The following is a 144,179-nucleotide window of genomic DNA, read 5'->3' as shown; positions in this document are numbered from 1 at the left end:
TGTCCCCACAAGGGGGCTTCCCAAATGAAGCAAAAATGATGAATATAAACTTCTTTTTGCACAGCCTTAGGAAACCTCTGACCCACTGATCACTGAAAAGCCCCTTGTTCCTCATGTCCTTCCTTTCTCGTTTCAAAGCCTTTTCTTCTGGCACATCCTATGGAATTCCTTGCCAGGTGAGAGACAGTGTGGTGCAGTGGTTAGAGAGTTGGACAAGGACCTGACAAAACCCAGGTTCAAATCCTCACTCATCTGTGCGGATTGCAGGATGACCTTGGACCAGTCACATTATCTCAGCCTAATCTACCTCACAGGGTTGTTGTGAAAAAATCAAGAGGGGGAGAACCATCTATGCCACGCTTGGAGGAAAAGTGGAATTTAAACGTGAGTAAATAAATGGGGTCTGTCAGGTCTCATCACTATACTGCATCAGGTGGTTGGTGATGACTTGCCATCTTTAAGAGATCTTTGGTTACCTGTGATCTTTTTTTACTTATTTTGTTATTTTCTTTTCCTGCTGGAGTTTGTCAAACAGGTTAAATATTGTTTACTTATTAATTTGCATGTGTGTATATATATATATATATACAATATATATATTGTGTGTTAGGGGTTAGTTTTGTTCTATGTTTATTGGCTGCCTTGACCTTCTTTGGAGAAAAAAGTGGGATTGAATATTTTTAAATAATAAGAAGCAAAGTAAGAAGAGCACCAACAAACATACCAAAATGTAATTCTCCATCTTTGGAGATGCAGTCCTGATTGCAGGTGTTGCCACCACTCACCATATGCTCAGAGGCACATCTTACCAAATTCTTCCAAGCTACCCAGGAAGTGGATTGGACTGTGAAAGACCAACCCAAATGGTGTTTGCATTTTGACAAATTATAGGGCAGTACAGTATCTCAGAGAGGAGGTCAGGTCTCCTGCTCCCCTGGTGCATTCACTATAGCTGCCCAATTTCCCTGCTTTTTAAAGTTTGATAGAAACGTCTGTTGGTGATAGGTACATTCTTAAACTGCAAGGTTTTTCCTATTAGTGAATATATATTTGATTTCAATTAGAGAGCACTGAAAATTGTTAGTTGTCGATTACCAATTAAGTTGGGAGTTAATAAAGGATGGGAAACCATTTTCAGCTCAAGGGCCACATTCCCTCAACAGTAACCTTCCAGGGGCTGCATAACAGCAGCGGGTGCGACCAGAGGCAAAAAATGCATGGAGCAACAATATTACTTTTATATTTATACAGTTGTCTACATGCTAGCCATGCTAAAGTCAGAAGTTTCCTCTCAGACCTCTCTCCATCCAAAATGCAAATTGGATTTCTTTCTATCCAAATTGAGGATCAATGCATCTTGGGTTCTCTTACAATAATGATGCAATATCTGTCTCCGTCATTAGATAACTGCAGTTTACTTTTTTTTTTTTACTAATGTTCTACATCAGCCTTCTCCAATCTGGTGCCCTCCAGATGTTTTGTACTACAGCTCCCATTAATCCTGCCCATTGGCCTCGCTGGCTGGGACTGAATGGACTTGAAGTACAAAGTATCTGGAATGTACCCGATTGGGGAAAGTTGTCCTATATACAGCACCAAATAGGCATTCTCCTAGACTGGGCTACCGATTACTATGATAACTAGCAAAATTCTCACAGCAAGTTGCTGAGATCTCATCCTCTATTTTCTCCGGTCCTTGATGTAATGGACCTTTGACTACTCAGAACAGTTCCTCTCTGGCAACTCTGTGTACAGATGCAATGGCAGGAGAAAGGTTTAGTTTCCCCACCATCACCACCACAGCATAGTCCTGAATAAGGGCTCTAGTCTGTGTGCGGTCAGATTTCTCCCAAGTCTTCTGTCATCTTTGCTCTAGCCATCCCTTACTCTTCACCACCTTAAGCTCCCTGGAAAGTCAGGGAGACAAACCTGAGCAGTGATTGTGTCAATTACCTGGATCATTTCCCTGTCCCAGAGATTTAACAATGGCTTTGACAGAACCACCAGCTGTAGTGACAGGAAGTGCTTTTAGACTCTAAGCACAGACATTTGCAGGCTTGGGGCCATTAGTTTAAATGGGCTCAAGCATGACTATTTTGATTCTGTATTACATTGTGGTCCCTTGTGTCAGAACATCATGGTTGCGGATTTCACCTCCAGCAAGGCATCCGGTATGCCTTGACCCCCAAGAATTTTGCTGCCTTGTTTCAACAAGCACAGTGTGTTTGCTCTCTCCCTCTCCCACACCCAGTGCCATTCCTTACAATGTCTTTGCTGTTTTGTACCTCATGACATTTCCTCTTTAAGACGTGTGTTTTATAACATTTCTGCTATAGTAAAACAAGTGCTAACTCAAGCAATTATGGGGGCTGGGAGATCTAACCTTCCTCCAATCAGCAAAAGCCATTGTGAAATAGCAATCATGTTAACTTTTGAAGTATAGATGATCATTATTGAGCTTGCATTACTTTGGCTGCCAGCCCAGCGTGTCCTTGGTAACTCAGGGTCACCAAAAAAGATGAATAATTCTCTGCTACTACTATAATGTGTGGGATTCATATGATTAAAATAGCTTTTGCATTCAAACAATCCTTAAAACACAGTCTAATTAGATTTAAAGTGATTTAGTGGCTAAGTTATTCAGTCTAAATAGTGTTAACCCCTTACAACTCTCTGTGCCCTTCCTGAGCACCGCTATTAATTCCCTTTTGGTCAGGCGCTAAAATATGCTTGAAATGGGTCAAACAAAATTAAAAAGTGAAGTGGTAGTGATGGACCACTTACGTATGGGGAAGAATTAACCAGAGCTAGGTCCCCACCGGTACCCTCTTGCTTTCAGGAATAACTCAAGATGGCAGACTGACTTACAAGTCTTTAAATGACTTGCCCATCTATTCCTCTGGTTTTAATTGCTGTGTTGTTTTAATGGGGCTGTTTTCTTATGTATTTTAATTATGGATGTTTATCCTTTAATGTTTTTGTAACTGGGTTTTATACTTAGAAGTCTATTTCAGGATTATGCAATATATAAATCAATAATAGTGTGAACTGTATAATACCAGTGGTGCACCTTGCTATGCAACAGATCAGCCCGTCTGCACGACAGACTTCCGTTTTGACCAGTGGGGCTTCCCCTTCTTCTCTTCCCCCCTGCACCTCTAAAATCTGCTCTGGAGGGTTAGGGGAAGCGTCATCACAGCCATTTGTGCAATGCTGGATATTGCCCAAGGAGTGTAAAATGAAACCAGAGCAGCAAGGAGAGATAGTATTGAGTAGGAATGAGCCCAGGGACCCCGGAACTGTTTTCAAGGTGGGGGGACTCAAGACTGGCAGGCAGGTTATGTCATGATGACCTACTTGCAGGTGCATTTTACATCTGCTTATTTAATGGGTTAAGTAAACAATAAATCTGTCATATTCTAGCACTGTCACAATCATAAATACACTTGAATAAAAAAGAGGAAAACATAAGTTTAATATGTTTTTTAATAATGTTTTCAACCCTTTTTTAAAGTTGTTGTTTTTAAATGTTTTTAACGCTGTTTTGTTTTAATGTATTTTAAGATCTGTTTTTATGAAGTTTTTTTTCCCAATTAATTTTTATTCTAATTTTCAAAACCAAAATAATACAAAAAGAAAACAACACAAATCAATAACTAATACAATACAAAAAGAAAAAAAATACATATATATAAAAATATTGACTTCCGATTTGTCATAGTTCAGCTATAAATCTATAATATATAACAAACCTATCTCTTAATAGATTATAAAATCACCTTCCTCCAGCGGTTATCTTAGTTGGTTTCAAATCTCATTAACATCATATCAATTTAATATTCCACAAAAAGTCAAAGAGAAGTTTCCAATTCTTGAGATATATGTCAATCAATTTTTTCTTCTAAATAAACATACCAATTAATCCAACTCATCAAATCTACTAAATCCAGTAATTTCAAATCACTATAATTCAACTATAAATCTATAATATATAACAGACCTATCTCTTAATAGATTATAAAATCACCTTCCTCCAGCGGTTATCTTAGTTGGTTTCAAATCTCATTAACATCATATCATTTTAATCTTCCACAAAAAGTCAAAGAGAAGTTTCCAAACCTTGAGATATATGTCAATCAATTTTTTTTCTAAATAAACATGTCAATTAATCCAACTCATCAAATCTACTAAGTCCAGTAATTTCAAATCGCTCTCCTGTCATTATCCATATTGGGTCCATCTTCCATCTTCCATCTTTACGCACCCAAAAATCTTGCTGTCATAGTCATATAATAAAAGTCTGATAGGAATTTCCTCCATCACAGATATTTTCTTACCATCAAATCCAAACGTAACACTGAAGTATTGTTGCAAAGCCGCATCTCTGCTCCTCTTTTCCACATGATACACTAGTACATCTCTTGAAGGTTTTTCAATTGACACAAAACAGGGATTAATTCTGTTATCTTTCTCCATTTCGAGTTCCATCAAATCCTTCCAGTCCAGGAATTTTTTTGAACCGATAATATCTTTATCTCCAATCTCTTCAATTCCTTCAGGGACAGTGCTGCATTCCAAACTGTAATATTTATCTCCAGGATCCGTCACAGCCAGGAAATCCAAATCTTTTTTCATGTCCATATTTAAGCCAATCTCCATAGATTGAACCTTGCCTTTAATTTCTCTTTCATCCTTTTTTTGTTTTCCAGATCTATCTTTATTCTCCTTTCTCATAGAATCCTGAGTTTCTTTCAGCTCCTGTCTCATTTCATGAAATTCAATTCTCCACGCTTGTCTATTATTTCTCAGTTCTTGTTTTATTGAGTTAAACCCATTCATTATTTTCTGAAGCATGTCTAGAAATAGAGTCCCTTCTTGTACATCCATGATCTTCTTAATTGTCATTCTTAAAACCAAAAGAACAAAACTCCTTCAATTTTCAATGTCCCAAGCAAAGAGCAGTTTATTTCTTTATCCAGTTACAAAGGAGTTAATCTTTCCAACCAACGTCACACGCTAGACAGCCTTATCTCTAAAATGCCCAAAAGTGTAAAAACAGCTCTAGTTCACAGCGTCCAAACAACTAGTAGCAGAGAGAATGAGCAGATTCATCAAAAAAAAAGTAGATCAGGAAAAATAGTCCCTTACATATATTACACAAAAATCTTATAAATCAAAAAGATTTCTTATCTCTTCCAATCAGAAATCTCTCATTCATTGTAATCTTTAAAATGCAATTTTCCATGTCAGCTTTTTGCAATAAAAAAAGATAAGCTATTTATATTTTCTTCCCCCTTAGTTCCGTAAATAAAAAAGGAAAGTCTTACCTCACCTAGGTTATCTTAATTGCTGTTACTTTGACAAGTCTCTTTAGCTGTATAGATAAGAAAATGATAAATGTAGACAGGAGGATAGATGTTTGCCTGTTAGTCCGTTAAAAAAAAAGGGGTCATTTATCCAGCTGAGCTAGCATAAAAATCCACGCTCTGTCTGAACTGCCGGAAGACAGACAATTCTGACGAATTCCAGTCTCCAACAATCAAAACAAAACTATGTGGTGGATCTCACGTTTCTTCCTTATCCGGAAGAAATTATCCCCAGTCAGAAAAGACCCTTCTGACTGAATTTAAAACTGGATAAGTTTCATCCAAGATGGAGGTCGTCTCAGAGGCTGCACAGGCGTAGGAATCCTCCTGGGAAGTCCTGTTTTTATGAAGTTTTAAAGTGTTTTTAGTGCTTTGTTGCGCTGGGCTCCTGCTAGGGTTGCCAGATCTCCGGTTTTCTGCCGGAGTCTCCGGCAAAAGGGGGCTGTCTCCAGCCTCCGGCCATTGTTTCTTTGAAGACGTTGATCTCCGGCTTTTGAGTGCCTCCCTCAGGCACACATGTGTGATTGACACACGCATGCATGACGGCTGCGGCTGGCCGCCTTCCCACCCTTTCTCATTGAGGCAGGGACTGGAGAGACAGGAGGAGGACTTGAGCCCCCGCCGTAGTCGTTTGCAAGGTCTAGCCACCCCCCCTGCAGGCCCCCCCGAGCAGCAGCCCCTGCCCATTCCCGCCGCCCACACAAGTACAGGTGAGGGTGATGAGTGGAGGCGAGCGACGGCAGCCTGCTGGGCCGCGTCTCTTGGGCTACGTCCGCTACAACGTGGGTGCCTTCGTGGAGTAGTCTCCCCTGGAGGGCCCGCCCCCAGCAGCAGTGCCGGGTGTCTGGTTGACTGCTCATGCTGTGGGCCGATTGCCCTCCTCTGCAAACGACGACGTGCTGTTGTCGCCGCTGGCCGACAGCGGCCGCGATGGGCCCCCCCGAGGCAGAGACAGCTGAGCTGCCGCCGATCGGGGACCAGAGCACATCGTGGCGTGGCTCCGGGGTAAGAAGGCCTCCGGCTCAGCTCCATCGCGGCCATTCCTCCCACCCAGAGGCCTTCTCTGACCCCGGAGCCGATTCGAAATGATGAGGTGCTGTGGGTGCCGCTGGGCGGGAATGGCCATGATGGGGCTGAGCAGTCTCTGTCTGGGGGGTCCCATCGCGGCTGCTGCCGCCCAGCGGTGCCCACAGCATGAGGTGTGAAGTGGCTGGCCGTCCTTTCCAGAGCAGGGAAACCGGCTCTGAGTCGGGGCTAAGAAGGAACCGGCCCTGGCCGGCCTCCACTCCTGCTGAGGCTGGCAGGCCGCTTGGATGCTGTCTCCTAGCAACCACTGCTGAGACGGGGCCCACGCAGCCTGGCAGCCTGAGCAGGAGGCGTGAAGAGGCGGTGGCAGTGGAGGCCAGGCTGGGTCGGCTCCTTCTTAGCCCCGGCCCGGAGCCAGTTCCCCTGCTCCAGAAAGGACGGCCGGCCGCTTCACCCCTTCTGCTGTGGGTGCCGCTGGGCGGCAGCAGCCGCGATGGGGCTCAGCAGTCTCTGGCCTGCCCTCCTAACTGGTTTAAAAGTAAAATCGCTCACTCTCCCTGTCCTCCCCACCCCCATTCTCTCCCCCCGCCTGCCCTCCTAAATGGTTTAAAAGTAAAATTGCTCACTCTCCCTGCCCCCCACCCCCATTCTCTCCCCCGCCTGCCCTCCTAAATGGTTTAAAAGTAAAATCGCTCACTCTCCCTGCCCCCCACCCCCATTCTCTCCCCCCGCCTGCCCTCGTAAATGCTTCCCTGCCAAGTCACCTCCTGACTTGTCCACTTGTCTGTTTCCTATTATGTTCATTGAGTATGTTTCACTTGATCCTTTTGAGACCTCCGTCTCTGTCTCCTGTTATTCTGTTTGTGCCCTGGCTTGCTGTGTCAAGAAGTACATTTGCCAGATATCCTTTGTTTTAAGGAACGTACATGTTTTAAGAAACATTGCCTGTTTCCCCCCCTTCTCCTAGTAGCTACTATGATTTTTTTTCAGAACATACCAGTGGGGATATACTTTGATACAAGAAGCACTTGAAGCCACAGACCCATGGTTTCCCTTACTTTAAGTCTGATCTTGCAAGCCTTTTTGTGCTTATAACAGGGGTAGCCAACTTGATGCCTTCAGATGGTGGTGGACTACAGCTCTTGTCACCCCTGTCTTTTGACCATAATGGCTGAAGCTGATGGGAGTTGTAGTGCACCAGCCTCCAACCGGCTCCTGCCACCCAGCGGCCTTCTTATCCCGAGCGGATTCGAAATGACGAGGTGCTGTGGGCACCAATGGGCGGGAGCAGCCGCGATGGGGCTGAGCAGTCTCTGCCTGCAGTCTCCATCGCGGCCACTGTCAGCCAGCGGCGACCAGAGCACCTCGTCGTTTCGAATCCGCTCGGGATAAGAAGGCGGCTGGGTGGCAGGAGCCAGTTGGAGGCCGGCTCATTCGTAGGCCCTCGCTCAGGCATCGCGGAGAGAGAGAGAGAGAGGTGGAGGCGCAGGCAGGCAGGCAGGGGAGAACCTCAGGGAGATGGGCTGAAGAAGCCCTGGGAGATGGGCTGAGGAACCCCAGGGAGAGGGCTGAATAACCCTCAGAGAGGGGCTAAATACCCTCAGGGAGAGGGCTGCATAACCTCAGAGAGGGGCTGAAGAACCTCAGGGAGAGGGCTGCATAACCTCAGGGAGAGGGCTGCATAACCTCAGGGAGAGGGCTGCATAACCTCAGAGGGGGGGCAGAGAGAGCAATGGGCTGCATAACCTCAGAGAGAGGGGGGGCTGTGGGCTGAACAATTCTCAGTGCTAATGTGCCTGTCCTTCCACCTTTATCTTGCTGTAGATAGCCGGGACGAGGTCCAGAACATCCAAGAAGCATGCACAGCAGGATCTTGGTAGGCATGCCTTTATGGAATCAATCCATGTCTTGTTTGGCCTTCCTATTTTTCTACTCCCTGCTATTTTCCCAAGCATTATAAAGATTATTCTTATTTTGTATAATCTTTTATTAGACGTTTCATCTTGATGCAATTAAAAACCATTCAATTGCTTCAGCAGGCAAAAAAGTCATTAAGTGGTCTGCCAAGACCCTCACTAATGTTCAAGTAGTGGTGGTGGTGAGTTTGCAAATCCCTGGTCTATCGCCTTGCTGTCTGGTTGTGAGCTTACAGGATGCATTTGACTGGCCAGGGTTGGATGCTGGGTTTGAAGAACATAAGGACAGCCCTGCTGGTCAGCCAAAGGCCCATTTAGTCCAGCGTCGTGTTTTGCACAGTGACCACCTAGATGCCTGTGGGAAGCCCACAAGCAGGACCCAAGTGCAGCACTTGTGATTCTCAGCAAATGGTACACAGAGCCATATAGCTTGTGATATGAAGGGCCTTTACTCTGATCCAACAGGGCTCCTCCAGCAGCATTGTGGCATACTTGTGTGCAGGGCTGGATTACCCACTAGGCCTCTGCATTAGTGCCTATGAAACTCCTACAGGTCTACAACAAAGTTTTGGTTCTACAAAATAAGTTAATTAATGCAAATTATTGTCTGATGTAGCAGTTTAATAGTAAATTAAATGTCGGGTGTGAATGTGGCCTGAGTTTTAGCAAGTGGAGGAAAGCTGAATGACGCAGAGGAAGCCAAGGTTCTGATGGAACGCCTCTCCTGAAATGAACCTACCCATACACTGCGCTCCACATCGAAGGCCCTCCTCCGGGTGCCTACTCAGAGGGAAGCTCGGAGGATGACAATGAGAAAAAGGGCCTTCTAAGTGGTGGGCCCCGAATTATGGAACAATCTTCCTGATGAGGTACGCCTGGCGCCAACACTACTATCTTTTCGGCGCCAGGTTAAAACCCTCTTCCAGGCATTTTTGCATTTCAGCATTTTAGTATGTGTTTTAAAATGTTTTAATCTTGAAATTTTTCTATGTTATGTTTTAAATTGTTTAATTATGTGTTTTAATTGTATACTGAAGTTTTAGTTTGCTGTGAACCGCCCAGGGAGCTTCGGCTATGGGGCGGTATATAAATCTAATAAATAAATAAGTAAAGGTTGGTTGATTTAGTCCCTACTTCCAGATAACATCTTTCGTCGTTCTCCTAAAATTTCCTCTTCCTCTGCGGTGCCCAAGATGGCAAGAACCCTCCATGGGCCAGAAAAAACTAAGACACTTCTTTTCTGAAGGCATCAGAACTGCACCTCCCAAGAAATGTCCCTAATGTCCTAGTAAGAGTTCTATCCAGAAGTTGAAGGGTTACGCTGGCCCTTTGGTATGTGTTGCTGTGGTTGAATTCGGGTAATAAATGTTACACTGTAGTACTGCTGTGGCACCCATAACATGGTAAGCACACTTTGAACTTGGCCTGTTAGCAAATCAGCAACCAATGCAGATTTCAATGCAATACCATACCAACCACAACAAGATTCCTATGAGTAAGGCAGACAACTCAGCATCCCACAACTAGTCAGGATTCATAACCGAAAACCAAAACTAAAAAAATCCTGGCAACCTGTCAGTTAATGTAGAATGCTGCAGCACAGTTTCTGACATGAGTGAGATCCTATCAGCACATGATACCTCTGCTCTGTAATCTTGTTGTGGTTGGTATGGTATTGCATTTAGGAAAGCATCACTGTCTTGTTTTTTCATTTTCTGTTTGCATTTCATGTACCTTTGACCCTCCTCCCTTACATCCATAGAAGCAACAACAGTGGTTCCATGTGGTCAGCTCAACCCCCTGAAACCCATTGATGATGTGCCTTGTTGGTTGCATGATGGTTTGTTTTTTGCCCAGTAATGGTAAAAGAGAATTCACATATTTGGAAGTGTGGCTGCAGTTGTTGTTCACAAGCTGCTGCCTGTGAAGATAGACCAAACCATGGGTGTTTTCTCTCTGTCAGTTATTACTCACTAGATTTGGGTTGTCTTTCAAATTTATTTATTTATTTATTTAATTCAATTTTTATACCGCCCATAGCAAGGCTTTCTGGGCGGTGTACATCAAATAAAAATATATTTACATTCAATTTAAAAACCACCTAATCACCAAATCAACAATTTAAACATATAACAAAAGCAAGATTAACATAATAAACCCATATTAAATACAAATCAAAAGTAATTCAAAGAAAAAGATGGAACATATAACTATCTTTACAACATTAAATACAAAAGCTAAAATTATTAAAAATTATTAAAAAAAAGATATTAAAATAATAAAATATTAAAATGCCTGGGCAAAGAGGAAGGTTTTCACCTGGCGCTGAAAAGATAGTAAAGTAGACGCCAGGCGTACCTCATCAGGAAGGGTGTTCCATAGTTTGGGGGCCGCTACTGAGAAGGCCCTCTTTCTTGTAGTCACCTTCCGGGCGTCTTTCTGAGTAGGCACCTGGAGGAGGGCTTCGATGTTGAGCGTAGTGCCCAGGTAGGTTCATATCGGGAGAGACGTTCCATCAGGTATTGTGGGCCCGTGCCGTGTAAGGCTTTATAGGTTAAAACCAGCACCTGGAATCGGGCCCGGAAACATATAGGCAGCCAGTGCAAGCGGGCCAGAATCGGTGTCACATGTTCCGACTGTTTGGTCCTGGTTATTAATCTGGCCGCTGCATTCTGCACAAGCTGCAGTTTCCGAACCGTCTTCAAGGGCAGCCCCACGTAAAGTGCATTGCAGTAGTCCAATCTTGAGGTCACCAGAGCATGGATGTTCCCTGTCCAGATACGGGTGTAGCTGGGCTACCAGCCTAAGTTGGTAAAAAGCACTCCCTGCCACCGAGGCCACCTGCGCCTCAAGTGACAAGGACGGGTCCAAAAGGACTCCCAAGCTGCGCACCTGCTCCTTCAGGGGGAGTGTAACCTCATCCAGAACAGGTAGAACATCCAACTGGTCAGGGGATCCATTTACTATCAGCATCTCAGTCTTGTCTGGATTGAGCTTCAATTTGTTCGCTCTCATCCAGTCCATTATCGCGGCCAAGCATCGGTTTAGGACCTTGACAGCCTCACCTGAAGAAGATGAAAAGGAGAAGTAGAGCTGCATATCATCAGCGTACTGATGAAAACGCACCCCAAAACTCCTGATGACAGCACCCAGCGGCTTCATATAGATGTTAAAGAGCATGGGGCACAGAACTGATCCCTGTGGAACTCCATATTGGAGCACCCAGGGTATCGAGTAGTGCTCCCCAAGCACTACTTTCTGGAGACGACCTGCAAGATAGGAGCGGAACCACTGCCAGGCAGTGCCTCCAACTCCCAAATCCGCAAGCCTCTCCAGAAGGATACCATGGTCGATGGTATCAAAAGCCGCTGAGAGATCAAGGAGAATCAACAGAGTTACACTCCCTCTGTCTTTCTCCCGACAAAGGTCATCATACAGGGCGACCAAGGCTGTCTCCGTACCAAAACAGGGCCTGAAACCCGATTGAAATGGATCCAGATAATCGGTCTCATCCACGAGTGCCTGGAGCTGGGATGCAACCACCCTTCCAGAACCTTGCCCAGGAATGGCACATTTGCTACCGGCCTATAGTTATTCAAATTATCTGGGTCCAGGGAGGATTTCTTCAAAAGCGGTCTCAGCACTGCCACCTTAAGGCAGTGCGGGACCACTCCCTCACATAGTGAGGCATTAATCACTTCCCTGGCCCAGCCGGCAGTGCCATCCCTGCTAGCTTTTATTAGCCAGGAGGGGCAAGGGTCTAACATAGAAGTGGTTGCACGCACCTGTCCAAGCAACGTCCTCAAGCTGCACCAATTGAAACTCATCCAACAAAATATGGCCAGACTGTGCTCCGGAGACCGGAGAAAGCGATTTTATAGCTGCCCACAACAGGGTAGCCAATAAATTGTAGAGAATCTCCTTAACCATTACTCATTCCTGCCTCTGCAGCGAAGGATAGTCTGTGAAGAACTTTGGAGGATCATTTGATTGACTTGTGAAGCACAGTCAACAGCACTGTGGTGAGTTTTTAAAATTATTACTACTATGATGATGGTACTCTCACCAGGTAGCCTGATCCTATGCATACTGCCATCAGCATATTCTTACTACATTGAGTAACACAACCTAAAAACCACATAGCATCAAATTAATCCAACTACCCAGCTTCAATAATAAACACATTTACTATGTTACATTAAATGCAATGAGATTTGCAAAGTAATCAAACGTAACTGTGTAATCCTCTATATGTCTGGTCAGCAGTAAGTCTCATTGACTTGAATGGGGCTTTTTGGCAAGTGAGAGGGCAGCCTAAGGATGCAAGCCTAACTCCACTTATTTAGGGGTAAGCCCAATTGAATTCAGCAGGACTTACTTCTGAGTTTAGGATTGTGCTGCCAGTCTGCTATCTCCGTCCTGGGCTCCTACTGGGAGAAAGGGCTGGATATAAACCTAATAAATAAAGAAATACAATCTCCTCTTCCTACACTCCATCCAGACTGCGACCAGATGTAGACACTGTGGTAACAACAGCAAGCCAGCTTTGCCATACAGCTTGATAAAGCATTCTGGAGAACTTGAAAGTTTGCTTCCTAGTTTGTGACATTTTGGTTGATCTTAACAAAGGTATTGCTTGGCTGTGGATTTAGGCATTTTTCTTATGAACACTCTCTTCATCCTGTACAGGTGCTGTTGTGCTGCACATCTGTTGTTTCAATGCAGCCAGAAGGAGAGAAGCCGAAGAAGAAATATGCAGCATCATTTCAGACTGAATGGTTGCAGAATGATAATTTCAAAGACTGGATCGTAAACGTAGATGACTCTCTTGCCAGATGTAAGTACTGTAATTCTACTTTCACTGTGAAACACAATGGTGTCAAGGCCATTCGGAGACACAAGCAAAATGCTGCACACGTTAGAGCCTCAAGAATGGTGAATCAGAGTGCTGCCATGACATCCTTCTTTGCAAAGAAAAGTACACCAGAAATGCTCTGTGTTGCTGCTATAGAGGTTAGCAACGTGTATCATGCAGTTATGCACCAGCACAGTTACATGAGCATGGATTGTGGAATGAAACTGATTTCTACAACGATCGAGGACTCTGCTCTTGTTAAAAAACTGCACTGTGGAAGAACCAAGGCAGAGTGCATTGTTGAAAACGTGCTTGGACCAAAATCAATAGAAAATGTGGTGCTGGCACTGGGTGGGCGTTCCACTAAAAAGGTTCCTTTTTCAATTGCCACGGATGCCTCTAACAAAGGCAACCGTAAAATGTTTCCTGTGGCTGTGCGTTACTTTGATGCTGACCTTGGAGTCCAAGAGAAACTGCTGGACTTCTATGAGTTACCATCAGAGACTGCTGTTGCCATCAGCAATAGCCTTCTGAAGACTGTGACTGATCTGGAATTATCTGCTGAAAATATAGTGGCTTACACAGCAGACAATGCTGCTGTCAATAACGGGGTAAGGAACTCTGTATTCCAGTTTCTAAAGCAACAGAAAAGTTCCACTGTGAAGGCAAACTGTTTTTGCCATGTTCTACACAATGCTGCCAGGAATGGCTGGTTTAACAGGAAGTACGATATTGAGTATCTGGTTCATAAGGTATACACAGAGTTCTCCAGGAGCACCCTTAAAAATGAGAAACTCAGGGAATGCTTTGATGAGCTAGGCATGCAGTACCATGCAGTACCATGCAGTAATTAGTCATGGAAACACACGGTGGCTCTCTCTTTTCCCAGCTGTTGAGCGGCTACTCCAGTTGTGGCCTGCTATAAAATCCTATTTCCTGGAGCTTGGAGAAGAGCAGACCGATGACATGATATGGAACTTTATTGGAGACCAGGCAGATGAGGCAACTAGTGACATAACTGAAAAGATTTCTGTCCCAGAATGTTACCTCTACTTTGTGCATCACTACATGCAACTGTTTCATGAGACTATTAGTCTTTTGGAAAGAAAGCACTCAGTAAGTCCACACCTCCACACCTTCATGTGCAGCTTGAGGGAGAAGCTGATAAATCATGTGGACAACAGATTTTTTGGAGCAAAGGTGCTTTCTGGTCTAAAACACCTCCCTAAATCTCAACGTGCATCTTTCACTACAGATGCTCTCCAGATGTACAATCGGGCAATAATAGGGTTGCCAGGTCGGAACCATCCAAAAACCTGAGAAAATGGGGGTGGGCCCTAGTGATGTCATGGGGCGGGCCCTAGTGACATCAGGGGGCGGGCCCTAGTGACATCAGGGGGCAGGCCCTAGTGATATCACAGGGCGGGCCCTAGTGACATCACAGGGCGGGCCCTAGTGACATCACAGGGTGGGCCCTAGTGATATCATTAAACATGATACATTGTATCAACCACAGTTGCTTGGAGCATACCATTCAAAAAAAATTCTCTGGAGATTAAAATAGAAATCTTACCTAAAATAGGGTGTTCCTAGGTCCATCTGAAATGACAAGGTCATTCTTTCTCACAAGCTTAGGGTGATGCAAAATGGAAATGGACTGCCTTCAAGTTGATCCCAGATAGGGTCTTCATGGTAAGCAGTACTCAGACAGAGGTGGTTTACTATTGCCTTCCTCTGAGTCTGAGAGGCAGTGACTGGCCCAAGGTCACCCAGGGAGCTTCATGGCTGTGTGGGGATTTGAACCCTGGTCTGCCAGGTCACAGTTCAACGCCTTTAGGGAACATTTAATCTAGCTTACTTGCTTCTGGCAAGAAGGGTTTACGTGCCCTCAGGCCAGGCCATTATTGGAAGAAAGGAGCTTAGTGTTGCAGAGATGTTAGATGGGAGCACAGATAGATGCCCCTGAAGGCAGCAACTGTAAACATGCTTATTAAGGAACTAAGCCCCATAGAACTCAATAGGACTTACTTCTGAGTAGATATGGTTGCAGCCATGTTAAGGACAAGGGAGGGCATTCTAGGCAAAACAGACAAATAATTGGGTGTCAGAACAAATTAAACCAGAACTATCACTAGAAGCTAAAATGATGAAACTGAGGTTATCATACTTTGGACACATCATGAGAAGACATGATTCACTAGAAAAGACAATAATGCTGCGAAAAACAGAAGGGAATAGAAAAAGAGGAAGGCCAAACAAGAGATGGATTGATTCCATAAGGGAAGCCACAGACCTGAACTTACAAGATCTGAAGAGGGTGGTTCATGACAGATGCTCTTGGAGGTCACTGATTCATAGGGTCGCTATAAGTTATAATCGACTTGAAGGCACATAACAACAACAACAAACCTCCCTGATAGACTGTGGGAATGCTGTGGACACAATATATTTCAACTTTAGCAAAGCTTTTGACAAAATGCCACATGATATTCTGATTAGCAAGCTAGCTGAATGTGGACTGGATGGAACAGCTATTGGGTGGATCCACAGTTGGCTACACAATCATATTCAGAGTGCTAATCAATGGTTTCTTCTCAACCTGGGGGGGGTAACTAGCGGGCTACTATAGGGCTTGGTCTTGGACCCAGTGCTCTTCAACATTTTTATTAATGACTTGGATGAGGAGGGGCAGGGAATGCTTATCAAACTTGTAGATGATGCAAAATTGGGAGGAATACCTAATTCCCTGGAAGACAGAAACAAAATTCAAAGGGATCTTAATAGGCTGGAGCATTGGGCTAAAAACAGCAGAATGAAATTTAACAGGGATAAGTGTAAAGTTCTACACCTAGGAAAAAGAAACCAAATGCAGTTATTAAGATGGGGGTTACTTGGCTCAGCAATACTACATGCAAGAAGGATCTTGGGATTGTTGTTGATCACAAACTGAATATGAGCCAACAGTGTGATGTGGCTGCAAAAAAGGCAAATGCTATTTGAAGCTGCATTAACATTAGGAGGCAATATGCCTCTGAAGGCCAGTTGCGCTTATTTATTTTATTTATCTATTAAACTGATATCCCACCCTTCCTCCCAGAAGGGTCCTGCTTGCAGACTTCCTATTACGGTTGGGGTGAGGAACTAGATGTTCTTATGTCCTTAAGGGAACCTGAAAACTACTGAAAGGTACCAGAAGAACAGATGGGCCCAACTCCTGCTGTGAAGCTCCCAGCACGGGCAGATGAAGCAGGGTGGCCAAGGCAAACTAAGACTCCGAGCCCTGGCCTGAGGCAGGATTGGACCAGATGCGAGGATCCGCTTCATTTACCCAGGAATGTTGGATGCAGACCCATGGGTGCTCTCTAGCCCAGTGCTGTCTGCACTGGCAGCGGCTCTCAGGGCTTCAGGCAGGGGTGTCTCTCAGCCCTACCTGGAGATGCCGCTGAGGACTGAACCTGGGCCCTTCTGCATGCGCAACAGTTTCCCTAAAAATAAAGTAAGATTCTAGTCCTTATGGTTCTGAATGAAGGGTGATTTAAACAGGGAGCTGCTTTATACTGAGTTAGGCCATTGGTCCATCTGGTTCAGCATCAGCACTGTCTACAGCGACTGGCAGCGACTGTCCATGTTCTCTACCACTGAGTTACAGCCATCTTCCCTTGATTTAAAAGGGGGGATGGGCTCTGGCCTGCAGGTCCCCCAATATCACCTGCTCCACAGGCTCTTCTCAGGCGGGAGGGTGTTCAGCACTGGACAGTCTCTGCTTGAGAAGAATTTCGAAAGTGCACATTGGGCAGGCTGGCAGCTGACCCAAGGCATCTCCTCAGGCCACTGACCCACAGACAAAGCCAGCTGGGGCCTCAGGTTGATTTGGCTGCTGGTGGTCAATGGCTCTTGACAGACAAAAAGAGGCTTCCTACTCTGCTGCGGGGGGCTTTGCACGCACACTGAGAGGTTTAACTTCCAGAGTCTTGAGTGGAGGAAACTCAATGCTGAAAAAAGACTAGAAACTTGTTAGCAGAGTTAGGTTTGGGATCAAGAGCAGAGTGCCCAGTGCTGATGTGTGTGTGTGTGTGTGTGTGTATGTGTGTGTGTGTGTGAGAGAGAGAGAGAGAGAGAGAGAGAGAGAGTGAGAGAGAGAGACTTTCCCTGTGAAGTAGCAGAATTTTACGCTGCAGCAATAACTGAGGATTCAGATTTAGTAAAATAAGTAACAGCTTGCTTCATTGAAGGAAATACACAATAGATAGGAAAGGGATTCTAGTTCTAGTAAACTACCTGCATTGGAGGTTCATGGACCTGACAAGGCCTTTGCCCTCATGCTGCAGGTGAGAGAGACAAAGCAAAGACATTTCTTCTCTTCAAGAGACAGAGAAGAAGCAGGAAGGAGAGAGTTGGAAGGTGTGGTCGGCATTCCTAAGAGGTATCAGTTTTCAGGAAGGAAGATGAGCATATGACCAAAGGAAAGGCACAGCCTAGCAACCTGGAGGTCTCCTCTCTGTCTCCCTCCAGACGTGGAAACATCCAAATCGAGTTGCATTTCCACAATTCCAACACAAGTGATGCTTAAAATGGAAACTGTGATTTATCAGGGACAGGGATTAGGAAACAGACATTGTTCCTGGGGAACCTGGCCTGGTTTTCCCTGCCTTCCGTCTGCAAGATTCTTTCTTTATTTTAAGACCCACTCTGCACCCACCTGTTCCCGGGGCTGCCAGCTTTCTTTGGGTGGCAGCCAGAAATTCAAGACGTAGAACTTTCATTGTCACAGAGATGAGGGGACGGGCCTGTTCACCTGCTGAAGTTCCATACACACACAAACCCAGCTGGAAAAATCACATGGCAACCTCATCCTGCTATACATTTTGCTTATTTAAACATTTGGTTTTCAACAATCCAAGGAGCAGTGGCAGACATGGAACCACCAGCTTTCCACAATCAGAAAAGGAAGAGGGGGGGCCCGGGGTGTGAGAGTGTGTGTGTGTGTGATGGAATTTCCTCCCCCAAGGTGTGGTGATGGCCAGAGACTGCTGAGCCCCATCTCTCAGGCCTCTCTCTCTCTCTCAGGCCTCTCTCTCTCTCTCAGGCCTCTCTCTCTCTCTCTCTCTCAGGCCTCTCTCTCTCTCAGGCTTCTCTCTCTCTCTCTCTCTCTCTCTGGCCTCTCTCTCTCTCTGGCCTCTCTCTCTCTCTCTCTCTGGCCTCTCAGGCCTCTCTCTCTCTCAGGCCTCTCTCTCTCTCTCAGGCCTCTCTCTCTCTCTCAGGCCTCTCTCTCTCTCTCTCTCAGGCCTCTCTCTCTCTCTCTCTCAGGCCTCTCTCTGCAATCAGCCGCAGTCCAACCTGCTCCTGCCAGCCTTCTGCTTCCAAACGAGATTCCAAACTGCTCTATCGGCCGCGATGCAAACCGCAGCCAGAAACGCCCATCGCTGCCGCTCCTCCCACCCAGCAGCCATGCGTGTCAATCACGCATGCGTGCCTGAGGGGGAGGTCCAAAAGCCAGAGATCAGCCTCTTCACACCAAATATGGCCGGAGGCGGCCTACTTTTGCCGGAGACTCCGGCAGAAAACCGGAGACCTGGCAACCCTAGGCAATAGCATACCTTGATAAATGGTATGATTTTGAGAACTCACAATTAAAAGACTTCACAGCCTTTGATCTGGACAGAGAGTCAGATGAGCTAACAGTGGACCACGTTAGTAAAGTGGCTTCAAATCTGGGCATTGAAGTCGATGTTGATGGACTTTTTGATGAACTTTGCCTGGTTAAAAAGTTTGTGCCTGAGGTCAGAACATCTGATCTTCCTCTGGATGAGAAATGGGTGCACTTGCTAAAGAGCATCAGATCAAGAATTCTGGTGAAGGTTGTCAGTGCAGTGTTTGCCATCCCAGTAAGCAATGCTTTTGTGGAGAGAGTGTTTTCACTCATGGGCAACGTATGGACTGACAACAGGAACCGTATGTTATCTTCCCTTGTCAAAGCAGAGCTTTCTGTCAAATTAAACTTTGGCATGAACTGTGCTGATTTTTTTAAATATGTGAAGGAAGAGCAAAGGTTGCTTAAAGCTTGTGTTCCAAATGAGAAGTACAAATTCTAAACTCGGCCTGTTTAGTTATTTAACACCAGTTCCTACAGTGAAAGCACCTTATTTATTATTTCTGTTTTTCTTTTATAAAGAGTAATACTGTTTATAATGTTTGTAATATTTGAGAACATCCCTTGGATGTCATTCACTTCTCTTTTGTAAGAGAGATAAATGTCTAAATCCAGCTGCTAGTCCCAACTACAGTAGACCCATTGAATCAATGGGAACTTGGATTATGATTAGCAGTTTGACTGGTGATGTAACCTGCCTTTGTTCTCTAAAAGATAGTGTTTGTTAATAAAAAAATTGTTTGTAACCTGGTGCTATTGGTTTTATTTCTCTCTCACGTTTTTACCTTTACCTTAATACTAGAGGTAATTGTATAACTGTGATTGTTCAATTTCTTTGAATAGAGACGGATAGAACAGTAGTCAGCCAACACATAAAGTTGCAGTGGCCTATGGATAACTTTGTGGACGATCCCCAGTCAAGTCTTAGCAACAGCACAATGCTGACAGGCAGTTGCCAACTGCTTGCCTAGAATGCCCTCCCTTGTCCTTAACATGGCTACAACCATATCTACTCAGAAGTAAGTCCTATTGAGTTCTATGGGGCTTAGTTCCTTAATAAGCATGTTTACAGTTGCTGCCTTCAAGGGCATCCATCTGTGCTCCCATCTAACATCTCTGCAACACTAAGCTCCTTTCTTCCAATAATGGCCTGGCCTGAGGGCACGTAAACCCTTCTTGCCAGAAGCAAGTAAGCTAGATTAAATGTTCCCTAAAGGTGTTGAACTGTGACCTGGCAGACCAGGGTTCAAATCCCCACACAGCCATGAAGCTCCTTGGGTGACCTTGGGCCAGTCACTGCCTCTCAGACTCAGAGGAAGGCAATAGTAAACCACCTCTGTCTGAATACTGCTTACCATGAAGACCCTATCTGGGATCAACTTGAAGGCAGTCCATTTCCATTTTGCATCACCCTAAGCTTGTGAGAAAGAATGACCTTGTCACTTCAGATGGACCTAGGAACACCCTATTTTAGGTAAGATTTCTATTTTAATCTCCAGAGAATTTTTTTTTGAATGGTATGCTCCAAGCAACTGTGGTTGATACAATATATCATGTTTAATGATGTCACTAGGGCCCACCCCATGACGTCACTAGGGCCCGCCCCCATTTTCTCAGGTTTTTGGATGGTTCCGACCTGGCAACCCTAGCTCCTGCTGAGAGGAAGGGCGGGATACAAATTAAATAATAAATAAAATAAATAATAAATAAGTAGTAATTGCTAGAAGTAAAAATTACAGAATGCTTATGGATAATGGAATACCTTTTGTAAGTTCCAACTAACCTGTTTATGCTTCAGAGATGGAAAAGAAGAAAGCAAGGTCTTTTGTACGTTAGGAACTTTCCATTTATTACTGGAACTTCACATAACATCTTTAAAATAAAGATGTATAAAGATCTTAAAATAAATTTTAAATTAAAGAATAAAATTAAAAGATCTTAAAATATGTAATAAATAAAATAAAGATTTTAAAATAAATAGTATAGTTGTGTTTCTTGTATTCTATTATTTATAACATGGATAGCATAACAGGCATGTATTATAAATAACAAGCCCTAAGGATAGTTTCAGAAGGGGTGGTATGTTCGTCTGAGATATGAAAACGCAAACAAGGAGTCTGTTGCATCTTAAATAAATTTGTGAGTCTTTAAGGTGCCGTAGATGCCTTGTTTGTGTTTTAATAAACCTTAAACAGTACTGTGGCACACTTAAGCCAAAGGTGGCTTGGCATTCAGCAGTTCTTGTGATGAATTCATTCATAATATTTTCCAAAGGAATTTGGCCAGTTTTTTGCTTGTGCACATGAAGAAGGAGCAGAAGTGTAAGGTGCTTCTGTGTCATGCGATTACACAAGTATGTCTCTACCCTCCTCAGAGCACTGAAAGAACGTTCTCCTGATGCTGCTTATGCAGGTATGGTGTGTAAGAGCTGTACCAGCATGACGATTTGGTCTAAGAGATTTCCAACTGTCTGAGGCTGTTGTCTCAATAAGATACCTTCAATAGTCTTTACTTCAGCAGTTGGAATGACTGTTGGGAGGAGTAACAGTTGTGCCAGAAGCCTGTTCAAATCAAAGTCACAGCTGTGAACTCCAAGGGCCTCTCTGAGCTCTTCTGTGCTGCTGAAATGCCTTCCACATGCAGCAGTTACTAAAGCGTTTTCCAGTTTCACTAGTTGGTCCATTCCAGGCTGGTTGAACCGACGTTTGATTCAGATGTTATGTGATCAATTACATCAAAGAAATCCTTCTGGAGAGTTTTCTTTGCATCCAGGACTACTGGTGGTGGTGGTGTCTTTGTATGCTCAAAACGTGCTGGTGGTTTTCTACCTCTTGAAATTTCATGCATCTTCAAGCCCAGTTCCCCAGCAGCAATTTTTGTGTCTTGCCAAATTGTTTCAAATGCACTCTCTGATCTTAGGTTTGACAGGGTACAAATAAGCATTTCTGCTGCTTGCTTTGCCCCTGCTGCACTGTATTTGGTGCCTTGTAGGGTTCTTGCAAGCTCTTCGCATGGCCCAAACACTGCAATGGATGTATTTAGCCCAAATGCTGTTTCAAATTTACCAAGGATTTTGTAGTAGCCTTTCATTGTTGCCCTTCTGTCATCTTGGAAGGACCCTGGATGTTCCAGGATTTCATGGAGTGTTGCTTGAATTCTTTCATAGTTCTCAAGGAAATATCTGTATGGACTTCACTCTGACAGCCCAAAGTGTTGGACACAAAGGAAGGAGACTGTTTGGTTTATATATCCCTTCAGCATTTTTGATGGCTTCAGGAAGAACAATGTTGGAATATATGCTCTTCCGTTTTACTGATATCAAGATCATGTTTGTTACATCCTTAACAGTACTTGGTGCATCACCAACCATGTCACAGCTGCGGGCAACCTGTTGCAGAGCCAAATCTAGTGAGTGGTTGCCGCAGTGTATGTAAATTGACTTGGGTTGAATATCAGTGATCTTTTTTTGAACACCAGAGAAACACCCAGACATATTAGCTGCACCATCAAAGCAGTGTCCATGCAAAACATGGAAATCAAGCCCCAGACGAATGATCATGTCTTTCACAGCAGTGAAGAGAGTACAAGCTATAGAGTCAGGAGGGTTATAAACAGCAAGGTATTCTTCTCGTATGTTCTACCCAATGCAGACACAATATAAACTGCTCATCTCCAGTCACATCTGTTGTCCCATCTGCAATTATTCCAAACAAAGGGCTTGATTTCACTTCTTTAATGATGTCACGTTGCAGTCTTAGAGCCATAATTTCAAGTAGCTCATTTTGGATATCACTACTCAGCCATTTGTCTCTTCTTGTCAGCCATCTTTTAAGGGCAGGTACATCGTCTGAGCTTTCCTCCAAAAGGTCAATCAAGTTACCATCTTCTTTGGTGCGCCCCTGCAATGCTTGACCTGTGCGGCAGAAGTAGCCCACAGAACTAACGATGGCACGTAGTGCTTCTTGAGCCTCTTGCTGCTGCTTACTTGAATGCTTTGTAAGGAGCATAACAATATTCATAATTTTCTGTTTTGTTAGATGGTATCTCACAGAATCCATGTGGTAAATGCTCTTTTCATGAGACTGGAATTTTTCAACAGCATGTTTCCAATTTGAGAAACCTTTTAGAATAAAACTCACTTCTACATTTGAAGAATCCTTCTTCTCAATAAATGCTCTGCTGCAATCATGGCAAAGAACTACATCACGATCCACATCATAATGAAGCCAGGCGAACTTCTCAAACCATTTCAGCTGACAAGACCTATTACCCTTACTTTTTGGAAATTTATAGGATTTTGTTGGCACAAATCTGGTGGATGAATATGGCGGTCCATCTCTTTCTTGAGGTTCAACCTCAAGGTGTTAATCATCTTCATTCAGCTTGCTGAATTGATATGTGTCTTTAGGCAATTCCTTTGAGGCAGAAGCTGTTTTCTTTGCTGGCAGCAGCCAGGCATCAAGCAATGGCCTTTTTTTGAACATTGTCCTGCAAGTAATCAGAAAAAGGAACCATTTCTTCTTTCTATTTGTGTGTGTATTGAAAAATCAGTGCATGCTGCAAAGAAGCCATGCTGTCACTGTAGCTCTACAACAAAAAATGATTTATTTATTTTTACAGAATTCCTGAACATACTGGGGAAATTTCTCCCCAGTAGGAACTCTGTGTTGGGAATTGTGGCTTAAACAGCTGCTTCCTATGTACATTTACCTTGGGAGTAAATCTCATAACTCGATGGACTTCTGTGTAAACACACATACAAATTGGGCTACATAGCTTATTTTTGCATCCCTTATTTATTCATGCCACAACTATAACCTAAAATCTATTTTGATACTAAACAGGATTTGTTTCTATGCAGGTCAGCTAAACTATTTAGGGGTTCACACAATGTCTGAGTTGAGAACAAAAAAAATTAACAATGACATGTCTCTACCCTTGTCAACGTAACTGTAGTATAAAGTACAATCTCTACTTATGAAACTAATTGCATTAAGTCAGTGAACCTGCTTATGTTAAACTGTTTGAAAATGTGAGAATCCTGTGTATTTGATTCTTTATCACAATTTCAGCTGTAGTATATGAGTAGCATTTAGTTCAAACTGATATTTGTAAAACATTATACTCACTCAAGAACGATTTTGAGTCACTGTGTTGCAGGCCTTTGTTCTTAATCTTCAGTAGGGCTCCAACATACAGATTAAAAATGGCTGCTGCAAAGCTCTCCTCCCTGAGTTCTCCCAGCTCCAAGAAACAGTCCCTCTGTTAGCGCGATTAAAGTACTTTTAAAGAGAAAGTGTTCCTTTCTAAGGTGTGTAAGCTCCTTTTATAAACAAAATACACCCAAAATAATGGGACAGAAACCTGGGGGGAAGAAATGCAAATATCTCAGCACAGATCTCTAGGCAACTGGGGCAAGGTGTAGTATTCTGAGTAGTTGAAGTATGTTGCCACCTAGTGGCCAAAGGGCAGATGTATTGCTATAGCAAAGGGAGACTGAGCATGCTTCAGTTTGCTGGCTGGAACTGTTTCTAAAATGGCTGCCAGGCAAAGATCTTGATGAAAACAGAACAAAATAAACACAGTAATCTGTTAGCATTCCTAGTGTGGTCTCCACAGATTACAGAAGGGATTCTGATGCTCTGAAAACCCCTTTGTAGCGGCAGTGCAAGAAACCATTTTTTGCCAGAACTTAAGAACACTGCTGTACCACTATCAGTTTTGCCTGGTCATTTCAGGGGGGCTCAGCAAACCCAAGCTTAGTCTTAGGGGGGGTTTGAGCCCCCCCTGCCCCCCCTGTTCCAGGGTCCATGAATGAGCCTAACTGTGCAATGGAGTGGTATTCCTTTTTTGGGGACTCTAAGTTACCAAGGACCTGCTGGACTGTCAGCCAAAGCTGGTTGCTTGAAATCTCTCTCTTTTTAAAAGGGAAAATGGTGGCACGGTTAACATCTACGAGCGATGTAGTCCCATTAACAATGGCCTTTACGGGGGTTTTCCTGGGAAATTCCCCCTCTGTTAGAGGCTATAATGGACTGGAGGTATGGGGGAGTCCCCCCCGTTATGACATGCGCTGCCCTTTTCATACTTGACCTGGACACCGCTGTTGTAAGCTATCAGCGTGATTCAGAGGCGCCGCCCAGCAACCTCTCCCATGCCAGGCCGCTTTTGTCAGTCAACTATGTTGGGCCAGGGTTGGAGTCGAGGAGGGACCGCGGTCGCTGGGTGGGTCTGACACTATGGCCCTGTCTTGGAGTTGAGCGGAGGGGCGCCTCCTTCCCCTGTGGGTTGACTGCTGGGTCGCGACTGGGTTCCCGTGGGCCCCAGATGTGGAGACGACGTCGCTCAGCTTCAGTGACCTGTTGGAGGCCTCTGAAGGCTGGGGAGGGTCCTTGCAGCTGCCGTTGCCATTGTTTTACCACTTGGCTTGCACTCGTTTCGTCCCGGTATCAGCTGTGCCTGCACCCCAGTGTCTCCACTTTCAGCTTCCGCTTTCAGCTTTGGCTTTTTTGGGGAGAGCATCTCGGTTGGTCTACAACCTCGAGAGACTGTTCATCTGCCCCCCCGCCCCCGCTGGAGCTGTTGGATGCTGGACACTAAGACCAAGAGGGAGTGCCACTTTTGGCCTCATGAACGGAGTACCACTTATGTTGCTCTTATGCTAGGTGCAGGAAGACTCACACCGTGAACTTTTTGTCTGAAGGTGCACCCTTGGGATTGACACAAGCGAGGTGCCCTGATACTGTATTCTGAACTTGGTTCTATGACTTTGTTTAATTATATTGTTTATTGTCATTGTTATACTGTTATAGTTTTTTCATGTTTCTGATACTTTGATGTGTTATATGCTGTATTGTACGTTGCTCAGAGTGGCTGGGGAGTCAGCCAGATGAGCGTCTAACAAATCAAATCAAATAAATAAATAAATAAATAAATAAATTTATTGAACAAAAATAGGGGAGAATTTTTAAAAAGGAGAACATAATGTGGTCATTATACTATTGTATTTTATTTTTTATTTATTGTATTTATATCCTTGTTGCGCTCCAGGAGCAAAGGGAGTTAGATCAGGGAGAGGAGTCAGATGAGGATGAGGTCCTCGGGGACGTTGAAGGAAGGGGGAGCGCTACCAGCCCGCAGACTTCTTCGACCAGCCCTCCCATTGAGGCAGATTCTGCTCCCCCTGTGAGCTCCCCACCTGAGCCATTGGAAAGCGACCCTTCGCACGTGCCACCCCACCCCCACAGACAAACGCTTCCCCACCAACCAGTTTCCCGCTTCCTGGAGCCAAGCCATCACCTAGCATAGCCCCGCTGTCGGGTGGGCCATTGGAGGCTCTCCCCCCCTCACCCCACGCGAGACAGCGCGAGAAGAGGGATTTTCAAAGGGTGAAACTTCGGAGGAGCCGGCGTTTACAGGCTAAGACCTTCTTTACTTAAGCAGGTGCCCACCCAGACTCTAGTGCTTAGTCAACTCTCCACACATGCTGCAGAGACTGTTTAGGTTGCTTAGCCAGGGAAAATAGTGAGCCAGAGTAGACAGGTTTATGAAGTGCACTGCTTTGGATGTAACCATCACCCTAATAAAAAGAGAATTAAACTAAGCCTCACCTCCGTCTTGTGTCTCAAGCTCTGGGCAGGACAATCCCACCTTTTATCTAAAGAGCTCAAGGCGGCATACATAGTTATCCCCCTCTCCATTTTATCCTCACAACAACCATGTGAGGTAGGTTAGGCTAAGAGGCAGTGACTGACCCAAGGTGACCCAGTGAGCTTCACAGTCAAGTGGCCATTTGAACCCTGGTCTTCCAGATCCTAGCCCAACATGTTGGAAGTAGGGCAAGAGCAACTCCTGTCTTGTTCTTTTGTTTAAGCTCCAGAAGGAAGATAGAGCTAGGGTCCTCTAGATGGATAGGCTTGTTTACCTTTACCTGTGATGCTCTGATTGACTTCCTTCTGTCGCTAGACTGTGACGCCTTTAGGGAAGCTTACCTGCCCCTCCATTCTTTTCCATTCCTTTGTTCTCTGGCTGACCAGGAGGGAGGAGACATCCCTTTGTCTCTGCTCTCTCCAACCACGGGCTAACTCCTACACCTGGGCGTTATGCCTCCAACTTAGCTAGTTAGTTAGAACTAGGTATGCCTTTTCTATCTACTATGTATTTTTCTAAATAAAGTAGGTTTTCTTATTTTATTAAGTTTCCAGTCTCAGTGATGCTGATGCAGGGTAAAAGCCTGCTTTCTTAGGCAAACGCACGCACATGCTGGCACACTCTCATTTCAACATCTGCTGTTACTCTGCTTGCTGTGGTGCTGCTTTTAAAAGAAATTAAGCAACACAACTACACACAGCGCAACACAACACTCTAATCACTTTGCCACACTGAGATGGTTAAAAATAATGCTCTTATAAAGCTTTTTAAATGTCTTCTTCACCCCAACAGATTGCACCAGTGTGGGCGATGTGAGGAAGGAAATATTCCTGTCTCATTTGGTCTCTGCTTGAAATATTTCTAAGCCACCCTTTGTCCAAGGATTGGGGGCGGTGTCCAATAGGGAGGGAGGGAGGGAGGGATAGATTAGATAGATAGATAGATAGATAGATAGATAGATAGATAGATAGATAGATAGATAGATAGATAGATAGATAGATAGATAGATAGATAGATAGATAGATAGATAGATCATACTGAAATACAATACAAAGAACAATCACTGCAACTTAACAAAACAAGACTATAAAAATGGTAAAGCAAACTGACAGAACATAACCATTTTAAATGCCTCGGCAAATAAAAATATTTTAATCTTGCACTGCAAAATACTGCAGTAGAAATTTCATTTTGCGAAAGCAGCCTCCACCTGATTTTTCACAGTTACCACAAGTTTCAGCCCCCTCAGAGATTTCCATCAGACAAGAGAAGCCCTGTTCAGGGCAGCTTGGGGGTGGGATGGGAGAGAAATCCCTGACAAACTGCTTGAGGCCACCTGCAGAGAATTCTTGGGATGGGCCCCCAAAGTTGCGCAGAGCCACTTTTATGCTCACACAGCTTCTGCTGTGGCCGGTTGCCAAACATGGGTGCAAGTCAGTCCGGGAGTGCACAGGCATCTGCCCAGTCTGCTCTTCCTTTTGTTCCAGTCCATCATTGCACCGCTTCTGAAGTCGCTTCCAGACAACCTGTTTTACTGAGCATGCATCCTGATTTGTTTGCACAAGGTTTGTGGGGAGGCAACAGTCTGCTTCAGCAGGTGCACAGAATGGTGGAAAGAGTCTGCGCCTGTCTGCATGGGTTGACGGAGATGGAACGAGGCGTGCCAATGTCTCTCAGTTGCCAGAGAGCAAAACAGAAACCACCTCTGCAAAATCATAGTTTAGGGCTGATCAAAAACTCCAGAATGCAACAGCAAGAGTTTCATGGGCACTTGCCGATGGGATCATATTACATCTGACTCACAGTGCCTGCACTGTTTACCCATTTGTTTCCAGGCATAATTTGGTGGTTCTTACCTTTAAAGCCCTAAATGACTTGGGTCCAAGATACCAGAGACACTGTCATACTCATTAAGATCTAGCAGGGAGTCATTTTGCTGTTGACTGGGACAAGAAATAGGGCCTTCTTAGTGGCTGCAACAGTGCTGTGAAATATCTTGCCCCATCAAGTTCAGATAGCTCCACCTTTTGCCAGCTTGTAAAGACTTTTTTTTATACCAGCTGGCTTTTAATTTGTCAGACTGAGCTGATTTTTTTGGAAAACTGTCTTATTTGATGTGCCTGTTCTTGTCAAGTTTGCTATTATTGTTATATTTTTAATTTGTGACCATTGAATTATGGATGTAAGCTGCCTTCCATAACACATATATATTAGAAAGTTGAGTATACATGATGGCTGTAATCACTAGTCACTAGATCATCAAAGCATTTCTGGAGGGGCAACAGGTTGATCTGCCAATCGGTTGCAAAAGCTCTTTGAAGTTGAATTAAAAAACCAACACTTGAGCTGATCCCACCAGATATTACAGTAAAAAGGGGCAAGGTTTGGTTAGCGTTGTGTGCCCGTTTTCAGAAGAGACAGATGGAGATTCACTGGAACTGGCAGAACAGTGAGTGTGTTTCTACCTTTTATATACAATAGTCAATACAATAAATAAAATAAAATGTTACATTCAAACATCCAGAAAAGACTTGTAACAAAGTGTGGAATACCTAACTTGAAAATATGTATTCTCCTTATGAGTGAAACTTGGGGCAAAGTTTTTTATATACTTTGACTGAAACTCATTAAGGGCAAGAGGAAATTATTTTGGGAATCAGAACTGTCAGTTGGTGGTGATCACGACTTTCAAAATTAGAAGTATGTTTGCGATTTTTATGTACTTCTTTTTATGAAACAATAAAGTTGTTTAAAATAAAATAAAATCTAGAAGTAAACCTGAAGACCTACTGACAATATCCTACTTCTCAGTTTGAGAATCAATTCTGTTAAGATGTCTATTAAAGAGTATTGTTTGAACTTTGAAAGATGGAGTGTGTAACTCAAAGCTTGTATCACCCTGACATTGGCTGGAAGAGCAGAAAATAGACTTGGTTTTGAAAAAACAAATTATCTGTTTGAACTTTTAAAACTGCAGTTCTGTGCACACTTACTTGGGAATAAGCCCCATAAGCAGGCCAGATCGCTGAGCAAATATGCCCAGGATCAGGGTGTACATGGGCCATCAAATTGTCCAGTCACAAAGGTAATACTGAGTCACCAATAGTTTTAGTGTACTTCAGCTAATAAATATTTTAATACTAATTTGAATCTAAACAGGGCCAGGGCTATTTTTTTTTTAAGGTAACTTAAAAGTGGTTTGGCAAACACCAACGGATTGGCCTGAGCCTTTCGCGTCCATGTCTTTAAACCAGCAACTTATTTGAGGGGGAAAGGGGAGGGCAGGAAAAGATAGATAAATATAGAACATAGGCAGAGCTTGGAAAAGTTACTTTTTTGAACTACAACTCCCATCAGCCCAATCCAGTGGCCATACTGGCTGTGGCTGATGGGAGTTGTAGTTCAAAAAAGTAACTTTTCTAAGCTCTGATAGCTTTAGATATGGAAGTCCAGCTGTTGGAGTAAAGGAGTGAACTATGGGCTATAAACAGCATTGGCTGGATAGCAGGCAATCACTGCGGCTTGCAAACCAAAAGGGTGAAGTGGAGTGGAGGGAGGGGGGAATAAAAAGCTGATCCAGTGCGATTAGTGAACAAATGGCCTGCAGCAAATCTGCACATCGGCCTGATAAATATAATATCCCAACAGGCACAAGCAAGAAATGCAGACAGCGTGACAGCAGCCTCAGTAAATAAAAACAAGCGCACCTCCATTCGGAAAGGAAAAGCAAGGGGCAACTCTCAGAGAGAAGACGCGGCGGCAGCAGCGGCATCCATTAACTTAACATGCAGTCAGTATGAGCTCAGCAAAAGTAGAATGAAAGAGAATTAGTGGAGTTAGACAGACGACAGTGAAGGAGCTAGACTAGCTGCCCATGTCTACATGCAGATCCTCTGGGGGATTCGTGTGGTGCCTCCTTGTGCCTCCAATGGCACATTTATTTGATCTCTGCTACCCCCAGTGACGCCCACTCCAGGGCGGCGGGAGGAGGTGGATTTCCTTAAGGTGGATCTCTGTGTTCTTCCTCCGCACGCTGTGCCGCCACCTTCCACATGTTGTTAAAGTGGGCAGGGCAGCTCTCCGCCTGCCGCTTTCTGGCAGCAGTGCCTAGGGCGGGGGGTGGCTCTGGGTGTCACCCCAGTCTCGTGGTGTCACCCAGTGTGGCCTGCACCCGCCGCACCACCCTAGTGATGCCCCTGCTGTCTCTCAAGACAGCTGAAGTCTCTGGTAAGTGCTGCAAGGACTGGGACCCCCTTCCTGACCCTGGCTCCAGAGAGAGGCTGCAGTTAATCTTGCAACCTCTTGCATTAGCTGCTGGCTGAGTCAGGAGGCATAAAAGCCCAGCTGCCCTTGGGGAGCCCCTTAGGGAGTCCTGAGGGTGAGGGCGCTACCACCTTCTATTACCTTTCTTTTTTGTTTGATTTAATTTTCTGTTAAACCAATCTAGAGGAGATTGGTGGTGGGGAGGGCATGTGGTGCATGTGTAGTTCCTGCAAAGGGTGAGAGTCTGTGCAGTGAACTGAATAGTAGGAGAAAGTCACCAGATGCCTTCAGAGTGAGAGTCTGTAAGTGACAGAAGGCTGGTCCTCCCTGGGTGTGAGACAGGAGGGGGAGTAGATGCACCCTGTGTGAAAAAGTTTGAATGGGTATAACTGTTCTCAATTCTCGCAGAGGCCTTCTGGGATAATTGGCTCCAGCAGGCTTTGTTGGTGGGCTTGTGTTGGGTCCATATCAGGTGTTTAGGAGTAGTCTTAGTATGGAGGAACATGGGTGATGCCACCCCAATTTCAGTGATCACCGGTAGAGGAAAATATAGACATGGGGATGTGGTGAATTACCGTAGAAGACGAGGACAAGGCTATCTCCTTCTTGTTTCTTGCTGCCACTCCTCTCATGTATGGGTTCCTCATTGCTCATCTGCTGTGCCCACTGGCCTGTGTGTGTTTTTGTTTAATGCCAGATCGGTACACAATAACACCACTCTCATCCATGATTTGATTGTGGATGAAGGTGCCGATTTGGTGTGCATTGCAGCTGGGAGGAGTTGATCTGACCCAGCTTTGCCCATCGGGATACTTGGTGTAATACCAGCACAGGCTGCATGGATGGGGGAGTTGTTGTTGTGGTCTACAGAACTTCCATCTCTGTCACCAGGAAGCCACTCTGTCTTGGAGCTGGCTGTGAAGGCCTGCACCTGGTGTCAGGCCAAGGAGACAGTAAATTAGGGTTGCTGCTGGTGTACCATCCACCCTGCTGCCCGGCAGCTTCTCTGACTGAGCTGGTGGAGGCCATCTCGGCTGTGGTGTTGGAGGAGCCCAGAACGATAGTGCTGGGTGATTTCAATGTCTATGCAGAGGCTGCCTCTAGTGTTCCGGCTCGGGACTTCATGGCCTCCATAATGACCATGGGGCTGTCTCAAGTTGTCACTGGCCCGACACATAGGGCAAGGCACACCCTTGACTTGGTTTTTGCTCCAGATGGAGGAAGGGGTGGTCTGGAGATATGGGGGGTGGATGTCACCCCATTGTCATGGTCAGACCACTTCCTGGTGAAGTTTAGACTTATGACTCCTCCGATCCTTCCCTGCAGGGGTGGTGGACAGATTAAGATGGTCTGCTCCTAGATTCTAATGGAATCCACTGGATTCCTGAATGCCCTGGGGGAGTTCCCAGTAGATAGAGCAGGTGACCCTGTTGAAGCCCTTGTCACGCTGTGGAACAGTGAGGCGCGTCAGGCTCTTAACTCGGTTGCCCACGAGCGCCCTCTCTGGCATTGTGGAGCCTGGTCTGCACCTTGATACACCAGTGAGCTAAGGGCAATGAAACAGGATGGACAACGGCTAGAGCGCAAGTGGCAAAAGACGTGCTGTGAGGCTGATTGGGCACAAGTAAAACATCATAACTGTGCCTACTGTGTGGTGGTGAGGGCAGCAAAGAAGGCCCACTTCTCTGCCTCCATCGCATCCTCAAGTAGCCCTCTGGTGGAGCTTTTCCATATTGTCAGGAGTCTGTTGACATCAACTCCAGGAAATGGAGGTTTAGACCCTTAGGAGGCCCACTGTGAATTGTTTGCAAGGCACTTTGAGGGTAAAGTTGCTCACCTCCGTAACAGTCTTGATGCCCCCTTTAAATCTACTGTAGTCCCCAATGAGGTGTCCAGTGCAACGTCTGCTGCAACTTCTTGGGAACGGTTTCAGTTGATGCGGCCTGATGACATAGACAAGGTGCTTGTGATGATGCAGCCAGCAATGTGTCCTCTCGACCTTTGCCCTTTTTGGCTTATTAAAGCTTGCAGAGGGGGTTTGACTGAGTGGATCCAGAATGTGGTCAACGCATCATTGCAGGAGGCAGTGGTTGCAGGCGATGATCCGACCACTCTTGAAAAAGCCCACCCTGGACCCATCGGTTTGTGACAACTACTGACCAGTTGCAAATACCTCCTTTTTAGGGAAGATGATTGAGAGGGTTGTGGCGCAGCAATTGCAAGTACTCTTGGATGAAACAGACTATCTTGACCCATCCCAGTCTGGGTTCAGGCCTGGTTATGGAACTGCTTCTGGGCCGACTTGGTGAGATAGGTATTGGAGGCACTGTTTTAGAGTGGTTCCAATCCTATCTCCAAGGTTGCTTGCAGAGAATAGCACTGGGTGACTGTCTTTCGGCCCCCTGGCAGTTGTGCTGTGGGGTGCCGCAGGGTACCATCTTGTCCCCCATGCTGTTTAACATCTATATGAAGCCCTTGGGAGCGGTCATCAGGAGATTTGGGGCGAGGTATCAGCAGTATGCTGATGATACCCAGCTCTATTTCTCCATAACATCTGACTCGGGAGAGACCGTACAAGCCCTGGACCACTGCCTGGACTCGGTGGTGGGCTGGATGAGGGCCAATAAACTGAGTCTGAATCCTAGCAAGACAGAGGCACTGTGGGTTGGTGGTTCCTGAGTTCGGATAATTGGTCAGTTGACTGCTTTGGATGGGGTCATACTCCCTCTGAAAGAGCAGGTCCGTAGTCTGGGGGTGCTCCTGGATCCATCTTTGTCACTAGAGGCCCAGGTGGCCTCCATGGCTAGGAGTGCCTTTTACCAGCTGTGGCTGATAAGACATCTGCGGCCGTTTCTGGACCGGGATAGCCTGACCACTGTTGTCCATGCACTAGTAACCTCTAGGCTGGATTACTGTAATGTGCTCTATGTGGGGCTGCCCTTCAGGTTGGTCTAGAAGCTGCAGCTGGTGCAAAATGCAGCAGCGAGACTGCTCACTGGGGCAGGGTATCGCCAACATGTCACCCTGCTGCTGAAAGAATTGCGTTGGCTGCCCATTTGCTACCGGGCCAAGTTCAAGGTTCTAGTTTTGGTGTACAAAGCCCTATACAGCTTGGGACCAGGATACCTGAAAGACCGTCTTACCCCTTATATACCCAGTCGATCACTGCGCTCTGCAGGTGAGGGCCTCCTGCAGGTACCATCTTATCAGGAGGTTTGTTCTCCACAATATAGGAAATGGACCTTTAGTGTGGCGGCACCTACCCTGTGGAATTCCCTCCCCTTAAATATTAGGCAGGCGCCATCTCTGCTATCCTTTCAATGCCTTTTGAAGACTTTCCTCTTTCAACAAGCCTTTTAAGTTGAGACCTATCCCAGTCTGCGTCTGCGTTAGAATTGCTTTTAATATGTTTTCTTTAATAATGTTTTTAACCCCCTCCTTTTAAAAAAAGATGTTTTTAAAGCTTTTTTAAAAATGGTTTTAACGTTGATTTGTTTTAATGTATTTTAAGGTCTTTTAATGATGTTTTAGAGTGTTTTTAGTGTTTCTGTTTGCCGCCCTGGGCTCCTGCCGGGAGGAAGGGTGGGATATAAATCAAATAATAAATAAATAAATAAATTATATTATATTAAGGAAAACTGCTTGGCAAAAATATGTCTATAAGGCAAGACTGCATACAAAAATATATGTATTTGGACAAATTCATGCTAAAAAGCTGAGAAATTTTCATTAGAGCTTTTTTTAAAAAAAATTGCAAACTGATGTGGAAAACTGGAGAACTGAACTTCAAATTGAAAAATAAGAACCAGAGAGAAAACTGAAACTGATAGATTAGCTCATCCCTATGCCATCTACTACTCACTGCCAGTTTCCTTTAATCTCCCTCAGGAGGCTGCCTGGGCCTTGCTCAGGCTACTCCTCTGCCTCCTTTCCACGACTCCCTCTGAGGCTTCCAAGCCAACAGGAGGAGCCTGGCCTGGAACCTTGCAGACTCAGCCTCCTTATCCAGCTGCAGCCCATCCTGGTGGATCATGAGCAAGTAGCTGGCCTATCAGCTTCTTCCCCAAACCACACTTTAGCCCCAACCCCCCTTCCCCATGTTACATCCCAGCTTTTCCGGAGAGTCTCCTGCTTTTCAGGAGAGGATTTGCTAGGAAAGTTCCATTTCGCAAGCAGAATTCTGCTTATATAAGCTTGGGACAACCCATCATAAAGTCATGAACGCTGTCTCATCCAAAGAAAATCAAGCCCCTATGGCACAACTCTTGGACTTTCTCATTGCTTGGCAAACAGAACACTAAATATCAAAGCAAATCTAAAAGAAAAGGTCTGAGTGCATAATATTTCTTAGGAGGATTTGCTAGAACCCAAACAAATTTGCATTTCTGCATAGGGAATTGATTTCCTTAATCTGACGCACAAAAATTAAGCCAGCATACTAGGAGTGCAATTCCTACATATGCACAAATTTAAGGTTTGGTTTGTTTGTTTAACTATTTTGCTATCTTCACCAACTACCTCTTTACAGTGCACTCCTATTTATGTTTACATTCTCCCAGGTATGCATCAGATTGTACATTTAAGGTGTGTTCACACATAACATTAAACCACAGTTTAGTGTTATGTGCATGAGCTTCAGGTTCATGTGCTGCCTCCTCCTCTCTCCTCTAGCATGGCCGCAAGGAGAAGATAAAAAACTTTTGCTTCCATTTTCAGCTAACTGTGGTTTCTTATTATGTCCAAACCTGGACAATCTGTTGTAGGAGTTAACAAAGGTTTATTGAAACAAGCCATCTTCAAACTGTAGACAATGATTGTGGCCTGTTTCAATAAACCATAAAAAAGTAAAGGTGTCCCCGCACTTGTAGTGCGAGTCGTTTCTGACGATTAGGGTGCCATCTTGCAACATTTACTAGACAGACCGTATATATGGGGTGGGATTGCCAGTTCCTTTCCTGGCCTTTTTTTTACCCCCCAGCATATGCCGGGTACTTATTTTACCGACCACGGATGGATGGAAGGCTGAGTGGACCTCGACCCCTTTTACCGGAGATTCAACTTCCTCCTTCCGTTGGAATCGAACTCCAGCCGTGAGCGGAACTTCGGCTGCGTTACTACCGCTTACCACTCTGCACCATAGTTAACTCTTAACTGACATTCCTAATCCAAACATAAATGAGAAACTACAGTTTGTTGAAAATGAATGTTTTATTTGTCTGTTTTTCATTCACTGACTGTTTGGTTATGTAAAGGACCGAATTCTACCTGATGAAAAAGAAATGGTAATTCACCTTTCAGCGGCTGCCTGGATGTTGGTATCTTGAAACTGGAAGAAAACAAGAATTGTACCACCACTTGAGGAATAGATTACGAAGCTTTGGGACAGAGTGTATATGATTAAATGAACTAATATGGTAAGGGTCTGAGAGGATAGGCAACAAAATAAAATTTATAGAAAAATTGAATATGTTATATACAGGAGCAACAAATCTCAACGAAAATGTACAACATTATATTTTAAAGAATTATTTAAAATCATTCTGTCCCACCCTTCTACCCTACAGTAGGGCACGTAGGGCAGGTCACAATAAAATCATGCACAATAAAATCACAAAAACATTAAAACAGATAAAAAATACATAACATACAGTTAAGAAATATAGAGGAGTGATATTAAAAGGGACTAAAAAGGTGAAATAAATTTATTGGGTTCATTGTGAAGTACACTCTTTTGTCTTAGTTTATTATTTATCGCATATTTATGATGTCAGATTCCTAGTTTCTGTTTTCCTTGTGACTGTACTAGATAAGGAAGGGGAGAAGGGGACACATGAACCCTAGGCTTGAACCAGGCCTTAATGTTGGAATGATAGGTCAATGTGCATATTTTGCATGCAGGGTTTTAAAAAAATATTTTTAATTAAAGGGAATGTGGATGTATAGCAAGCCCTGGACTTCCACCCACCCCTCCTTCAATGCACCATTATGAACATACAAATATTACAAGCTAATGGTTGGGAGTTCTTTTAATTCCCGGAGGTCAGGCATCTGTACAGAGCAGCAAATACCATAACTCAGTCATTTTAGTACAGCAAAAGAGGACAAACAAACGAAGACCCAGACTGTGAAGCCATTCGTCAAAAACTCCCCCCCCCCACTGCTGCCTGTGTAAAAATCCCCCCAAGAAAATAATCATGAAGGAATGCAGGAGGAAACAACTGATGGAATTGCACAAGAGAGCCGCATAGCAGGTTCAAAAGTTCATCTCCCCCAGACCTCCCTTGAGCACAGTGCTTTTGCAAGGCATGTCTCTTGTGGGTAGCTTCTTGCATAAACTCATGTGTCCCCAAACATCCTCTCTTGCTTTTTCAGTGTGTAGAAATCAATTGTCCAGTTTCATAAAACAATTGTAGAGGTGTGTCTTGATTTTTTTTAATTTTCTAATTTGCCATACTAGGTATGGCAGCCCCAAGTGGCATTCTAATACACTTGGGGTTTTTTAGACAAAATGTAAAGGAAGCCAAGTTGAACCAAGTTGATCAGCAGAAAAATAATACCATGTGCCTAAAATATTAGAAAGTAGCAGGCAAGCTGTTGAGCGCTAAAGGACTCTTCTTCTCAGGCTAAGCAAAGAACAAAAGCAAAATAGAAAAATATGTTTTCCCTAGGAATGGTAGAAATGTCAAGTGTATATTGTTGTAAGGTAGAAACATAGGAAGCTGCCTTATACCAACTCAGACCATTGGGTCATCTAGCTCAGTATTATCCACACTGACTGGCAGCAGCTCGCCAAGGTTTCAGACAGGGAACATTCCCAGCCCTATCTGGAGAAGCTAGGGACTGAACCTGGGACCTTCTGCATGGAAGGTAGCTACTTAACTTCTAATCTACAGCCCTTCCCAGTGAAGTGGATGAGGTGTTGTGCAGAATTTTATTTATTTATTTAAAGCATTAACTAAATAAGCAATAAGCAAATATTAAGATGCTTAATATTTTAAACATCTCTAAGCAGTAGATTAAGTTAGACCATGCTTGTTGGGGGGGGGGAATCTCCAGATGGTTAAAGGCTACAGGGCAGAGGTCATCTCACCATCCAAGAAGGTAGAAGGATACAATTCACCTTGTGACCTAGATGCTCTGTCTGTAACCCGGTTTCCTTACATTTTTTAAATTTACCCCTTGCTTTCCAAGTCCTTTGAACACCTTGGAACCGCCTCTTTGGCTAGCAACTACACAGGATCTTTGTGAACTGCTAGGAGTAAAAGGGCCTCTGCCTACTGGAGGATCTTCTTCCATGCTGGAACTTTACATACACACACATACACCCCTTCCACACCGCCTTTTCAGTTGTGGCTCCCCATCTGTGGAATATGCACCCCAGTGAGGTCCGCCTGGTGCCTTCATCTTTTTGCTGCCAGTAAAGGCTTATCTTTTCTCCCAGACATTTGAGAGACTAAGATGATGTTGTCTGTATTAATGTGCTGCTAAAGCTTTTTGTGGCTGTACAGGGGTTGTTGTTTTATTATTTTGTTTTATGGTATTATATATTTATTTTGGTTTTTAACAATGTTGTAAGTCACTTAGAGACCCTCAGGTAACAAGCAACTAATAAATCTAAATAAATTAATAACAATAACAACAACAACAACAATACCACCAAGCAGGATTGTACGTTGAAATTAATGCCCTAACCAAAGGGTACATTCCTGTTATCTTGAGTCCCCAATTTTGTTAAGCTAATAACCTTAACGCACAACTCTTTATGGATAGAACACTTGGGTTACATGACACATTTAAAGTGGAAGTGATGTGAAGAGGCAAAACTCCATCAGTCTATAGGGAGCCATCCAACTAGGCCAGAGATTCACTTATCCACCGTTTCAGAGTAGACAATAACTGCAAGAATGTACCACACATTTATTGTCAGTGCACGGGTAGTTGCATTTAATCATAGTAAACGTTATAAAACAATAAAAGAAAAAGAAAAAAAGGATGCAACAGATGAGGAAGGATAATCAACTGACCAGAAGGAGAGAGAGAAAGCTAATAACCCTTCCTGCAAATATGAAACAACTGTGTAGAGCAAGCCAAAATATTCAGACAGACAATGTCTGGAAGCAAGTGTGTGTATGGGCTTGGGGGAAAGCTCTGATATTCGACATCCTTGGTTTTGCTGGTCTGTGACCAAAATAAAATTATCTATCTATCTATCTGGACATCCTTGGAGGATGGTTGGTTTAGGATCATAAGGAGCTGCCTTACCCCAAGTCAGACCATTGGTCCGTCTAGCTCAGTCTTGTCTACGCTGCCTGACAGTGGTCTCCAGGGTTTCAGATGGACTTTCTCCCAGCCCTACCTGGAGATGCTGAGGATTGAACCTGGGCCCTCTGCATGCAAACAGATGCTGTACCACTGAGCTGTGGCCCTTCCGCTTTTTTGTTTGTGTTGCTTTACAAGAGAGAAACCAGCCCAAAGTGCTAATATCAGACTTGTTAAAAACAAATCACTTGATTTCAATGGTCCCTCTAATAACCCATCTTGAATTGGTTTCAGAGGAACCACAAGGTTATCTGGGGACCAAGAAGAAGATGCCAGTGAGACAAAGGCCACCTAGAATGCCAGGACAGAAAAGGCTGTTTGAGGCAAGCATGATATTCAGATCCGTTTGCTTCCTTTCACAATATTTTTCTTTAAACCGTGGTTGACCCAGTGGCTGATGCTTCATATGGACCTTACTGGAAGCTTTTGTCAGTCTGTGTTACGGTTCTGTTTAAGATGACAGAAACAGAGGCGTTCTCAAAACAAAATGTTATCAAAGACGAGCAAACCCCGGCAGCTTTAACCCTTTGTGCACCACATTCAGCTTATTCGTTGATGCTGAATATGAAACTGCAGCCTAAGCACCCTCATCGCCAGAGCCTTTGAGCCATCTGGAGATTGCTTCTTCCTGGTGGTCTTTGCCCCCCCTTCTGTGCAGGATGCATGTGGAGCATCACTGACAGACCCCGGGAACTGTAATGACAGAGAGATGATGTCCGTGCTGACAGAATAACAGCGACTGAAAGAATACCCTTGCCTTCATTCTGGGGATTCTTATAAGGTGGCTTTTTCTGAAGGCTGAGTTGCTGTGTTAGTTGCCTCCCCTCCTCCCTCCCCGACTTGTTAAAAGACGAAACTGAAATCCCTCCCAATGCTCCAGATTGAGCCGTCTTTGTCCTGCCTCAAGTAACTTCCCTCTTTAATCTAAATTAAGGAAGAGGGGTGGGGCAAGACCTGGAGGATACTTGACTCCCAGTAGGCAGCATGCAATCTCTCAGAACCTCCAAATGTCAGCACCCAATTTAGTTTCCATGAGGTGGCAATGGTTGTTTAAAATCTAGTAAGAAACATGTGGAGACAGCAGCTTATCTGGAATGTTATTCGCCATGCAATTTATTTTTAAGGGGGGGGGGGCTTGTCATAGCAATTTTTCTCTCATTATGGCACAGCACCATCTGGTGGCCATGGGAACTGCATTGCACATCTTTGAGAAGGTGTTTTGCCCACCACACTGACACAGTCATGTCAGTGCTCTACAACTTATCCCTTTATCTAAAAAAATTAAGCTAACTACTGATGTAAGGAAAAACAACAGTTCCGTAACAACAGCTCTAATAGGCCAAATTGATGGTACAAATATTTTCTTACTGATCAATACTTTTCATTCCGTCTTTTTCTTTTAAAAAAAATCTCTATTGAATGAAATGGACTGCCTTGAAGTCGATCCCGACTTATGGCTACCCTATGAATAGGGATTTCATGGTAAGCGGTATTCAGAGGGGGGTTACCATTGCCTCCCTCTGAGGCTAGTCCTCCTCAGCTGGCTAGGGTCTGCTCAGCTTGCCACAGCTGCACAAGCCAGCCCCTTCCTTGTCCACAACTGCCAGCTGGGGGGCAACTGGGCTCCTTGGGACACTGCAGCTTGCCCACGGCTGCACAGGTGGCAGGGCACGTAACCAATATTAGAAGCAATGCACCTCTGAATACCAGCTGCTGCGAACCACAAGTGGGGAGAATGCTGTTGTGCTCATGTCCTGCTTTCTGGGTTTCCCATGGACATCTGTTTAGCCAACGGGATATCGGGATGAGTTTGGTCTAATCCAGCAAGGTCTTATCAACTACGGTCCTTTCCTGCACATGTAAGGTTCCTTCTTTTGATGTCCATCCTCGGCTTGTGTGTGTGTGGAGCCTTCTTGTGGAGCCTTTTCCATGTTTATAAAGCACAAGGGGAGGATTTTGCTCTCCCTAAAGAGCAAGATCTGCTTTGTACCCCTAGTGATTCTTCTAGGATTGCAGCCCACCCCCCATCCAGGAAGAAGCCCTCCAGGTTAGAGAATTTTATCTAGGCTTCCTCAGGCAAATCCCTTTCTAGAAACTTAAACAAGACTCCAAACATCCCAAAAATAGTTTTCTCAAAGAACAATTACACTTTAATTCTTAAACTGGCAGTTTATTACAGCCTAACTCAACTCCCATGGCTCTTCTATATTCTCTCGCAATATGCAGAGAGAGTTCAATAAACTCAGACTAGGAAACAGAGTGGAAATTTGTATAGAGCCTTTACACAAGGAAGAGAATCTTGGGCAAGATATACAGCCACAACTCACCGAAACAGATTTTAGAAAGAACATTGTACTGTAAAGTATTTATTTCAAATCCAGATTATCCTAGGGTTTTTTTTAAGAATCCTTCTGTTTTAAAAGAGTAGGACATTCATGGAGCCTCTGTGACATATTTGGTTGTTATGTGCCTTCAAGTCGATTACAACTCATGGCGACCCTATGAGATCAGTGACCTCCAATAGCATCTGTCATGAACCACCCTGTTCAGATCTTGTAAATTCAGGTCTGTGGCTTCCTTTATGGAATCAATCCATCTCTTGTTTGGTCTTCCTCTTTTTCTACTCCCTTCTGTTTTTCCCAGCATTATTGTCTTTTCTAGTGAATCAGGTCTTCTCATTATGTGTCCAAAGTATGATAACCTCCGTTTCATCATTTTAGCTTCTACTGATAGTTCTGGTTTAATTTGTTCTAACACCCAATTATTTGTCTTTTTCACAGTCTATGGTGTGCACAAAGCTCTCCTCCAACACCACATTTCAAATGAGTTGATTTTTCTCTTATCCACTTTTTTCACTGTCCAACTTTCACATCCATGCATAGAGATCGGGAATTCAGTCATTGGCAATCACTCGTGGCCGAGTAAGATTGTCTTCCAAGATAAAGTCTTTAACAGTGGGTCCATAAGTGACTGTGGAGGCCAATTCTGGATCCACAGCCTCCCACAGTGAGGAAATTGGTTTCCAGATGGAAGGTGGTCACGATGAGGATTTGTTTGACGTGCCTTCCGCTGAGCTCGTTTGTTGCGTTCGCCCTGTATTCATGCTCCTTTGAAGTCCATAGCACCTTTGATAATAGCCTACCTCCATTTGGGACGTTCATGGGCCAAGACCTCCCAGTTCTCGATGCTCATGTTACATTTTTTTTAGATTCGCTTTAAGAACATCTTTAAACCACTTTTGCTGTCCACCGATATTCCATTTTCCATCCTTAAGTTGGGAGTAAAGTGGCTGCTTTGGTTTGCTATCTTCAGATTGGGAATACCATGGTCTGAATGATCCTAACTTTAGTGTTCAGTGATACATCTTTGCATTTGAGTACTTTTTCTGGTTCTCTCATAGCTGCCCTCCCCAGCCCTAGCCTTCTTCTGATTTCTTGACTATTGTCTATGACATATATGCATGGGTTCTGAGCTTCTTTCCTGAACATTTTTTTCTTAATAATGTTGTTATTTAGTTTAATTTTTGTAAATTTAATTTTTGTAAATTTTTGTAAATTGTATTGCTTTCATTGATGTCTTTTTATACTTTGTAAGCCGCCTTGAGGGCCTTTGGCCAAAAGGCGGGGTATAAATAAATTTATAACAACAACAACAATAATAATAATGGGCAAAAAGGCCCCATCTAGTCCAGCATCCTGTTCTCACAGTGGCCAAGTTCACTAGGACCTACTGCCAGGTAAGGGTATGTAGACTATATGGTATCTTCAGGACATTTACCATTGTTGCTTCACAAAAGTGGCTCCCAGTGCAATCCTATGCATCTTTACTGAGAAATAAAGTCCTATGGTGTTCAAACCTGCAGAACAAAATGCAAAGACAAAGTAACTTATGTCCACATGTAATGCACTATATTCTCTATCCCACAAGCTCATCTATGCTGGATTTCTTGCTTCTCAGATTCTCTTCCTCAGCAGTCCATAATAAATGCATCAGATTATTAGTGAAACCAAGGGGAAATGTATCTGGAAAGTCGTAAATCCTTGCAAAGGGTTAACAGTGCTATTTTCCTGGTTCTGGATATTACACAGGAAATCATTTCTTCAGTTGATTACAAAGCACATATAACTACTTAAAGTACGTTAATGCGTTTCACACCATCATTTTTGCTTTATTTTTTGTGTGTGAACTGTTGTTCCATTAATGCTAACTAACTTCTTGTTTCATACACACTCATCGATTCATATTCTGTTCACTGGTTCATTTACTCTTACTGATTTTAGACATTGCAGATTTGGTAATAGGCCTGGTATTCTCTGGACCACTCTTGACACAATACTTTGCCGTTCTAAAGGGGTGCTAGCTAAAGTTCTAAAGGGGTGTTAGCATGCAGGCTTGTCCCTTTGCATAACATCATCAGCACCTATTCCTCAATATAATATTCATGACTTTAAAAAAAAAAGCAGTGACATTTGTCAGATTCACATAAGTTAGTACAGTAGCCAAAACTTGATTTTTTTGGTTACAAAGGTTTTGGGAATTTAAAATTAGCAGTATTTCAGATCAGCCTTATAAATCTCTCTACAAATGTTACCAACCTGCAAAAATCCTCCTTAGCCTGCTGTGGGCTGGCAAAGGTGGGGCAGAGAGCCTCCTCTAGCAGCCCACTCAGGGCTGGCGCCAGAGGGCAGCCAGGTCAAGCCCTGTCCGAGGGCCCTTCCTGAGAGTGGCTGGGTAGCGCTCCTGTTCTGCAATCTGTGGCAGCGTCGGCTCCAGACCTGCTGCAGACTGCAGAGAGGGAGCTCCCAGGCACAACAGGAATTGACAGAAATGCCTTCATAAGCCTCTATAAATTCAAGAAATTATAAATGACAGTGTGTATAGCTTTTGGGGGGGGGTAATTACTGGACATTTTTATTGGGAGGGCTGTGCCCCTGTGGCCCTCCCAGTAGCCCTCCCAGGGCCAGATTCCACTCTTCCCAGAATTCTTTAGGGGAAGCAATGACTGTTAAAATGGTATAATTGTGCTTTAAATGTATGGTGCGGAAGTGGCCTTAGACTAAGGTGAAGGATGCTGACAGCCAGGCCCAGGCCCTGGACTGGCTGGAAGTAAGAAGGTAGGCAGGTGGGCGCTGGCTGAGGGCAGATTGAGGTTGGTGTGGCAGAGCTCCATTCACCCTAATAGAACAGCCTCCACTGCTACCAGGCGAGCGCTTAAATGCATGGCTAATTCAGACAGTCTATTCTTAAATCAAGGCAAATATTCATTACTGTCACTATGAAGGGTCCACTGCTTAGTGATGTAGCAGATGCTTTGCATACAAATGGCTTCGGATCTCCAGATCTCCGGGTCTTGGGAATAGTAGTGTAGTGGCAAATTCAGAAGTGTAGGAACTCTTCATAATAGTCACAACCACACTGCCTCACAGCCATGCCCACTTCTAAGATTATACAACCTTCTAAGATTATAGAATAATCTGGACATGCTTGAATCCTGCCTTAGAAGATGCTTGTCATTTAATGTGGTAACCATAGGTCACAGGAAATCAAAACATACACAAGAACATTAATACAACATACATCCAGTAGAATTTCAAAGCATTAAAACATCATACAACCAAAAATTAATAAAATAAAAATAAAACTGTGAATTCAAAATGTCAAATAGTAATTACAACACCAACAAAAATGGTCCAGATTCTTGGACAAGCCCTAAAGCTACAATTTAGGCAGAAGTCTAGCAGGATTTGCAAATACAGATCTCTGATTTTAAAAGACAAAGAAATAAAAATGGACTCTTTTCAGTGGCTAACACACTCCCCTTTCGTGCAGATTGGCTCACAGAATGCTGGAGAAATAAGGACTCAGACACCTTATTTTTTGGGGAGCCAAGACCTTCAGAGATCCTAATGATCCTAATGACCCTGCTTGGGACAACGCAGTGTGAAAATGGCCTCTTGAAATTCTTCACTCTGATTCTGGGCAGAAAAAACTGGAGAGACCATTTCACTGCAATTCTCCAACAGTTTCTCAGGGGTGAGGCTCACCCTTAGCAGTGGCAATAGCCCAGCTCCTTCCCCCCTCCCAAGGCAGCAAGCAGTGGCAGGAGCAACTGTGCTGGTAGCCTGGCCACTATTTTACATCTTCTACAAGGGCTCCCTCCTGTGGTGATTTTATGCAACTACAATGCAAAGCAGGGCAAGGGCTCCCTCCTGTGGCAATGTTACGCAATTACAATTCCAAAAAAGGGAAAGGGCCCGCTCACGTGGTGATTATATGCAACTACAACGCAAGGCAGGTCAAAGGCTCCCTCCTGTGGTGATTTTCTGCAATTGCAAGGCCAACACAGGGAAAGAGCTGCCTCCTGTAGCGATTTATGCAATTATAATGCAAAGCAAGGCAAGGGCTCCCTTCTGTGGCACTTTTACACAATTACAATGCCAAAGCAGGGAAAGGGCCCCTCCGTTGGAAATGTTATGCTACTACAATGCAAAGCAGGGAAGGGTTCCCCCCTGTTGCGATTTTATGCAATTACAATGCCAAATCAAGGAAAGGGCTCCCTCAGTTGGTGATTTTATGCAACTACAATCCACAGGAGGGGAGGGCTCCCTCCTGTGGCGATTTTATGGAATTACAATGCAAAGCAGGGAACGGCTCCCTCCAGTGGCGATTTCATGCAATTACAATGCAAACCAGGGCAAGGGCTCCCTCCTGTGATATTTTTATGCAATAACAATGCAAAGCAGGGAAGGACTCCTTTTTTGTTTGTGTTGCTTTACAAGAGAGAAACCAGCCCAAAGTGCTAATATCAGACTTGTTAAAAACAAATCACTTGATTTCAATGGTCCCTCTAATAACCCATCTTGAATTGGTTTCAGAGGAACCACAAGGTTATCTGGGGACCAAGAAGAAGATGCCAGTGAGACAAAGGCCACCTAGAATGCCAGGACAGAAAAGGCTGCTTGAGGCAAGCATGATATTCAGATCCGTTTGCTTCCTTTCACAATATTTTTCTTTAAACCGTGGTTGACCCAGTGGCTGATGCTTCATATGGACCTTACTGGAAGCTTTTGTCAGTCTGTGTTACGGTTCTGTTTAAGATGACAGAAACAGAGGCGTTCTCAAAACAAAATGTTATCAAAGATGAGCAAACCCCGGCAGCTTTAACCCTTTGTGCACCACATTCAGCTTATTCGTTGATGCTGAATATGAAACTGCCTCACAGCCATGCCCACTTCTAAGATTAAACAACCTTCTAAGATTATAGAATAATCTGGACATGCTTGAATCCTGCCTTAGAAGATGCTTGTCATTTAATGTGGTAACCATAGGTCACAGGAAATCAAAACATACACAAGAACATTAATACAACATACATCCAGTAGAATTTCAAAGCATTAAAACATCATACAACCAAAAATTAATAAAATAAAAATAAAACTGTGAATTCAAAATGTCAAATAGTAATTACAACACTAACAAAAATGGTCCAGATTCTTGGACAAGCCCTAAAGCTACAATTTAGGCAGGAGTCTAGCAGGATTTGCAAATACAGATCTCTGATTTTAAAAGACAAAGAAATAAAAATGGACTCTTTTCAGTGGCTAACACACTCCCCTTTCATGCAGATTGGCTCACAGAATGCTGGAGAAATAAGGACTCAGACATCTTATTTTTTGGGGAGCCAAGACCTTCAGAGATCCTAATGACTGACTTCCCGGAAGGAGTGCTGGCTGGTGATTGTCTCTGAGTGAGCTCTATCTCAGAGGAAGCTTATTTCAGTTAAAAGCCAGTCAAGAGGAATTTTTGACTGGCGTAAATGTTCTCCAAGATAAAAGGGGAACCGAAGAGATTATCCACGGAACTCCGTCGAGCTGTAGATTGCTAGATTTGATCAGGAATCCCCCTGAGATAAGAAGGCATTTCTAGCAGCGGAAGACTGAGTCTGGATTTCCAACAGGCTGTGCTGAAAGTAAGCGAGATGTTTTTTCTTTCTCTTTTAAAAACGTTTTTAACGAGCTAGCCTCCTTCTGTCTAAATCTTATCAACTAACTTAAATTACTATTGTAAAAGAGACTTGTTTATGAATCGGCAACTCAGAAACTTGGGTGAGTCACACTTTTTTCGTATTATACAAAGCTAAGGAAGAAGGGAGCAATTCAAAGAACCTGCTTTATTTTTTATGACAAAAAGCTGGCTTAAAGCTGGAATTACAAAGATTAAACGGATAAGAGGCAACTTATTAGATAAGATGATTTGATTATTTGAAGGAAATATATCTGAGAATTTTTTTTTTTTGGATTAAATTTTTTTTTGAACGAATCTGCTGTTCGTGTATCTTACTAACTGCTGGATGCTGAGAACTGGATTTGTTTTACATTCCTGAATGTGCTGGAGATAAGAACTGTGTTGGTTAAACAGGCCTGGAATATTAACTTTTTTGTTGCTGGGAGAAAAGAAACTGTTTGCCTCTACATTGGCTAATAATGGAAAAGGTTTTATTTTCAAGAATGACAACTAGGAAAACAGCCAAAGTTTTGGAGCGAAGAGTTTCAATTGATACACAGGAAGGGATGGACATGTTCCAGAAAATTATGGAGGGATTTAGTGATTTTAAACAAGAGTTGAAACAAGAGATGAAACAGGACAGACAACAACTTAAAGATGAATTTTGCAATATGAAAAAGGATTTTAAAGATTTACAAGATTATATTAAAACAGAAGTGGGTGAGATTAAAAATAACATTGGGCAATTAACACAGGATGTAAAAAATGTTAAAGATAAGGTGCAAACCTTAGAGAATAGAACAGATATTACAAATATGGAATTGGAAAAAAATTTGGACTATATTGCTGTTATGGAACTTAGAGATAAAGAACATTGCTTGAGATTCCATGCAATTCCTGAGGAAACAGGTGAAGATATCAGAGAGAAAATTGTTAATGTTTTGGCAAAATCCTTCGACAGGAACGAAGATCGGATGGAATTTGAAATAGATAAAGTTTATAGAATTAATTCCAGATATGCAACAATAAAAAAAATCCCAAGAGATGTGCTTGTTTATTTTTTAAAAAAGAGGACCAGAGATATGGTTTTGCAACATCATTTTAACAATGTCTTCAAAATTGACGGTAAAGAAATACAGGTGATGAAGGAAATTCCTGTTAGGCTTCTACGTAAGAGAAAAGATTACGCTTTCTTCACAGAAAAACTTAAACAATGTAAAATTCAATTTAGATGGGATGTTCCAGAGGGAGTGATTTTTACATTTAGACAACAGAAGTATCGATTAAATACTGTTCAAAAAGCAAGGGATTTCTTGAGAAAAGCTTCAAAAGACATGGAAGAAGATAAACTCAAAGATATGGATATAATTCCTGGGAAACAAAGTCAACAGAAACAGGTAGAGGAAGAAAAGGATGATGATGGATCAAAGGGAGCAACAGGCACAAACTTTTCTAAAATACATGCTTAAAAATGGATTACAAATATCTAACTTGGAATATAAACGGAGCTAATTCGTCGCAGAAGAGAAAGTATTTCATTATTTGAAAAAATTAAAATTGGATATAATTTGTTTACAAGAAACTCATATTAAGAAGAAAGATTCTAAATATTTAATTTGTAAAAATTTGGGTGAAGAATTTATTTTGGCAGGATTCAAAAAAAATGGTGTGGTTCTTTATATTAATTCATAATTGTCTCCTAAATTGATATTATTGGATGATAGTGGCAGATTTGTGGGAGTTGAAATCACCATTCAGGGTACAAAAATTTTGATAGTGGGCATTTATGCTCCTAATGAAGATAAAACAAGGTTTTATACTGGACTTATGGAAAAACTATCAGAGTTTGCATATGATCATTGGTGTGTCATGGGTGATTGGAATGGGGTAATTTCACCAAAAATGGATAGACTTTCTGAGAAAAATATTAAAGAGACACAGGGCAAATTGCCGAAGATCTGTTTCGAATTGATGGAAAATTTAGAATTGGTGGATGCTTGGAGATATATAAATGACAATGCAAAGGAATTTACTTACTTTTCAGAAAGACATAAAACATTTTCGAGGATTGATATGATTTGGATGTCTAAAAATTTAGTGAAAGATATTTCCAAGATGGATGTGTTACCAAAAACCTTTTCAGATCATAATCCAGTGATATTGACTTTAAAAAGAAAATCTTGTATTTAGATGGAGACTAAATGAATCTTTATTACAGAATGATAAAATAGTGCAGGAATGTAAGAAGAAATTAAATGAGTTTTTTGAACACAATTTACATAAAGGAACAGATGAAAATATTGTTTGGGATACAAGTAAAGCATTTATGAGGGGATATTTTATTAAATGTAATTCTGAATTAAAAAAGAAGAAACAACAGAAAATGCAATTGATCTTGGAAGAAATAAAAGAAAAAGAGGAAGAATTGAAAAAGAATCCAACTAAAGCTTCTACTGTAAATCAAATTAAAATGTTACAGAAACAAGTGTCAATGTTGACAGTTAGAGAAATTGAAAGGAAATTAAATTTTGCTAAACAAAGGACTTTTGAATTTGCAAATAAACCGGGGAAATTGCTAGCATATAAATTAAGAAAAGAACGACAAAAAATGTTATTTTAAAGATACAAGAAGGAGATGAGATGTTGACAGACAATTTAAAAATCCAAAGGGTTTTCCATCAATATTATTCAACTTTGCACAAGTGTCAGGAAATTCCCTCAGAAAAAATAGAAGAGTATATATCCAAACACAATTTGCCAAAAATTACAGATCTTCAGAGACAAGCTATTAATGGTCCTATTACGTCAAGAGAAATATCTGAGGCTATAAGTAAAATTAAATTAGGAAAGGCGCCAGGACCGGATGGACTATCAGCAATGTATTACAAATGCTTGGAGGAGGAACTTTTACTACCTTTACAGTATACAATGAATTCTATTTTACAAGAGGGGAAGATACCGGATAGTTGGAAAAATGCCAATATAACATTAATACCTAAAGAGGAGCAGGATTTAACTAAAACAAAAAATTATCGGCCAATATCTTTACTGAATAATGACTATAAAATTTTTACAATGATTTTGGCTGAAAGAATGAAAATAATATTGCAACAATTTATTCAGGAAGATCAAGCGGGGTTTTTACCTAAAAGACAATTACGTGATAACGTCAGGAATGTTTTGAATGTGTTGGAATATCTAGAACAACGAAATGACATACAAGCTGCTTTGATTTTCTTGGATGCTGAGAAAGCATTTGATAATTTGAATTGGAAATTTATGTTTAAGGTTCTAGAGCAAATGGACTTTGGAGATAATTTTATAAAATGGATCAGATCGATTTATACATCACAGAAGGCACAGATAATTGTCAATGGGGATTTAACGGACTCATGTGAAATACAAAAGGGTACAAGACAGGGATGTCCATTGTCCCCCCTTCTATTTATTCTGGTTTTAGAAGTGCTGCTTAGAGACATAAGGCAAGACAAAAGGATTTCGGGAATAAAGATAAAAAAAGAGGAATATAAATTGAGAGCATTTGCTGATGACTTGATAATTGTATTAGAAAATCCCTTGGAAGGAATCAAAGTATTGATGGATAAATTAGAAGAATTTGGACCATTAGCAGGATTTAAGATCAATAATCAAAAAACGAAGATGCTGGTGAAAAATTTATCTTTAAGAGATCAAAAAGAGTTAATGGAGAAGATAGATTTTAAAATAGAAGAAAAGGTGAAATATTTAGGTATCATTATGACAAATAAAAATTCAAAGTTGTTTCATAATAATTATGAAAAACTATGGACAGAGATTAAGAAAGATTTGTTAAGATGGGATAAATTACAGTTGTCATTAATGGGTAGAATATCTGTAATAAAAATGAATGTATTGCCGAGAATGATGTTTCTATTTCAAACAATACCTGTCATATCCTCTGATCTACCTTTCAAACAATGGCAAAAAGATATTTCTAAATTTGTTTGGCAGGGGAAAAAACCAAGAGTTAAATTTAAATTATTACAAGACGCCAAAGAAAGAGGAGGGCTGGGATTACCAAATTTGAGACTTTATTTTGCTGCTTGTTGCTTAGTCTGGATAAAGGAATGGATTCTATTGAGGAATAAAAGATTATTGGATTTGGAGGGTCACAACCTGAAGTGGGGATGGCATGGATATCTATGGTATGATAAAGTAAAAGTTAATGTGGATTTTAATAATCATTTTATAAGACGTCCTTTGTTGAATATATGGAATAAATACAAAACAAGGTTTTTTTCGAAAATACCACTATGTGTTTCAAGTCAAGAAGCATTTTATAGAAGAGAAATGGCTGGAAAAGAGAAATGGTTAACTTACCAAGAACTATTAGAAAATGTGCATGGTGAATATATAATGAAAGAGAGAGAACAACTGATAAAGGAAGGATATAGTTCACAATGGTTTGCCTATTTACAATTGTTAGAAAGATTTAAAATGGACAAGAAAATGTATGGGTTTGAAATAAATAAATCTGATTTTGAAATAGGTTTGTGTACAAATGATGAATGCATAATTGCAAAAATGTATAAATTTTTATTAAAAATGGACATGGAAGAAGAACAAGTAAAAGAGTGTATGGTTAAGTGGGCAAAAATTTTTGGTTATAATATACAAATGGATCAATGGGAAAATATGTGGAAAAAAGGTTTGAAATTTACATTATGCTATAATCTTAAAGAAATTTTTTATAAAATGATGTATCGTTGGTATATGACTCCAGAAAAGTTGTCAAAAATGTATACTAATGTTTCTAATGTATATTGGAAATGTAAACAACAAGAAGGATCTTTTTATCATATGTGGTGGTTGTGTAAACAGGCAAAATTATTTTGGGCACAGATAGGTAGGATGATGCAAAAAATCTTAAAGATAAATATTCAGTCAAAACCAGAATTTTTTTTATTGGGTTTTATGGATAAACAAAAGGAAAAGAAATATGGAATAATATTATATATGATCACGGCAGCAAGATTACTATATGCACAAAAGTGGAAAATGGAATCGATACCAACAATGGAAGAATGGCTATTGAAATTAATGGACTTAGTTGAGATGGACAAATTGACATGTCTTATTAGAGAAAAAACGACAGATACATTTCTTAAGGAATGGAAGCCTCTTTTGGACTTTTTGTTGAAAGAAAAAAATGAAATGATGATAATGGGATTTGACGATTAATTAAGATAGACTTTGGAAAAAAGTGAATTTCGTATGTTCTAGGAGACAGGTTTGATATATATTATATACTTATAGCTGATCTGTAACAAATCGGAAGTCAAGTTTTTCTTTTTATTTTATTTTTTTCTGTTGTATTGTTTTTGTTGTATTTGTATTTGTTTTTATAAAAATTTGAATAATAAAAAAAATATTATTAAAAAAAAAGAGATCCTAATGACTACACCCTGCTTGGGACACACGCAGTGTGAAAATGGCCTCTTGAAATTCTTCACTCTAATTCTGGGCAGAAAAAACTGGAGAGACCATTTCACTGCAATTCTCCAACAGTTTCTCAAGGGTGAGGCTCACCCTTAGCAGTGGCAATAGCCCAGCTCCTTCCCCCCTCCCAAGGCAGCAAGCAGTGGCAGGAGCAACTGCGCTGGTAGACTGGCCACCATTTTACATCTCCTACAACACCCTGGACCTAATACTGTTCCATAGCATTGTATGAGAGTGCATGTGGCAAGGGAGGGGGGAGGGGGCCACCATTTTTTTAAAAAGGCAGAGAATTTTGAGAAAATTCTGCAAAGAAGCCTTTTTCTTCTAGGTGGGTGAGAAAAAGAAACATCTCCAATGTCTTCTGAGAAATTTTGGCTCAGCTCAAGGCCTCTGCTTGAGATGTCAGAGAAAAGCTGCCCGGCATCAAATGTTGACAACACCAGCCTAGGTGGCCTGACTTGGTGCAAGGCAGCTTCATATGCCTTTCATCATGTTTCACATTTATTCTCTAATGTGTACTGTTCCTGGATTCCTTAAACACAGACCAGCAAGGACTGTCTCAATCCAAAGAGGGATTTAGCAACAAGCATAGCAGTTTTAAGGCTTTGCCTAATCTAAGAAGCATCCATCAATTTAGGGCATGCCATCAGATTACTGTGTCCTTCTACTACTGACTAGTATTTTATATAGAGATATAGATTTATTCTCAGTCATAATGGCTCCAGGCAGAGCTCTCTCTTTCCTAGGTTTGCAATGCAAGTATTCTCTAAGGGAGTGATGGGGACTCTGTGACCTTTCCAGATGTTTATTGGACTACACCTTCATAAATCGTTCCTGACCATTGGCCATGCTGGCCAAAGCTGACGGTCACTGGAGTCCAGCGACATTTGGAGGGGCCACAGGCTCCCCACCCCTGTGGTGTCATGGCTGCTTTCATCATAGAACATAAAAACCAACAACAACAAAAATCTATAAATACATTCAAAGCAGGAGACCATCTAGGGAGACAATTGGACCCTTGGATGATAAGGGAGTCAAAGGTGTACTAAAGAACGATAAGGAGATTGAAGAGAAGCTAAATGAATTCTTTGCATCTGTCTTCACAGTGGAAGATATAGGGCAGATCCCTGAACCTGAACTAACATTTGCAGGAAGGGATTCTGAGGAACTGAGACAAATAGTGGTAACGAGAGAGGAAGTTCTAAGCTTAATGGACAATATAAAAACTGACAAATCACAGGGCCCGGATGGCATCCACCCGAGAGTTCTCAAAGAACTCAAATGTGGAATTGCTGATCTGCTAACTAAAATATGTAACTTGTCCCTCGGGTCCTCCTCCGTGCCTGAGGACTGGAAAGTGGCAAATGTAACGCCAATCTTCAAAAAGGGATCCAGAGGGGATCCCGGAAATTACAAGCCAGTTAGCTTAACTTCTGTCCCTGGAAAACTGGTAGAAAGTATTATTAAAGCTAGATTAACTAAGCACATAGAAGAACAAGCCTTGCTGAAGCAGAGCCAGCATGGCTTCTGCAAGGGAAAGTCCTGTCTCAGTAACCTATTAGAATTCTTTGAGAGTGTCAACAAGCATATAGATAGAGGTGATCCAGTGGACATAGTGTACTTAGACTTTCAAAAAGCGTTTGACAAGGTACCTCACCAAAGGCTTCTGAGGAAGCTTAGCAGTCATGGAATAAGAGGAGAGGTCCTCTTGTGGATAAGGAATTGGTTAAGAAGCAGAAAGCAGAGAGTAGGAATAAACGGACAGTTCTCCCAATGGAGGGCTGTAGAAAGTGGAGTCCCTCAAGGATCGGTATTGGGACCTGCACTTTTCAACTTGTTCATTAATGACCTAGAATTAGGAGTGAGCAGTGAAGTGGCCAAGTTTGCTGACGACACTAAATTGTTCAGGTTTGTTAAAACAAAAAGGGATTGCGAAGAGCTCCAAAAAGACCTCTCCAAACTGAGTGAATGGGCGGAAAAATGGCAATGCAATTCAATATAAACAAGTGTAAAATTATAAATATTGGAGCAAAAAATCTGAATTTCACATATACGCTCATGGGGTCTGAACTGGCGGTGACCGACCAGGAGAGAGACCTCGGGGTTGTAGTGGACAGCACGATGAAAATGTCGACCCAGTGTGCGGCAGCTGTGAAAAAGGCAAATTCCATGCTAGCAATAATTAGGAAAGGTATTGAAAATAAAACAGCCGATATCATAATGCTGTTGTATAAATCTATGGTGCGGCCGCATTTGGAATACTGTGTACAGTTCTGGTTGCCTCATCTCAAAAAGGATATTATAGAGTTGGAAAAGGTTCAGAAGAGGGCAACCAGAATGATCAAGGGGGTGGAGCGACTCCCTTACGAGGAAAGGTTGCAGCATTTGGGGCTTTTTAGTTTAGAGAAAAGGCGGGTCAGAGGAGACATGATAGAAGTGTATAAAATTATGCATGGCATTGAGAAAGTGGATAGAGAAAAGTTCTTCTCCCTCTCTCATAATACTAGAACTCGTGGACATTCAAAGAAGCTGAATGTTGGAAGATTCAGGACAGACAAAAGGAAGTACTTCTTTACTCAGCGCATAGTTAAACTATGGAATTTGCTCCCACAAGATGCAGTAATGGCCACCAGCTTGGATGGCTTTAAAAAAAGATTAGACAAATTCATGGAGGACAGGGCTATCAATGGCTACTAGCCATGATGGCTGTGCTCTGCCACCCTAGTCAGAGGCAGCATGCTTCTGAAAACCAGTTGCCGGAAGCCTCAGGAGGGGAGAGTGTTCTTGCACTCGGGTCCTGCTTGCGGGCTTCCCCCAGGCACCTGGTTGGCCACTGTGAGAACAGGATGCTGGACTAGATGGGCCACTGGCCTGATCCAGCAGGCTCTTCTTATGTTCTTATGTTCTTATCATTAGTGTCCCCTGCAGTTCATCACAAACGTCTGAGTTCATTTTGTGAAGTTGTAAGTGGTGTCAGGTTCACTTCCACCCACAGACCTCTATTAGCAGCAACCAGGCACATCCCCTCAAAAATGAAGCTTTTTCCCATTAACATTAATTAAACATGAAACACTATCATATATCATAAAGTACCCTTGCTTCTTGCAGCATGCCAGCCTTATAGATTAGATGGAACAACAAAGAGCATCATTTTCTCTGACAGGACTGTCTGCTTCTCAGTGGGAAACAGTCGCTTTGAATAGAACAGTGTTGCCAGTGCAATAGAACAGAGACTCGCTGATGTCGGATAAACTTTTCTCTCATACTGGAAACAAACATCTCAGCCTGTATTTGGAAGTTTATTTTCCCATAAATGCTCCCACTTGCCTTGCTCCCCCCCAAAAAAATCGGGAGAGAGACAATCAAGATGGATAATGACTGTCTGTCCCCATCGGCATTACATGTTAATTACCACCCAAAGAAAACCATGCCAGCTAGTCAGATTGCTGCCAGATGGCTAGCCCTTATTTACTGATAAACCTTTTACAATGGCTGTTTTGGAGACAGATAATTTTTAAAACCCTACAGCAATACGGATGAATAGCACAAAGCCGTTCTGTGTGGCCCAATCTGAGCAGGCACATTATTCTATAAGATGGGGAAATAATTTGGCCATCCAAACGAGGCCCCATATGACACAGTTGGTCTTGCCGCCATTGTCATGTGGCAGCATAACTGCCCAGTATTGTTCATTTGTTTGGGGAGTTAGTGGCATGATCAAGCACAGCAGTACTGCTAAGAAGCAGTCTTCATTTCCGGTATTTCTGAAGTTCCCAGGTGAGCGTGGATCCTTTCAAAATGGCACCAACCAAGGACTAGAAGGAGGTTTTTGTAGGCATTGGAGGAATTCAAAGATCGGCAGAAGTAAAAAGAAAAAGAAAAAATGTAAGGGGGGAGGGAATCCTCAAAAACTGAGCATGGACACTGGGTACTGAGTGCCTTCTGGCTGGCAGACAAATAGAAAATCGGGGAGGGAGATGGAGTATCCTGGCTGATTGGAACACTGAACGGGTATTCCACACTGCAACATTTTGTTGCACACCCCATTTTAACTGCTATGGTGCAAGGAAGAGTGTTAGGCCAATGGTGGTAAATAAAAACAACAATTAATAATAATAATAATTTGTACAATGCTTTCAGGTATTCAGGGACCTTCACATACATTATCTAGTTGTAATCATTACGACAATGTATTTATTTTCATTTATTCATTGAATTTATATCCCACCTTCTCTCCAAAGAGTTCAAAGTGGCATGCATGGTTCTCCCCCTCCTTGTTTAATCCCCACAACAACCCTGTGAGGTAGGTTAGGCTGAGAAGCATTCGATATAGTATTCCTCATTTATCAATGTTACATTTATATCCATTCCATCTTTCCTCCAAGGAACTCAAGGTGGCACTCATGGGTCTCCTTTTCTCCATGTTATCCTCACAACAATTTTGTGAGGTAGGTTAGGCTGAGAAACAGTGACTCATACTTATGATAAAGTGTTTTGAAAAACTGCCATTCTGGTTACCACCGCTATAGACAGGTGTTGTACATGGGGCCTCAGTATCGAAGCTGCACATGTTTGAAAGGACACTGTTTAGTACAGAGGCGGGGGTCCCGTGGCCCTCCAGATGTTGGAGGACTACAACTCCTATCATCATCTCTGTCCACTGGCCAGAGGTGGTCCACGAGTCCACTGCTGGCTGGGGCTGATGGGAACTGGAATCTAACACCATCTGAAGGGCCCATAGGTCCTCCACCCCTGGCTTAGGAGAAATCCACAGGCTCGGTGTTCATGAGCAGGGCTAAACTCAATATGATGCCAAACGTGGCTGCTGGCAAAAAAAGCAGGCGTGTGTCAAGTTCTTCCCTGCCTCCCTCTGAATAACATCCAGAAAACAAAGGAACAGAGGAAGCTGCCTTATACTGAGTCAGATGAACAGTCCAGCTAGCTCAGTATTGCCTACGCAGCTTCTCCAGGGTTTCAGAGAGGGGCTATCCCAGCTAGGGATGGGCAAGAAATTTGATTCAGTTCACGTTTCAAGCCATATTTATTTATTTATTATTTAATTTATATCTCACCCTTCCTCCCAGCAGGAGTCCAGGACGGCAGACAAAAGCAATAAAAACAATTTAAAACATCATAAACACAGACAAAATACATAAAACAAAACAACTTTAAAAACATTCTTTAAAAAAGCTTTAAAAACATCTTAAATAAAAAGGGTTAAAAAAATACTGTTTAGGAAAAAAGTTTTTTTAAAAAATATATATTAAAAGCAATTCCACGCTTTCCAAAGCAACATGAGATCTGAAACGCAGCCGTCCTTCAAAATTTGCACTTATTAGCATTTTGCAATGCAGTTCGCCAACCAACCAATGTTTCCAAAAATGCATGTGTTAGGGGGCAAGTGTATATAAAAATGGCTATATGAGTGAAAATAATATACAAAAATGCATTATGTGAAGAGCAAAAATGTGCACTTTAGTCAAAACTGCCTACAACAATGTGTTTATTAGGAAAAAATTGCTCTTAAATGCTGGAGAATTTTCATGAGGATTTTTTAAATCCTGCAGAAATGTGAAGAACCGAATTTAAGCTTGGAAGCCTGAGAAACGGCGAGAAACAAAACTGGCAGATCTTTCCATCCCTACTCCCAGCCCTCCCTAGAGCTGCTAGCGATTGAACTTGGGACCCGCTGCATGCAAAGCATGTGCTCTGCTGCCAGTGACCTACAGGCAGCTCTCCCCTAAGACCCCACCATTGTCCTGCCATCACAACGTCCTGTGTTTCTCTGCCATTTCCCCCCCCCACATCACTGGATGTTGTTAGTGGGGGGTAGGGGAATACCAAATGTTGTAATGTCAGCTCCGAACATGGACACTTTCTGATTGAATGAAGCATTTGGTGGGTGGCTACTGTTGTCAGTGGCAGCTGTAAATCTATTGCTTGGCCCATACAATTGGAGGATAAATTGCATGTTCCAGAAGACTGATACTGCAAGAGGCAGTACTCCTAAAGTTGATCTCACAACAGTCAAGCCTGATGCATAAGCTAAAATCTCATTACCCTTTGTACCCCGAAGCAAAGGAACTGATTAGAACAGACAGATGCTCTTGGGCATAGGAATCTCAGTAGAAAGATGGTCCCACGAAAGAGCTGAGATCTTCTGGAAAGGATTTGGAATGGGATCATATGAGTCCAGGGTGATGGGGAGTTTGTTCTATGTCTGTGAACTTTCCTTGTCAAGTTGGCTCTATAAATGGCACTCATAAAGGTGGGAAATGACTGAAGAACAGCACCCTGTCACGTAACCCTTCATTTTCTGGTATTTTCTGTGAGCATCAAGCATCCTGGAAGTAGGAAATGGGCTTTTCTTACCTAAATTCTGTCTTGCCCCTTCTCATTCCCAGATGTATACTTGCCACTTTCACACAGTTGCTTCTGGATTTCACATCCACCTCAGATGCAGGCTGTCATAATATCCATATTACCTAAATCTGATGGGCAAATTATGTAGATAAGATCCACTACATTAGCCTGTTTCATTTGTATGATTTCCACTTGGAAAACTTCATCTCCTATCATAGGCAAAGGAAGGACAAGGGAAGGCATTCTTCCCTGATTGGCACTCTTAGTATGCAAGAGGGAGGGCTGTCATATTGCTAAACACATAAAAATGTAGGTTACCATCCCAATCCTATGCATGTCCGCCTAGAACTCAGTCCCATTGAGATCAACAAGACTTATTTCCAGACAAGTGTGTTGCAGCCTAAGATATCATATACGGTAGCATTTTTAAAAATTTATAACTGTTATAAATAAACTCCATTGGAATAGCCCCCATTCATCAATTTAGCACAACTATGAGGGGAGAGAGACTCTGTTGCCACCAGGGGAGGCTGCTTCCACCTGCCTTGCCCCACCCTCCAGCCTTCAAACGCAGCTTCTTTAGGAGGACTTTCTGATCTTTGGGTTGGGCTGTGTGGGTTGGGGGGTGGCTTCTACTTTGTTTAGTTTTATTGCTTGCTTTTGATGTTTATATACTTTTATGTTTGATGTTTATATGCCTTTATTTTGTACGTCGCTCAGAGTGGCTGGATTTCCAGCCAGATGAGCGACTAATAAATCAAATAAAATTAAAAAAATAAAACAACTGAAGAAAGTCCTTGATCCACATATTACCAAAGTGATGTGGAGTGGTTGCCACTCCTGCACAACTGGATCCCATACCACCAGCATGATGTAACTTGAATCATGTAGATAATGCCTTCACCATTATCTGCAGACTGCTGTCTAACTGGGGAGATAATAGAATCCTAGAACAGGAAAGGTGGAAGGGGCCTATAAAGCCATCGAGTCCAACCCCCTGCTCAATGTAGGAATCTAAGTTAAAGCATACCTGACAGGTGGCTGTCCAGCTGCCTCTTGAAGGCATCCAGTGTTGGAGAGCCCACCACCTCCCTAGGTATGGAACAGACTCTCTAGATTAGCAGACTCCCTAGGTGTCTGTTCAAGAGACCCAGCTCATACATTCCCAGCTGTTTTATTACTAAATTCATGTAAAGATTCTAAAGATGGCCAGATGTTAGGGCACTGGCACCCATGAAATCCTAGGGACCATCCACATGTACATGACTGCACTGTGGGACTCAACTATTGGGAAGGAGCAATCATGCTTCTTCAGATACAAAATGGCAATAGCCACCCACAGAGAAACCTCATTTCTAGTTATGCTGCTGTGGTGTAGAGGTTAGGGTGTTGGACTAGGCCTTGAAAGACCAGGATTCAAATCCGTGGTCAGTCATTAAGTTCACTGGCCGGCTTCAGGCATGTCACCATCTCTGAGCCTAATCTACCTCACAGGGTTGTTCAGAGGATTCCATGGGGAGAGGGAAAAGTATGCATACCAGCTTGAGCTCCTTGGTGGAAAGGTGGGATATACATGTAATAATAAACAAAAAATAAACAAAAAGGTGGCATATAAATATAATAACAAATAAACACACACATACCCCTATAATTCTTCACTGTTCAGAAATGTAATGGCTGCTACTAACTGACTGAAGAAAAAATACCCATTCCAACCATTGCTGATGCCATCCATTGGCAAGTGGGAAAAATTTTACTTTGTTGCAGACTTCTCCATTAAGCAGAACTGATTACGTTTGCATTGCTAATGGATTGGTGTAACAGCTGATGTGTCAGCGCAAGAGAGCCTTGTAGACAGAGGATAAATGTTTTGCTGCTTGAATAGAAATACATCAATTTCACTTTCCATAAATGCTCCAGTTTGCTTTCCTTGTCGGCTGGAGACAATATCCTGTGTAATGCCTCCGCCTTCCCAATTGACATTACATCTTAATTATGCTAAAGGAAAGAAATGTCTGCAAGTCAGATTTCTGCCAGATGGCTGGCACTTATTGACTGATAAACCTTTTACAGTAGCCAATGTGGACACATCATTTTTTATTTTATTTTAACAGTACACTGAAATTAGAGATTGCCTGCTCATTTATGGTTATGTGCTAGGTTTACAATTATGGACTAGGCTATATGAAAATTGGCTAGAACATACAAAAATCATCTCTTTCCACGGCCAGAGAGGTCCCCTGATTAGCAAGAGACATCTCAATAATGTAGATTATCTCCACAGTGGAGCAATCAGTCCCACATGATCTGGATTTTGATTGGTTACTCCAGAATCCCTCCTTTATGGCAGCCATATTGTGCTGGCACCCATGGCACTTTTATCAAGACCTCATTTTTATTTCCCCCCCCCCAAAAGCACTGGCTATCTATATTTATATCTGGATTGAAGAATGGTTACTTGCTTTTTATTCAACAAGGTTGTTTCTGTCCAATCAATTTTAATTGGTTCTTCAAGCAAGTTAAAATACAGAATCAAACCATTAACTAAGGCTTGGTTGGACATACTCATTTTACCCAAGCAATTTTTGTGCAGTTATAAAAAAAGGAAGGATCGAGGCCTTTCAAGTTACCCAGGATTACTCCTTTAAAATGGGTGAAAACCTGTTGTCAGACCAAGGACCATGTTTCTTTCTGGCCAAGCTTCCTGGGGACAGATGACAGTGGTGGGTCAGGCCAGAGGCTAAAATGGGTGGAGTAAAAAATGTAATTGTGTATCATTGTCCAGTAAGCTAATTGTACACACACACACACACACACACACACACACACACTTTATCCTCCATCTAGGCAAGCAAGAGGCATTATCAGAAATCAAGGACACATTTGAACCAGGCAAAAAGAGTCAAGGAGGGTGCAAATCAGGGCTGGGTGAGGGATGTGGTTCAGGACAAGGTGTAGCCTGGGAAGAGCCCCACAGGCCAAACACAGAGGCCTGAAAGGTGACATCAGCCCCCCCCCGACCTTGGAGTTCTCCACCTCTTATTTTAAAATACAACACCCCAAAAAACATTTCTCTCACATGGGCCCACCTCCTTTTGACCGTCCAGCTGATATGCGGCCCCCTATAAATTACCGATGAGGAAATGCGGCCCCTAAGGGGAAGGCGGTTGCCCACCCCTGTTTTAAAGGATATACCCATGAGGAAACCAGTCAAGAACTTTTTAAATTTAATCTCCAAGATTTCATAAAGTGGCCTAGAAAAATCGGTCTTAAACAAGGGCAGAATAGACAAAAGAAACTGCTGACACGCCTAGGATCCAACTAAGTCTGGTGGCATCTAGTGATAAAACCATCTAATGATGCCCTCTGCACAGTGTGGTTTCATTCAGCCCATGTGCTCTATCTTGCGCAGTTTGTGAATTTCACTGGGGAAATCTGCTTTGTCACTGTGGGAGACAAAGTGCTGTACTAGAAGGACCTTTATTTGCTCTGATGCTGCCAAAGTAATTTTCATAAGCATTCATATTCAAATAAGATAATATTTATTCTGTCACCCTATAATAGAGGGCATGAGGAGCGTGTTGTAGACATGTGAGCACACTCACAGTCAAATTTACACAAATAGACCATTCCTTTTTGAAAAATAAAGAGATCTGCCAAAAGTAGCTACTTTAGCTCTGGCTGAAGAAGGACAAAATTGTGTGAATGGTTTTCTGTCCTTGTCTGTTAAAGATTGTTGAGGATGCAGATTTGTAGTTGACAGTGCTGGTTTTTACAATTTATTTTGTTGCCTTGAAATGTAAATTGCATACACATTTATACAAGCTTCTTAAGGCTGAAACAAATACACTTGAACTGAATGGAATATAGAAAGGAAGAACACTATAAATGCACACACACCTTGCTATCTCAGAACTGTGTGCAGGAGGGCCAGGCAGTTCAGGTCAGTTGTTTGAGAAGGAGGAGGGGAGAAGAGGATGTGAATTCAGTTACCCCACAAACTGAAATAGCTGAGTGGCAAGAGCTGCCTAGGTCAAAGGTGACTAGGGCCTGCTTAGCTCATTAATGTTAAGCCATGATTTGCTTTAACAACCCACAGGTTAACCACAAGTTGTCCCACAGATGATCAAACAAACCATGGCTTGTTTCTCCATTTGTTTTCTAGCTGCTCTTTCCTTGTGCCTTGAAGCTTGATGATTGTCTGGGGTGGGATCATCAAACCATGATTCACGTGTAAAGCCATCATACTTAAAACAAACCAGGGTTCATAAGCTAACCACAAAAATGGTTCCAGATTGTGGTTGGTTGGCAGTAAACAAATAATAGTTAAGCTGTTGGGCAGGATTCACACATAACACTAAGCAACGGTTTAATAAACCATGGTTTCATAATATTATTGCTGGTATTATGTTAGTCCTTCTCAGAGTAGACCCATTGAAGTTAATAAATATGACTAACTTAGGTTCATTAATTTCAATGGGCCTATTCTGCATGGGACCTAATTAAACACAACCCCATATGCTAACCAGATCATTTATCTTTTATCAGCCGCATGTTCAGTATTACACAGGACTAGTCCAACAAAGAGATGTTGTGTGCAGCCCCAGCTCTTGGATATAAAGATCTAGAAACAGGAAATGCCGACACAATACTTTTTGGTGCCGAGGGATGGGAGAGGGTGTTTATTCCTGATATGTACATGGATTGCTCTGCCTTCACTGGGTCAAAACTGACGATTTCAACCACAGAGAGAGAATCAAGGGGCAATATCTAACAAGTAGCTCCACCGGCACAAGGGTTTCCATTTGCCCACCTTCCTCTCCCCACTTGCCCCTGTGTTCTCAAGAACCCCCAGAATAGATTTAGGGGGGTAAGGGGGAGTGGAGAGGGAAGTTCCATTGTGCAGCTAAAAGTCTTTGCACTAACAGCAGGGGCGTCACTAGGGCAGTGCGGCAGGTGTGGGCTGCACCGGGTGACACCACCAGACAGGCACCGAGAGCCTTCACGGGCCGCGCCGGCTGCCTTCCTCAGCTGTTAGAAGGTGGAAGCAGCAGCAGCAAGGCGGTGGCGCGCTTCCGGGCCCTGTTGCTTGGCTGCGCGCACGTGCAATCACTCACAGTCTCAGGGAGAAGGCGCTGAGGGCCGCACCGGGTGACACCAACCCTAGTGACACCACTGACTAACAGAACTACTTTGCTAGGTACCGCCCAGATCTCTTAAATCTGTGCCCCATATTTTATTGAAGGCAAAGCGATTACATCTGTATATAAATATTCTTACACACATTCCAGTCTCCAAGTGGAGAGAGGTTTCATGTGTTTCCAGCACATACCTTGGGTTCATTTTCTTGGAACGAAGGTCACTGGAGACTGGTGGCATTTCGTGATATTACATTTCGTTACACATACGGACATGCTGAGCATTAAGATTGTGTCTGTGTGTCTGTGTGTGTGGGTGCTTCACAGCGCTGATCATCCTGACAATGCCATAGCCTGGGATTCTCACCTAGAGCAAGTGAGGCCTCTGTACCTCTCTCAGACTCACTTCCAAGACTGCCAATCTATTTTTCTCTTTTGCACCCAGACAGCTTGATGACATCACTTCCAGCCATGAAAGACGTACCTTCTTTTGCTCACTTTCCAGAAGTGTCTCCAGCTATTTAGCTTCTGTGGCAATCCATTGCTTACATTACAAAGACACTTAGCAGACCTAGCCAGGGCTGTTTACTTAATGAAAGAAATGGGCTTGACTATTTTTTGCAGCCCTCCCCTTCTGCAGGCGCATTTTACAGTTATAGTTGGAAGAGATCCTGAGATGTCACTGAGATGACAACCCCAGTCCTGTAGCAATATTATGACAAGTTGCAGAGACAACCAGCATACTCTTTTCTAATGAGAGCAGGTAGATGAAAAAGCTCTGGAAGTGTCAATAAGCACTTGGTGAAAGGTTTACCCAGTTGCTACAGTGCAGAGAAAGCTTGCCTATGCGAAAGGATGCATGCGTGGCCTTTCCACTCCATTTAAAGAAATTGGGCAAGTACTTTACAGAAAATCTCTCTGTGTGTAAAAACAGGTTTGCACACGACCCTGGACCATGTGCCATGTCTAGGCCTCAAGCTGCACCTTGGAGCAGATTATCTGTGGCCTTTGGGTTCTTATTATAATTTGTGGCACATTTTTTTTAGTTTCCAAGCTTCACATTTAATAAATTCATGGTATGATTCGGAGGGAGCAACTGATGGTTATGAGCATTTGGTGTAAGATATGCCAGCGATCTGGGTTATCTCAGCCAGTTGGCAAACTCAGCTGGTGAGAGGGGACATGTCCACTGTCCACATTGCCAGGCAAACCTGACATTGAAGGGCCCTCTAAGGCACATAATAATAAAACGCATGTGGAGCAACCACATCTGGCATTTGACAGCACCCTTGGTGCTCAAGCAAATGTTAGGCAAACTGTTAATTATATTAATTAAAATATGCAAATGAGGCACTATCTTTCAGTTTACGACACATTTCGAGTTGGCTATCTTTGAAATACTTTCTGCTAATTTCAGTAACTCTTCATCAACCTTAAAAAAAAAAAGAAAAAGAGAAAGCTTGTGGCCCAGGTTCAAAAGGATTTCAGGGCTAAAATTTCATTCCATCTTATAGTTTCAGCCATTCACAAAATATATCTCTTAAGAGCCAGTGATAGTTATCTAGACTAGCTGTTGTTTCCACCCTTTGGCAGAGCCATGTTTTGCCCACACCATGGCAATGAGATCTATCCACCCAACCTATGAGTGGGATAGGAGGGATTTCAGCCTTGCCTCATCAGTATACCCACTAGGGATCAGTAACCCCTATATAGCATCAGGCCATAGAATCAGGTGATAGGAAGGATTTTGCTGGGGGGGGGAGTAAGAGTTTCACAATCAGCATAAAGATATCAGAATCTGCCTTTCATCATTGCAGAATTTGGGTTACCTTGGCAAAAATATTTTTCCTTTTAGAATAGAACACACACAGCCCTCATAGCTTTTTGGAATTTTTTAAAAACTACGTATCATTGCTTCTCCCCCTGCCCCCCAAAAATGAATGTACCATTGTGCAACAACACAAAGATGATAAAGCAGAAAATATATTGTGAAATATTGTATTTTGACTAGCATATTTTTTTAAAAAATGTGCAGAATCAGAATGCATTGGGTGTTGAGTTTGGCCTTATCTGCAGGCTTTGCACACCCCAGTGAAGGGGTAGCCAATGGGGTGCCCTTCAGGTATTGTTGGACCACAACTGTCATTGTCTCTGAACAGTGGCCAGGCTGGCTGGGGCTGATGGAAGCTGGAGTCCAACAATATCTGGAGGGCCCCAGTTTCCTATCTCTGGTCTAAATAATTCCCAAATTATTCTCAATAGAATAGATCCGATAGGAAAAAGCAGAGGAACCTGTCCCAACTGCCTCCATGGAAAGGAACATACCAAGTCAGACCATTGGCTCATTGAGCTCAGTATTGTCTACACTGACTGACAGCAGCTCTCCAAGGTTTCAGGCAGAGTCTCTCCCAACCATCCCTGGAGATGCCAGAGATTGAAGCTGGGCCCTTCTGCATGGAAAGCAGAAGCTCTGCCACTGAGTTATGGCCCTTTCCATAGCATGAACACCAGAGGGCTTTGAGGTCTGGGCCAATGGCCCACCTGTGCATATTTGCTTAGTACAATAAGAAAGATGGAACATCCGTACTACCTGGCCATGGGGGAGGTATGAGTAAATCAAGCTTTTAAAGCATCCAAGCACTAAAGCAACAGAGATGTATTCAAATAAGCCTTTGGATGGTTCTGCTCGATGCGTATGTTTGCTAATGCTTTACTTGTAATAACATAATGAAACTTGGTATGTATGTGGAATTTTATTACTATAATCTCATCCGCAAAAGAGCAACCCATTACTATTCTCTACCAGTCTAAAAGAAAATTACTGCAATGCCTTGAGATAACCAGCCACTTAAGTTTTTATAGGTTTTTACCACAAGCAATAAAATAGCATATTAACTATTTAACTACAGTATAAATGACAACAGCTGAAAAGAATATTAGCACAAAGCCTGGGCACAATATTGATTCTCAGTGTAAATTATCTGCTCATGATCTGTTCAATTTAGCAGAGTATTTTATTTTAACTCTCAAGCCCACGTGTATCCATCTGTTTGTGGATGATGCCTGCATAGATCCCTCTTGGCTATTTGCCAGTAACGACAGCAAAAATTCTGAATTCTACAAATAATTCAAACAAACAGGTTCAGAATGAAAAGGGACTAATTTTCTGCTAAAGAAAGGGAGATTTGCATGCTGTTTGAATAATATATTATGAATACAGAATCTGGCAACTGGCAACTGGCACAGAGCATTTTCGTATACTAAAGTCTTGTCAATATAATCCATCAGTCATGACCTGATATCCACCATGTTAATTCAAGTGCTATCCAAGCCATCATGTAAATAAAGTTTGCACAATGGTTAGATTGCTGAATTTTGCCTATCGGGTGCCCCACGCTGAACAATACTGATTTCTCCTCACATTAGCACACTGGAATCTCGAACAACACGCATATTTTATAAGCTTAACAGAGGCTGTTGTTACAGTCTTGAAGCTTCTTTAATTTCTTTAGTTTGGCCTTTAACACTTATTATTTAGCCCCTCCCATTCTTCTGATTGTAAATTGTTTTAACTGAATTTAATATTTGTTGTTGTTGTTATAAGCCTTCAAGTCGATTATGACATATGGCAACCCTATGAATCTCTTTTGGATATTATTCATAGGGTTTTCGTGGTAAGAGGTACTCAGGGGTGGTTTACCAATGCCTTCCTCTAAGCCGATGGCACACAGTATTCCCAGACAGTCTCCCATCCAAGTACTAACCAGGCCTGACCCTGCTTAGCTTCTGAGATCAGACGAGATCGGGCGTGTTTAGGGTAATACTATTTTAATATTTTTGTAACCTGCTCTGGGACATTATGGTGAAGAGCAGGTAAGAACACCAATACATATCAACTTAGGATAGGTAAAACTGATCTTGCTGATTATAAAACAGAAAAGCAAGTGTGGATTGCTGATAAGATCACACAAGACTCCAGTCCTCAAGATTTCATAATGATCAGTTTAAAAATTGAGTGGGGGTGGGTGGGGAGGCAGCATTTCTGTTTGTTCTCCAGATGAAATACCTTGTTGGTAGAGGAGTCTTGAAAGGAGCAATGCCAACTAACAGCAGCATCGAACTCCTAGCATCTCAGTGAAGATCTAACCACAAGGCAGTAACACACTGTAGAATGAAGTGGGTCACACTGCTACAGCCTTCTGACACAACATTCACTATCTGCTGCCTGCCTGAAGGTGTCAGTGTGAAACTGGCAAGCAAAGGTATACTTTTAACTTCTGCAGGGCTTCTCCCTTGCAGTAACGGGTATTCAGTGCATGGCTGCTATGGTAACTAGGTTTCTTTGGGGTTTGTGTGGAGATTTCTTCATACAATTTGGAGCAGCACAGGAAGCTTTGCTAATGTTATAGACTATAACAAGCAAGTACAAAACATGCCCATGACCACAGAGCTATAGTGCTCTCCTCACAAAGCTGCTCCAAGGAAACAGGGAAGAAAAGGCAGCAGCTATGTACTGTACACACTTAACTAGAAAACAAATCTCATTAAATTCAGCAGAGTTTGAACGCATTTAAGGTGAAACTCTTAAGTGTTTGCAAAACCTGCAGGAGGAATTCCATTTGTAAACTTCAAGCAACAGATTTTAACAATCTAAACCGTGATGCATGTACAGTTTCAGTATAAATTGCTTGCTTTTCACTGAAGGCTTTGGCTGTTTTTGCACATGCTTCTTTCATCGCTAGTCACACTGCATCAAGGGCTTTGTATGTACTCGTAAAGCTGTATATATATTTCTTGTGCATGTGTGTGTGTTTCATACACAAAAATGAAGATAGCTTGGCTCAAATAACACAAAAATGCACATTTTATGGCATAAAAGGCCAAACTACTACAAGAATACAGACTTTCATTCCAAATTCCTGATTTAAAAAAAAAAATGCTGGCACTGCCTCTACATTAGGATGGAGGAACGGGCACATAAATACACTACAGTGCAAACTTACCCTAACTACCCAATGGCGGAAGAGCAGGAAGCTGAAAGCAGCACATATTTTTGCAGTCACCACCATACACCTGCTCCAAACTTTCCCTCAGATGGCGTCACTATCTACAGGTATTCCACTGCAAAACACACAGGGACAAAAAGCAAAAAGGTTGTTGAAAGAATTGGCAGTGTATATCTCCCAATACGCATACTACATTATAAGTAGCACAGGGATACTACACTCCCTCACATTCAATGCCACATGTTGGCCTCTGACTTATGCTCTGGCCTCTAGGAGCAGACCAGGATGGAAGTGTTCCCTCCAAAGTGGGGAAGGCTTGTCCATCAGGGCAAATGGGGTCCTGCCTCACCAAGCTCTATCTGCCCTCAGGCAAGCCTCCACGTGCCTGCCTGCTTATTTACATCCAGTCCAAGGGGTAGCCCTGTCTGTCAGCATCCTCTTCCTTAGTCTCAGTGTTGCCCTTGTAGAACTCTGCAGGAAGGAGGGTGGAAACAAAACTAGGAGCTGGATGTGCCTGTCCTTGACTTTGGCTCCACCTAGTGTTGGGCTCCCTGCATTCCATCCTACCAACCCCAGTGGGCCTCACCAGCCACCACTACTCCATGGTCTGCCCCAAAGCGCCACTCCTGGAAGTCAGCCAATACAGTTGACTGGCCCCCAGGACAGGCCACAACCAGCAGTGCAGCCAGGTGGCTGCCTGTATTAGCCACCCACAGCCTTCAGATTGAAGAGTCATCTGGCCCTCCTCTTCCTCTCTCCACCCCATTGAAAAGGAACGAGGGCTTAGCCCATGGGGCACAGAACAGCCAGCTCTTTCTTCTTCTTTTGCTTTGTACTAGACCTCGAAAGCAACCATGCTACCCTAGGCTTCTAAATGTTGTTCTATAAGGTTTTTGAAAGAAAAATATTTCAAAGTTATATTAACAATAATTTCTAACCCAAATGTCACAAAAACGAGTCACATTTTGACTTCTCCAGAACATCAGGCAAGATATTATACAAAGTAGGGGATGATGGGACAAGCAAAAGTAATTTGAAAAATAAACAAAAAGTAGAAAAATTAGGCTGTACGTTATAGCCGTGAGGTTTGCTTATAGACTGAGTAATCAGATGAGTAATCAGAAAATCCCTCCCTGGTGCTGAGATATCAGGTTATATACCTGAGATTCTGAGATTTAAAAAAAACACCAATGGTTGCTGCCCCCCCAGTGATTTGAGAAAATATAGCTTGGCTTATAACTTAGTTCTGTCCCACACCTTCAACAAAACACACAGGTTCCTGGTCAGGCAGAGCAGAAGGTAAAGGAAACATGGCAATCTTAAATGTAGCAAAGCCAGGGATTAAGTATGGATGATGTACTAGGTAAAAGCAGCGGCGTCACTAGCGGAAGTGCAGGGGGGTGCAGAAGTCTGGCATGCGCCCTCCCAGGTGCATGGACGGGGGTGGCTGGCCGCGCGCACTTACCACGAGCTCCAGGCTGACGGTGGAAGGCCCATCCTGGCTTCACCGCCAGCGAGTGGGCGCCTGCTTTCAGCGCCCACTGGACCGGGTGCCGGGGAGGCCCTTGGCGAGCCCCCAAATCTTGTGTTGAGCACGCACGTGGCCAGCCACCCCCGTCCAGGGAGGGCTGTGATGTTCCTATATTAATGTATATATGGTAAGTGTTGGTTGTTTAGAAGATACATGGTAAGTGGAGTGAAAGAGGAGGGGGAGTGAATTGGCAGTAGAATGCTAGATGATTCGCTGAGTGTTTAAAATGGCTGAACGTATAAAAGGAAGAGAGACAGTGGAATCTGGGAGGTGGTGGTGGTGGATGAGGTGAACTGTGTGGGTTGCTTGGTGGGGTTTAGAGAGTTGTTTGCCAGGAGAGAGTGGAGAAGGAGGGGGGTGGAGTTCGGATTAGTATTGAGTAAAACCATATGCTTATGTGCCTTAAGAAGAAATCTTGTTAATCTTGTTAGCTTTGTTATCTTTAATAAATACTTAATTTGGTTTACCAAAGGCCTGATCCTTGGCTGGGGTTTCACAGACCAGAAGGGAGGGTAAGGTAATGACCAAGGCTGAAGGGGAACTGTAACAAATGGTGGCAGCGGTGAAGAGAATAACAATACCAGTATTCAGAGTCTCTGGGAATACTAGTATTAGGACATGACTGGTGGTTGCCTAGCAGGGGGATCTGTTGAGATCTGTGCTAGAGCGGGGAGAGAAACCATAAAAAAGGACAGTCCGGACTGGTGGAGTCCCTGGTGGTGCCTAGTGACAGGCAGTAGCCACGTGCAGGTAGGAACCTGACAGGGAGAGCCAGGGAAGGGTGTCACAGGTGGTGGCAGTAGCGGTGGGATACGAACAACAGGGAATCCAGATACGAATACTAGAGAATCCCTAACAGTGGTGTGGCAAACAGAAATAACAAAACAAGATTACTTGTGAGAGTGACTGGCAAAGAGTGTGTGGCAAAGAGTGAGTGAACTCAAACACCATGGCTGAATACATAAAAATGAAAAGAGAGGAGCTGGTGGAGAAGTGCATAACATTCAATTTACCTGACGAGGGTAAAGGGGTAGATGAATTGAGGGTAGCACTTATAGGATTTGCTACTGCCCAGCAAAAACAACCTATCAGGGAAGAGACCCCAGAAGGATATTTAAGCAATCCCGCTTATATAGAGTATTTGAGAGAGAAGTTAAGGATAGAGGCTGAGGAAAAAGACAGAGGGAGTTGGAAACTGAGAGAATGAGAAGGGGGTTTGAGGAGAGGGAGAAGCAACGAGCATTGGATGCTGAATTACAAGTAGAAAAGTTAAAATTTGAAAGAGAGAAGTTTCATTCTGATGAGACAAGAAAAGACAGAGATGGAGCAAAAATAAAAATTACTCCAAAGGACTTTGCTGTCTATGAGCCTGGTCAAGATCCTCAAATTTATCTCACAACCTTTGAAAAAGCAGCTCAGTTGTGGGGGCTACCTGAAGATAAATACATGCAGTATTTATCAAACCTGATTAAAGGGGAATTGGCTGAGGTATACCAATATTTCCCCTCAGACAGGCCCGTCACCTATGCTGAATTCAAAGAAGCAGTGTTTAAAAGATTCAGACTGGGGCCTGATTATTTTAGAAAGCTTTTCAGAAACTGCCAGATACAAACAGGGAGGTCTTTCGTGGAGCTAGGGGCAAAACTGATGGACATATTTGGGAAATGGCTGACAAGTGCAAAAGCTCAGTCTGTGGAGGAGGTGAAAAACCTCATGATATTGGATCAATTATACCATCAGTTACCACCAGAAATAAGGCTCCTGGTCAAAGACCGTTCCCCTACATCGGTGCAGGAGGCCGCAGAGCTGGCGGATCACTTCGCCTCCAACAGAACTGGCTGGGTGGGGAAAACATCAAGAGATTTTAAACCCAGACCATATAATGCTGGCAGAAGGGATGTGGTACCACAGACAGTGTGTCCTCCAGTAAAATCTGAAGGGCACAGGACACCCCAGAGTGGATCTGTGTACCCTAAAAGTGAGGAGAAATTATGCTACAAATGTGGTAGACCGGGGCACCTACGTTTTCAATGTGAGGTTGCCAACCCCATTAGTAATCCTGCTCAGACAAGGGCAGTGAAAACAGAGCCCAAGGCTTTAGAAACAGCGAAAAAGGTTCAGTTCTGCCAGATAAACTGGACAGAAGTAACAGACCTTGATTCAAGTCTGAGAGAGGAAGTGAGTGTACAAGGGGCAAATTATTGGGCATTGCTTGATACTGGTGCCGCTCAGACATTACTGAGGCCAGATTTAATAAAATCTGAGGTAATATTACCTCAGGAAACTGTGACTATCCAAGGAGTGAGGGGTCAACCAGAAAGTTTGCCTGTGGCCCTGGTGGAAATGACTTGGAGAGGCCGAGAGGGCCAATATAAAGTAGGCATTAATGCCCAGCAACAAGAACCAGTAATACTGGGAAGAGATGTAATGGGAGCCCAAGGAAAGATCTATGTAGTGACCAGACAGCAAATTGGCAGAGAAAAAGAAGCCATATTAAGGGGGGCTGAAACAAACAGGGTGGAATCTGTTAACCAGCCTCAGGTCACCATAGCAACCACTAGCAGGCCTGCTGAAGGAGACAAACTGTATCAAGTGGTCTCTGATAAGAAAGAAGCAGAGCAATTCAGGGAAGAGCTGCATAAAGATATAAGTTTGAAGCAGATAAAGGAACAAGCCCTGACCCAACAGATTCCTTTCACTGACAAACTGAGGAATCAAGTTGTGTGTGAAAATGGGATTTTATATAGACTGTGGATGCCTGCTGAGAGAAAGGATGAATGTGAACCAGTGAAGCAATTGATAGTACCTAGCAAATACAGAACCAGATTGCTAGAGGTAGCCCATGATGTCCCATGTGCAGGACATCTGGGAATAAAAAAGACCAAGAGGAGATTAGCGGCACGCTATTATTGGCCAAACATCTCCAAAGATGTAAAACAACATTGTCTATCTTGTGGTATCTGCCAAAAGGTGGGAAAAAGTGGAGTAAAGACTAAGGCACCCTTAAAGCCCCTTCCTATAATTGGACAACCCTTTTATAGTGTGGGAATAGATTTGGTGGGCCCTTTTTCCAAACCCACAAGGCATGGCAAGAAATATCTAGTGGTGGTGGTGGATTTTGCCACCAGGTACCCAGACGCAGAAGCACTAAGATATGTAGAAGCCCCTGTAGTGGCAGAGGCTTTATTAAAAATCTTTATGAGGCTGGGTTTCCCTCATAAAGTGCTGACGGATCAAGGCAGTGTATTCATGGGAGAAGTGATGCAATGTATGTGGAAATGTTGTGGTCTAAAACATCTAAAGACCACTACTTACCATCCCACCACTAATGGGTTAACAGAGAGATTCAATGGAGTTTTGAAGGGCATGATAAGAAGCTATGTACAAGATCACCCACAAGACTGGGATGAACGTTTGGGATGCTTCTTATTTGCATACAGAGAAGTCCCTCAAGAGTCAACAGGCTTCTCACCCTTTGAACTCATGTTCACTAGAAAAGTGAGGGGACCTTTGGAACTATTAAAAAATTCATGGGAAGGAACCCTGGGAGAGTACAAAACATCTGTAGTAGATTTTGTATTGGAATTCCGCAATAAATTAACATCAATGATGGAGGTGGTGGAAAAGAATTTGAGTCAAGCACAGGAGAAGCAACGTTACTCGTATGACAGAACAGCCAGGGAACGTGTGTATGATGTGGGAGATATGGTTATGGCGTTCATACCCAGGAAACATGACAAATTACAGGCTAACTAGGAAGGACCATATACCATCAGAGAAAGGCTTGACACAGTGACGTATGTAATCACCACAGACCAATTAAACAAAAGCAAAGTGGTTCACATAAATATGTTGAAGCCTTACCATACCAGGGATGTACAGGTGTTGCAAGTTACCTTATTCCCTGAGGGAAGTGGGCCTGAACTTCCAGATTTGGTACAGGAAAGCAAAGACAAAGGAGGGGTAGATCAAGTGGAATGGTCAGAGGAGGTGAAGGAGGAAGTAAAAGAAGAGATTCTGAGAGTTTTGAAAACCTATAGGGATCTCTTTAGTAATAAACCTGGCCGAACCAATATAGTTATACATTCCATTGATACTGGAGAGCATGCCCCAATCAGATCTGTACCGTGCTGTGTGAATGGGAAAGTTGTGAGTGAAGTAATCTGTGTAGGACATGGGGTGGGGAGTGGGAAAGTCACCCCCTTATGGAGCAAGGTAGAGGCAGTGCAATTGTGGCCTATCCCCTTGCATGAATTAACAAAGAAGTGTTCTGAGCGTGTGGTATGGACGGATGAATGTCAGAAGGCTTTTGATCTACTGAAGCAAGCCTTGTGCCAAGGACCCATATTAATAGCACCAGACTATGAGAAACCATTCATCGTGGCTACAGATGCGTCGGACCTGGCGCTGGGAGTCGTCTTGCTACAGGAGAGACAAGGCACCAGACATCCAGTGGCGTACCTGAGTCGCAAGCTGATGCCGAGGGAGAAAAACTATTCGTCGGTCCAGAAGGAGTGCCTAGCGGTCATATGGGCACTGAACAAGTTGCGCCCATATGTGTGGGGACGAAGATTCACAGTGACTACGGATCATCGGGCCTTGTTATGGTTGCAGACTATGAAAAACCATAACACTATGCTGCAGAGGTGGTCCTGGGCCCTACAGGACTATCAAGTGGACTTCCAGTTCATAAAAGGCAAGGACAATGTACTGGCCAATGGACTTTCCAGGCAAGTGGCTGGGACTGCAGTGATGTGACCAGACGGAGGAACAAAGAAAGACATTTTGCCCATAGAGACTTTTATTTGTTAACGCGACGTATAAATCCTGGAACAGGAATAATACTCTGCCGTTGTTTTAAGGGGGGGGAAATGTGATGTTCCTATATTAATGTATATATGGTAAGTGTTGGTTGTTTAGAAGATACATGTAAGTGGAGTGAAAGAGGAGGGGGAGTGAATGGGCAGTAGAATGCTAGATGATTGGCTGAGTGTTTAAAATGGCTGAACGTATAAAAGGAAGAGAGACAGTGGAATCTGGGAGGTGGTGGTGGTGGATGAGGTGAACTGTGTGGGTTGCTTGGTGGGGTTTAGAGAGTTGTTTGCCAGGAGAGAGTGGAGAAGGAGGGGGGTGGAGTTCGGATTAGTATTGAGTAAAACCATATGCTTATGTGCCTTAAGAAGAAATCTTGTTAATCTTGTTAGCTTTGTTATCTTTAATAAATACTTAATTTGGTTTACCAAAGGCCTGATCCTTGGCTGGGGTTTCACAGACCAGAAGGGAGGGTAAGGTAATGACCAAGGCTGAAGGGGAACTGTAACAAATGGTGGCAGCGGTGAAGAGAATAACAATACCAGTATTCAGAGTCTCTGGGAATACTAGTATTAGGACGTGACTGGTGGTTGCCTAGCAGGGGGATCTGTTGAGATCTGTGCTAGAGCGGGGAGAGAAACCATAAAAAAGGACAGTCCGGACTGGTGGAGTCCCTGGTGGTGTCTAGTGACAGGCAGTAGCCACGTGCAGGTAGGAACCTGACAGGGAGAGCCAGGGAAGGGCGTCACAAGGGCGCACGCCAGAGGGGCACCCAGCCAGAGAAACAGGCCTGGGAACGCTGGCACGTCTCCCTCGACCCGCCGACGCTGCTCCCGGTCTTGCCCGCCCGTCTCTGAGGAGGAGTTGGCTGCTCTGACCGACGCCGACCTGGAGTGCTTCTCGTCTCCTTTACCGGGCAACGGCGCAGGGTGGGGCGGCTCTGGGTGTCACCCCCCTCATGGTGTCACCCGAGAGTGATCCGCACCCCCCGCACCCCGGTAGTGATGCCCCTGGGTAAAAGAATCAACTGAAGCCAAATAGTGTAATATTATGTACTGGATTTGTTAAATAATTTAGAGCTGACTGACTTGATTGTGAGATGGAGTTGCAGCACCATCCTTAGGCCAGAAGAATTTATTTGCACACAGTCATATTAGATCTATTAAAAAACATAAGAGCAGCCCTGCTGGATCAGATCAGAGGACTATCTAGGCCGACATCGTTTCCCGCAGTGGCCAATCATATGCCTCTTGGGAAGGAGGACACAAGATGATAGATTCTCCTACTGTTGATCCCAAGAAACTTATATTTCAGTGCTTCTTCAAAAGTATTTTCAGAGCTATTTTACTCCACAAATGTGGGTGTCTGCATTTGCAGGAACAAGATTTTCAGAATAGCCAGAAGGAAAATTATTTATGTACTTAAATGTATATTTTAAAAAATGACTTTATTAAAACAATGTTTACTTTCTCATCTTTAGTTTTCAAAGTAGATGAACTTTCATGGAAGTTCAGTGGAAGAGCTTTGGATCACACAGGGATACTTTAACTTGAGCCAAGCTCCACAAGAAATACTTGCAGCCACTTCCACAATTACTGTGCTTGTGGGCCAACTCTCGATACAATCGTCTTTACACTGAGGCTTTGCTATTTGTTTTATTTCAGTATATCCTGCTTTTCTATGAGAAATATTTAAGGCACCAACTGTGTGTGACCCTGTATGTAGGAGGGATCCTATGGAGAAAAGGAACAAATAGGACCAATTCCTATACATGAACTAAATTGCATATCCTGCAGGTGCCCAATCAAAATCAGACAATATATTGGACTATGATTATGGTACTATAATGCAAACTCAGCCAGCTCCTGTGCCATCCTATGAAGGAAGCAGCTGTTTTTCTAGGATTCCCAAATGTGGAGACAGCCTTCATGCATAGTTGTATGCATGTGGTCTTTTCAGATCTTACAATTTTTATTTGTCTATACGAGTATTTATAAATCACCAACTCGTAAGAAAAATATCACAGTGGTGTACAATACAATCATTAAGTTATAAAATCATAAATTACAGCACTAATGATCAACTATGAATCAAATTAAAATGCTTGGCGAAACAAAAACATGTTCAGCAGGCAATAAAATATCAAAATTGTAGGTGCCTGTCTGATTTCAATAGGAATGTAAAATATAGATGTACTGCCTTCAAGTCGATTCCGACTTATGGTGACCCTATGAACAGGGTTTTTGAGGATGAGAGGCAGTGACTGGCCCAAGGTCATCCAGTGAGCTTCATGGCTATGGGTCTCCCAGGGCGTAGTCCAACACCTTAACCACTACACCACACTGGCTCTCAATAGGAATAGTACTCCAAAATACTGATGCCACAATGCAACAAACCTTAGTTTGAGCAGAATCTCAATTAATATGTTGGACAGTTACAATGAACATACAAAGGTTGGGCAGAGTCTGCCACTGCAATACATCACCCACCCCCAGTGCAAACACATGTTCATTGTGCACACAAAGAAGACATGAAAAGGGTGAAAAGCTTTTGTGATCAGTTATAAGAATGCTGCCTAGTATCATTCAGGCATGTGAGATGGCAGTCCTATGTGGAGTTCGGCATATTTAAGCCCACTGATTTCAACAGGCTCAGGTATTCCTAATTTTGCAAGGGATTAAGATGTTATAGATAGAAATCCACCATTGTGCTGAAACATTTTCTGTTAACAGGCCTTCTGCATCAATATACACAATAGAAATACATTATTTTCCTTTGTTAATAAATATGCACTACGCTTTATTGTTGAAACCACCATTACAAAATTTGTATTTACCCACCATTTTTTGTGTTAAAAACCAGACTGGTTACTTTGATCAGTCAGCAGTAATTCCAAACATAGCAATGAATCCAGTGTTTTTGCCCAAGACAGGAATAAGTGGCTAGGGAGTGATCATCCAATATGACATCTTCCACATATCCTTGCTCACTGCAACAGTGGAGAGCAGGCTTCACAAGCATGGGGCAAGGAGCAGGAGGTGAAACCAAGCATTAGCTATTGCAGCACATGGATACATCAAAAGTAATTACCAGGGGATGAGAATTAGATGAATCTGTGTTTGGGGGTGGCTGGGTGGGGGTGATGGGATACCGCAGTGCCAAACCTTGACTTTTATTGTTTTTTAACAAAATGACATTGTTCTTATTAGCTTTTTATATCTCATAATTAACTTCATGATGGAGGTTAGTGATGAGTAGATTATATAACTCCAGAAGTTGAATACTTGTAGTTTACAGCAGAATTCATAAAAAGTACTCAATTCCAGGGTTGCATTTCCTACTTCCATGATTAGGTTTTGAAGTGCATATGCAGGAAAGGCTGCATCAGAACGATCTGCCCACGTAGCTCTTGCAAAGATGCCCCTGTGAAGCACCAGAGATTCCCTTTGGAGCCTTTTATGGAATCACTTCAGGGGAAGGCTCCCTTCACCCATAATTTTGGAGCCCCTACTTATCCATGATACAATCCCTCACCAGGTATATGTGGGGGGTATGTATATGCAGGCACACATGCATGCACGCACACACACACGTGCATACAGAGGAAATATGTAAGCAGGGCTGATAGTGTGGCTCTTTCCCAGATGATTATTGCTGTCCCTCCTCTCAGTGGGATGGTGGTGATCAGGTGGGAAAGACCCATGCTTTCAGTCTCATCCAAGCAATTCTGGTAGTCACACATGCCCCATAATGGTTTGGGATTGCAGCCCAGATCATTCTCCCTGTATGTATGTTTACAGGGGGCAAAACCTGCATGACTGACCTATTTGGAGTCCATTTGTATGCACTCTAATCAGAAACAAAGCAAACCAGGGCTTAAAAGCAGGTTCTACAACTCACTGCACAGCTTATGTTTTTGGACAATGTGAAGCAATAATATGGTGAGTGCCTCTGAGAATATGCATCCCCACCGCCACTAAATAAAGATAACCATTCCCAACAGGTCTGGAAATAGCAGGAGGGCTTCCAGAGAAGAGGTTGTAACTTCTAGTCAGGCTTGAACCAGGTATATCTCTTTTTAAAACTGTTGACACCTTACCCTCATGGGATCATTTCAAAATGTCATCAGATAAAATTAGAAATGTGATGCTAGATGAATAGATCCTTACATTCTCATGTTAGGCAATAAATAAGAAAGTGCTGTTTTCATGCCCAAGTTCTTTCTGAGGCTGGAAACAATTGATGAAGATTACTTTCATTTATTTCAAATATATATGCTGCAGTCTCTGCTAAAGAACCAGCACCCAACCCAGAGTGGTAAATACTATCAGAGTCATAATTTTGCATCCTTCCTCAGTCTAGAACAAATGTGAGTCAGCAGAATTCGAAGCCGATAATGGAAGGAAAGACAACGAAGGAGTCATATTCAGTTATTTTCCTAAAAATACAAAAAATGTTGCAACATTAATTTAAACAGTCATCCTGGATATTCTGATCAGAACTCTGATGTGCTTCCGCTGAAAATATTTCTTCCCTGAAGAACTCAACTGCCTCATCTTTCTTCAGCTTTTGGAATTCCTGGTAATGAACCTCAATAGGAAAAAAAAAAGCAGGACAGCATGTCAGTTTTGACTGTTAAAAAAGACCTGTACATTTTAGGTGTTTTATAAGCAATAAAGGAAAAATCCTAACTCCCATCTGGAAGTGGCAGGGCTGAACCGAGTGGTGGAGCCTCCGCCACATCCAAAGCCCTGTAATCTGTGCTGCCTAGGGCAGAGAAGATGGGTCCCATTATTTGCTTTGCCAGCTCCAGGCTGACACAGAAGAGAGGCTTGGATCAGGCCCATGGCTGGCAGCTCCATCCCTTCTCTACCCCATTTCAGGGGTTTCTGCTGGCCACTGCGAGCAGAGAGATTGCCAGAGGCAGCTTCAGTCCACCTGTGCTTCTGGTGAGTGCTGTGGGGCCTGGATTGCTCCGTAAGTAATTAAAATATAGTCTTTTTATGTACATCTATATTTCCAATGTTCAAAGATTAATACATTCAAGTCATATTTCAAACTAATATAAAGTATTTGTCTTATTAGTAAGTTTATGTGAAGCCTGTGAATACAGAAATTCAGACATTTAAAATAAAAGCTCTTTTATTCAGACAGATTAGTATCTCTTGCATGGTTATTTTTTTAAATTTATTTTATTTTTAAAATGTGTATCCCAACCTTCCAAACTGCCCAAGGTTGTTACAATTAACAGAGTTCAGGTTTTATGTTCATAATTTATAATCACAGGATGTTGCGATATAATACCATTTTGGTTTCTCTTACCAGGATCACATGATAGCCCAGAAGATGCAAGTGTCTCATCTTCATTGCCAACCTGCCTCGGGGATGTCTTGATCCATAAGAGAAGGCAGACACAGGAGCACACAGCACAGCTATCCTGCAACAAACAGCAGTGAGTAATGATGTCTACAGTCATGAACTTGACTGCATTAGTCTGAAGAATGCTGCAGTTAACTGTGCATTGAAACAAGAGTCACAGTGCGGAAGGTGTGTATTCTTCCCATACACAAGTTTGTTCCTATAAAATATCAGTGCTGTACTTTTTTACTAGTAGTGCACAGCCTCCTTATGTGTGAGTGTTCAGTGGCAAATGACATTTACACTGATGCTTTCGTTTTTTTCACTACTTCTGACCCACATGGCACTCCTAAGATTGTCCAATGGGATTTTGGGGGTCAAGGGCTTGCATGCTCCCTTCATTCCCACAATAGTTGATGCCATCTGGTCAGCTGGGTGGGTTGGGGATAGGGAGAACGGGAAGAAGCAGTCCTCCCTTTCTTCTCAGAAAACAGCTTAGGCTTCTTTGCAATAGGGCAATGGGGAAATTTGGGTCCCTGCCTGAGCCTTGGTTGTTCATGTTCAGCAAACATATTTGCTATGCTGACCAAACAGAGCATAATGGAGCACAAATCTAGTCCAACTTCTGATCCATGAAAAATGTCTGTGATCCTATAAATATTTTCAGGGCAGCAAACAATAAAAAATACAATGAAAAGACAGATGTACTTATTTTTTAAAGAAAACACTTAGCAGCAGATTTAAAATACAATTCAGCTAATGTTTTAAAAAGCCCGGGGGGGGATTAAGTCATCGCCTAGCACTGAAATGATAGAACAGTGGGCACCAGATGTACTTCCCTAGGGAGAGCATTCTGTAAGCAGGGCACCATTTGTGTAAACCGCCCAGAAAATGTGGCTGGATAGGCGGTATAGTTGCAATAAACAAATAGATCCTTTCAACAGTCCCCACCTACTGGATTTCATGAGGCCAGGACACCCAGAAAAGGGTCTCCAGTCATGTTATCTTAATGCACCAGCAGATAGATGTTGGAGAAGATGATCCCTCAGAACCCAGGTCCCAAGCTGTACAGGGCTTTTAAAAGGTAAGACCTGCATTTTGAATTGTGCTTGGAAATGGACATAAACCATCTCACACAGATGCAAAGCACCAAAGCATTAAAGTTTGTGTTTACACATCAGGAAAACATAAAATCATAAAAAGAAGCCACACAGTTAAATACTCTTTTGTCACAATATTCATATCCATGTCAGGCTGATGTAGTTTCACTGCCATAAAAGGGAATGGCCCTTCAGATGGTACTGAAATACAACTCCCATCATTCCTGACCACTTGCCATGACTGCTAGGGCATATAGGAATTGTAGTTCAGCAACATCTGGAGGGCCAAAGATTCCCCACTCCTGCTCTGTGTTCTGTTGATTGGATCAGTGGCAGCAATTGATAATCTAACCGTAGATTATAACAGTAAATAGCAGAAAGGTATTGCTAAACTGATTTCTCAGCAGACTTCAGCTGTGTTCAGGAACTTAACAGATTTTTCCTTCTTACAATTTAAATCAGTTATCACTACCCACAAAAAATGTTTACCAGCCTATCTACCACACACATATCCCTTGTGGCAAGCATATTGATGCTTCCAAGAGCCTCTCTGTCTGGTTGGCTATAGAAAGTCCTTACTTGCCATAAGCAATCTGATGAGTGAGTGCCTAGCCAAACTAGTAAATAAAAACATTTGCAATACAAATCAGCCAAAAAGCTAAGGCAAAGAATTTACTATAGCTATCCATTTATTGAAATTAATTTTCCAGCCGATCTTACTAACCTGTTCACTGAAACATATGGGCCATCCACCTAAATAAATTAGCTTTCCACATCTTTGAAGATTAAGGGCACAATCCAACTCATATTTCTGCTGGCCTGGGGAGAGTTGGATGCAGTGGACCCCCAGCTGAGCTTGCAGGCTCCTGGCATCGCTGGGATCCGCCCGCAGAAACCTCCCACCATGGCTGAGCTGTGGTGCTGCCAGGACCCGGCCAGTGCTGCCGGGGGTCTGCCGGGAATGGCCAGCCTTGCTGACTTGAAAATGGGGCATTCCATGGGCGTGGCAGGGGAGGAGCTGCGGGGGGGGGCTTACACGAGATCCTCCTCGCGTTTGGAGCCCTCCCCAGGGTCCCGATCTGACCGAAATCTCCGCCAGGCAAAAGCCCAGCGAAGTAAAAAAAACTGTAATGGGCGTCTACAGAGAGGGCTTACTCCCCAGGTGGCCAATTTGTGGGAGTCAGCTTCTTCCTTCCCACTTGTGAACTCATCTCCTGACAGAGCTGGCATTCAACTGGGCCAGTGGCTCCCAAGCGGGAAGTGAATGCGGCGGAACTTTCTGCCGGCTCCTCCGCCGCGGCCCCCCTTCGCCAGCTTCCCACCATTTGGATTGCTCTGTAAGAAAGCTAAACAGCTGAGGCTGCAGAAAGCCAATCAAATAACACATGAAAAAATCCCTGTATCAAGATAAAGTACCTTTTAATGTTAGGATCATCGGTTACTTCAGTGTTCGGCATTGCTGTTTTTCCGTGTGCATCAATTAAGATTTCAAAATCTGAAAAAGGAGAGGAAAACTATTACATTCTTATAAAACAAATTGTTACAAGATTACACTCCATTCTGGAATGTGCAGTGAAAAGAATATGTAAGAGCAGTAGTACATTAGTATAGTTACACCAAATATAAGTTATCAGACCTATAAATTTTTACAGCACTTATAAAGACAGCTATAACTCTTGCTGCAGCCTGAGGCAAGGCAGGTTTCAATGAAAAGAAATGAAAATTGCAGATATAAGCCACAATCCAGCCCACGCTTGGGTACACCTAAGTCCACAGCGGGCATTAATTTGAGCCAGGATCAAGCCAGGCATTTCCTCCCAATGCCAGGGCTAAACCCAGAAATGTGTGACACACTAATGGATAAAAGAGCGTCTAAACGTGTTCAAAGCACATTTTTCTCACTGCACACAGTAGGGATTTGGGAAAGGGGAAGCGCTCCCAGATCAGAGGGTACTCTTTCCAAACAGGCTTGTCTCTTTCTAGAAAGTAAACACTGGTCCACTAAAATCAGTCAGCATAAGCATCTCTCTTGCTGGTATGGGATATAGTCATGGCTGAATGCTATACAAGGCCAACTTGAACCACAAAAGTTGCAGTGGTTTATTACTCAGCATAACATATGGGGAAAAAACCATGGGGCAATACACATCCATTATAGCATTAAGAGCTAGTGAATGTAGTGGAGAAAAAAAACTGAGACATGTATTGATGGAGCTTATATATGCAATAGCACTTTATCAAAACTGATTAAAAGTCTCTCTCTCTCTCTCTCTCTGACCAAATGGAGAAAGTAACTCTTGATTACTACTGGAATATGAGATTTCACATGTGGCATTCAGATGCATGCTGAAGCAGTGAGCTTATGTGAGCATGGGAGGCTGAATGCTATCTATGAGAAAAGTATTTCCATCAAAAAGTCAGGTTTGAAAAGTGATAGTAACTTGGCAAGGAACTCTCATCTGATTTATTTTTTTAAAAAAATAATAATCAAGAGCCTAACAACCCTGGATTACAGGCTCGCCTAGAAATATGCTTCAACTAGTAACAGTTTTGGCTTTCACCCTAGGGCAGGCAATGCACACCTCAAGCATGTGTATATATACACATACCTATAACTCAGGATAACACTTTATGCATCAGATAAAGTGAACTGGTGTCCACGAAACTTATGTCACAGTAAATTTCTTAGCCTTTAAGGTGATCCCCTAAGGGCTCCTCCAGCCAATCTGTTTGTTCAGCATTCATCCTGATTTGAATGCATAAAGCTTATGTGGGGGTTAGACTATATCCATTCTTTATCGAGCATTCGTTCTGATTAGTCTGAGGGGAGGTTATACACCATGAGCATTCATCCCTATTTGCTTGTGGCATATTTACATGTATTCCTGTTAGTCGTTCATTCATCTCACACTTTTCAATGCATTTCCCCATCACTTTCCAAACTGCAAAAAGTCAGATGCTTTGTTAAAGTGGATTGGTTGTGCTAGGGTGACAAAGCCCATTCTTCTACTTTAATTGTGCAAACCCAGTTACGGTATATGCTTGAATCTCTTCCACAACAGTAACAGTCTGGAGGCACCCTTGGAGCATAACAGAGTTGCAACTGGTAAGCTTCTGCTCAAGCCGAGTGCCTCTCTGTGCTTATTGCTTCTCTCTTCCCACTTCACTTTCCAAATGTTTAACCAACAGACATTATTTTGTAGCAATAATATGCTATGTCGTACCTAGGCTGTAGCCGTGAGTCAATTGCACATTGGCTTGAAACAGACTTTCATCTCCCAAAAGCGTAAGCAGCACCTCCTGAACGTCAGGAAAATTAAAAGCAGAGGGTGACGGTAGTTTCTCTATGGATAAGACTGCTGGCTTAGTAAAAGAATTCCCATCAAGTTCTAAACAAATGTTTATGACACGCAACATCATTTCATTTTGCTTTATATTCTGCCCATCTGGGGGAAATAAAACAAACAGCCACATTATTATCAAGTAAATGCTTTGTCAGCCTAAATATACAGTTCTTCTGCATTACTTCTGCAATAGGAAAAGGTCTTGATGAACAGTAGATATTTTTACATGACCTCTTTGAAAATCTGCTAATACTGTGTTAGTAACATTTTGAAAGCCTGAAACTGAAACTATTTTTGGTCTCTAAACCATCCAGTGCAAGAGCAGAATACTTGTAGACTCCTGCATTTGGTCCCTCCCCTGCCTCAAATGTAATCTGCTAGCAGTCATTCCACCTAAGGAGTGTTCAAGAGTTCTGGTCCCATGTTAATCTTACCCACAAACAGGAACAAGTGTGCTCACCCATCGCTATCCCTGTTCACCTCCACAAGTTGGAGAATGAATTTCTGAAGCAGGGAGCCTCGTCTACTTGTGGAGGCTCCCCCCCCCCATTTAGAACCCAGCAAAACTGGAGTTCTAAATCACATGGGGAGCCTCTATGAGTAGAGGAAGAATTCATCCTTCAACTTGTGGAGGGTAACAGGTATAATGATGTGGGAACAGGGGATGAGCCTGCTCATTCCCACTCGTGTCCAGGATTTACTCGTGAGCAGAATGCTTGAACACACCCTTCCTTCTGCTGCAGCTACAGGCAAGACTGCAGGATATAAATATATCGGATTATATCCAGCAAACTTGTTTCATTTGCATAAGGACTTCCACTCACGCAACAGAACTTCCCCTCCCTCTCCCCCATGCACCCCAATCTTTTTTGGGTTTTCCCCCAACTATCCAGAGCAGATGGGGGGCAGAGGAGGAGGGGAAGTTCCACTTTACATGAGAAAGACCTTGCGCAAATGGAACAACTTTATTAGATACAACCCGGTATATTTATATCCTGCTCTTCTACTAAAAGTACATAGTTGCACCTGGACCTCCCAATTACATTTCTAAAAAACTATGGGCAGAGCAATCCAACACGGGGGTAGCCAGTGGGAAGGTGGCCGGTGACGGGAGAGCCGGCAGAAAGCCCCGCAGCATCCACTTGCCACTCAGGAGCCACTGGACCGCCTAAATGTAGACTGTCCGGAGCTGCGCACAGGAACCTAAAGGGAAGAGCTGGCTCCCACAAACAACCCTACTGGGAAGTAAGCGGTCCTCATAGAGCGCCAATGGAACAGTTTTCCTCCTCTGACCTTTTTGCCGGTGGAATTCTCATGTGGATTGGGATCTGGGGTAGTGGTCCAAGGGGGACTTGGATCCCCGCATAAGTCCCCCCCCATGGCTCCTTCCCCACCATGTCCCTAGAACACTCCATTTTGGGGGCTACCACTGGCTTCCACCAGCTCTCTGTCTGCAGGGCTGGCTGGCCATCCCCCGGCAGACCCCCTGGAGGTGCTGCAGCTGAGCCAGGGCTTCTGTTGGCAGAGCCCAGTGGTGCTGGGAGCCTGCCAGCTCAGCCAAGGGTCCACTAAATCCAACTCTCCCCAGCCAGGTGTAAACTCAAGTTGGATTGCTCCCCAAATCCTTGATGGTACTCAATTGCCTGGCCCAAAGCTATCCAGACCCTCTATGATATGGGAGTCATTAACCAAGGACAGCCAAAGGAGCCATGAAACCGCTGCTTACACAGAAAAATTGTGACATCATAAAAAGTAAGCTAATAGAGTGATGGAGGAGCTACAGAGACAAGGATCAATTAAGAGCATGAAACAGCATGTTTAGAGGACAAGACATAGAGCAGCATCAGTGGCAATGCCAATTTTATGGAATCATCTCCCAAAGGAAGCCAACTAACTTATTCATCAGCTGCTTCCTGCCATCAGATTAGAAAACTTTTGTAAATACCAAGGTTTTAAAATGATGTGTATTTGATACTGCTGTTTTTAATGTCTTTTAGGCTGCATTGGGCTATTTCCAAGGCTGAAGTTGGTTTTAACCTTTTAAAATTATAAATGGCTCAGAGCTAGGGTATCTTAATGCCTGCATGCTCTCACACAAACTTGCCCAATAACTAAGATCTGCCTCAGGGGTCTTTTTGTGGGTCTCTGCACCATAAAAGGGGAGATGACTAGTGACCTGCAGCAGAATTTTAAATTCTGAAAAACTACTAATAAAACAACAATAATAAAACAATGGCAGATGATACACTAAAAAAGGCCAGAATAAAACAAAATGTTGCAAGTAGATGCCTAAAAATTAAAACTGTAGGTAAGCGTTGAATAACAGATGAAATGATGAGTTCTACAAAGCAGGAGCTTTTCCTTACAACTGACATTTTCTTGCCTTTGCTGCTACAAAGTCAGTGATTTTGGTCCTCAAAACATACATTGTGGAGAAGATTAGTTTCTGCGCTCACCAGCACCAAAGCAGTCAGCCTTGTATTCAGCATGCTTGCCCTCAGTTCATTCTTTATATGTGCTATTTTTTAACACAATCTTTCAGCATTGCAGTTAGTGATGGGTGGGCTTAAGCAAATACTGAGGGTAACATCTACAGTATATTTGGAAAAACATTCTCCATTTTATCTCTTATAATTTTTAAGGATTGTACTGGCAAGCATGCCTGTTTCACAAAGTTTTTAAACTGAAGAAATTCTTCAGGAAAAGATTTATCAAGATCTTTTGGGTAACATTCTTGTAAATTTGCAGCAGCACTGAGGATGTTTTCACTTGACAACTTTGCTCAGGGAGGATGGGGGGGGCAGATAACCAAAACATTGAGGATAAAGAAGGATGTACTATATTAATATCAAATGTATATAGCGTTCTCTGATCTGACTGACTGACTGACTGCTGCTGGGCCTGGACAAATTACAGATACTAGGAAACAGAAATTAAAGGGAAGGGAGAAAAATCCCAGGGATTTTTGTATCCTGGTGTTGACTTGTCAGTCACAGCTCTGACTTCACTCACTGACCAGCACTGAAAAGGTGGGAAAAGCAAGGCTGGCTCATCGGTCTGCATGTTTTACTTCTTAATTTCCTTAATATGGAGAGCCAGTGTGGTGTAGTGGTTAAGGTGTTGGACTACGACCTGGGAGACCAGGGTTCCAATCCCCACATAGCCATGAAGCTCACTGGGTGACCTTGGGCCAGTCACTGCCTCTCAGCCTCATGAAAACCCTATTCATAGCGTTGCCATAAGTCGGAATCGACTTGAAGGCAGTGCATTTACATTTTTCCTTAATATAAGGCCAATTCACTTCTTCTTCTTCTTCTTTTTAATGAAAGCTCAGAGTCTGGGCCCTCTTGCAGGCAGGGCACTGGTGCAGTTCCTCCAACTGCATCATGGATAATCCGGTCTTGGTCAAAATACTTTTTAGTCCTTGGACTATCCATGGAAAAGTAACTTTTCTAGATCACCTAGCTTCTTCAACTGACTTCCGGCTCATTGCATTCACTGTATATCATCCAGATGAAAATATTTAACAATGAGGAGAGAGGGAGCAGAAGTTGTGTTGTGCAAACAGAAATCCTTGTGCTAAAGGCTGGATACCACCCACAGTAGCAAATCAGACACCAGAATATCAATTTAATAGAAAGACACCTGAACTTTTCTTAAGAGGTATTCAATGGTAGCCCTACTCAGAGCAACCCCATTATAGTCAAGACTTAGGTTCACTAATTCGAATGGGTCTACCCTGAGTAGAACTTAGTTGACTATCACCCATGTTTCCTATGCAAAGAAAATAAAAACAACAACTGCAAAACTGTAATACAGTGAAACACTATAAAGGAAAAGCTGTTTTATGTTGAAAGTGAAGAGCATTTCATGCACTTTTTATTACAGGAGTAATTACAGGAAGTCTAAACACAGTATTGATTTTGCAAGCAGAGAACACAATTTATACGCATCCTGAAGCTGTGGCTTCAGCTTTTATTTGAGCAAGAATACGAGTCAAAAACAAGTTTCTGACCTGATGCTACCAGATCATGGAGGATTTCATTTTGTAGTAGCTGTTTAAGTGCAGGTTGGGGAAAATATCCTAAAAGGCAGAACGAATATACAGCCTTCAGTAACTCCATGTTAGAGATCCTGAGGAGAAACTTATTCAAAACACTATTTAGCGCCTCAAGGAACCTTCAAAAAAAGTGGGACAAGAATATTGTCAGACACAAATTCATAATTTAATTAACAAGGTACTTGCATTATAGCTGTAGATAGATGTATAGCTATATCATTAATAAATACGATTGACTGATAAGACAAATATTGTATGTACACACTCACACATAAATACAGCTTATATCCGATAACCATAGATAAAAGTTCCTGTTTCCTAATGGAATCACCCCCTCCCACACTCCAATACCGATTCCAGTGTACAAAGGGGCAACTTAGTTTCCAGCCAGTTCCATCCTATGTGTGACTTGGTTTGCTCTATACTGGCATGGTGGCTTCAGTTCTAAGATTAACTGTGTTCCAGGTAAGGGTGACCTGATTACAGACACCAGATTCCAGCTTTTTAGGTGATGCAATAGTACCCTAAAGATTTGAATACTTCCAAGAGGGAAATAGTCTTTGCCCCAAAATATCAGAAGGAAGGTTGGCCAAAGCCATCTTGCCAATGCCCATCACAGTTAAAGAATTCCACAGGTTCACTCCGTGGCAAATTGTGGTATTGCTGTCTGTGGCTAAATTTCTCTGTTAACTACCATATAACACAATAACAAGCTTGCTAAGCTGGAACCTACTCCTGTTTTTGGCCTTTCGGGACGTGATTGAGAAAAGAATAGGATCGTAGAACAGACAAAATATCCCTCATGTTCAAGGATTCAGGATGAGACACCACTTTCTTGGCAAACACATCCATCAGACCAGCTGGTCGAAAGCCAAGGTTCTCAAAGGCAGAAAGAAATAGGACTACCTGAAATCAAAAGAGACATCTACATAATATGCATATATTGTGCTCAGTTAAGATTTTTTTTTAAAAGTCTATTCATCTTAAAAATGTGTAACTGAAATAAATACACATTTCCCCCGTTCACCACTTTCTCCATTTCCCATCCCATCTGCTCCTTTCCCCGCTGTATCTAATTGCAGACTGTAAGCTCCTTGGACAGGTACTTTCCTCTTGTGTTTTGTAAAACACCGTGCACAGTGACTGTGCTATATAAATAATTCTAAATGCTAGACTAAGAGTGCAATCCTAACCCCAGTTGGCAGTGGTAGAGACTGAAGGAGCCACATCCATAGCACTGGTGCTCATATTGGCCAAAGCAAGTTGTGGAGGAGGAGTGAGGAAAAAAGGCCCTTTTGTCATGCCAGTGCCCAGGTTGGCGCAGCAAAGAGGCCTGAATTGGATCCATTGCCATCACGTGACAGCAGCAAGGTTCACCCGGGAATCAGCAGTTGCTGTGACAGCAGTTGCTGGCTACTGCCGGTAGCAGTACCACTGGAGGTAGCTGAGGCCCACCTGCCGCTTGGGTGGGTACACTGGGGTGCTCCTTGCAAGCAGGGCTTCCCTGCCCATGGCACGACTCCCCCACCAGCAGAGGCTGGCAGATCGGGGGTTTGGATTTCTCTGCAAAACAGCATTGCCGGTAAGCACAACCTAGATTAGACTATTGCAATGAATTAGATTACTGTCGGGCTTCCCCAGGTTATCTGGAAATAAACTGGTGCAAAATGTGGCAGCAGGGGAGGTGTCTGGGGCTCATCATTCAAAATTACATCACCCCAGTTTTGTTCCACTTGCACTGGCTTCCCGTTTGTTTCCTGGTCGAATTCAAGGTGCTGATAATTACTATAAAGCCTTAAATTGGTTTGGGACCAGGATACTAAAGGACTACCTTCACAATAGTCTGCCCACCATCATCTGACGTTCAGCTGACTGGAACCCAGGGAAGGGGTTTTTCAATAGCAAGACCCAGACTGTGAAATTCTGGCCCCCAAGAAGCCCAGGTGCCCCTTCTTTTATAGTATTCAGGTGCATAGTGAATATGGTTTTATTTCACCAAGCATATGATTTGCTATGATTCCTACCTTGCTATTTGATTATGTTTCACTACAGGAATGGCAAACTTTTTTAGTTCTGTGGGCCAGATCCTTACTGGGATTGGTCTCACGAGCTAAATTTGATAGGCCAGTAGGGCTACCCACCTGACAATCATATAACATTACAATGATATCTGGTGATTCGGCATTTTCAAGTTCCAAAGTTGAGACATCAAAGCACCTCACAGGAAGCAAGCTGTCATTCCCCCTCCCACCCCTCAGAAAGCAGGCTTCAATCTTCCTCCCATTTGCTGATGGGCTGGACAGCCGAAGCCTGCTTTCTGGTGGTGGTGGGCTCACTTTGCTGCAGTAGGAGGAAGCAGTTTCCACTGAATCCATGGCTAAAATGGAGGTGTTTAGCCTTCATTTAATAGTGGTTTCAAGGGGAACGCTTTCCCCTCCTGAAGAAAGAGACGGTGATCAGTTGGGGTTTCAGTGTAAACCCCTTCCTGATTAGGAATTCCAAGGCTTTTTCCTTCATTTTAGCAGGGGGTTCAATGCGAGGCTTGGGATTGTGAGCTAGTTCCCAGAGGGGGAATGGCTTGTGCATCTGACCTCAGCAGGATTGATCTCCTGGTCCATCTGCTCTCTGGCTTTCTTTGTATTGTCTTATGCTTTTTTATTATTACGTTGCAATTCTTTTTTATTTATTTTATGTGAGTTACCCTGGGAACCCTATTTGGCATGAGTAGAAAGGTACAAATATTTCTACAAATAAAAGAAAAATGACAGATTACTTGCCCACAAAACACTACTAGCCTTGCTGGTCTTCCTATCACAAGGATAGCTTGAACAATGGCGGTGGCAAGCAAACGCTTTATTGTTTATGAATTCAAAAATAAAAACTTTAGTGGACATTTCTACAGCAGGTATTCCAATCTTACATCCTATGGGTAGCATCCAATGCTGCAGGGAAAGTGGGGAATTAACCTTCCTAATTTCTGATGTAGAAAATCCAAGCAATCTCTTTCAATTACTCAATACAAATGGCCTTTTATTTACTCTTTTCCCATGGCATGACTGAATATTCCATCAACAATACAGATCCCTACAATTCTGAGTTTCTTATAGTTCTAATACAAATAGTTTGACTTTTTAAACCAGGTGTGTCTAATCTGTGGCCATCCAGATGTTGCGGAACTACAACTCCCAGAAGCCCCAGGCAGCATAGGCAACAGTCAGGAATGATGGGAACTGTAGTTCTGCAACATCTGGAGAGCCACGGATAAACTGAGAAAAAGAAACAGCATCACTTGCACTCTTACATCATACCAAAGATATGCAAATCAGCCAGTCTAGTGCAGGTTAATAGAAATCCATAGAATATGTGCCTGTCAAAGATAACAGAGATGCAAATGGATTTCAGCAGACAGACTGGATTGCGGCCTGTGGTTTGATCTCTAAAGTTTCAGTTATATGCAATATCATGAAAGAATCCCAGCAGCAACAGATATTGGCCCAGGACTGCATGTAACACCAAGCCACAGTTAGGTTATATCAAGGTTTATAAACCAACAACAAACTGTGGCATACAAAGTGGTTTATTTGTGGTTAACAAACCATGGTTAAGTCACTGGGCTGGGTTTGGACAATGAAATGAACCATAGCTTAGCATTACATGTGAACTGGGCCACTGAGAAGTTATAACTTGCCTGAAGGCAATCTGAGAATTATAACTGCCACAACAGAAGTAGCCAGCCATACTGGAATAAATTTTCTATGAGAAATGCCAGTAATATGATAATGAATATTGTCATCCCAAAGGTTACCTGCTTTGTGTCCCACATATAGAAGGCTGATTCTGCATAATCTGCTATCACAGAATAAAGTGTGTAGTTGCGGTACATGAGGTCTTTGCAAGACCTCAAAACAGTCAGGAGCTGCCAAAATGGAATTCCATGGATATTATCTAGTGGACACAAAATTGACAAAAACATAAAAATGGAAATTGTACTAAATGCATTGATAAAAACGTTGCGATGGAAGTGTGCATTTATTTTGTCAAAACAAATGCCTCTTAAATCACAACAAAACATAAAGGCAAAATATGACTGATGGAGCCAAACAGCTACTTAAGATAATACAAGAGGCTAGCGCTAGCCCAGTGGAGTTTTAGATTTTTTCCTTTTGAACAGCTGAACCCATGTCACGTAGCAAACTGTTCATGAAACTTCCCTCAGTTACAAAATCTGTTTGTCATGTGGTAGTGGGGCTGCAATTAAACTAAATCCACCCACTCACTTTGCCTCAAAGAACTAGTTGGACCAATTCTCTTGAACGATGCTAATCAGTATCTAGGACTGATTCAAACATAGTATAATTACATTAAAATTTCACTTTCCTTTAACCATCTGTCGTCCCTGTTTCTATCTTCTGTGTGTGTCCTTCGGCAAAAGGCTATGCTCTGTATACCTTTATTAAACTGTTCTCCTTCAGTTGAAGAATTTTAACAAGAAACAGACTAAGCTAAAAGAAAAACAATTTCTTACAATTTTTTATGACTTACCTATTATTTTGTTGCTACAAAGACTCAGGATTTGAATGGAGCGGTGATTCATTTCAGCCAGCACAGTAAACATGTGTAGAGCATTTGGGATGGTAAATTGGTCTATCTGACTCAGAATCTTGTTCTAGACCAAAATATATTGAACGAGACTGAAATGTCACTATCCTAACATGATAAGGGTTGGTAGATAATTGTCAATTGTGACAAGGTGCCCTCTTATGTTACATTTTCTATGGGTATCTACTATCAAATAATTACTGAGTTGAAATTTTGAGGAAATTCTTAGTCAGTCCAAAGCTTTTCTGGACTGGAACAGATATCTATATCTGATTACTTACCAACTTTTCCCTTTCTTTCTATACTGAGGAAGACAATATGAATAGCCTTCTATCAAAATGGCTAAAAAACGAACACTAAAACTAAGTTCAACTCAGAGTAGACCAACTGAAATGAATGGTCCTAAGTTAGGCATGTTGATTACTTTTAATGGGTCTACTTTCAGCATGACTAACATTGGATACGACCCACATATCTTAGGGCAATAATACATTTACCTCTATTATGCAGCCACAATTACAAGAGTTAATATGAAATAAAAAGAAATACAGTGTTTGTATTACACTCTCAAAACCCTCACAATAATGGAACTTTATCCTCCATTGTTAGATGTACCATAATTTGCAGGGTGTGTGTGCATGAATTTCACTGGGAACTGCTCAAATCTCCAGTCACTAATTCCTATAACCTGATACACAATTGAATAAATAATTTCAATATTTTTTACCTCTAGTTTTGTCTTAAGTATGAGTGATGCATCATTCCCAATGCACTTCATCATGGTTTGCAATATAAACACACTTGAGATTGTGGGAATTCTCTGTTCCACCAGTAATCTAATAAAAAAAAGCACAGGATGCAATCAGCTTGGGAAAATAATATGGAATGGGTATAAACACACATGGAAGTAAACAGTAAGACTTTTTAAAAATAGCATTATATGAATGTGAAGATTCTACAACAAAGGCTCTTACCATATATGGAACAAGAAATGCCAGACATCCAAGCTGGATTTAGAAAGGGAAGAGGCACCAGAGATCATATCGCAAACATACGTTGGATAATGGAACGGAGCAAGGAATTTCACAAGAAAACCACCCTGTGCTTTATAGATTACAGCAAAGCCTTTGACTGTGTAGAAAAACTATGAAATGAAAAACTATGGAATGCTTTAAAAGAAATGGGGGTGCCACAGCATCTGATTGTCCTGATGCGCAACCTATACTCTGGACAAGATGCTACTGTACAGACAGAATATGGAGAAACCAATTGGTTCCCCATCGGAAAGGGTGTGAGACAGGGGTGAATTTTATCACCCTATTTGTTTAATCTATATGCAGAACATATCATACAGAAAGCGGGATTGGACCAAGATGAAGGAGGTGGGAAAATTGAAGGGAGAAATATCAATAATTTAAGATATGCAGACGATACCATACGACCACCAGAAGCCAGTAATGATTTGAAACGAATGCTGATGAAAGTTAAAGAGGAAAGCACAAAAGCAGGACTACAGCTGAACGTCAAAAAGACTAAAGTAATGACAACAGAAGATTTATGGAACTTTAAAGGTGACCATGAGGACACTGAACTTGTCAAGGATTATAATACCTCGGCACAGTCATTAACCAAACTGGAGACAATAGTCAAGAAATCAGAAGAAGGCTAGGACTGGGGAGGGCAGCTATGAGAGAACTAGAAACGGTCCACAAATGCAACGATGTATCACTGAACACCAAAGTCAGGATCATTCACACCATGGTATTCCGATCTCTATGTATGGATGTGAAAGGTGGACAGTGAAAAAAGTGGATAAGAGAAAAATTTATTCATTTGAAATGTGGCGTTGGATGAGAACTTTGCACATACCATGGACTGCAAAAAAGACAAATAATTGGGTGTTAGAACAAATTAAACCAGAACTGTCAGTAGAAGCTAAAATGACGAAACTGAGGTTATCATACTTTGGACACATCATGAGAAGACATGATTCATTAGAAAAGATGATAATGCTGGGAAAAACAGAAGTAGAAAAAGAGGAAGGTCAAATGAAATGGATTGATTCCATAAAGGAAGCCACAGATCTGAACTTACAAGATCTGAACAGGGTGGTTCATGACAGATGCTCTTGGAGGTCACTGATTCATAGGGTCGCCGTAAGTCATAATCGACTTGAAGGCACATAACAATAACATGAATGTGGCAGTTTAAATGTCATACTTTCCACTTTATATTAACATTAAGAAAAATACTACAGTATTAGTAATTTTACAAGCCTACAGTGGAGGACTGGGATTGTGCTTACCTTCTGTCCCCAGGCATGCATACCTGTCCCTGGGCACACCTGATAATCACCCACTGGACATTAAAGAAAGAACAGGTATGTAGTTTTGGGGTGCTCCAGGATCCATCAGTCATTGGTGACCTCTCTGAGGCAAGGAGGGCTGTGGCCAACTTCAGTTATTATTATTTTAATGTATTACCCACCCTTCACCCTAAGGTACCAGGATGGGTTACAACAATTTAAAATGCAGTATTAAAAATTAAATTACAGTCACAAAAGTTGGGTGGGTCCTAAAAATATACATCTCAGGTGTCAAAGGTGCATCTTCAACATTTGCCAAAAGCTGCAGAGTGAAGGTGTCAGACGCCCCTCTGTGGGGAGGCAATTCCACAACTTAGGCACTTGGTATGTCAACTGTGCCTTTTCCTGGGCAGGGACAGCTCAGACACTGTGATCCATGCAGTGGTGACCTCACTGATGGCATTCTGTCATGTGGAGCGACGCTTGGGTCTGATTTGGAAGCAGTAGCTAGTGCAGAATGCACTGGCTAGCAGGGACTGCCTTGCCCTGGCCAGACCCAGCTGATCAATGAGACCATCGAAAGATGTCCTGTTGGTCATGCCACAACCTGCAGACTGCCATCTGGTGGAAAAATGGGAATGGGCCTATTCCATGGTGGAATGCTCTCTCCTCTGTTATCAGGGAGGCATCGTATCGAACATGTTTCAGACACTTGCTTAAAACATTTTTGTCCAGGCATTTTCTGAGTGCTAATTGTTTGACTAGACTGTTCTGTATTTTCAGTTCTTGAGGTATTTTGAATGTTTGTTGTTTGTTTATTTATTATTTGATTTATATCCCGCCCTTCCTCCCAGCAGGAGCCCAGGGCGGCAAACAAAAGCACTAAAAACACTTTAAAACATCATAAAAACAGACCTTAAAAAACATTAAAACAAAACAACTTTAAAAACATTTTTTTAAAAAAAGCTTTAAAAACATCTTAAATAAAAAGGGTTAAAATATATTGTTTAGGGGGGAAAGTTTTAAAAAAACATATTAAAAAGCAATTCCAACACAGACACAGACTGGGATAGGTCTCAACTTAAAAGGCTTGTTGAAAGAGGAAAGTCTTCAACAGGCACTGAAAAGATAACAGAGATGGCGCCTGCCTAATATTTAAGGGGAGAGAATTCCACAGGGTGGGTGCCGCCACACTAAAGGTCCGTTTCCCATGTTGTGCAGAATGGACCTCCTGATAAGATGGTATCTGCAGGAGGCCCTCACCTGCAGAGCGCAGTGATCGACTGGGTATATAAGGGGTAAGACGGTCTTTCAGGTATCCTGGTCCCACGCTGTATAGGGCTTTGTACACCAAAACTAGAACCTTGAACTTGGCCCAGTAGCAAATGGGCAGCCAGTGCAATTCTTTCAGCAGCGGGGTGACATGTTGGCAATACCCTGCCCCAGTGAGTAGTCTCACTGCCACATTTTGCACCAGCTGCAACTTCAAGGGCAGCCCCACATAGAACGCATTACAGTAATCCCGCCTGGAGGTTACCAGTGCATGGACAACAGTGGTCAGGCGATCCTGGTCCAGAAACGGCCGCAGCTGTCTTATCAGCTGAAAATGGTAAAAGGCACTCCTAGCCACTGAGGTCACCTGGGCCTCTAGTGACAAAGATGGATCCAGGAGCACCCCCAGACTACAAACCTACTATTTCAGAGGGAGTACGACTCTATCCAAAGCAGGCAACTGACCAATCTGACAGGGATTCCATCTTGAACCTGCGGTACTTCACGGACCTGTTCAGGTGTTTGAGATCTAGGACTGCTCTCCGGGAGAGATCTCGTTTGGGGAACTGTAAACAAGACTGAATAGACGCCTGAGCCATGCTGTGACTGCTCGATTTCCTCTATGGCATGGATATCCATCAGGTGCTGCACTGTGGCTGAAATGATGAGCCTTCTTGACTGATCTTTGGGTACCTTGGATGGGAGGAATCTGTGGCATGGTGGATGGGAAAATTCTATTGAATAGCCCCTAGTGACTGAATCAAGGACCCAGGTATCTGCCCTGATGGCCCTCCAGGCGGGGGCAAACAGCAAGAGTCGGCCCCCATGTCTGTGGTGTCATTGATGTTGGTGATGGCCACTACACTTGGGAGTGTTATGAGGCTAGTTAGGCCTGCCCCCTGGTTTTGGCTTGGTCTGTAGTCCCTTCCTCTTGCTGCTTGCCTTCCCAACCGAAAGGAATGGTAGGAGTTGTAGGGGGCATATCTTTTCTGGCCACGTCTGTTCTCCTGTCTTGTCGTCGTCAGACAGGGCTTTCTTTTTTCCTTGGGGTCTATGAGCACCTTGTTCAGGGTCTCGTCACCAAAACGTTTATCTCCAGCGTATGATCTGGTAGCGAGGATGGCCTTCGCTGTATTATCTGCATCCCATTGTTTTAGCCAGATTGAGCGGCATGCCACGATGTCGGCAGGCATGGATCTGGCTGTAAATTGAGAAGCGTCCAGAGTGGGGTCTGCAATAAAGGATGTATGAAGCTTTAGTAGCGACTTTCTGGCATTCTCTGGGTCCTGGTCAGGATTGTCCAATAGCTCGTCCAGCCAGACCAAGGCGGCCCTGGCAAAAGCTGAGGCAGTGTTGGAGGCCCTGAAGGAAATGGAATTAGCCTCATGAGACCTTCTCAAGGCGTAATCCAACCAACGCTCCGTGGGGTCCTTGAGATGTGTCTCCCCTTCTTTGGGAAGGATGGATCTTGACACGAGACCAAGGACTGGACTGTCCACAGACGGGACTCAGAGAAGCTCCATAAAGTCAGGCTCTATGGGGTAGAGCCTGTTAGCCGGTGCCCTCCTAGTACAGGAGCGTAAGGGGGCATTCCATTCTGCCGTGGCGTTCTTGCGAATTGGGCCAGGCATTGGGGCAGACAGACAGGGTGGTGGTCATTCCTGCTCTGCCTCCACTGGGTCGCCCCTGTCGGTCCCTGGTTTCTCTGCTCCTAAGACGAACCAAACTCTCTTCAGGAGGGGAAGATAATCCGAAGACTGAAAAAGACGCTGTAGAAGAGGGCCCGGTCTCTCCTCCTCCAAGTCTGTGCTCCACTCTGCCTCCGAAAAACTCCTGATCCAACGAGGGGTAGTACTCCTGGAGGTGCTTGTGATGTTCCTATATTAATGTATATATGGTAAGTGTTGGTTGTTTAGAAGATACATGGTAAGTGGAGTGAAAGAGGAGGGGGAGTGAATGGGCAGTAGAATGCTAGATGATTGGCTGAGTGTTTAAAATGGCTGAACGTATAAAAGGAAGAGTGAGAGTGGAAATCTGGGGGGAGAAGAGAAAGAGTGGGTTGTTTGGTGGGGTTTGAGAGAGTTGTTTGTCAGGAGAGAGTGGAGAAGGAGGGGGGTGGAGTTCGGATTAGTATTGAGTAAAACCATATGCTTATGTGCCTTAAGAAGAAATCTTGTTAATCTTGTTAGCTTTGTTATCTTTAATAAATACTTAATTTGGTTTACCAAAGGCCTGATCCTTGGCTGGGGTTTCACAGACCAGAAGGGAGGGTAAGGTAATGACCAAGGCTGAAGGGAAACTGTAACAAATGGTGGCAGCGGTGAAGAGAATAACAATATCAGTATTCAGAGTCTCTGGGAATACTAGTATTAGGACGTGACTGGTGGTTGCCTAGCAGGGGGATCTGTTGAGATCTGTGCTAGAGTGGGGAGAGAAACAATAAAATAAAGGACAGTCCGGACTGGTGGAGTCCCTGGTGGTGCCTAGTGACAGGCAGTAGCCACGCGCAGATAGGAACCTGACAGGGAGAGCCAGGGAAGGGCGTCACAGTGCCCCCCTTGAGGTCTGCCTCTTGACATGTCAAAGAGACCTGGAGACAATTCCCCTTCCTCCTCTGAAGTGTGGGAGTTCCACTGTATGCTTAGGCTTGTGCTTAGCTTTTCGCCCTCTAGTGGTGCCAGTGTTGGAAGGATGGATGGCTACCGTCGCTTGTGTGGAGCTGGTGCCGCCGGCTAGTGGGCTAAATAAGGCCTCCTTGAGCCTCTCTATCAGCTGGTCTGAAAGCTCCAATGGAGGTCTCTGGCTTAAAGTTGAGCAGCTCGACGATCGTGTTGATCGGGCTGTTTGATGTGATACCCCTCTGGATTCATTGTCTGAGGCCTCTGAAAAGGCTGTATTGTCTGTTTTCTGCCTTGATGGACCTGGCTCCACGAGTTGTTGTGCCATCTCTGGCGTGGGTCCTTGTACCTGCTCCTCATGCCCCCTGTATCTAGCCCTGTTGGTGGACTAACTGGGAGGCCCCATCTGATGTATCTTCCTAGCCTTCTTGGCCTTGGGCGGCTCCAACCACATCCTGTTGGATGGTGAGGACTGCGGGACGCCCTGTCTGGCAGGGGAAAAAGTCTGGTTCACCATAGACTGAGGGACCATGTAGGGTGATTATGAGGAGCTGCTCTGCCCACTGCCGCGTTTGGCGAGGGAGGAAAGCGTGTAGACCCGGAATGTCACTGTCAGGGTGCAGGGTTGGGGTCCTGGGGATTCAGAAGAACTGGAGGGAAGGGAGGGGGTCACTTCGCCAGAGTGGAGTGAAGACGAAGCAGAGGAAATTCCAGAGATAGAGTTGCCTAGCAACGGGGACCTTGAAAGCTTAACAGTTTCAGAGCATTCCCTTGAAGTTCCCACGTCTCTTCTCCGAAGCTCAGAACAGACGGGGGAAGAGGGAGGGCCGCCCAAGACAGAGACAAGCAAAGAAAAATCGCAAGACAGTTTAAAACCTGCCCCCCCTTTCCCCCATACCGGAGTCGGAGACTTCAGAAGAGGAGGGGCCCGTGCTTCCCCCGTCACCACGTACTCGAAGACAGTTGAAAAGACAAGAAAGGAGTGGGGGAAGGAGGGTGGTGACTGAGGTGACGTTGAGGCGGAGTGAAAGACTTCGCTCCCGTTTGGCCCCTTCTTAAGAGACAGGCGGGATAGCAGTCCCTTGCTCTGTCAACTCTCTTTCTACGTCGCAGGACCTGTAACTCTGTGTTGCTTCATGAGAAGGCGCAGTCTCTGTTTGGATATTACCTTAATAAAAACTGAATTGCTTTCAACCACCAGTCTGATTCCTGAGTCCCATCCTGGGCCTGACAGCTTGACAGAGCCACCTAAATCACCCTCAACGCTCTCTCCACTTGACCGTGACAAGATGGAAAAGGGAGCAGCGGGGGGAACGAATCCCACTTCTGAGACGGAAGAAGTGAGACTTTTGAGGACTAATGTGGCTGATTTGCAGACGGATGTTCAAACCTTGTTGGCAGCAGTCAAGGTGCTGAAAACGGATAATCAGGCCTTGAAAGCCACAGCCGCTGCGGTAAAGGTTCCCATTGGATTACCCCCAAAGTATGCGGGACAGACTGATCAGTTGGCAACTTTCGTGGCTCAATGTGAGTTATACTTGGATGTCAGGAATGCAGAATTTCCGGGTGATGGGGCTAAAGTGGCCTTCATGATCAGCCTCCTGGAGGGAGAAGCTGCAAAATGGGTGACTCCGTATCTGGTGAGAAAGGATGCCCTCCTAGGAAGATACAGAGGATTTATACAAGAAATGACCGAGATGTTTCAAGACCCGCAAAGAGCTGAAACAGTAGCGTGGCAGCTAGGCGCTCTGAAACAAGCAAAAGGGACTGTTTCCGAGTACACTAATGCTTTTAAAATTTTGTCCCAGGAAACTGGTTATAATGATGCAGCCTTGATGTTTATGTACCGGAGTGGACTAAATGCTGAGATCCTGGATGAGCTGGCCAGGACCACCCCCACCCCCGCTGACCTGCCAGGGCTAATCCGGCTGTGCCTGCAGATCGATCACCGGCTGGAAGGAAGGCGCCTGGAAAAGAAACAGGAGGTCCCGAGATATTCAGCCTCGGCATCCCGCAGCAAGGCCCTTTCCACTTCAGGAACGGCAGGTAATGCAACAGAGGGACAGGGAGGGGCTAGGCCAAGACTGTCAGAAGAAGAAAAAGAGAGACGACGTCGAGAACGTCTATGCTTTTATTGTTCGAAACCGCCAGAGACTGTGGACTGAAAAGGGGGAAAGCAGAGCCATCGGGAAACTAAAACACCCAGTTCACGTGCAGGCCGCTGGGGGCAGCGTTGTATAAAGGCCCTCCAATGATCCAACCTCCCTCCAAAGGAGTGTTGGTCCTACCTATTCGGATTACAACTTCCCAAGGAGTGGTGTTTAATTCTACTGCATTAATTGACAGTGGAGCCTCCACAAATTTTATTGATGCAAAGTTAGCCAAGCGTTATGGAATTTCTAGGTGGAAACTGGACGCTCCCCTAGCTGTGGAGATCATCGATGGGAGACCCCTGAAGTCAGGAGGGGTGACACAAGCCACGGAGGAATTGAAACTTCAAATTCCTGGGCATGAAGAGTTCATTTTGCTGTATGTGTCAGATCTCTCGAACTTTGAGGTGATTCTGGGAATGCCCTGGCTACCCAAGCACGAACCCAAAATAAGTTGGAAGGAGGCGGTGGTGTGGTTCACCTCTCAGTATTGTCAGGAGAACTGTCAACCAGAAGGAATCAAGAACACCTTAGCGGGGGCAGTGCAAGAGATCGAGCAAGTGATCCTCCCTTTGAAGTACGAGGAATTCAAAGATGTATTTGATGAAAAAGAGGCAGAGACTTTACCCCCCCCCACCGCCCTTACGACTGTGCGATTGATCTCGTGCCAGGAGCCAGCATCCCATCGGGAAGAATTTACTCTCTCACAGAGACTGAGAGGGAGGCCCTGAAGGAATTTCTGGAAAAGAACCTGAAGCGAGGATTCATACGTCCCTCACAGTCCCCCGCTGGAGTGCCCCTGTTGTTTGTGAAGAAGGGGGGGAGCTCAGGCCTTGTAACGACTACCGTGCATTGAATCAGATCACCATCCCTAACAGTTACCCACTGCCCCTGATTTCAGAGCTGCTAGACCGACTGCGCTCAGCAAAAATCTTCACAAAGTTGGATTTAAGAGGAGCGTACAATCTGATCAGGATGAAGGAGGGACATGAATGGAAAACAGGATTTCTGACTTCTTACGGACAGTTTGAATACTTGGTCATGCCGTTCGGGCTTTCGGGGAGCCCAGGCGTGTTTCAAAAGTTCATGAACGACGTGTTCAGAGACCTGTTGGACACGTATGAAATTTGTTAATTAGATGATATCCTGGTGTTCTCAAAGAATCAAGAAGACCATGATCAGCATGTGAAAACTGTGTTGAGGAGACTGAGAGAGAATCATCTGTATGCTAAGCTAGAGAAATGTGGATTTGACCTCGAGTCTTTGGACTTCCTTGGGTACCGAATCTCAGCGGGGGGAGTGGAGATGGACCCAGGGAAAGTGAGTTGTATATTGGACTGGGGTCAACCCATCACCAAAAAGGATGTACAACGTTTTCTGGGGTTTGCCAATTATTACAGAAAGTTCATCCCAGGGTTTTCCAAATTAACAGCTCCTCTGACTGATTGTTTAAGGGGAAAGAAGAAATTTCAATGGACAGAGAACGCTACAAACGCCTTTGAGGAGCTGAAAAGAAGATTCGCTACTGAGCCCATTCTGCGCTTTGTCGATCCAACCCGCCCCTTTGTCGTGGAAGCCAATGCTTCAGATTTTGCCATCGGGGGGGTCCTTCTGCAATTAGACCAAGAAGGAAAGGAGCTGCGCCCCTGCGCGTACTTCTCTAGAAAGTTAAAGCCCGCAGAGAAGAACTATACAGTATGAGAGAAGGAACTACTAGCCATCAAGGATTCTTTTGAGAACTGGAGACAATATTTGGAGGGGGCCTCTCATCAGATTGAAGTGCGCTCCGACCACAAGAACCTGGAAAGCCTACAAACAGCCAGAAAGACCCAGAAGTAAGTTTCCATTGGCGAGATGGACTGTTATGGTTTAAAGCAGCCAGGTATGTGCCAGAAGGGGAATTAAGACTCAGAGTCCTACGTCAGTGCCATGACTCCACCGCGGGGCACTTTGGGATTTACAAAACCATTCAGAACGCGGCCAAGGACTTTTGGTGGCCTAAAATGCGTCGGGATATTGAGGACTATGTAAAATCCTGTTCTGTCTGCGTGCGGGCGAAAACACAAACAGGAAAACCAGCAGGGCTGTTACAACCGCTACCTGTCCCAAACGAACCCTGGAAGGACCTTTCCATGGATTTTATAACTGATCTACCAAAGTCACAAGGAATGACGGCCATCCTAGTAGTGGTAGATTTACTCACCAAAATGGCGCATTTTCTTCCTTGCTCAGGGGCCTTAGAGGCAAAAGAAACAGCCAAGTTATTCATCAAGGAAATCTACCGGTTGCATGGATTGCCAAACAGTGTAGTCTCGGATCGAGGAACTCAGTTCACAGCTAAATTTTGGAGAGCAATGTGGAAACAGCTGCAGACGGAGCTGTTCTCTTCAGCTCATCATCCCCAGACAGACGGTCAGACGGAACGCCTGAACGCTGTTTTGGAAAGATATTTACGTTGTTATGTGTCCTACCAACAGACTGACTGGGTGTCATATTTGCATTTTGGGGAGTTTGCCTATAACAACTCCTTGCACTCCAGCACTAAGCAAACCGCGTTCTTCGCTAATTATGGATTTCATCCTAAAGCCTTCCCAAGCAGCTCAGAGGGGGTGCTTGTGCTGGCCGCAGGAGACTTTCTGAAGGAATTACAGGCTGTGCAACAGACGTTGAAACAGCAGGTAAACGAAGCCAAGACGGAGTACAAGCGAGTTGCTGATCTGCACAGGAGAGAGGGCCCCTTCAACCAGGAGACCAGGTATGGCTGTCTACCCGTTTCCTTCAGATGCCAGGCAAATGTAGGAAATTACAAGACAAGAGGGTGGGGCCTTTTGAAATAGAGGCTCAAATTAATCCCGTGGCGTACCGACTGAAGTTACCAGACACGTTTAAAATACACCCTGTGTTTCATCGATCTCTGCTAATGAAAGCAGCCCCTCCCAGTGATTTACGGCCAGAGGAGCCTCCAGGGGCTCCGCTCATGGTAAATGAGCAGACTGAGTTTGAAGTAGAGGAAATCCTGGACTCCAGAATAAGGCGTAACAAACTGCAGTATTTGATTCACTGGAAGGGTTATGGGCCAGCAGATAGATCTTGGGAAGCTGAAACTGATGTGCATGCTCCAGATTTGGTAAAACTTTTTCACCAACGTTTTCCCCACCGCCCCAAGCCAGTCGGGGGGGGCACAGCATGGGAGAGGGGATGATGTCAGGGTGCAGGGTTGGGGTCCTGGGGATTCAGAAGAACTGGAGGGAAGGGAGGGGGTCACTTCGCCAGAGTGGAGTGAAGACGAAGCAGAGGAAATTCCAGAGATAGAGTTGCCTAGCAACGGGGACCTTGAAAGCTTAACAGTTTCAGAGCATTCCCTTGAAGTTCCCACGCCTCTTCTCCGAAGCTCAGAACAGACGGGGGAAGAGGGAGGGCCGCCCAAGACAGAGACAAGCAAAGAAAAATCGCAAGACAGTTTAAAACCTGCCCCCCCTTTCCCCCATACCGGAGTCGGAGACTTCAGAAGAGGAGGGGCCCGTGCTTCCCCCGTTGCCGCGTACTCGAAGACAGTTGAAAAGACAAGAAAGGAGGGGGGAAGGAGGGTGGTGACTGAGGGGACGTTGAGGCGGAGTAAAAGACTTCGCGCCCGTTTGGCCCCTTCTTAAGAGACAGGCGGGATAGCAGTCCCTTGCTCTGTCAACTCTCTTTCTACGTCGCAGGACCTGTAACTCTGTGTTGCTTCATGAGAAGGCGCAGTCTCTGGATATTACCTTAATAAAAACTGAATTGCTTTCAACCACCAGTCTGATTCCTGAGTCCCATCCTGGGCCTGACAGTCACCTGGCCACTGTCCTCTGTGACGACTGTGCTCTGCTCGCTGCCGTGATAGGCTAGGGAGGAGAGCGTTGGGCTGGGTATTAGTCGGATGCTTGTCCTCTAAAAAGGCGACTCTACTCTGCCTGCTTCCACGATTGGCGAAGGGGGAGAGTGCATAAAACCGGGTTACAGCCGAGTGGCTATTTCCTATTGAGGCTTGCTCTGCCCACTACCATGACTGGTATTGGGTGGGAACCTTGAGTTCTCAATTACGACCAGCTAAAAGTCCTCTATGGTGACTCCTTCGCTGTACGCCCAGTCCAAAAAGGGACAGAAAAGGAGGAAGGGGAGCAGAAAAGAGACTGTGCTTGTGAAAATAGTGATTAATTTTTTTTTTGTGCACCGGGGGGGCTCTGTGACCCCGGATTTGCCCAGATAGTGGAGACAGAATAGCTCCATCACCCCCACTTGAGCTGCTGGTGAGGGCGGTAATGCCCTGCCAGATGTCCAAAGCAGCAACGTGGGGAGGTGGATGATGGGAAGGCTGCCGAACAGCTGAGCACCCAAGTGCTGAATGGCTAATCATGGCACTGCTCAGGAGCAGCCAGCCCCAGGAATTAGGAGAGCTGGTAGGGAAGCTAGCGTGGCAGCCACGAAGACGGGGGGGCGCACCAGGCAGCTGATCACAGCACCACCGAACAGGTGATCATGGCGCTGCTTGACCAGCCCTTGGAATCAAGGGAGGCTGGTGGGGAAAACAGTGGCGGTAGCCGCGAAGTTGGGGTATGTGTGCAGGAGTGAGTAGAGCAGCCAGCCCCAGGAGAAAGCTGGTGGTGAGGCTAACGGTGGTAGCCGTGAAGGTGGGGGGGAAGCCAACCTTGCAGCCGACCGCAGCAGATGCATCGCGCCTTCAGAAAAAGAAAAAGGGCCAGGGTGGGGTTCACGACCACGTGGCCCCGGTGGCTCCTGAAAAACTTTTAAAAACAAAATGGCGCCTGTTTGCACCAAAAACAAAGAAGGAAAAATCCTTCATTAAAAATCGCAGAAGGAGTTTAAGAGGGGGGGAAAGACAAAATTCCCCACTCCATCACCCAAGCATTGAAAGGGGAAAGGAAAAAACAGAAAGGGAAAGAATAAAGAAAGGAGTTTAGGAAGCACTCACACAGGGAGTAGGACTAAGACATCTGCCTTGGACCAGGACAGGAAAGGAACCGGGGCCTGCAAGCCAGCAACGCCTAACTACTTCTTCAAGCTGCAAGCTTCAGTGCATTTCCTGTCCTTGAACACTAGATGGCCGTCCACTACCCATGGATGGACTGGCATCCAGGGAAAATGAATTTTTTTCAGTTTGATCATTTACAGACTGCTTAGTATGAAAAATTTCTCAAAGTGGTTTATAATAAATGAAGGAATTATCATCAAGTTTGAATTGGGCCTACTCACTTAGATGCAATCAGTGAGATTATTACTACTACTGCCACCTCTCTATCATTCAGGTGTGAGATGCAACACATGTAAGCTCCTGCCCACATAGGCCTTCAGTCATAATATTCAATCAAATCAGTGAACCAAACTGCATCTCTTTCTTTAGCCAATCAATACATTTGGGTCAAAAGCTGCTAAAAGCTGAGAAATGTAGAATTTTAAAAACTGCTTTACAAGTTATCCAACTCACTTAAATTCAGTTGAAAACTTTTTTTCCTGGCCTATTTTCCTTACTATTCCATGACATATCAATTATGATGGCATTATAGCAGGGGGTTACCAGAATTTGGGTGACCTAAAAATTAGTTTTGGTGACTGGCAGCTGGGTTACTCAACAGGTAAGAGTTGAAAAGCTCTTTATTGAGAGGTGATATTTGTACTTGCACTTCAATCCAAGCCAAGTTTTTACTTGGAAGGAAGAATAGAGTTCAATGGACTACTTCCAACTGAAAATACTCAGGACCACAGCCCTGCTTTTTTAACAGTTCCAGGTAAAATTTAACAAACATTATTTTATGTGGAAATAATGTAAATTGGGACATGCGTCATTAAAATGTTTGTACCTGCAAGATATAATTTTTACCATAAACATTTTGAGTCATGATATGTTGAATTGGACTATGAAGTTAATAGTTTGACCATGCGTATTTACTTAGAAGTTCCACTAAGCTCAATGGGCCTTACTCTTAAAAGTATGCATAAAAGTGTACCATACATTCTATTTCATTTTCTGAATCAACTTCATACAAGTGTCCTTGATCTGAAATCACCTTAATTCCTAAATAACTCACTGAGGATTTAATCTACTTAAACTGAGAGTGTTAAACAATCTCATTCTTTTGATTTACTAGCCCTGCTCAGACTAAAACCGTGGCTTAGTATTATGCAATGTGTCTTTCCCATCTTCCTCCTCCTCTGGCATAGCTGTAAGAAGGTCAGAAACTTTTGCTTCCATTTTCAATTAATCAGAGTGTAGTGTTACATCCAAACATAAATAGTGGTTAATCTTAACTATAGTTTATTGAAACAAGCTAACTTCATAAATCTCAGATTGAAGTTTTGTTTCAGTAAACCATACTTAAGGCTAACCACAGTTTGTCCAAGTTTGTACACAACACTAAAATGAGTAAAACAAAAGAAGCAAACGTTTCTATGTCCTCCTCAAAGCCAAGCCATGAGGAGAAAGAGAGGGAAGAGCATATTAGGATGACTTCTGACCAACAACCCCACCCATTCCCCCTTAATTTGTGTCACACTGCACTGCATGTAGCTGAAGCTGTAAATTAATGGCAAAAAAGCTCTTGTACAAATATGTCACTCCTAAATGAGTACCACTGTGCAAACACGATGCTATAAGAAGTCAAGATCTTTTTTTTGGCTTACTGCAATCCAACTTGTAGAGCTTCCACATTCTTGGACTTCTGCATTCCTTGCAAAGTGGTTGCAATAACCGAGAGACATCGGTCATCAAATTCATTGAGGCGCTCCTATTCAAAACACAAGAAAATCCAAATTTCAGTGTAAAGGGGAAAGGTTTTCAGTCTTACAATGCAATCCTTCACATGTCTTCTCAAAAGTAAATCTGATTGGGTTCAATGGGGCTTACTCCCAGGCAAGTGGGCAGAGTCTTAAACAGAGTTTAAACAGAGAGATAACGGTCACTTATTCTTGGACAAATGCATTTTCATTTCAAGCTTTAACAATGACTTGCTTATCTCACATTAACAAAGGGTACTTATCTTGATAAGATTACCTAGCTTTGCATTCTTCAAAATAGAAATAGGGCATGAGGAGATTCCTGTGTGCAAAATGTACATTACAAGCTTAACAGGAGCCTTCAACAACACCCTGTCCACCATGGTGGCTTGCCACACCGCTGATAGCCTAAGTAGAGTCAAAATTACCCTCAAGTGACTAAGCACGGTTCTACTGCTATGGGGAAAGAGTTACAAGCATGCAGTGCTGCATCACTATCTTGTATTCTTCACCCAGTCTCTTTATTGCTAGAAGGGAAACAAATAAGACCCCAGGAGCAGATTGCACAAGATTGTGTGACACAGAGGTAGTAAAGGCTTGTTCCCCTTCTCTGGCTCTAGTCTATGGAGAGGTGGGAGAGGAATTAGCATTTAGGCTGCTCTCTGGAAACACAGTTCAGTATTACTGCCCAGGAGGAGAGACAACCACCAGGGATGATTGGAGGTGGCAGCACACCTTCTCTGCTGCCTGGCCCTGCTGAACATTCTGGTTTGTATACCCTGCCAAAGTTGATGAGTGGGATTACGACAGCTCTGGATCTCCCCATGTCTTTCTGCCCCCTCCTTTCAAACCCATCTGTGCCTATAGTCCGGGGATGGGGAACCTGTGGCCCTCCATATGTTGTTGGACTACAGATCCCATCATCCCTGACCACTGTGGCTAGGGCTGGTGGGAACTGGTCCAACAACATCTGGAGGGTCACAGTTCCTCAGCCCTCCTTTAGCCTGAAAAAGTAAGAATTAATACTGAAAAGGATCAGTGGGAATCTAAGAGACAAACATTAAAACCTCTTTTCCCCTTGGCTGCTTTTCTCGCTCGTTTCACAGATTGTAAGAGATGAACATCCATAGCGACGCAGCTGTTTTGGGAAAAGCTGGCCTAGTGCATACCTAGCACTGTTAATAACATTTAGGAAGCATCCACAGCAGGGGTTCCCAACCTGTGGTCATGGGGGTCCATTAACTTGGCACAAAAAAAATCATTTTCCAATGCAATAAAATAAATTGTATTTGTTTATTTATTCATGGGTGTCCATAGCTGCCATCAGATTCGCAAAACAGTCCATGACCCAAAAATAGTTAAGAATCACTGGCCTACAGAATGCCAAGGACTGTAACAGATGCAAAAGTAACACAGCCTCAACCTGAGAGGCTTATACTCAAATGCTAAATGTGTTACATGGCAAAGCAGTGGACATGCTTTCAAAGAGTACAAGATGATGCAGATAAGACCAACAAAAAAGGGAGGACAGGAACAGGTTTGAAGCAGCAGCAGTTGAGATAAGAAATAATAAATAATAATAATAATGAATTGTATTTCTAGGCCGCCTATCTGGCCGCACAAGCGGCCACTCTAGGCGGCGTACAAGATCAAGTAAAATACAACATACAAACTACATAAAAACCCAAGAACTACAATATAAAACGAAACCGAACCCACCCACAGCTAAAACCAATGGCACCCAAAAGAAAAAAGAAAAGGAAAAAAAGATAAATAATAATAAATGGACAATAGACACAGCGGGAGACAGGGAAGCTACAGTGATAGAAAGCCATTCGTAAATAAGCATTTTAAATAGGATTTTGAGGGGGTGAAGGGGGGATGGAATATTCCCCCAGTAGAGGTGTCAGCTTGTGAGAAGACATGTGGAGCCCGTGCAGCAAACAGAATAACAACTGCATATTTGCTGCAATATAAACTGATCATCTAGAAAGGCCTCAGACCCTCATTTTCCTTGCTCAGATGTAACATTTTCTCCACAGATTCTGGGCGGACAACCCAGAATGATTCTTCTGGCTCATCAAATGTGCAAACCTTTTGCAAAAAGAACCTCTTGGAACCACACACTTAAGCATTATGGAGTTCATGTTCTTGTTCAAATGCACCTTATTAACTCAAACCAAAGATTCTAGATCTCACGCCGATGTGATCACCTACAGCGTCTGTGCACATACTCTGTGTCCTGCTTTACATTATATGTGACTACCTTCAACTATCTTTACTTTATTTGATGAATTTATACCACCTTTTAGAAAGTCTTCCAAAAAGGCAAATAATATATATAAGAGTAAACATATCACTATAATAAAAACAGCAGAGAAAAAAGGATTTATAGAAGCCATTCAACATACATTGATTTTTGTAAAAAAAATCCTAATCATAAAAAGGCTCCATGATGGAAGAAAGGTGGGATGTAAATGTAAGAAAGCAGAATATAAATAAATGGCTTCCTGATTAAAACTTGGTATGGTACAGTGACTAAGGCCGCAATTCAATGCATGCCTACTCAAAGGTAAACTCCATTGGGTTCAATGGGACTTATTCCCAGGTGTGTATTGTATTGTAGCCTGAGACTGAGCTATGAATCAGTAAGAATCTCATCTCTGTCATGAATTCATTATGTGGCCTTAGGCAAGCCACTTGCTCTCAGCCTCAGCCCCCCTCCATCTGCAATATGGTGGTAATAAAATTTATTACCATATGCATGGCCCCACTGACAAGCAGGGCTGTGGAGTTGGAGTCGTGGAGTCGGAAGCAATTTTGGGTGGAGTCGGTAGAAATGTACCGACTCCGACTTCAAAATAAAAACTTTCATAGGAATTTAGGAAAGTTTTCTTGTTTAGAAATTTTAATCAAATAAATATATTTTATGTTCTATCAATCTAGCCTGATGATTCATGTGGTGGTAATGAAATGCCTTGTGCTACCATTTTACTACAGTAAATTTGTTATTACTAGTTAATATACATTTGCCATTTATGAAGGAGTCTGAGTCGGACAGCAGAAAAATAGAGGAGTTGGAGTTGAAGGTTTGGCGTACCGACTCCACAGCCCTGCTGACAAGTCTGTTGCTTCATTCACTACTACACTAAAGATTTCTGTGGCTTACCTGGCATACCCTCAGCAAGGTCTGAACCAACAGGGTGTTCTGTGGGATGCCCAGTTTTACAACAGCGAGCAAGCTGTACACCAAGTCATCATGCCACATGTACTTGGCCTCCTGCATCACACGTTGACATAGCTGGCTAAATTTAGGGTGCTCAAACATCAGTTGTCTCTCATAACATTTCTGGTCTTCTGGGAGTTTTTTAATGAGATTCCACATAGTGGCAAGACAGTTACTGGTGTACTTTTGTGCAACTGGAAATTTTGAAAGGAGATCTAGTACATCACAGGGAGCTGTACATCCTCGAAGCTCATCAAAGAATTGCTGAGACATGTTTCCTTCACCCTTTTCCTCCACTGCACTTTCAACTTCCTTTGGGGATCCCAAGAAACCAGATGGCGCTTGGGTGGGTGTGACAGTCATTAAGTCAGCACCTTGCACATCATCACCTAAGAGGGCATTAGCAGTTTTCGGTTCATTTGCATGGGCACCAACTGTATTAATAGTCAGAGTATCTTGAGAAAAAAACCTAACAGACGATTGGAACCAGCAAGGAGATACATACGACAGAAGTCGGCTCATGTAAATACTGCATACAGCACTTTTATGTCCATTAATTCCCAATGGAAATGCCCTTCTTGCAGTTCTCGAAAAAGGATGCAGTACATAATAACATGCCTGCAACTGTCTCATTGTCCTTATAAAATAATCCAGGTTCTTATTCATTTTGCTCTTTAGTGTGCTGTAACGACTTGTTCAAAGAAAACAACTTCATAAAATTCTCAGTGCACAGATGAGCTGGCCAGAAGAAAGTAGTGTAATTACCTGTTGAAAGAATACAAAATGGCTGTTTCATCAACATTATACACTTGCAATTTCATCATCAAATGTACAAACACACCTTTGACACAGAATAACTAAAATAATTCTAAGAAGCATTCTTGTCTACCACAGTCAATCATTAACAAAGTTAATGTTTCTCCACATGGCATGATGTTCTAATTGTAATATTGAATCAAACGTGGGTGAAAGAAAAACTGGCAGGATGACTTAGCTACCTTGGCACCAGGAAAATGAGACACAAACTGTGGACACTCCACTCCCAGGTGAACTAAACTTAGCATTTTGGGAGCATAGTAGAAAAAGAGAAGCCTCAGTTGCATTTTTGATAACACTCTGATGTAAACCAGAGTGTTTGATAACACTCTGATGGAACAGGATAGAAAGAGATCAATCAGATTCTTGTTTTGATACTTTACTGCTTACTGAATGGGCATTTTTTAACCTGCCTATGCCAATAGCTTAGAAAGTAGGTTGGTACTTTTTCTACCCATTTGCTCTCTCCCAGTCTTGCAGCTTTGCACATTTAGAGGATTGACTGAGAAAGTCACAACTACAAGAGAGAATCTTTTCTTAAGAACATAAGAACAGTCCTGCTGGGTCAGGCCAAAGGCCCATCTAGTCCAGCATCCTATTCTCATAGCAGTCAACAAGATGCCTATGGGAAACCTACAAGTAGGACCTGAGTGCAACAGCGCTGTCCCCACTGCAGTTCCCAGCCATTGGCATTCAAAAGTACACTGCCTCCAACAGTGGCGGTCGAACTTAATCAATGTAGCTGCCTGCCACCAATAGCCTTGTTGTTGTTGTTGTTGTTGTTATATGCCTTCAGGTTGATTACGACTTATGGCAACCCTATGAATCAGCGACCTCCAGTACTATCTGTTATAAACCATCTTGTTCAGATCTTGTAAGTTCAGGTCTGTGGCTTCCTTTATGGAATCAATCCATCTCTTGTTTGGTCTTTCTCTTTTTCTACCCCCTTCTGTTTTTCCCAGCATTATTGTCTTTTCTAGTGAATCATGTCTTCTCATTACGTGTCCAAAGTATGATAATCTGTTTTATCATTTTAGCTTCCATACACAGAGATCAGGAACACCATGGTCTGTATGATCCTGACTTTAGCGTTCAGTGATACAACTATGCATTTGAGGACCTTTTCTAGTTCTCTCATAGCTGCCCTCCCCAGTCCTAGCCTTCTTCTGATTTCTTGATAGCCTTATGCTCCACTGATTGTCAAATTCCCTTTCAAAGCTATCCATATCCACATGTAGTGGCCCACTACATCTTGTGGGAATGAATTCCAAAGTTTAACTATGCACTGTGTGAGAAAGGGCTTACTTTTGTCTATCAGGAAACTTCCAACACTCAGTTTCATTGGATGACACTGGGTTTATTTTTTATTTTATTTTTAAAACTTATATACCGCCTGACTAGCAATAGCTCTCTGGGCGGTGAACATAGATACAATAAAATACAATATGGTACAAAAAACTTCACAGTCTAAAATCAAATATCACAGTCTAAAACAGCAAAGGCTCAGAATCAAGTTTCAGACATTACAATACATTAACAAAAATTAAAATTAAAAATTAAAATTAAAATGCCTGGGAATAAAGGAAGGTTTTAACCTGGCGCTGAAAGGATGACAACGTCGGCGCCAGGCGGACCTCCTCAGGGAGACTATTCCACAGTTCGGGGGCCACCACTGAGAAGGCCCTTGATCTTGTCGCCACCCTCCGGGCCTCCCTATGAGTCGGAACCCGGAGGAGGGCCTTCGTAGCAGACCGTAGTGTACGAGCCGGTTCATAGCGGGAGAGGCGTTCCGACAGATATCGAGGTCCCGCGCCTTATAAGGCTTTATAGGTTAGTACCAACACTTTGAATTTGGCCCGGAAGCATATTGGGAGCCAGTGCAAGCGGGCCAAGACAGGTGTTATATGGTCAGACCGCTTCGTTCTTGTTAGCAGTCTGGCTGCCGCATTTTGCACCAGCTGTAGCTTCCGAACCGTCTTCAGAGGTAGCCCTACGTAGAGCGCATTACAGTAATCCTGTAGGGTTCTAGAATTATGAGGGGGGGGCTTCTCTTTATTCACTTTCTCCTTTTCCAGCTCTACAATACCTTTTCTGAGGCAAGATGACCAGAACTCTACATAGTATCTGAAATGTGATCACACATTTCTTCTTCTCTCATAATATTAAAATTTGGGCTCATCTATGAAATAGATTTCCAGAGGCATAGCCATGTTAGCCACTTGCAGAAAAAATAACAGTCTTCTGGCAGCCTAAAGACTAACAAAGATATTATAGCATAAGTTTTATTTGATTACAATCCACTTCAGATTCATGAAGTTGCAGATCCTGAGTTGCAGATACACATATGTGGGGAACAGAACTGTAAACAGCAAGGTCAGAAAGAAATGGAAGGCAGAAAAGTACAAATAGTGTTATGCATTGGCACTGGTAAGCCAAGCAATACATGAAGTGTGATTTTAAAAAAAACCTTGATTCTGATTCAATCCACAAGTGATACCACTAAACCTGTTGGTGCACTGTACTGTCCTTCACACAATGCATAACTAAGTTATGGAACTCACTGCCAACAGATGATGTGATGGTAACCAGGTTATGCAGCTTTAAAAGAGGACTGGACAAAAATACAAAGACGACATTGAAAAATGCCTATTAGCCATGTTTACTAAAGTACCTCTGTGTGTATGTGTGTGTGCACTGGAGCACCAACAAAAAATAGAGAGAATGCTGTTAGTGTCAAACAGACATCACAGGTTGCCGATTTGAAAATGGGGGGGGGGGAGTACATATGCAACCTTTGTAAGGATAGAATGGAAGGGTGTTGGTATAATGATGTGAGCTCCTTGCAGAAAAGGCAGTATATGTAACAATAAATAAAAAAGCTTCCCAGAAGCAGCTGGCTGACTGTTGATAGAAAAAGAATACTGGGCTCTTGGTCAGATTCAGTACAGCTTTTCACACTTTCTAATGTAGCAGAACAGCAACTGTGGTGGAAAACGGTCTTCCTCCATGTGGTAGGAAGAAAAGAACCTCTTTAGGGTTCAAGAACTTAATGGGTACCATAGGGAACAGCGCTTGTTTCTGTCTGCAAAGGCCTGTCTCTTCCTATTGCATCCTTCACACTGACACTGCTGGACACAATATTACTGCTAGGCTGTGATTCCAACCCAGTATTTTATTATTTAAGATGCATTTGCTTAAATATGCAGATTCACACCAACTACATTTATTGGTGGAACAAAGCTTTAGAACCAAGTCTTTCAAGCCCCCAGGATAGCATCGTGTAGCTGTTTTTACTTCTCAGTGTTTGTATGTGTGTGGGTGGCGGCGGCTGACATTATCCTCACTTTTCGTTCTGATTTTTGGCTGTTCTGTTATCTTATTGATTTTCATGTTGCGCTGCATCTGCTTTGTTGATTTGCGATTTTTTTAACGTACATCGCCTGTAAAACTTAGCTTATAATGCGATAAAGTCAGTCAATCATATTAAGAACTGCACGAAAAGCCAGCGATTTAAGCCGCTGGCCCTTACAACACCCCTGACAGGAAGGCGACGAAGGGTCAAGCGACTGCCGCCTCTCCTCAGGCCGCACCTCCGACCCCCCGTCTCTATGGAAACAGTGATATGGGGGGGGATCCACCTGGGGCTCGCGCCGTTCCTTCAAACCTTCAGGCACATGCCCTTTTCTCCTGTCACCCAGTTCGCCTACCTGCCACTCTCCTCGCGTGACACTCATACGGGGTCCGCCATCGCGGAAGGCCAGCACGTGACCCAACCCAGCAAAAGGGCCCCTCTCGCAGTATGGGAGCCTGCAGCGGACAAAAGAGTTCATGCGTCGTCGTCGTCCTTCCTGCTCTCTCCGCCCCCCTCCAGTCTGACAGCGCGTGCCTTGTTGCTTGGCAACTCCCCCGACCTGCCTGCTCCTGGGACAAGCAACCTCTCGTGGTGTTTTTTTTTCTTTTTTAGATGGCCAAGTTCGTGGTCGCAGGTGAGGCGAGGGCTCCACCAGAGAGACTTTTAACCTTCCAAAGCTTTGCTGGGATTCGTAGGGCTGGTCTGGCTTCGGGAATCTGCCAACTACTCCCCCACACCCTCGGGTTTGATGATGTTGATACGAAAAGGTGGTGCTCCTGAGCATGCGCAAAGAGCGATGCCGCCGGGAAGGGGGACAGAAAGAGGAGGTTGCAGCTTAGAGTACAGTATGTGTTTTATACCGGGCGAGCTTGACTCCAAGGCGAGCAGGTCATATGACAGAAATAAAGCTGCTTCGGTCACCCATTCATCGAATCCAGTGATCATGGCAGTAGAGATCACCCTGTGCTAGAGGCACCAACAGTGGCATCTTCAGAAAACGAAAGCAAATGTTCTATAAACCTACCTCAGTGCATTTCACTGGACACTTTTGAGTGCCTACTAATCCGAGCTTGGAAAAGTTACTTTTTTGAACTACAACTCCCATCAGCCCAATCCAGTGGCCATCCTGGCTGGGGCAGATGGGAGTTGTAGTTCAAAATATCTTTTCCAAGCTCTGCTAATATTTACTTATTTATTTTTAAGAACGTAACAGGAGCTCTGTTGGATCGCTAAGGGAACACAGGAACATAAAAAGAGCCCTGCTGGATCAGGCCAATAACCCATCTGGTCCAGCATCCTATTTTCACAGTGGCCAACCAGTTGCCCTTGGGAAACCGGCAAGCAGGACCTGAATGCAAAGAGCTCTTTCCCCCTCCTGCGGTTTTCCAGCAAATGATACTAAGCATACTGCTTCCAGCTATGGAGGCAGAGCATAGCCAACATGGGTAGTAGACACTGATAGCTTTACCAATCCTCCACTAATTTGCCTGGGCCCCTTTAATCTAAACCAATGGCCATCACTACAAATTATGGCACAAAATTCCACAATTCAGTAGAAACTTCCAGAGTGGTGTGGAAATGTTGTGTTCTGGGAAGTAATGCATTGTTACCTTTTCTCAGTTATCCTTCTTTGCAATCAGCATTCATTCCTGTGACATCACATGCTCACGAATGAGTAAAATTCTTACTACTTAATTTACAGGTAGGGCAGACTGCCCCTATTATGCTAAGGCAGAACTCCTTGCTGATTATCTACAGAAAAATTTGCCTAACTTCAGGATACACAAGATTACTCAGCATCCAGACAACTGGGAGGTAAAATATATTTGTGTCGTTCACTAGGGCAGGATTTCCCAAAATGAACTCCCCCAGTGCAGGCCATATCATTAGGGATAGTGAAGCAGCCACATTGGGCAGCCGATTTTGGGTGTTATGAAAGGGCAGAAACTGTTAGTTTAAAAAGATTAGTGTTAAATATAGGAAGGTGGTGTTTGCTGGAGTTTCTGCTTCAGGTGCCAAAATAACGTGGTTAGTCTTAGATACTGTACATCTTGGGTAGAGCGGGGGGCACCTTTGTTCATGCTGTCCCTTGGACAGCAAAATGTCCTATGCTGGACCTGCTCAGAAGCACCTTTTCAGTTGATGTAAGGGGCAGACTTGCAGGAACGGAAGGCTGGAAAAACTCCTGTGCTGTACAAGGCTCTTTGGATTCTGGCCACTGTATTTGATTATGTTTTTTGTAAATGATGCTAATTTATGGTTGGTGTTGTTAGCCATCTTGACCTTTTTGTAAGGAAAGGTGAGGTACAAATATTTAAAATATATCAGATATTTTAGAGGTAGGGAATGTGGTATGGGCAAAACTGTAATGGCCTGGTGTTTCGCTAGCACACATACCCTCCCTGCATGAAAGTGTATAAATGGACAGGCATTGACATATAGATAATATGGGCACAGCACCTGTATTGACTCTTAATGGAATATATTGGTATTTCTTCTGTTTTCTTTCTTTAGAAAGAATTACAGCCCAGATAATAAGGGGAAGCTGAAGAAGGTTCTTGGCAGAAATGTTTGAAATCTTGTCCACTAGTGGATGCATTTGTATATTTAACTAGTATGCTCTTACTGATATTTATTCGCTAAAAGGGGTGTTGACGAAAGCATTGCCTCCCATCACCCTCATAGGATGTGGCAGAAGTGTGAGGAACAACACCATTGTTTGAGAATCAAAGACATTTGAAAACCTGTCATGGATTTTCTGTTTTGCTAAGTGCCATTTTCTTAAAATTTGCTCAAACAAAGTTGGACCACATTGGCCCACTCCAGACGCTGTTCTCTTCTCTTTTCTTAGCATAGCTTCCAGTTCTAAGATGCTTGCTTGCAAATGAAGTATAAACATACTAACCTACGATCTAATTAGTATGGACACTGAGCTGAAAACCTTTTCAAATACAAGCTACTGATACTCCTTTTTTCAATTCAGTTCTTCCTAAATTGGTTGTGTGAGTTGCTAAAAGAGATAGCTGTCTATTGAAAGTGAGGGAAAGTGCCAACATTTCTGATATGAAAGCCCCTATACTCTGTGGAAGTATTACTTGCTTACAACATTTTTAAGATCCTCAGATACATACCACTGGTGCAGTATACTTCTCTGAAACTTGGTGGCAAAATTCCCACATATTTCAAAAGAAGCAGAAATCCACCATCTATTCTATCACCCCTCATTTAAGTTTGGTATTCAGCTATAGATACACAGGTACAAAATATACGAGCCTCTTATTAATTATGAAGGGGGGGTATTTGGGTGTATCATCTTGGGAAGTTGAAACATAAGCTTTTCCTGGATTTAACACACCTTAACGTTACATTTCATGCTTGCTTTGGGGGATTTTTCCTCTAGAAGTGGCTGCAGGAGATCTGTGAACAGAATGGATGGAAACATAAGCACTCTCCAATTATTTGGAGGGAATTGCTGGACCGTGGAGGAAAGGGCTTTCTTCTGGGAGGATTCAATGATTTCCTTGAACATGCTCAGGTAAAAAGTTACTTTCTACATTTTCTGTTTCTTTTCTTCTCCTTGCCCCTACATTTAGTCAATGAGTATTCAACTGGCTAAACATTACCCTGTCTCTCAACAAAATACTACATATGAGAAAGACAAAGTATGAACTTACATTTCTTTGTAAACACATTAGAACAGGAATGGGAAACCTTTGGCCCTCCAGATATTCTGAACTACAACTCCCATCAGCCCTAGCAATCATGGTCGATGACCAGAGATGATGGGAGTTGTTGTTCAGCAACATCTGGAGGGCCACAGGTTCCCCATGCTTGCATTAGAATCATATTGTAAGACTTCCAATTCCCATCAGCCATAGTCGGCATGGTTAGGGGTTAGGAATTCTGGGAGTTGTAGTAGTCCAACAGCATCTGGAGAGCCACAAGTTCTCCATCCCTGCCATAAGGAGCTTGGAACACATAACATATCATGCTGCCAGGATGAGAGACAAGCATTGTTTACTGAGGCCACTGGGAAAGGATAATGAGGAATGAGTTCAATTGGCAGAACAATGGGCTTAATTTGATGACCAAAAACATATTCCCAACAGTAGGGATTGCAGAGTCCTGGAGCCTGGATTATTTAAATCTAAAGAACCCTGCTGCTGCAAACGACTGGCCTAGGTGACGTTGATGATGCTAATGGTTCCAAAGGTTTGCTTTGATCAAACCTCATGTGGTGTACTGTTCTGGACACTGCAGTTTAAGAAGAATCTCAGCAAATGAGCATGCCCATCGAGAAAGGGCCACAACGATCCTGAGATGCCTAGAGACCAAGTCATATGAGGAAAGATTTCAAAAGATTGAAGGAGTTGGGTTTGTTTAGCTAGGAGAAAATATGTTTTTGAGAGTCAATATTTTCAAATATTTGAAAAGCTGTCACATAGATGATGGACTCAATTTGTTTTCTTTTGCTCCAGAGAGTAGAAACTGAAACAGTGGGTTCAAATGACAAAGAAAGGATTTAGAATGTCCTGATGGGACAAGCTGTTCAACAGTAGAACAGACTGCTAAAGAAAGTGGTGGATTTTTCATATGAGATTGTTTAAGAAGAGACTGGATGGCCATCTCTTAGGGATACTTTAGTAGTGGGCTTCTTGCGTTGGCAGGGAATTGAACTAGATGATCTTGGAGGTCCCTTCCAACTCTGACTCAGTAATGATAATAATCAGTTATTTCTCTTCTGCTTTTCTACTAAAGTACTCAGAGCAACTAACAGCATAGTAGGATGCAATGTAATGAGGGCTTTTCCAATTGTGCTTCTTCTTGTTCTTCTTCCACTTCCATTTTTTAAAATGAAATATACTTTGTTCAGATTTTGAAGTAAGTGATGATAAGTCTGTTTGAGCCATATTGGATGCCTGCTGATGACCCTTTTTAATCTTCAGCAGTACTATAACATCACATCAGACATGATGACTGAAGAGATGCTCATAATAGCTAAGGAGAACTTGCAGACTCACACAGAAACCGAGACAGAGGAAGAAGAACTTAAAAGTCTTATCAATCCTCTGCATATTTGGATAAACAGGTGGGAAAGCTAAAAGGAAACTGCAAGGGGAATCTCAAACACTTTGGTCTGATCCATTTCTTCTTACACAACACAGATGTCAGGGAACTAGAAAATTAGCTGAATCTGGAACATGTACATGGATAAATGCACTCTTTTCTTGTAACACAAAGCTCCACATTTATACATGTAAGCTGTTACTCCACAGAACACAGATTCCCTTCTTTAATTTCCCAACTGCAGCCCCTTGCACTACATGAGGTCTGAATATCTCCAGAGTTTGGGGAGTGGGATTTATATGTATAAATAATATATATGTACTCCTGGGATGGTATTCTAGTATTCTTGTATTCTAGTGGTGCTTTTAAAAATACCACCCTTATCCTAAAAATTAAGCAACTCAACACTGGATCCCAAGCCCTACTGTTCCCCCCATCATGCCCCCAGAATTGGGGGTGTGGAAATTATGCCATCCCAAGAGCTGGCATACTAATTTTCCCTTCCAGTTGGGAGGGAAAACTTTTTTTTAAGACATCAGAAGATGATGCCATCCCCAAGGTACCTGCCACCATGCCGGTGTGAACCCAGCAGGACTTTAGATTTGGCAGTTTATCCATCAAAACTGCTCCCTTCCCTGACCAGGTAGGATTAATGGGTTAATGCAGTTTTTAAGCTCCTACTGCATTTTCCCTGCAGAGTGGCTGTGGGGTGGTTGTGTTGTGGGGAGCAGTTTCATAACCTATTCGCCTATGTGATTGTTAGGTTTTCAATGTTAATTTTTATAATAATTTTTTTTAAAAAAAATAAAATAAGTAGTACATTATATATAAAAAACTTAATGTACAATGTATAAGTACATTGCTGGTTTTTTTTCAAAAGTCCATGGCAGCTGTCCTGGTTGAAGTTTATGTCACTAGATCTCATGGCAATTGATTTCTGAGGACCATGAAAACCTATGGCAGAAAAATGGTTTTCAAAAAATACATCTCCTATGCATAAAACTAACAACATCTGCTCAGTACTAACTATTTTTCTTATTTCTCTATTTTTAATCAGAGCATCTGCTCATATCTGCTATCATCTGATCCCTTTGTTAACCAATGGGGAAATATTTGGGATGGAAACTGAGATCAGCCTTCATTTGCTTGACCGAAAGAGCTGCAAAGAACTTCTTGAAGCTACTGTTATGGAGACCCAAGACTTAGCATCCCCTGTCCTTCGTAGTGTCTCTTTGCACATCGAATTGGATGAAGCTTTTTTTGAGGCCGATGTTATCATTTTGCTCGATGACATCCTTCAGGAGACAATCCCATCTGTTGAAGACTGCATCCACCAAGTGACAAATCAGTGTGAAATATACGGTCCTCTGATAGAGAAAAATGCCAAAAGCAGTGTCAAAGTTGTTGTGATGGGGAAAACCTTTGCTAACCTTAAGGCATTGATGCTTATGACACATGCTCCATCCATTAACCCTCAGAATATTGTTACTGTAACCATGCTCTTGGAAAGTGAAGCCAAAGCCATGTTGGCAAGAAAGCTGCATATGCATCCAGCAGGTAAGTTACAGACAATTGATTATTAGTTGTTAGTTGTTTTGATTATACTGTCCTATCTCAGATCAAATTATATTTAAACCACACTTTAAACAAATGAAAAATAAAAATAAAACAGAAGCACGTATCCATATAAAAATCTATGAAAATACCCAAGGTTTAAAATATTCTAGAGCAGGGGGTAGAGATGGGGAGAATATCCGCTAAATCGGATTTAGTACCGGATTCCTACTGAATTCGTCAGTCCGCCATCTTTTCAGACCGGCACTGATTTTTTGTGGCTGTCTGTGGCTATAGTCAGCACTGATCTTTTAAAATTTTCCCTCCAATTTTACGTAATTATCTTTGTAATTTCATCTAAGTTGATGCATTCGTAACAGTGTGTAGGTGTGATAAACAGGAAAAAATAAACACCATGATCATTTACATAGGCATTTACATTAAAAATTACACATTTTTTCCTGCAACAAAAAAACTCCCAGCAGATCGAATTGGCAAACACCAAAGCAAGTGGGAACATGAAAAAAAGGGTGGATCAGGATGGAACGGCGAACTATCGGAATACAAGTGGATCGGGACTAGGCAGTGAACCCCATCGCTAGCAGGGTGTTTCCCAACGGTGACACATGGTCTGTGAGCTTCGTTTGGGTGGTCCACGACGTCTGTGGATTTGTGGTTGAAGACAGGAGATCCATCACATTAAACATTCATATTGATTTTTAATTGTATGTTATTCTTTTATTTGTTATATTGTGTTTTATTGTATTACAATTTGAATTGTAAAATACAGTATATAAGAAATAAAAGAAGCAATAAAAATACAATTGAAAATACAATACAGCATCTAGCACAGCATATTACATTGCTATGATAGGCAGAAAATCTTTGGGTGGTCTACCAAAACCCTCAGCAATTTTCAAGTGGGCCATGGGGAAAAACGTTTGGGAAGCATTATCCTAGAGAGTATACAGTCCAAGACATTACTGAGATAGGAGGACTTGACGTTTCTCTGAAAGAAGCCCTGGCTTTGATGCACTTTTAGTGGAAGGGAATTCTACAGTAGTGGTGGCATTGGATGTATCTCTGCAAACCGTTTACATACAAACAGGCCAACCGATAGTGGGGGAGATTGGTCCATGCTAGAGGATTTATCAGTTTGAATCGGATATTGGCAAATAAGTAAACTGGAGTGCGGAAGGAGGGAATAAACTGAATGCTTGTTGCTTGCTTGCTTGCTGCTTCTGCTGCTCTGCTACCATCACCACCACCCTCTCCCTGTTGGACTTCCGCTCGGCAGGTGTCACGCCTTGCAGGACCAGGACCAGGTACTCAGCCAGCTGTCACTGATTTCTTCCACCTGTCCCTTCTCTGGAGGGGATACATAAGCTGGCTGGCTGGCTGAGGCGGTGGCTGCTTTGCCTGCCTTTTTGTGGGTCTTGAGTCATGGGCCTGGGAGAGAGGACTGTGATGTTCCTGTATTAATGTAAATATGGTAAGTGCTGTTTGTATAGAAGATACATGGTAAGTGGAATGAAAGAGGAGGGGGGAGTAGATGAGCAGTAGAATGCTGGATGATTGGCTGAGCGTTTGAATGGCTGAGAGTATAAATGGAAGAATGACAGTTGAATCTGAGAGCAGTTTAGAGGTGTTTTAGAGGAGTTTTAGAGGTGTTGTGGGTTGTTTTGGTGGTGTTTGGAGGTGGGTGTCAGGAGAGTGTGGAGAAAGAGGGAGTGGGAGTTCTAGTTAATGATAAGTCAAGTATCACAGGAATAGATGAAACCATATGCTTAAGTACCATTAGAAAAGTAATCTTGTTATTTCTGTTATTTAATAAATACTATTTTGGTTTACTGAAGGCCTGATCCTTGGCTGGGGTTTCACAGACCAGAAGGGAGGGTAAGGTAATAACCAAGGCTGAAGGGCAACAGTAACAAATGGTGGCAGCGGTGAAGAGGAGAATAATAACATTATAAGTATCCAGAGCAACCCCGAGTTATATGAGTTATCTGCATTGATACAAGGGGGTTGGGAACAGCATAAGCACACAGTCACAAAATGTAACCGGATAGAGAGAGACTCAGGCAAGGTCTCTGGGAACATTGGTTATAGAATGTGACTGGTGGTGCTGCCTAGCAGGGGGATCTAGTGAGATCTGTGCTAGAGCAGAGAGAGAAACCATAAAAAAGGACAGTCCGGACTGGTGGAGTCCCTGGTGGTGCCTAGTGAAAGGCAGTAGCCACAAGCAGGTAGGAACCTGACAGGGAGATCCAGGGAAGGGCGTCACAAGGACTCAGTGCCAAGTGGGGGAATTTGAGGGGGCCCCAATTAGTGTAGTGACGGGTAGAGGGAGATATGGTGTTGTGAGGAGGACTTGCCAGGTAAGGGGAATGTGGCCCAGGCAGTTAACAGCTGTGCTTTGTTCCGGTCCTCCCCACACCCGCAGGTTTGTTGGTTGCCCAGCTCTCAGACCTCCAGATGCTGCTGCTAAATGCCAGATCGGTGCATAATAAGATCTCCCTCATTCATGATTTAATTGTGGATGAGGCAGCCGATCTGGCATGTATAACCAAGACCTGGGTGGGTGAGCAGGGAGGAGTCAGTCTCTCCCAGCTATGCCCACCAGGGTACCTGGTCCAGCAGCAGGGTAGACTTGGGGGGGTTGCTGTGGTCTATAGGAGCTCCATCTCCCTCTGCAAGCACCCTGTCCATGTGACTACTGGTCTGGAGTGTTTGCACCTTGTGTTGGGTCAGCAGGACAGACTGGGGATTCTGTTGGTGTATTGCCCATCCCGCTGCGCAACAGACTCCTTAGCTCAGCTGACGGAGGTGGTCTTGGGTGTACTGTTGAGATCCCCCAGACTGTTGGTTCTGGGGGATGTCAACATCCATGCCGAGGCCACCTTATCCGGAGTGGCTCAGGATTTCATGGTCTCCATGACAACCATGGGACTGTCCCAATGTGCCATTGGCCCAACACATGTAGCAGGGCATACTCTAGATTTGGTTTTTGCAACTGGACGTGGAGTTGGTGATCTGAATGTGGGGGGCCTTACATCAGTCCCTCTGTCATGGACAGATCACTGCTTGCTGAAGTTTAGACTTACAGTGGCTTTTCCCCTCTGCAAGGGTGGGGGACCTATTAAGTTGGTCCGGCCCCAGAGACTAATGGATCCGGATGGTTTCCAAAGGGCTCTGGGGAGTTTTCCAGCTGATAGGGCTGGCGCTCCTGTCAAAACCTTGGTTGAACTGTGGAATACAGAAATGACCTGGGTGGTTGACATGATTGCTCCTCTTGTGTAGAGCTCGTACAGTTCCATGGTATACCCCAGAGCTGAGAGCGACGAAACAATATAGGAGACGGCTTGAGTGCAGATGGAGACTAACTCCTAGTGGATGCATTTATACACTGGTAAGTGCCTATGGTAAGCTGTATTTAGGGGCAGTGAGGGCAGCAAAAAAACAATATTTTGCTGCCACTATCAAATCATCAATCTGCTGCTCAGCGGAGCTCTTCAGAATTGTCCGGGGGCTATTACACTCTGGCCCCAGGGACATGGTAGAACCATCTGAGGCCCACTGTAATGAATTTGCTAGGCACTTCCAGGATAAAATCTTTAGCATCCGCCAGAACTTAGACTCCAGTGTTATAGCAGGTGAATCAAGTGAGGTATCCAGAGCACAGCCTTGTCTCTATTTCTTGGATGAGTTTCAGTTGGTGCAGCTTGAGGACGTTGACAAGGTGCTTGGACAGGTTCGTGCAACCACTTCTGTGCTGGATCCTTGCCCTTCTTGGCTAATAAAAGCTAGCAGGGATGGAACAGCCGGCTGGGCCAGGGAAGTGATTAATGTCTCTCTGCAAGAGGGGGTGATCCCTGGCTGCCTGGAAGAGGCAGTAGTGAGACCACTCCTGAAGAGACCCTCCCAGGACCCAGAGAATCTTAGTAACTATAGGCCGGTAGCAAATGTTCCATTCCTGGGCAAGGTCCTTGAACGAGTGGTTGTAGGCCAGCTCCAGACACTCTTGGATGAGACCAATTATCTGGATCCATTTCAGTCGGATTTCAGGCCTGGTTTTGGCACAGAAACAGCCTTGGTCGCCCTGTATGATGACCTTTGTCGGGGGAGAGACTCTGTTGATTTTCCTCGATCTCTCAGCGGCTTTCAATACCATCGACCATAGTATCCTTGTGGGAAGACTGGCTGAGTTGGGAGTGGGAGGTACTGCATTGCGGTGGTTCAGCTCCTACTTGGCAGGTTGCCTCCAGAAGGTGGTGCTTGGGGAACATTGCTCGGCACCCTGGACTCTTCAGTATGGGGTTCCGCAGTGGTCAGTTCTGTCCCCCATGCTGTTCAACATCTACATGAAACCATTGGGTGCGGTCATCCAGAGCTTTGGAGTGTGTTGCCAATCAGTATGCTGATGACACACAGCTCTATTTCACCTTTTCATCTTTTTCAGGTGAGGCTGTCAATGTGTTGAACTGGTACCTGGCTGTGACAATGGACTGGGCTAATAAACTGAGGCTCAATCCAGACAAGACTGAGATACTTCTAGTGGGTGGTTCTTCTGACCAGATGGTGGATGTCCAACCTGTCCTGGATGGGGTTGCACTCCACCGGAAGGAGCAGGTTCGTAGCTTGGGGGTTCTCCTAGAACCATCTCTGTTACTTGAGGCTCAGGTAGCTTCGGTGGCACGGAGTGCCTTCTACCAACTTCGGTTGGTGGCCCAGCTACGTCCCTATCTGGACAGGGATAACCTGGCTTCAGTTGTCCATGCTCTGGTAACCTCCAAATTAGGTTACTGCAATGCACTCTACGTGGGGCTGCCTTTGAAGACGGTTCGGAAACTGCAGCTTGTGCAAAATGCAGCAGCCAGATTGGTAACAGGGACCAGACGGTCCGAACATATAGAACCAATTTTGGCCCACTTGCCTTGGCTGCCTGTATGTTTCTGAGCTCAATTCAAGGTGCTGGTTTTGACTTATAATGCCTTACACGGCTTGGAACCACAATATCTGATGGAACGCCTCTCCCGATACGAACCCACCCGTACACTACGTTCAAGATCAAAGGCCCTCCTCAGGGTGCCTACTCCGAGGGAAGCTGGGAGCCTGGCAACAAGGGAGAGGCCCTTCTCAGTGGTGGCCCCCAAATTATAGAATGATCTCTTTGATGAGGTGCGCCTGGCGCGAACACTGTTATTTTTTCAGCGCCAGGTCAAGACTTTCCTCTTCTCCCAGGCATTTTAGCATGTGTTTTAAATTGTTTTAAATTTTTTAATTGTGTTTTAAATTGTTTTTAAAATATGTGTTTTTAAATTTGTATATTTGTTTAAATGTTTTTAGTTACTGTAAACTGCCCAGAGAGCTTCGGCTATGGAGCAGTATATAAATAAATAAATAAATAAATCTGTATGCTTCTTAGAAGTTGTGCAGTTCTAGCGGTTCTCCCAAGTACATAAGGTCACTAGTACTTAACTGAGAACCTTAGGCCTAAGGGTGAGTCAATAACATCATGAGCCACATTGAATTTAAAGTGGTGGGGAACCCATAATTCTCAGTCTAATTTCATGAGGCCCTCCAGACACTATGGGCTCACTCCTGCTTTCTAGACCCCCCTCTAGAATTCACTTCCTCTTCTGCATCATATGTATTTGTTTACATGAGAGAGGGAAAGAGAAAAAGCCGTGGCTTCAGCCCGGGGAAAAAGGCCTGTAGTGAATTGTGAGGTGGGGGAAGGGTGAAGGAGAGAAACGGGAAGGGGAGGAAACCGGGAATGGGTGAAGCTGAAACACAAAGAGCAAGAGAAGCAGGAGAACCCTCAGTTCTAGCCTGCTTTGAGAGAGAGGGAGGGGGAAACAGGGAGAAAAGCTGAAACAGATGGAGAGGTGGAAAGGAGGGAGGCACAGACAGAAAGAGACTATGAAATTCTGCATTGATATGAACTCTACCTGCTTTTCTCCTTGGATGTTTGTTCCAGATCTAAGATATTTTGAAGTATGGTTTGGCCACATCAGTTCTATAAAGCATATTTTTCTAAAGAATACTTAAAACAAGAAACATGCCTGTTTCCGATACTTGTATGGGATGAATACTAGTTCTCACAGATAATAATGAATGCCTAAACTTTTTAACATGTGAATAAATATGAAAACTCATACCTGGATATTCATTGTATTCATAAAATGCTTCATAAATTTGAACAGCCCCATTATATTGACAATTTTATTATATGTTTAAATGCACATATGACCTTAAGTTATGCTGAGTCAGACCGTGGTTCCATCTAGCTCAGTATTTATTTTATTATTACATTTATATCCCACTTTTCCTCTAAGGAGCTCATGGTGGCGTACATGGTTCTCCTCTCTCTCCATTTTATCATCATCACAACTCTGTGAGGTAGGTTAAGCTTAGAGATAACGACAACCACATTTTTATTGCAGTCAACCAACCATTGTAAATATATTATTTATTTATTTATTTATTTCGTTTCATTTTTAGACCGCCCATAGCTAATAGCTCTCTGGGCGGTGTACAAACAGGATTAAAATACAATAGTATAATAAAATCAATAACACATAACAGCAAATTAACTAACAACATTAAACATGAAAACATTAAACATTAAAATGCCTGGGAGTATAGCCAGGTCTTAACCTGGTGCCTAAAAGAAAGTACCGTAGGCGCCAGGCGTATCTCCTCAGGTAAGCTGTTCCAGAGTTTGGGGGCCACCACAGAAAAGGCCCTAGATCTAACAACAATCCTCCGGGCTTCCTGATGAGTTGGTACCCGGAGGAGGGCCTTAGATACTGAACGAAGTGGACGGGTAGGTTCATAGCGGGAGAGGCGTTCCACAAGGTATTGCGGTCCCACACCATGTAAGGCTCTATAGGTCAAAACCAGCACCTTGAATCTAGCTCAGAAACAGATGGGTAGCCAGTGCAGGCGGGCCAGGACAGGTGTTATATGCGCAGACCGATGGGTCCTCGTCAACAGCCTGGCTGCCGCATTTTGCACTAGCTGGAGTTTCCGAACAGTCTTCAAGGGCAGCCCTACATAGAGCGCATTACAGTAGTCCAATCTAGAAGTTACCAGAGCGTGAACAACTGAGGCGAGATCGTCACTGTCCAGATAGGGGCGTAGTTGGGCTACTAGACGAAGATGGTAAAACGCATTCTGTGCCACCGAGGCCACCTGAGCCTCAAGCGACAAGGAAGGGTCAAAAAGGAGCCCCAAACTACGAACCTGTTCCTTCAAGGGGAGTATAACCCCATCTAGAACAGGATGAACATCCACCCTCTGGGCAGGTAAAGGGCTCACCAACAGTGCCTCAGTCTTGTCTGGATTGAGTTTCAGTTTATTAGCTCTCATCCAGTCCATTATCGCGGTCAAGCAATGGTAGCACATCAACAGCCTCACCTGAAGAAGGTGAAAAGGAGAAGTAGAGCTGCGTGTCATCAGCGTACTGATGACAACGCACTCCAAAACTCCTGATGACCGCACCCAGAGGCTGCATGTAGATGTTAAAAAGCATATACAACTGTATAAATACATAATCACAAAATCAAAAGAGCAAAGATGAAGATGAAGAGCTAACAGTCATTAAAATCTAAGAGATATTACTATAGACTGGAAGAGGCTTTTATTGAGCTCATTGATTCACCCTAAGTATTGGAATTGGGTAGACATATAGTTTCTGATTCGGAATTTGGTATACCAAGGTTTGAATCCTTGGTGTCTCAATTTTGTCTAAATTTAGAACACAAAGTGTCTCCTTTGAAATGCCCACAGGGCCATGCCAAGGGTTGGTCTAATAAAGAGTGCACAAACCTGAGGAATGAATTGCATTGCCTGTACCTAAATTATCGTATAAATAATGAACATTATTTTATCCCTTTTATTATGAGCTGTGAAAATAATATAAGACTTTTAAAAGATGAAATAAGCTGGAAGTGTTCGAAATTCATGGCAACAGCTGATATCTGCCTCCTATTCCTGGAACTCTGCAAAGTTTTAGCACTTAGTTTTTGGTGCTTTAGGACAAAATTTGGGTGGCGTTGAGTGTCATATAACAGCTGATGTTTGGGAGAACCACTTTACAGCCATTTTTAACAATTTGTCAAAATATTTCTTCAATCCATCTTTCTCATCTGCCTCCTGACACTCCTGAATGGCCTCCAGTTACTGTAAATGAAGTCAAAGAATTCATACAGCAGGTGAGAGACTGTGACTGACCCAAGGTGACCCAGCAAGCTTAATGTCTGCTGCAGATTTGAACCTGGACCCCCCAGGTCCTCATCCAGTGCTGTAACCACTACACCACACTGGCTCTTGGTACAGTCTATTGTGACAGGCAGCAACAGTATCTCACAAGCACCTAATGAGCTTCTTTTAACTGGAGTTGCCAGGGCTCAAACCTTAGTTCTTTTGAATGTAAACAACTGAGCTAGAGTTGGAAATAAGATCTAGAAGTGTGCAATAGTATGGATCATGCACTTCCCACCAATGGAAGGACTAATGTCTCCTCTGCTAGAGACCGTATCATAAATGTAAGAATACAGCAGAAGGCAAATGTAATGTATGGCAAATGTAAACATTATGGAATCAAATGAAGGAGCTGGTGCATCTGAACATTTGAAGCTCTAAAATAGAATTTGGGTGGGCTATTGAGACTGGAGTTACGAATCTGTATGTTGTAATCCTACTCTTTGCAGAAAAAACACAGTATCGATAGCTTTGTGACACAAGAATTTTTAATATGAGATTCAAGGCCTTAGAACCAAAGCCACCACCATCCCAAATAAAACTGCAAAGGCCATAGTCCTCTTATGACCTTGCCATACTAAGATTTGTGTATCCTAAAATTTGGGCTGAATGCTTGGGTGGTGGATAGATTAAGATGGTCCACCCTTGGAGACTTATGGAATCCATTGGATTCCTGAATGCCCTGAGGGAGTTTCCAGTAGATAGAGCAGGTGACCCTGTTGAAGGCCTTGTCATGCTATGGAACAACAAGATGCATCGGGATCTTAACACAGTTACCCCAGAGTGCCCTCTTTGGCATTGTGGAATCCAATTTGCACCTTGGTACATCAATGAACTAAGGTCAATGAAACAGGTTGGATGATGGCTGGAGCGCAAGTGGCAAAAAACATGCTGTGAGGCTGATAGGGCATGAGTAAAACATCATAACCATGGCTGCAGTATGGCAGTGAGGATGGCAAAGAAGGACCATTCTCTGCCCCCATCACATCTTCAAGTAGCCATCCAGTGAAACTTTTTTGTATTGTCAGGGGTTTGTTAACATTAACTCCAGGAAACTGAGTTTTAGACCTTTCTAAAGCCCACTGTGAATTGTTTGCCAGGCACTTTGAGGGTAAAGTTCCTCGCCTCCATAGCAATCTTGATATCCCATCCACATATACTGTTGTCCCCAGTGAGGTATCGAGTGCAACGTCTGCTTGGGATCAGTTTCAGTTGATGCAGCTTGATGATGCTTGTCCTAATGTGGACAATGCTTGCGACAATGCAGCCAGCAACATGTCCTCTCAACCCTTGTCCTTCTTGCCTTTTTAAAGCTGACTGAAGGGATATGACCAAATGGATCCAGGATGGTGCTCTTGAATGAAACAGATTTTGACCCCTTCCAATCTCGGTTCAGGCCTTTTATAGTACTGAATCGGCCTCGGTCACCCATACAGATCACTTTTATCGGGAGAAGGACAGAGGGAGTACTACCCTGTTATTCTTACTTGATCTCTCAGCTGCTTTGATACCATTGGCCATGGTATCCTTCTGAGACAATGTGGTGAGATAGGTATCGGAGGCACTGCTTTACAGTGGTTTGACCCTCTCTCCAGGGTCGTTTTCAGAAAATAGCAATGGGTGATTACCTTTTGGCCCCCTGGCAATTGTGTTGTGGGGTGCTGCAGAGTACCATCTTGTCCCACATGCTGTTTAACATCTATATGAAGCTCTTGGGAGGGTCATCAGGACATTTGGGGTGAGGTGTCAGCAGTACACTGGTGATACCCAGCTCTATTTCTCTGTAACATCTGAATCAGGAGAGGCTGTGCAAGGCCTGAACCAGTGCCTGGACTTGGTGGTGGGCTGGATGAGGGCCAATAAACAGTCTGAATCCTAGCAAGACAGAAGTGCTGTGGGTTTGTGGTTCTCAAGTTCGTATAATTGGTCAATTGCCTGCTTTGGCAGTTGACTACCTCTCAAAGAGCAGGTTTGTATTCTGGGGGTGCTCTTAGATCCATCTTTGTCACTAGAGACCCAGATCAGTGACTAGGAGTGCCTTTTACCAGCTTCAACTTGTTAGACAGCTGAAGCCATTTCTTGCCTGGGATAGCCTGACTACTGTTGTCCATGCACTGGTAACCTCCAGGCATGGATGGGGTTCACTGCATGGTGCTGATCTGCATGCAGTTCGATAGTCCGTCATTTCTTTACCAGTCTGTCCTCTGTTTTTGTTTCGCTTTCTCTGGCGCTTGCCGATTCAATCTGCTGCTTGCATTTTTCAGCCATTTGATCTGCAGGGTTTTTTTTCGGGGTTTGCAAAAATTATTTTCGTTAATACTTTTTTAAGTGACAGCATTCCACGTAGTTTTCTAGTTGCAGAGAAAAACATTGCGTAATTTTCAGGTCACTGACATGAATGATCAGATCACAGTGTCCCACGTGGTTTTTTGGCTTTGGGAAAAACATTGCGTAATTTTTATGTAGCTGCCCTGAATGAATGATGAGATCACAGTGTCCCACGTGGGTTTTTTGGTGGCAGGAAAAACACTGCATAATTTTTAGGTAGCTGCCCTGAATGAATGATCCCAGTGTTTCATGAGAGTTTTTGGCAGTGGGGTAAAACATTGTATAATTTTTAGGTTACTTACATGAATGAATTAATCACAGTGTTCCACGTGGTGTTTTTTTCCTATTTTTACATATCAATGAGGCAGATAATCGCCTTTGAGTCTGTCTTGCCTCAGGCTTACTCTCTTTTGGATATGGTATGTGCCAGTTTGGAAGCACTGATATCTCCTAGAGGAGAGGATAGTACACCCATCCCTTTCCCAGGGTGAATGATTGCTACTTGCACCGAACTGAGTGGTTGGTGGGCAGCACAGTGTGTATGTGTGTTGTTCATAATAATCTATTTTTTATAAAAGAAAGGGGCCCCCTGAAGAACCCTTTGGGAGAAGAGATAATAACAATAATGTGATAATAACAAAAATTATTTCGTAATATATAATGGAGAAATGGAAATCCTGTGGTTGACACAACATCTTAATTTTGAAAAAAAATATGTAAAATAGGGGGAGGATTTTTTTAAAAAAATCTTGTTGATTGCAGTCACGGCTGCAAAATCCATGCCTACTACTGCCGCAACCCACCACAAGAGATCGGTGCTGCTCCAAAGGAGTAGCAAACTAGTGAATTCAGTCGGGATCAGGTACCAGGTTTGATTTTTTCAAATATTCTCCCCCATCCCTACCTCCAGCCTAGATTACTGTAATGCACTCTGTGTGGGGCTGCCCTTGAGGTGGCTGCAGATGGTGCAAAATGCAGCAGCACAGCTACTCACTGGGGCAGGGTATCAACAACATGTTATCCTGCTGCTGAAAGAATTTAATATTTTTTAAAAGATGTTTTGTTTTAATATGTTTTAAAGGCTTTTGTTTTAAAGATGTTTTAGAGTGCTTTTAGTGTTTTTGTTTGCCATCCTGGGCTCCTTCTGAGAGGAAGGATGGGATATAAATGGATTTATTGATTGATTGAATGAATGAATGAATGTTGCTTATGGAAAGAAGAATTTCTTATAATCATGGAACCTAGCAGAAGACATATCTCCTGAAAGTACTCAGTGGTAAGAAGAGGCAGTTAACTCCTGAGACATAAAGCATCGTTGTTGTTTTTCAGTTCAGGACAAAACTTTAATTTTTTAAACTAATCAAAGAGTTGCTTTGTTATAATAAGTATCCCATGAGTTAACAATTTGGAGAATGCTTTCATCCAAGGTAGTGGGATTTATTAAATGCTGCTTTGCAAGGGCCCATTGAAGATTTTGATATGTTCTGAGAAATATTGCCACTTCATCACAATCTCATTTTGGTTTGCTCTCAAAATATCCACTAAATCAACTCCATGTAAATCATCTCCACTAAATCACATCTTCCTTGCCTGCTAGCACATGCGTGGCAAAGCGGCTGTCTACGATTGTGCATAGTGGAAAGGAATCCTGAGTGAGCTTTGCTTTGGGGAGGAGGGGCATAAATGTGGGAAATCTCTTTCATGTGAATATAATGTGAATATAATGGTTCCTAAGGAGAATGATCACATGGAGCTGCCAGATTTAGAGGCAATACACCTGGGGTATAGCAGCAGAAGGAGGTCTTTGCATTCATGCCCTGCCTGCAAACTTCTCAGAGGCACCTGGTTGACCGCCAAGAAAAATAGGATGCTGTACTAGATGGTCCTTTGGTCTGTTCCGGTAGGGTTTTTCTTGTTCTTGCCTGTTTTTGTTCATTCATCTTTTCTATTGATGTCTTCAACAGGAATAAAAAATCTCCTTGTCTGGGGTAATGTCAGTGGAAGCAGCTTCATTGATCTGAGTAAAACAGAGCTCTATAGTTATGACAGTGCCATCTGGGGCCCACCAAGCTTTTTCCGTCCCTTGTTGGATGTCCTGTTTGATAGGTATTTTTGTGATATTCATTGTTCCTTTTTTTAAAAATGGTTTTATACAGTCCCTGAACCAACTATCCAAGTACTTTGCTTGTTTCCTAGTCTTTTGCATCTTTACTATCCAAAAGTCTCCTTTTAAATGCTTTTTGGCCCTGTGTTTGTATGTGGAAAATCTCAGACAAACTACTAAGAGCATCTGTCTGAAAGGCTTGAAAAATGAAATGATAAGCGGACATGTAATATTGTGCTAAGAAGCAGAGGCACTCATTTTTTTCAGGACTGAGTTCTAAGGACAAAATCCTCCAATCGAACCTAGTAGAGTTTGGTGTTTCTCTCTACTAGTCTTTAAAACACCATGAGAATGCCAATCCTTCCATTTATCAAATGTATTATCCAAAGTATATAGCAAAGGAGAAGGTGTGAAAGTTTTTTTTTCTTCTAAATTAAGCATCTTTCCTGTAGTTTACTTGTTTCCACCAACAGAGAGAGCTCTGCTACAAATTAAAGCTTCTCTCATGCACCTGGACTCATAAGGAATGTTATATAAGGAAAGAGCATCATTACCTAAAACCTGATATTGTACTTTAAAGTTATTAAGATCAAAATATTTTAAAATAAATAAATGGGCTGGTTGTGGCAAGTACCATAAATAGCAGTAGCTCCAATGTGCTGTTGGAGTCATATACCATGTAAGGCTTTGAAACACATTTTCCCACTCAAAAATATTTGTAAATGCTGGTTCCTAGATTTTGGTCTGCGATACGTCTGTATTTGAACATTTCTGTTTTTGTTTGTTGGTTTGTTTTTTGTAGTCAAGTATACTTGGCAGGATGAAAACTGTCATTTTCAGTTTTCTCAATTTCATTTTTCCAATCTTAAATTTAGTTCTCCACAGCAATTTGCAATTTTTTAAAAATAAAAATCCTCATGAAAACTCTTTAGCTTTTTAGTGTGAATTTCTCTTAATAAACACATTTTTGTCTGTAGTTTGGCTAATGTACACATTTTTGCAAAGTAATTTCCCTTGATATAATGCATTTTTGTGTGTTATTTTCACTAATCTTTTTTTTTGTGCACTTTCCCCAAATATATGCATTTCTGTAAACATTATTTGGCTGGAAAACTGCATTGCAAAATTTGGATCAGTGTGAATCTTGATGGGTAACTGTGTTTCAATTCTCATAGTGTTTCAGAAAGTGTGAATTTGATAGATTCAGCTTGAAATGCGAACTGAATTGCATTTCTCCCCCATACTCTTGGCCAGAGTCTCCTACACAAGGTTACCACATTACAACCAGGAGACTCCCCCATCACCTTCAAATTCCATGATGAAGCAACCACCCCTTCCCCAACCACTTGCACCCCTTCCTGTGGTCCATCATCTTCCCCACCAGCATTATGGCACACCTGGAGTCCTGCACATTACAGCAAGTAGGGGAGGGAGGCAGACAATAGAACATGAGAGGAAATGAATAAGGGACAATGTGGCTGCCTCATCTTCTCCCAGCTGAGCAGCAGATTAAAGGTAAAGTAGGATCTCAACCTGACAACCCAAGCTCAGTCTGCCTGGAGGTGAAAGAGCACAAAGGACATGGACATTTTCCAGTTGTCTGCCCCTCCCACACCACTACAAACCTTGCTGAAGGGATTGGGGCAATGTATGAGGCTGGGGATCTGAAACTTGGATCTTTTGATGAAGGGCTTTGTTTTTTAAAAAGTTTGGAACTTTAGAAAGTAGTCTTTTACTGTAATTTTCTTCTGTTTAAGAAAAGCTTTCCTTTCTCATTTGACAGTGAATGGATGCGATCTGAATTTGTGGTTGCATTGAGTTCACTGAGTTCTTGGGAAATTCACTGTGTAGGCATGGCACCTGCACATACCATTGCTACGGTGCTGAGGTATTGGTACCAGGACTCCCCACCAGGAGAAATGGTCTCCCTGGGAGTAATCAGTGAAGGTAAATGTTGCCCTTTAGTCAAATAGTCATAAAATGCTTCTCTCTCATATTGCACCATTTGCACTAGAGACCACAGGAAAGACATATGTTTTCTAAAGCCAATTAAAATCTTTGTGCACAATCCAACCAAAGTTTAAGCGTTTGTAAGTTCTATTGATTTCAGCAGCAGCATTTCATGCCTGCTTAAATGTCTACCTCTGAAATCAATCTGATTTAAAGGTGTTTTATTTTGGCTGGATCATGGTGTTAATATTTTTGAATAGGTTAAAATTTTGTTTTTTTAAAATAGTGGGTCATACTATCACTTTCAGAAACAGATCTTTAAAAAATAGTGCTTGAACAGATAGATCTAAAAATATTTTGAAGTTTTATGATTTTGTAAGTTATAGCTATAACCTTCCTGTCTTTTTTTATTTCTGACATAAATATGAACATGTAACAGATCAAGATTATAGTAAGTTTCACTCTATGATTTGTGTCTAAATTCTGAATACCTTTTTAAGTAATCTGAAAAATACTATAATATACTCTAGTCCAGGCTATACCTGTGACTGTGACAAAGAACCCAAGTCAGAGGGACACTGGTTATATAAATCATAGATCCTCTTCCATGGTAGTTACAACAGCTCACCTTCATTCCTTTCCTTCACAGGTCTTTCTAGGTTTCAGACATGGAGATGCCTCCGTCCGTTTTACCTCCTTTCTATTCAGCGTCTAAGATGATCCTTAGAGGGGGCATTTACTACTGCAAACTATTCGTGGCATTACTGCCATATTTCTTAGGGTCTGAAGGCAGGGTGGTGGATATGCTCCACATAATTCCCAGTTTTCATCACAGAAGAGTGTGTGTGTGTGTATGTGTGTTATCTGTGAATGAAATACATTTTGGAGGGACTGTTTCTGTTCCTTAGGTCAGTTTGGACTTCCTGAGGGGATTGTCTACTCCATGCCTGTAAGATTCCAGAATGGCAGCTGGGAGATCTTTACAGAACTAGAAATTAGCGAGAAAACCCAAGAGTATCTTCAGATTCTAGCCTGTGATCTGATTCGGGTAACATCATGCTGGTTTCATATCCTGCAATATTGCTTTCATAATTCTTCCTTTCAGTTTTGGACACATTGTAAATGTGGCACATTCCCTACACATTAGATTTACTCCATATATGGCAGCCCTATTTTCAGATCAGGGAAGAAGACATTACCAATAGCTTAAAGTGTACAGTTAAGTCAAATTTCATTGGCACTGAAAACTTGCCTAATACTCTCTAGATTGTACCCATTTACTTAGATCGTTCATTATTGCACAAGTTTTTGGTGACAGGAAACAAAATAATGAATTCATAGGTCAGTATAAATAGCACAAATACATTGTGAAGCAGTAATTCATATCTTCCCCTATAAAGTTCCTTGATTCTTCAAGTTCCAAAATGCGTGTTAGCATCATGGATTTGCCTGAGTAGTCTCTCATCTGTAGAGATTTCCACAGGTAAGTAGCACAAACATAACACAAAAATTAATCCAGACCCATCAATTTCACTGGAAATTGTAAGTGTGATTACAGACCATAGTATTATCATTTGAAATGTCACTGAATTGTTTGTTTTTTCAGTTTTCTATGTTTAGAATATTGAGATGAAAGATGTTACTTGAAACACACCACTTTAAAGTTTTGAAATTTTTGATTATCTTTGTGGGTCAATCCCTTAGACTGGTGGTATCAGCAAAAAAAAAAAAAGCCATGTGAAATTATGAACATTTCACAGGAGAGAGAGAGAGGAAAATACAAGAAAGGAATATTTGCTGTCCTAATATATAAAGGGTGGTGGTTTTTTTAAAAAAAGCACTTTACAGATGTAATAATTGTACCGCCACCAAGAGTTGTGAGTTAAATAAAATGTGTGTTTTTCCCCCCCATGCAGGAAAAACAAGTTGCGTTAGGTGAAGTAGCAGAAATGTATCCACAGAGGAGAGGTAAAAATCAGCAGCAGGATTTAACTGCTTTCTATAATAGATAACACATGTTGAATCTGAAGATCAGGTTTAAAATGATACATCATTTTTGAAGGACTAGACCAGCTTTTCCCAACCGTGTGCCTCCAGATGTTGTTGGACCACAACTCCCATCAGCCTCAGCCAGCATTGCCAATGGTCAGGAAAGATGGGAATTGTGGTCCAGCAACATCTGGAGGCACACTGGTTGGGAAAGGCTGGACTAGAGAGACCACAGTGCGAGACTTGAAGTGCTAAGTATAGGGGTTACATGTTATACAGATTTGATTTACATCACAAGTCTGTATATATACACATAAATCCTGCTGAGTTCAATGGGACTTATTTCCAAGAAAGTGGGTACAGGATTGCAGCCTTAAAAATCAAACAGTAATGAACAATTGTTTCAGCACTTGACTATATGCCTGAAAGTTCTTGGCCAAAGCCTCTCTTGCTATTATTTCTTATGTTATTTTTTTGCCATAGGCTTTTTCTTCAGACATTATAACCCAATTATTTTTAACATTTTACTTTAACTTGGCAATGTACATTTCATAGTTCTCCACAATAGAGTTAAATGTCAGAACATGGAAATTGTTTCTTATAGGCACTCGTGTGGCATGTAATTATTTAATGGAAGAAGATCAAGTATTCCAGGCTGAACAGGGTAAGTCAAAGGAGCACTTTAAGAATGTAAATATATGGGGCGGGGGGAATTGAAGACACATTCGTTTGTCCAAGTGTTTGAAGGGCAAAGATACTGTATTTACAGCAATGATGATTTTGAGAATGCTTATAATTATTGGAGACTTTGTTTTTAAGTAAGTTATGTAGGTTTTTTTATGTGAGGGCTGTATATTGTTGATTTAATTGTTGTTGTACACGGCCCTGAGCTCAAGGGCAGTATAAAAATACAGTTAAATAAAAAAAATTTTTTTAAAAAAACCCCCCTATCCACATGACTTGTTTTTCAGGATAGAAAAATACAAGAAGCCAGCTATATGCTTTAGTATTAAAGAGAGGCTATTATGATAATAATAACTTTTTAGAATATGTAACTCAGATGTTGATAGATATTAAAGAACAGTATTGTGATACATACATGAATGATGTGTCAGTGAATTCGCTTTTCCCCCAAATTATAAATAGTGAGATTTCCGTAGAGTGTCACAAATTTCCAGTTCCATATACAGAAAATCCAATGAGAACTGAAAAAAACACATACGGATTAATTTTCCAGAAGAGCTCGTAGTTTTTTATATCTATTAGGATAGCGAAAAGAAGACTTAAAAGCAATAAACATTTGCTCTATTTAACAACAGGCAGCTTGTTGAGCACTAAGGACTGGTTAACTTACACAGTTTATTGAACACATAATAGCCATATATTTGATAAAAGTGGAATGCTTGTGGTGGTTGCACTATAGCTGTCAGAGAACCTAAATGAAACTCACAGACCACCCTTCGGTAACTCCTGGATTAGAGCCTTTTTTTTTTGTAAATACAAATTAAGGACCTGTTCTCATAAACTTCTCAACTCTTGGCATCCACAGTTTTGAGCTAATCTGTGTTGAATTTTAGCTGCAAGTATCATGCTCTTGAGCCAGACTCATGAATATTGTGGATTGCAACACAACATTTTAGCTTTTGTACACTGCTGAGACATTTCTGAATACCCCACATGATCCATTGAAAGCTGATCCACACTATATTCTGCACGTACCCTGGGCATTCATATTGCTGGCTCCACATGTGCCACCCTTAACTGGAATGTGTATGTTTAAAGGCTTGTGAGAGCAAGCTCTGAGGCTGTTGGGTTTCTCACAGAATTTCCCAGAAGTGACACTGGGCAGTTACCTATGTGGCACCTAAGTTCTATGTTGCCCACCCCAGGGCCAATGACTTATTGGACAAAGAAGAAATATGCCCTCTTACTGGGGAAACTGTTCTGCAATCTCAGAATGCTGGGTGGCTTGATCTGCCTAATCACTGATTAGGGAAAGGTGATGATTCTCTGAATAGAGACAGTGGCATCTGCCAGCTAGCCTGCATGTGTAGAAAAAAGTGCATGATATGGGAGTACCAGGGCTCAATGCTCATGAATTCCAGCTTATGTTAGGCATAGAAATGGGCTCTTTTCTTGTGAAAGTGGCATTGCATCATAAAGCTAGCTTAAAGGATATGGCGGGTTCCCTATTGATTTACACCACTGCAGAAAGTGGTATCTTATGCTTGACAGTTAGGGCAGAGCAATTACCACTGCCTACCTTGTCCTGTCACCTAAAAATCCATTAAAATCCATTATAGTTTTCTAACAAATGGATAGTGGGAACACTATAAGGAGTTTGAGAAAGCTTCAGAGGAAGTGGTTATGAGCTGTAGCCCTGCCTGCTCTGCTGTATAGAGGCAAAGGGCACAAATGGCGGCACTGTTGGCTGTTTTCTGTGCCGCTGCTATCTTCATTGCAAAAGCTCACAGGATCGATCTGTTCTTTAATCCGGTTTCTTTTAGACCTTGGGATTTCAACCAGTGGCCAAGGAGTCGCCTTGGAAAAAGATGGTGCAACTATAGGTGAAGGTAAATCTTAAACTACATTGTGTGTGTGTGTGTGTGTTTAGTGCTGAGCTAAAATAGCCTCCCAAAACTTTGTAGGGTGGTGAAATGGAGGGGTGTGTCAAATACTCTTGCAGGAGGAGGTGAAATTCTTTGACAGTTTTTCCTCAGAAAATTCTCCTCTTAGAAATTCTGACTCACTTTATGTTTATGAACTCCTTCTCGTCATATAGGTAGGTGAAGGAAGCAATGGGCTAAGAGAGGAAGATTAGAAGGAATCACGTCCACTGCTTCCTTCAACAATACTGTAATAATATTAAACAAGATTAAAACTGGATCCACAGTTGCAACCTATATTCACAGAATTGGAGGGGTCATCTTACCAAATATTCTCCAAGGGAAAACTGTAATTCTCCAGCAGGAAGAGGTTGAAAAAGAAAATGTCCGAAATTTGCCAGAAAGTTTTCTGAACAATTCTGACCCAGCCCTAATTTTTTTTCTCCAGTCTTTTTTGAACCTAAAACCAGTCTAGGCATACTGCAAACCAGGGCAGAAAATGGGCAAATGGAAAGAAGCAATTTCCCCTCACTCTGGAAATAATTTTCCACAAGGTGTTTCCCTCACCCATCCATGGTCAGCATGTGGGGAAATATCTCTGGAAGATTTTTTTTAAAAAAATGGCTTGTTTGTGGCAAGGAAGGGTGAGAGAGCAAGTATGGAGTAACATAGAGGCATTGAGAATAATAAAAGTAAAAAATATTCCAGAAAGAAGGTGCAAAATAAACCTTGAGCTGTCCTCAAGATCCTGAAATGCCAGTATTTTGCATACTTTCAAATAACATCTTGTGAATGTAATAGAAGTGGAGTGAGGAACCTTCAGCCCGTAGGCCAGCCTTGGCCCAACGGGGACCAATTTAGCCCACCAGGCCATTTTCCCCAGACTATACCAACCCACCTATCAGCTGACATTACTCGTGAGTCCTGCATTGGCTGTGCATGCCTATTCTCAGCAGGGAACACAGACACACAGCCAAACAGCAGGATTTAACCCCTGCTCATCAGCTGATGAGTGGATTAAATCCTGCTCAGTTCGGCAGGATTCCATGCAAATTCCTTTCTCATTCAAGAAGGAGTTTGCATCAAAACCACTGCTAAAATTAGTATTTTGTCTATGAAGTGTTAAATTAACAATTCTTTTCACCACAGAGACTGAAGGTTTTCCTAATGAGCTAAATGAGTCAAAAAGTCCAGAAGAAGGAAACATCGAAGAACTCATAGATGGAAATGTTGAGGAACCTATTGACGGTAGACGAAGTAGCTAAAGAAAATGAAAATTTTACTCTTTGGTGTGTAGGGAGCAGCTATATTCCTTTATCAAACATACAGGGAAAGCTCCAATTATGCCATGAGAGTGGCTGTATACTCTACCCAGCATGGATTTTTTGCATTCTGCAGTGTTAAATTGAAAATGCCCCCCATGCCATTCTACTGCTTCCCATAAGCATATTTCAAAACAAAACCCTACGAAACCTATAGTCCTGAACTCAGAAATGCTTGCTTAACAACCCTCTTAAGTTTTCATGGCAATACACACTCGAGAGTTCAAAGTGTAAAACAAGAGGAAAAAAATCCAGACTACTTTCAGACTTTTTTCTATCAATGGTCTCATAATTTGTTGAAATTAATTAAAAATCAGTCATGTTCACAGAGTTCCTGTAGTCCTGTTACTGACCTTTCCCCATACTCTGACCTTCATCTTCTGCAGTTTGAAAGTTAAAAAAATGCCTGGCTGATTTTTAATTTAAGAAATTTAAAATGGAAGTCTATTATAAAATCAGGCATGTTCAATAAGAACCAACTGTCAGTGTTCCAAAAGCCAGACTCACAGCTTTATCGCTTGGCTAATCAGGGAGCCACACCCACGCCAGACCTTTATTTCACTTTAGACAGTCATGGCTTCCACCAAAGAATCCTGGAAAGTGTAGTTTGAGAAGGGTGCTGAGAGTTGTTAGGAGATTCCTATTCCCCTGA

At 43.0% G+C, this 144,179-nt stretch overlaps 2 protein-coding genes across 3 annotated transcripts; one reads left to right on the top strand and one right to left on the bottom strand.

Moving 5' to 3' along the window:
* Positions 1 to 79,620: 79,620 nt before the first annotated feature.
* FASTKD2 (FAST kinase domains 2) lies at positions 79,621 to 117,103 on the bottom strand. The gene is made up of 12 exons (XM_061607796.1): positions 116,695 to 117,103; positions 112,115 to 112,936; positions 108,853 to 108,956; positions 94,566 to 94,674; positions 93,782 to 93,905; positions 93,045 to 93,184; positions 89,973 to 90,145; positions 89,195 to 89,358; positions 85,060 to 85,281; positions 83,252 to 83,330; positions 80,700 to 80,814; positions 79,621 to 79,967 (listed from the first exon to the last, which is right to left on the bottom strand). Exons 2-12 carry the CDS (start codon positions 112,835 to 112,837, stop codon positions 79,842 to 79,844), a joined length of 2,079 nt encoding a protein of 692 aa, XP_061463780.1. The 5' UTR covers positions 112,838 to 112,936; positions 116,695 to 117,103; the 3' UTR covers positions 79,621 to 79,841.
* Positions 116,952 to 143,682, top strand: MDH1B (malate dehydrogenase 1B). 2 transcript variants are annotated; one of them, XM_061607797.1, is made up of 12 exons: positions 116,952 to 116,973; positions 118,042 to 118,154; positions 119,740 to 119,874; positions 121,286 to 121,428; positions 122,464 to 122,963; positions 135,521 to 135,662; positions 137,444 to 137,607; positions 138,519 to 138,658; positions 139,527 to 139,578; positions 140,204 to 140,263; positions 142,107 to 142,172; positions 143,355 to 143,682. In XM_061607797.1, the coding sequence occupies exons 1-12, from the start codon at positions 116,952 to 116,954 to the stop codon at positions 143,468 to 143,470; spliced, it is 1,653 nt and encodes a 550-aa protein (XP_061463781.1). In that variant the 3' UTR covers positions 143,471 to 143,682. The 2 variants fall into 2 exon arrangements, with proteins under 2 accessions (XP_061463781.1, XP_061463782.1); XM_061607798.1 differs by lacking the exon at positions 116,952 to 116,973 and adding an exon at positions 117,146 to 117,184.
* The last annotated feature ends 497 nt before the right edge of the window (positions 143,683 to 144,179 follow it).

This window comes from Rhineura floridana, chromosome 2 (genome assembly GCF_030035675.1).
Source record: "Rhineura floridana isolate rRhiFlo1 chromosome 2, rRhiFlo1.hap2, whole genome shotgun sequence".
Classification (NCBI taxonomy): Eukaryota; Metazoa; Chordata; class Lepidosauria; order Squamata; family Rhineuridae; genus Rhineura; species Rhineura floridana.
Note: the sequence above shows the minus strand (reverse complement) of the source record. Positions and strands in the feature narration are given on the sequence as shown.

What these genes read in the sequence shown, in the direction of transcription:
- FASTKD2 (XM_061607796.1), bottom strand. Translation starts at nt 112,837, where the DNA reads ATGAATAAGAACCTGGATTATTTTATAAGGACAATGAGACAGTTGCAG. An exon ending in TTGTAGCAACAAAATAATAG is followed by an intron (nt 93,185 to 93,781) that starts GTAAGTCATAAA and finishes TGTGTCCACTAG; the next exon opens with ATAATATCCATGGAATTCCA. An exon ending in GATGATCCTAACATTAAAAG is followed by an intron (nt 80,815 to 83,251) that starts GTACTTTATCTT and finishes TGTTTGTTGCAG; the next exon opens with GATAGCTGTGCTGTGTGCTC.
- MDH1B (XM_061607797.1), top strand. Translation starts at nt 116,952, where the DNA reads ATGGCCAAGTTCGTGGTCGCAG. An exon ending in ATTTCCTTGAACATGCTCAG is followed by an intron (nt 119,875 to 121,285) that starts GTAAAAAGTTAC and finishes TTTAATCTTCAG; the next exon opens with CAGTACTATAACATCACATC. An exon ending in TAGCCTGTGATCTGATTCGG is followed by an intron (nt 138,659 to 139,526) that starts GTAACATCATGC and finishes CCCCCCATGCAG; the next exon opens with GAAAAACAAGTTGCGTTAGG.